Source organism: Meles meles, chromosome 6 (genome assembly GCF_922984935.1).
Source record: "Meles meles chromosome 6, mMelMel3.1 paternal haplotype, whole genome shotgun sequence".
NCBI classification, from domain to species: Eukaryota; Metazoa; Chordata; class Mammalia; order Carnivora; family Mustelidae; genus Meles; species Meles meles.
The window spans coordinates 152,744,036-152,888,214 of NC_060071.1; the positions used below are offsets into that span (position 1 = coordinate 152,744,036).

The 144,179-nt window shown below is 40.2% G+C and overlaps 2 pseudogenes and 2 gene segments (V, D, J or C); all 4 read right to left on the reverse strand.

Moving 5' to 3' along the window:
• Positions 1-9,834: 9,834 nt before the first annotated feature.
• On the reverse strand, positions 9,835-65,617 carry LOC123943707 (annotated as a pseudogene).
• Positions 65,618-76,130: 10,513 nt separating this feature from the next.
• Positions 76,131-96,965, reverse strand: LOC123943801. The segment is given in 5 exon segments: positions 76,131-76,142; positions 79,297-79,308; positions 88,198-88,200; positions 96,500-96,810; positions 96,914-96,965. Coding segments are annotated over 4 exon segments (372 nt in total).
• Positions 96,966-104,929: 7,964 nt separating this feature from the next.
• Positions 104,930-105,538, reverse strand: LOC123943708 (annotated as a pseudogene).
• A 16,356-nt stretch (positions 105,539-121,894) lies between these two features.
• LOC123943709 overlaps positions 121,895-144,179 on the reverse strand; it is a 23,976-nt gene continuing 1,691 nt past the window's right edge. The window contains 2 exon segments of the V gene segment in view: positions 121,895-121,911; positions 136,753-136,759. Coding sequence covers positions 121,895-121,911; positions 136,753-136,759 — 24 coding nt within the window.

Sequence of the window (144,179 nt, forward strand, 5' to 3'; positions counted from 1 at the left end):
TATAGATATAAGGTTCAAGGTAATCCTTTTATGCTACTCAATACTACCACTATATATATACATGTTTTAATTTACCTGTATCTCTGGAAAGTTGAGTCCTTAAACAGAGATAACAGTATTCACACAGGGAAAACCAAAATAAATTTCCTCACCCACATGGAGGGTTTAAAACCACCTTCCCAAGTTATTCTCCTGTTAGTGTTTCTGTGTATTTGTTTTTTATTTTTGTACTATATAAATCTATTCTTGGGTTTCATTTTGTCTTGCTTTTTCTTTTTTCCCCCATCTTTTATTTTTTTGCTTTTATTTTATTTTTTCATTTATGTACCTTATAAATCTTCTTTGGTTCATTTTGGCAGGTTTTCTCTTTTTTCCCTCTTTCTCTTTTTTTATTTCTTTTTAGTACTGACTTACCATTACTCTGAAACTTTCCAGATTGCACCTTATCTAGATTTATAGATCCCCCTCAACCACCCATCACCAAAATGATGAGGAGGAACACCCAATAGAATAAAAATTCAGAAACCATGCCCTCTTCCACAGAACTATTGGATATGGACATAAACAGTATGTCAGAAAGAGAATTCAGGATAACAATTATCCAGGCAATGGCTAGGTTGGAGAAGACCATTAGTGGCAGCATAGAAACTCTAAGTGCAGAAGTGAGGGCTAATCTGGCAATACTAAAAAGGCTACGAATGAGATCCAATACTCTAACAGCTAGCATAAATGAAGCAGAAGATTGAATTAGTGATCTAGAAGAAAAATTGATAGAGAAGAAGGATCAGGAGGAGGCCTGGGACAAAAGCTTAGAAGCCATGAAAACAGAATTAGGGAAATAAATGATGCCATGAAATATTCCAACATCAGAATTATTGGAATCCCTGAGGGAGTGGAGAAAGAGAGAAGACTAGAACATATATGGTCGAACAAATTCTGGATTAAAATTTCCCTGACTTAGGGAATGGAACAAGTTTTTATGTCCTAGAGGCAGAAAGGATATCCCCAACATAAACAAGTCTAGAAAGACCTACAGATACTTAACTGTGAGATATGCAAATCATAATATTTGACAGAAGGTCTTAAGGGCAGCAACGGGGAAGAAATTCCTTACATAGAGAGGAAGGCCCATCAGAATAATGTCAGACATGCCCACAGAAACCTGGAAAGCCAGAAAGGCCTGGCAAGACATATTCAGGGTACCAAATGGGAAGAACATGCATCCAAGAATACTTTAAACAGCAAAGCTGACATTCAAAAGCAACATGGGGGGTTAGGGGGATAGGAGAAGAATAAATGAAACAAGATGGGATTGGGAGGGAGACAAACCATAAATGACTCTTAATCTCACAAAACAAACTGGGGGTTGCTGGGAAGAGGTGGGGTTGGGAGAGGGGGAGGGGGTTATGGACATTGGGGAGGGTATGTGCTATCGTGAGTGCTGTGGAGTGTGTAAACCTGGCGATTCACAGACCTGTTCCCCTGGGGATAAAAACACATTATAGGTTTATAAAAAAAAATTGGAAGGGGAGGCGAACCATAAGAGGCTATAGACTCTGAAAAACAACCTGAGGGTTTTGAAGGGTCAGGGGTGGGAGGTTGGGGGAACAGGTGGTGGGTAATAGGGAGGGCACATATTGCATGGAGCACTGGCTGTTGTGCAAAAACAATGAATACTGTTACGCTGAAAAAATAAATAAATTTTTAAAAATGTATGGAGAGATAAAGATCTTCCAATACTGGCAAGGTTTAAAAGAGTACATGACCACCAAGATGGCACTACTAGAAATACAAAGGGGTGTTCTATAAAAGAAGAAAGAACCCAAGAGTGATATAGACCAGAAATTTACAGAGAAAATATAGAAACAAGGACTTCTCAGACAACATGATGTAAATAAAAGTGTATCTTTCAATAATCATTCCCAATGTGAAAGGCCTAAATGCTCCCAGAAAATGGCACAGAGTTGTAGACTGTATAAAGTAACAGGACCTGTCCATATGCTGTCTATAAGACACTCAATTAGAACCTAGAGATACATCCAGACTGAAAATGAAGGGGTAGAGAAGTTTTTTTTCATGACAATGGGCCTCAAAAGAAGGCTGGGGTAGCAATTCTCATATCAGATAAATTAGATTTTAAACTAAAGACTGTAGTCAGAGACACAGAAGGACACTACATCATACTTAAAGGGTCTATCCACCAAGAAGATCTAACAATTGTAAATATTTATGCCCACAATATGGGAGCAGACAATTACATAAGCCACCTGTTAATAAAAGTAAAGAGTCATATTGATATGAATACATTGATTGTATGGTATCTTATCATGCCACTGTCAGTAAAAGATCATCCAAGCAAGAAATCAATAAAAAAACAAGAGCTTTGAACGAAACATTGGACCATATGGACCTCTTAGATATATACAGAACATTCCATCCTTAAACGATAGAATACTCATTCTCCTTGAGCACACATGGAACATTCTCCAGAATAAACCATGTACTGTGTCACAATTCAGGACTCAACCAATACCAAAAGACTGATATTATTCCTTGCATATTCTCACACCTCAATGCCTTGAAACTAGAGCTCAACCACAAGAAAAAAGTTTGGAAGGAATTGAAACACTTGGGAGCTAAAGACCATGAAGCTCAAGAATGTTTGTATTGTCCAGGAAATCAAAGAAGAATTTAAATAATTCATAGAAAGCAATGAGAATGAAGACACATCTGTCACAAACCTATGGGATACAGCAAAGGCTGTCCTAAGGGGGAAATATATAGCCATCCAAGCCTCCCTCAAAAAAAATTGAAAAATCCAGAATACACCCACTCTCTCTATGCCTTAAGGAAATGGAGAATCAACAAGTTACTTCAACTCCACACACAAGAAGGGAAATAATTAAGAGTAGATCAGAGATCAATAAGATAGAAACTAGAGATACAGTAGAACCCATCAACAAAACTAGAAGCTGGTTTTTTGAAAAAAAAAATAATAAGATCAATAAACCGCTGGCCAAATTAATCCAAAAGAAGAGAAAGAAGACCCAATGTAACAAAATTATGAATGAAAAGGGAGAGATCACGACAAACACCAAGGAAATAGAAACAATCATCAGAAATTATTATCAACAGTTATATAACAATAGGTTAAACAACCTAGATGAAATGGATGCATTCCTGGAAAACTATAAACTTCAAAACTTAATCAGGAAGAAATTGACAACCTGAATTGACTGATATCTAGTTATGAGATTGAAGAAGTTATCAAAGACCTCCCAACAAACAAGAACCCGGGACAGAACAGATTCCCTGGGAAATTCTACCAAACATTCAAAGAAGAATTAATACCTATTCTCCTGAAGCTGTTTCAAAAAAATGAAACAGAATGAAAATTATCAGACTCTTTCTATGAAACCAGTGTTTCCCTTTTACCCAAATCTGGAAAGACACTATCAAAAAAGACAATTTCAGACCAATACTCCTGTTGAATATGGGTGCCAAGATTCTCAACCAGATCCTAGATCATGGGATCCAACAGTATATTAAACAGATTATCCAACATGACGACGTAAGTGCCACTTCCTGACATCACACAGGAGACGAATGAAACACAAACAAGTCAGCTTCAAGAGAGATGGATCAAGAGACATCTGTAGAAAAGACTGCAACCCTGAACAACTCCTCCTCAGTCCCGTTTTTATTAGATATAGACAGTTATCAACAAAGGAGCCAAAGAAGGCTACACATTAATCATACGCCTTGTAGATTAACAAGAAGGAAGGCAAATATTTCTGATCAAGCAGTACACAGTTTATAGTTGAGCAATCATATTCAAAGTGATCATCTAATTAGGCACAGGTTCTCTCCAAGGAAGGGGAGATAATGGGAAAATGAATCAGGTGGCATTCCACCCTGAGCAAGCCTGGCATCCCCAACTGATCAGCTTCAAGGCCTTATATCATCCTCTCCCCCCAAGCCCTGTTACCAGTATGTTTTTCTTAAGGCTATATCTAAACATGCTCTGTAACTAATATAAATTCTCATGAGTTATATATTAAGTAATACATTGTTTTGAGAGAGAGTTTCAGGTAGGATTTATCCCTGGGATATAAGAATGGCTCAACATTCACAAATCAATCAACGTGATTGAACAAATCAATAAGCGAAGAGAGAAAAGACACACGGTCCTCTCAATTGATGCAAAAACACAATTTGACAAAATAGAGCATCCATTTCTAATTCATACTCTTCAAAGTATACAGATAGAGGAAATATTCCTGAACTTCATAAAATATATCTATGAAAAACTCACAGCAAATATCATCCTCAAGGGAGAAAAGCTGACAGCTTTCCCTTTTCAGATCAGGAACACAGCAAGGATGCCACTGTTGTTCAACTCACTACTAAAAGTCCTAGCATCGGCAATCAGAAAACAATAAGAAAAAAAAGGTATTCAAATCAGCAAAGAAGTCAAACTCTCTCTCTCCCTGGATGACATGATACTTAATGTGAAAAACGCAAAAGACTCCAGCCCCAAACACTAGAACCCATACAGCAATTCAGTAATTCAGTAGGATACAAAACTAATGAACTGAAATTAGTAACTGTCTTATACACTAACAATGAAAACAGAGAAAGGGAAATTCGAGAATCAATTCCAGTTACTAGAGCACCAAGAACCATAAGCTACCTGGGAATAAACCTAACCAAAGAGGTAAGGGATCTGTACTTGAAGAACTACAGAACACTCATAAGAGAAATTGAAGAAAACACAAAAAGTTGGAGAAACTTTCCATGCTCATGGATCAGAAGAATACACATTGTTAAAATGTCTATCCTGCCTAGAAAAATCTACACTTTCAATGCCATTCCATTCAAAATTCCAAGAGCATTTTTTAAATTTTTTTACCTTTTTAAAAAAATGTTTCTTTATTTATTTTTTCAGGGTAACATTAATTATTGTTTTTGCACCACACCCAGTGCTCCATGCAATACGTGACCTCCCTATTACCCACCACCTGGTTCCCCCAACCTCCCACCCCCTGCCCCTTCAAAGCCCTCAGGTTATTTTTCAAAGTCCATAGTCTCTCATGGTTCACCTCCCCTTCCAATTTCCCTCAACTTCCTTCTCCTCTCCATCTCCCAATGTCCTCCATGTCATTTGTTATGCTCCACAAATAAGTGAAACCATATGATACTTAACTCTCTCTGCTTGACTTATTTCACTCAGCATAATCTCTTCCAGTCCTGTCCATGTTGCTACAAAAGTTGGGTATTCATCCTTTCTGATGGAGGCATAATACTCCGTTGTGAATCTGTACCACATCTTCCTTATCCATTCATCCGTTGAAGGGCATCTTGGTTCTTTCCACAGTTTGGGGACCGTGGCCATTGCTTCCACGAGCATTTTTCAAAGTGCTGGAACAAACAGTCCTAAAATTTGTATGGAACCAGAAAAGACCCTGAATTTCTATGGAAATGTTGAAAAAGAAAAACAAAGCTGGGGGCATTATGTTGTCTGATTTGAAGTTTTCATAAAAAGTTGTGATCAACAAGACAGCATGGTACTGTCACAAAATCAGACACATAGACCAGTGGAACAGAGCCAAGAAATGCGCAGATATTTTTTTTCCAGATATGGGAAAGCCCAGATATGGATCCTCAACTCTCTTCTCAACTAATATTCAACAAAGCAGGAAAAATACCCAGTGGAAAAAAGACAGTCTCTTCAATAAATGGTCCTGCAAAAATTGGACAGCTATGTGTAGATGAATGAAACTTGACATTCACTTATATAATTCACATATAAACTTGAAATTGAAAAAGACCTCAACGTGAGGCAGGAATCTATCAAACTCCTAGAGGAGAACATAGGCAGTAACCTCTTTGACATCCGCCACAGCAACTTCTTCCAACATGTCTCCAAAGGCAAAGGAACTGGGAATGAAAATGAACTTTTGGAACTTCATCAAGATCAAAAGCTTCTCCACAGCAAGGAAAACAGCCAACAAAACAAAGAGGGATGCCACAGAATGGGAGAAGATATTCACAAAATACATTACGGAGAAAGAGCTGATATCCAAGATCTATAAAGAACTTAGCAAACTGAATACGCAAAGAACAGATAATCATGTCAAAAAATGGGCAGAAGACATGAAAATACACTTCTCCAAAGGAAACATACAATTGTCTGACAGACTCATAAAAATGTTCATCCTCACAAGTATCAGGGAGATTCAAATTAAAACCACATTAAGATACCACCTTGCACCAGTTAGAATGTTCAAAATAAACAAGAGAGTAAACAACGTGTGTTGGAGAGGATATGGAGAAAGGAGAACCCTCCTACACTTTGGTGGGAATACAAGTTGGTGCAGCCACTTTGGAAAACAGTGTGGAGATTCTTTAAGAAATTGAAAATAGGGCTTCCCTATGACTCTGCAATTGCACTACTGGGTATTTACCCCAGAGATACAGATGTAGTGAAAAGAAGGGCCTTCTGTACCCCAATGTTCATAGCAGCAATGGCCACGGTCGCCAAACTGTGGAAAGAGCCAAGAGGACCTTCAACGGAAGAATGCATAGGGAAGATGTGGTACATATACACGATGGAGTATGGCCTCCATCAGAGAGGATGAATACCCAACTTTTGTATCACCGTGGTTGTGACTGGAAGAGATTATGCTGAGTGAAATAAGTCAGGCAGAGAGAGTCAATTATCATAAGGTTTCACATATTTGTGGAGCATAACAAATAACATGAAGGACATGGGGAGATGGAGAGAAGGGAGTTGAGGGAAATTGGAGCGGGAGACAAACCATGAGAGACTATGGACTCTGAAAATGTATCTGAGCGTTTTGAAGGGGTGGGGGTTTAGAGGTTGGGTGAGCCTGGTGGTGGGTATTATACAGGGCACATATTGCATGGAATACTGGGTGTGGTAAATAAACAATGAATTCTGGTACACTTAAAAGAAATTATAAAAAATAAAAAAAACGTTAAAATCACTTGACAGGTTCTACCATAAGAATGCAATAAAGTTTGAATTTTTGTGATTAAAAAACACAATGATATATTACCTTATATGATTTAGAAAGACTAAAATTAACAAGATATGGAACAACAAATGTTGGAGAGGATTTGGAGAAAGGGGAAACCTCTTACGCTGTTGGTGGGAATGCAAGTTGATACAGTCACTTTGGAAAACAGTGTCTATGTTCTTCAAAAAGTTAAAAATAGAGGGGCACCTGGGTTGCTCAGTGGGTTAAAGCCTCTGCCTTCGGCCCAGGTCATGGTCCCAGGGTCCTGGGATTGAGCCCCGCTTAGGGCTCTCTGCTCAGCAGGGAGCCTGCTTCCCCTCCTCTCTCTCTGGCTGCCTCTCTGCCTACCTATGATCTCTGTCTGTCAAATAAATAAATAAAATCTTTAAAAAAAAGTTAAAAATAGAAATACCCTATGACTCAGCAATTGCACTACTGAGTATTTACCCCAAAGATACATATGTAGTGAAAAAAGAGGTACATGGACCCCAATAGTCATAGGATTAATGTTCACTGTAGTGAAACTGTGGAAGGAGCTGAGATGTTCTTCCACATATAAATGGTATGATAAAGAAGATGCGGTCCATATATACAATGGAATATTACTCAGCCATCAGAAAGGATGAATACCTACCCTTTCATTGACTTGAATGGAACCAGAGGATAGAGAAGTAGAATAAGTCAAGCAGAGAAAGATAACTATCCTATGGTTTCACTTCTATGTGGAACATAAGGAATAGTGAGGAGGACTACAGAGAAAGTCAATTATCATATGGTTTCACTTACTTGTGGAGAATAAGGAATAAATGAAGGACATTAGGAGAGGGAAAGGAAGAGTGAATTGGGGGAAATTGGACGGGGATATGAAGCCTGAGAGACTGTGGACTAGAGAAAAAAAATGAGGGTTTTGGAGTGGAGGGTGTGGAGGGATGAGTGAACCTTGTGGTGGGTATTAAGGAGGACACGTATTGCATGCAGCAGTGGGTGTGGTGCATAAGCAGTGAATCTTGGAACACTGAAAAATTAAAGAAAAGAAAAGAAATTAGAGAAAGAGACAAACCATGGGGCGCCTGGGTGGCTCAGTGGGTTAAGCCGCTGCCTTCAGCTCAGGTCATGATCTCAGGGTCCTGGGATCGAGTCCCACATCGGGCTCTCTGCTCAGCGGAGAGCCTGCTTCCCTTCCTCTCTCTCTGCCTGCCTCTCTTGTGATTTCTCTCTGTCAAATAAATAAATATTTTTTTTAAAAAAAAGAGACAAACCATGAGAGACTCTGGATTCTGGGAAACAAACAAGGGTTACAGAAGAGAGGGTGGTGGGGGATGGGTATTGTGTATTAAGGAGGGCAGGTGATGTGATGAGCACTGGGTGTTTTACACAACTAATGAATCTTTGAACACTACATCAAAAACTAATGATGTAGTATATGTTGGCTAAGTAAATATTAAAAGAGAATATAGACTTTTTTCACGTTTTTAAAAATTTTTTTAGTGCTCTAGAATTCATTGTTTATGCACCAAGGAAATAAGGGCTTTGAATGACACACTGGATCACTTAGAGTCCTTTATTATTTATATGGTACCTTTCTCTTTTATTTTGGTAAATTTAAGTGGATGGTTTTCAGGTGTATTGTGTTTTTCCCCCCAAAGTATCATGTGATGTGATGAGCACAGGGTTTTATACTGAACTGATGGAGCAATGAATATTATATCAAAAGTCAATGGTGTACTATACCTTGGCTAATTGAGTTAGGAAAAAAATATGCAGACCCAGGTTTCTTTTATCTGTTCTGTGTTTCTTAGTTTCTATATAATCTTTTTATGCTCTAATCTTGCTATTTCTTTCCTTCTGCTTTATTTAGGATTCAGCTGTTGCTCTTTCTCTAGCAGCTTTAGGTGTAATGTTGTTTATTTGATATTTTTCTTGCTTCTTGAGGTGCACCTGTATGGTGTGTGTTTCTGTCTTAGGACCACTTTGCTGCAGAGAACTTACAGGATGGTGACAGTGGTTTTCTACTCTTTTCTTAATTTTAATTTTATTTTTTTTTCAATGGAGGTTTTATACTCGTGTGTGTGTGTCTGTGTCTGTGTGTGTGTGTCTGTGAAATTCTGGCCTCTTGGAGGTTCTTGTGATCCACAATGAGTGCCACTGAGTTTCTTATGAAGGTTTTGTTGACTTACATAAAGATATTTGTAATTTACTGGTATTTCAGGACAAGAGTAAACTAATGTAACTTACCCCCCCTTTTTTTGGCATGTTAGTATATTTATCTTCCTGTTACAATTAAGTTTCTAAGTCAGAGGGTGAATATGTAAGCACAGAATAATGTCAAGGAGGCTCCCTTGGGGAAACTGCTCTATGGGGAGGAAACCCTAGACTCTGACAGGAAATATGCCATAACTGCCCTCTTCACCTGCTCCTGGGATTAAAGACAGAATTGGTGAGTAGTGTGCACCCTCTGTTTCTCTGATACCCTTGTAGTTTGAGGTTTGTGCCTGGCCTCACATTGATGTCCCCTCACTGTGTCCTTTGCACAGTAATACATGACCGTGTCCTCGGTTCTCAGGCTGTTCATCTGCAGATACAGCGTGTTCTTGCTGTTGTCTCTGGAGATGGTGAATTGGCCCTTCACAGAGCCTGTGTAGTATGTGCTACTTCCATCATTGCTAATATGTGCGACCCCCTGCAGCCCCTTCCCTGGAGCCTGATGGACCCAGTTCGTGTACTAGCTGCTGAAGGTGAATCCAAAGGCTGCACAGGAGTGTCTCAGGGACCCCTCCAGGCTTCACCAGGTTCACCCAGACTCTGCTAACTGCATCTCACACTGGGCACCTGCAGACACAAGACATCCTGGTCAGGAAACTGTCACAAATCCACGGTTTCCTTCACACATATCCACTCACATCCTTAACATCTCTTGCTCACCATGAATTACCTTTTAAAAGAGCAACAGGGAAAACCCAGCAAAGCGCAAACTCCATCCTCTTAGCGTAACCACTACGGATTGTCCTGTTGAAAGGATATGTCCTCATTCTTACTTCCTTTACTCGAGCTCCTCACTCTGCTCCTTGGCTACAATATCCTGCTATATTCATTGTATTCAGAGGTGAGCAGGAATCTTGAATAAGTCTCTATGATCTCTCAGGTGCCCTCAAACCACTGAGGTCTTTCCCTCCCGAGGGTATAATTTCATAGGTTCTATTGTATGGGAAATGTCCCCTCTCTCAGTAGGGTGAGGGCGAACTACTTGTCCTAGGAGGAGTAGTCCTAGAAACCATGTCTCTATATGTTTTCAACTATATTTGATGTGAATCACTAATGAAATTGCCATTGATCTGAGAATTGTGTTGAGCAGGTATTGGATTTTAGTCATTCTGACAAGTATGAGGGGACAACTTTCCATGGTTTTGATGTGTGCTTTCCCGAAGATGACTGATGTTTAGTGTCTTTTCATGTATGTGATAGCCATCTGGATGACTCCCTTCAATAAATGCTTATTTCTTTCTTCTGCCCATTTCTTAACTGCATTATTTGAATGTCAAAGGTTGTAAAAGTCTTTATAGATTATGGATATTCAACTTTACCAGATATGTCTTTTGCAAATAAATGACTCATATGTGGGATTTATGAAGGAAAACAGATGAACATAAGGGAAGTGTGTAAAGAAAAAAATTAGGGAGAGAAACAACCACAGGTGACTCTTAGTAATAGATAACAAACCGCAGGTTTACGGAAGGAGATGAATGAGGATTGGGGAGGTGGATGATGAGCATGAAAGAAGGCACAGGTTTTGATGAACACTGGGTGTTGTATGTAAAGTATGAGTCAGTGAATTATCCTCCAGAAACCAATATTACACTGTGTAGTGACTAATAAAATTTAAATTAAAAATAAATTAGAAAAAAACAGCAGGTCCTGGAAGACATGTATGGTGTCAGGCAGTGAGGACCAGGGGAACAACACATCGTAAACCTGCATCCTCAGGCTTGGGATTGTTCCATGCAGAGGAATGGGAGGTGCAAGGAAAGGCCAGCTGACACTTGTCCATGCTACCTGAGTATTCAGAAGCACTGATGTGAACAAGTCTGGCCCAGGACCTCAGGATGACCAACTTAGTCAGGATGTGGGATGCAAGGTGTTTGGACAGCTGCCAGTGAGGTGTGGGCACAGACGAGTTAGGAAATGCCAACACATATAGCATCACACAGAGAGTCATGAGTGTTCTAGTCAAGTAATGTCCACAACCAGTTAGGAATCAAATGGATAAATGCAAAAAGCTAAGTCTCATTACTCTAGATCCCAATGGTTATGACATTTGAGGCATAATTTCTCTCTTTTTTCAGAAAACATTAAAATTATTATGAACATTGGAAACCACTCACTAAATGTATGAACATAGATTTTCTGTTAGTTGTTAAAAATGCCTGCCTTTAATTGTTTTATTTTACAAAATAAACACACCCCATAATATGTAGAATCTTAAATTTTTGAAGTGTAAAATACAATGGTGACAAGCATATGCATCACATGATTTCACGCTGAAGCATATCCAACAGAGTCTCATTTCTTACATCACACCTGACGTGTGGACCAGCCCTTCCATGATCAGGGCCTCAGGACTGGACCTTAGTCTTACCCCTCATAGGATGTCATTGGCGCCTCTGCAAGAGCTTCCTGGTGCAACTGGTTTAACTGAGTAGATTTGAGATACATATAGTATGTTAATGTTTACCAGTTGTGTTGTTCTTGTCTTCTGTCACATAAAAAGGACATAAACAGAAGGCCAATTATATGAAAGTTAAATTAAAGCAAATGAATAGTCAAAGCAAAATTTAAAAATAGGCAATGGCCTCCCTAACCCTACAATGTATAAAACCTTAAAAATCTAAGGATTAGTTATGTCTCCCAGTATGAGTCACTTTATAGTAATAGGAATTCAGAAATTTGGATCTTGGTAGCTTGTTAACCATTCAGTTTCACAGAAGCAGTAATTAGTAAATCCCTGAATAATGTCAGCTTTGTTTAATGGAAAAATCCTTCTGTGGTATACTATGAAGTTCAGGAGGATGAACACCATTTTAGTTTGCAGTTATTTTTTAAGTTTTTACTTAAATTAGAGTTATTTTACATAGGGCTTATTTAACAAGACCCAACCCTACGTAACCCACCTCCACCTGCCACTCCTCTGGTAACTGTCAGTCTGTTATCTGTAGTTAAGAGTGTGTTTCTTGTTTTGTCTCGTTCTTTTCTCCCCTTTCCTCATTCATTTTTTTTCTTAAATTCAACATATTAGTGAAATTGTATGGCATTTGTCTTTCACTGAGTAATATACTTAGCATACGTCTCTCCAGCTCCATCCAAGTTATTGGAAATGTCAAGATTTCATTCTTTTTTATGAGTGAGTAACGTTCCACTCTATCTGCATATACCGCCGCTTCTTTACAGCTCATCAATGAGTGGATACATGGGATGTTTTCATAGCTTGGCTATTGTAAATAATGCTAATGTTAATATAGGGGTGTGAGGTTCTCTGTGATCTATCTTTTTGTGCTCTTTCAGTAGATATCCAGTCGTGTGATTGCTGGATCATAGTGTGATTCTACCTTTAAGTATTTGGGGAATCTACATCCTGTTTTCCAGAGTGGTTGCACCCTGCACACTCCACATCTCCTGACCAGGGAATTCTTCAGGGCCTCGGTTTTGAGGAACTGGTATCAGGTCTCATTTAGCAAGCCCAGCAGAGCACACCTACATAAAACTCCCACATTCTGGCTAAGGACTAAACACTGCCCACTGCAGCCAAGGAGGGGCTCTTTAGACAACTGGCCTGAAGGCGAGTTCTGCTAAAACAGAACAGCAGAGACCACATAGCACACACCAGAGATCTCTCTGAAGCACAAAGCCCTCGAGACTATCTGACCTCTTCTATGTAAAGCTATTACTTTCAGGAGGGAACATAACTGACTTTTTCAACACAGAGAAGAAGACAGAATCTTAGAGAAAATGACAAGATGGAGGATTTCAACCTCAATTTAGGTTTTCTTAGATCAGTCCCTTTGACCCTGCTGGGTGAAGGAGGACTTGTGTTCTGTCTCCTGGTCCAGTAGTTTCCATTTCCCAAAGAATCCTGTGCATCAAGAACACTGACATCCAGCCAAACCACTCACAGTGCAGCAATGTCTGCTGCACTGCGATACTGAGTGCTAGTGACAATATCCCTGCCATTCTCATCCTTTTGGACACTTCCAACTTCCTTTTTGAAGTGCTGTCTTATTGTCAACAACTGCTTTCATCTCTGTGTGACTTATTGGGTGATATTATGTGCATGGAACTCAGGTGGCAACAGTCACTTACTGCAAAATGATATACTAATTGAATAATATTCAATGGGCTTTCAACATTAAAACAGTAGTTGGGATCCTAGTGCCACTGGATAAGAGAAGGAAGGGGAAAAAGTTTAAACTATTCTGAAATACAAGAGCAGAGTGCCATTTTGAGCCTCTAATATATAAAGCAGTAGGTACTTATCACACCATCTTTGAAGCAATAAAATGTGGAAGTACTGAAAAAGGAAGACACATTTCCTGGTCCCCTTAGAACGTTGAGGTCACAGATAAGCCCATCCCCCTAGACTACAGAGAACCACAGACATGAGTGAGTCTATAGCCTTGCACAGAAGCCTTGGTTTTCTATAGGTGTGAGTGTGCTTCTAGGTGAGATTAGCATTGGGTCCCTGCCGTGTAACAGATTTCCTTTCCGAGTGGAGGGGAGTATCCTCCAGCCCACTGAGAACCTGAAGATAACAAAGGCATAAGGAGGAGGAGTCACCATTTTATTTCAATCTCATTGCCTGAACTGCTCATCTCCTCTTTTCCTTTCCTACTCTTGGATGGAGAAATATACCAAGGGATCTCCTGGTTCTCTGTCCAACAGACTGAGAATGATTTACTCCACTACCTCCTCCAGCTTGTAAAAGATGGAGTCTTGGACTTCTCGGGCTCTCTTATCATGGGATCTAATTACATGTTCTTTCATCAGGTGAAATTTCAGCTGGGAATGAATAATAGTTTTACATTCTGTACATGCTTTTTGATATATGGTATTGTCAGTCTTTTTGTATTATAGTGATTCTTAGAGGAGGTGTAGTGGTATCTTGTGAGGATGAACATCCTGATGTACACAATTACCTCCATCTGGAAGAATAGACCATTATGCTGATACAAGTTTTTGAAGAATTGCTAAGATTAGTGCTACCATCATGGACATACAGGATGTAGGGGTGGTAATGGTCACCCCATGCCCATTTCCATGTCCAGTTTGTGCTGCAAAATTTGTTAAGAGCTGTGGCCGAGAACTATAGGTAAATAACAGTCTTGGACGCTAAAAATTTGGAAGAAAGTTCCGCCATTCTTTGCAGATCATGATTCTTCTTCTGAGAAATAGCTGGAAGCCTGTTCCTGGATCATAGGAACTATATGTTCAAGCCTGAATCACTAGGTTGCCATGGACATTGAGCTCTCCATCTTGAAGTGGGTGTTATTTGAATGTCCAAGCCATAAAGTGGAGCATGTACAGTTAATACTCCATCAGCCAATGGATGAAATGATGGTGTCTGAAGAGATCCTGAAGACACATGCTAGTCACATGAAGTATTATCCACATGCCCATGATTTCCAGTCCTGCTATGCTGCTTTCTCTCTCCTAATTACATATATGTTCTCATGGGGAGAGTCATACAATAACCCCAGAGGGGAAGAAAAAGTTGAATATGGTTCATATTTGCTTCTGTGTGACATTCAGGCACCAGTTAAAGGTGGAACTTTCTGTCTTATCATGTTCTCCACCCCCTGAAGCACCTGAGTTTATACCAGAGAAATTCCCTCATGAAGACAGGATTGCGTCATTAATTCAGTGGCAACTTCTTGCAAATTTGAGGCAAAGGTGAATTCCTTCATGGTCATCCTGCCAAGTAATGGACTGGGACAGGCTCTAGTGGTAGCTAAGAATGAAGATAATATGTCATTGGTAAAATATCAAAGCAGCTATAAATACCAGTTTTCATTCATTTCTGAATGATGACCTTAATGAAGGTCTAAATGAAGACCTTAGCTATCATGCCTATTTCCTCCTTACTTTTTATAAATATATATGTGTTTTTGTGTTGTTCCCTGTCCTTTTTATTTGACATGTAACAGCAAATACAATTGGTTTATATCATTGTATGTAAGAATTCTTAACTACCCATTATAATATTTCAGTTGAAGGATATCAATGAGAAGAGAAAACACCACTGAAGAACTTCACCTCCTCTCCTGGGGAAGGTTTTACATGGTTTTGGTTGTATGCAGGATACTTGTATCATATATGGTGAAATTGTGACTGCGTTATTTTTTTTGTTTGCAGAATGAGTGTGATTAAGACAATGAATATAGATGTCCAGTTTATGGGAGGATAATGATCGATGGTTAACTCAATTTGTCAAAGTGATTGGGACATGGGTGAGTGGACTGAACATTGTTTCTCTGGGGCTTTGTGAATCTGTTTCTAGGAGATATTGATGATATTATCCATGGTCTCTATGTATGTTGGCATCATCCAATCCATTAGGTTCTGAATAGAATAAAAGGTTGAAGGAGGAGGTATTCCCTCATGTTTACTTCCTGTGTGCATGCTTGAGAAGGGACACTGGTCACCTCCTGCCCTTGGATGTAGTTACAACTTCGGGTCCCCAGGATCTCTGACTAGACCCCACTGAGAATCTGATGAGACTTTCATCCCTGGCCATCCTGGATCTCCACCTTGTGATAGTAGATCATGGGACTTCTCAGACTCTCCAGTGATGTATGCCAATGAGCTATGGGTTCTGTTCCTCAGGAGAACCATGATTAATGCATGGAGATTTTAGAATGTTCTTGTGGCTTTCCATATCTGCCAAAATGTGTCACATATATAAAGGCCTAACAATCAAAGTTCTATGAAGGATGTGTCTTGTGTGTTTGGGACAAGAGCTGGGTCAGGATAGTGAGGAGTCATGAGTTGATGAAGAAATTAACAGATCTCAGAAGGGAGAGAACCCTGGTCCTTGGACACTGATGGAAGAAACCTGCTTCTGTTCATCTTGGGGGCGATTCATAGAGCCTTGGAGAAGCGGAAGCGCAGATGAGAGTCTCAGGATGATGTCATCTTTTCAAAACACAGAGCAATCATGATTTTGTCAAAGGAACAGTTTAATGAATGAGTACATTTGAAATGAAAAATGAAAAATTAATCTATGTATGGTATATGTACATACTGAAGTCAGTTATGGATAAACCCAAAACCTGAGACTTTGTCCATTATTCAATTTTATTACTTATTAACTATCTATAGAAGAATTTTATTAAAACATTTAGAGTGTTTAATAATTTTATATAGTATTAAATATCTAATAATAACACTTCATTAGAATATTTAATAAATAGACTACCCTATGGATTTTTTAAACTATGAATTTATTTGTAGTTATATATTAAAATCCAATTGCTTTGTATGTAAAAATATCAATAAATATTCATAAACTCTGGAAGTATAAGAGGAAAGAGTTGCACATTATTATTTATTTGGAATATATATTTTTCATCTGTTATTTCTAGAGAACATATAAAATATGTTTTTTAAAATATTTTATTTATTTATTTCAGAGACAGAGATCACAAGTTAGAGATTGCAAGTAACAGAGAGCCAGGCAGAGAGTGGGGGAAACAGGCTCCCTGCCAAGCAGAGATCTGGATGTGGGGCTCAATCCCAGGACCCTAAGATCATGACCTGAGCCAAAGGCAGAGGCTTTAACCCACTGAGCCACCCAGGTGCCCCTAAAATATATTTTAGTGTAATAATTGTTTCACCATGAAACTCAATGATTATAACATCCAATACTAATAAAATTTCTGAACCTGTAAAAATCCAGACCCCAAGTCCAGTACATAATTTTCTAGTGAAAAGGATAACAGTTCACCCTCTACACATGTAGTTAAACACATCCTTTTTTTTATTTTTTATTTAATTTTTTTATTTGTTTATTTACAGCATAACAGTGTACATTGTTTTGGCATAACACCCAGTGCTCCATGCAGTACGTGCCCTCGCTATTACACACCACCTGGTTCCTCAACCTCCCACCCCCACCCCCGCCCCTTCAAAACCCTCTGGTTGATTTTCAGAGTCCATAGTCTCTCATGGTTCATCTCCCCTTCCAGTTTCCCTCAATTCCCTCTCCTCTCCATCTCCCCATGTCCTCCATGTTCTTTGTTATGCTCCACAAATAAGTGAGACCATATGATACTTGATTCTCTCTGCTTGACTTATTTTGCTCAGCATAATGTCTTCCAGTCCCGTCCATGTTGCTACAAAAGTTAGGTATTCATCCTTTCTGATGGAGGCATAATACTCCATCATGTATATGTACCACATCTTCCTTATCCATTCATCCGTTGAAGGGCATCTTGGTTCTTTCCACGGTTTGGCGACCGTAGCCATTGCTGCAATAAACATTGGGGTACAGATGGCCCTTCTTTTCACTACATCTGTATCTTTGGGGTAAATACCCAGCAGTGCAATTGCAGGGTCATAGGGAAGCTCTATTCTTAATTTCTTCAGGAGTCTCCACACTGTTCTCCAAAGTGGCTGCACTAACTTGCATTCCCACCAACAGTGGAAGAGGGTTCCCCTTTCTCCATATCCTCTCCAACACACGTTGTTTCCTGTCTTGCTAATTTTGGCCATTCTAACTGGTGTCAGGTGGTATCTCAATGTGGATTCAATTTGAATCTCCCTGATGGCTAGTGATGATGAACATTTTTTCATGTGTCTGATAGCAATTTGTATGTCTTCATTGGAGAAGTCTCTGTTCATATCTTCTTCCCATTTTTTGATATGATTATCTGTTTTGTGTGTGTTGAGTTTGAGAAGTTCTTTATAGATCCTGGATATCAACCTTTTGTCTGTACTGTCATTTTCAAATATCTTCTCTCATTCCGTGGGTTGCCTTTTTGTTTTGTTGACTGTTTCCTTTGCTGTGCAGAAGCTTTTGATCCTGATGAAGTCCCAAAAGTTCATTTTTGCTTTTGTTTCCTTGGCCTTTGGAGACAAATCTTGAAAGAAGTTGCTGTGGCTGATATCGAAGAGGTTACTGCCTATGGTCTCCTCTAGGATTCTGATAGATTCCTGTCTCACGTTGAGGTCTTTTATCACTTTCGAGTTTATCTTTGTGTACGGTGTAAGAGAATGGTCGAGTTTCATTCTCCTACATATCGCTCTCCAGTTTTCCCAGCACCATTTATTGAAGAGACTGTCTTTTTCCACTGTATATTTTTTTTCCTGTTTTGTCGAAGATTATTTCACCATAGAGTTGAGGGTCCACATCTGGGCTCTACACTCTGTTCCACTGGTCTATGTGTCTGTTTTAATGCCAGTACCACGCTGTCTTGGTGATCACAGCTTTTTAGTAAAGCTTGAAATCGGGTAACGTGATGCCGCCAGTTTTCTTTTTGTTTTTCAACATCTCCTTAGCAATTCGGGGTCTCTTCTGATTCCATACAAATTTTAGGATTATTTGCTCCAGCTCTTTGAAAAATGCTGGTGGAATTTTGATTGGAATATCATTAAAAGTTTAGATTGCTCTAGGCAGTATAGACATTTTAACAATGATTATTCTTCCAATCCAAGAGCATGGAACAGTCTTCCATCTTTTTGTGTCTTCTTCAATTTCTTTCATGAGTGTTCTGTAGTTACTCGAGTACAGGTCCTTTACCTCTTTGGTTAGGTTTATTCCCAGGTATCTTATGGTTCTTGGTGCTATAGTAAATGGAATCGATTCTCTAATTTCCCTTTCTGTATTTTCATTGTTCGTGTATAAGAAAGCCACTGATTTCTGTACATTGACTTTGTGTCCTGCCACGTTACTGAATTGCTGTATGTGTTCTAGTGGTTTGGGGGTGGAGTCTTTGGGGTTTTCCATATAAAGAATCATGTCATCTGCGAAGAGAGAGAGTTTGACTTCTTCCTTGCCAATTTGGATACCTTTTATTTCTCTTTGTTGTCTGATTGCCGTTGCTAGAATTTCTAATACTCTGTTGAACAAGAGTGGTGAGAGTGGGCATCCTTGTCGTGTTCCTGATCTCAATGGGAAGGCTGCCAGCTTTTTCCCATTGAGGATGATATTTGCTGTGGGTCTTTCATAGATAGATTTTATGAAGTTCAGGAATGTTCCTTCCATCCCTATACTTTGAAGCGTTTTCAACAGGAATGGATGCTGGATTTTGTCAAATGCTTTTTCTGCATCAATTGAGAGGACCATGTGGTTCTTCTCCCTTCTTTTACTGATTTGTTCTATCACATTGATTGATTTGCGAATGTTGAACCAACCTTGCAACCCGGGGATGAATCCCACCTGGTCATGGTAGATGATCTTTTGAATGTGCTGCTGGATCCTGTTTGCTAGGATCTTGTTGAGAATCTTTGCATCCATATTCATCAGTGATATTTTTCTGAAATTCTCCTTTTTGGTAGGGTCTTTGCCTGGTTTGGGGATCAGGGTGATGCTGGCTTCATAAAAAGAGTCTGGAAGTTTTCCATCTGCTTCAATTTTTTGGAACAGCTTCAGGAGAATTGGTGTTATTTCTTCTTTGAAAGTTTGGTAGAATTCCCCAGGGAATCCGTCAGGTCCTGGGCTCTTGTTTTTTGGGAGTTTGTTGATCACTGCTTCAATCTCGTTACTAGATATTGGTCTATTCAGGTTGTGAATTTCTTCCTGGTTCAATTTTGGGAGTTTGTAGTTTTCCAGGAATCATCCATATGTTGTCTACAAGAGACCCATTTTGAACCTAAGACTATACCCAGACTTAAAGTGAAGGGATGGAGAAGCATCTTTCATGCCAATGGGCCTCAAAAGAAAGCTGGAGTAGCAATTCTCATATCAGATAAATTAGATTTTAAACTAAAGACTGTAGTCAGAGATACAGAAGGACACTACATAATTCTTAAAGGGACTATCCGCCAAGATGATCTAACAATTGTGAATATCTCTGCCCCCAATATGGGAGCACCCAATTACGTAAGAAAACTATTAATCAAGATAAAGAGTCATATTGATATGAATACAATAATAGTAGGAGACCTTAATACGCCTCTCTCAGAAATAGACAGATCATCGAAGCAGAAAATTAATAAAGAAACAAGAGCATTGAATGAAACATTGGACCAGATGGACCTCATTGACATATACAGAACGTTCCACCCGAAAACAACAGAATACTCATTCTTCTCAAGAGCACATGGAACCTTCTCCCGAATAGCCCACATACTGGGTCATAAAACAGGACTCAACTGATACCAAAAGACTGACATTATTCCCTGCATATTCTCAGATCACAATGCTTTGAAACTGCAACTCAATCACAAGGAAAAGTTCAGAAGGAACTCCAACACCTGGAAGCTAAAGACCACCTTGCTTAAGAATGCTTGGATCAACCAGGAGATCAAAGACGAACTTAAACAATTCATGGAAACCAATGAGATTGAAGACACCTCGGTCCAAAACCTATGGGATACAGCAAAGGCAGTTCTAAGGGGGAAATACATAGCCATCCAAGCCTCCCTCAAAAACATTGAAAAATCCAGAATACACCAGCTGTCTCTACACCTTAAAGAACTGGAGAATCAACAACAAATCAAACCAACTCCACATGCAAGAAGGGAAATAATCAAGATTAGAGCAGAGATCAATGATGTAGAAACGAGAGATACAGTAGAACGTATCAATGAAACTAGAAGCTGGTTTTTTGAAAGAATCAATAAGATCGATAAACCATTGGCCACACTAATCCAAAAGAAAAGAGAGAAAGCCCAAATTAATAAAATGATGAATGAAAAGGGAGAGATCACAACTAACACCAAGGAAATAGAAACAATCATCAGAAATTTTTACCAACAGTTATATGCCAATACGTTAAGCAACCTAGATGAAATGGATGTAAACCCATCCTTTTTTTTGTTGGGCTGAGCACCCTTTGAACCCTTTGAACTGAGTGCCCCCTAGTGACCCAAGCGCCCCCTGGTGACCAGATCGCCGCCTGGTGTCCATCCTGTTCCTGCAGCCCAGCCTTTCCTGTGTCCCTGCAGGGAGGTTTGGCTCTGGGTTCACACTGACATGCACTCACTCTGTCTCTACCAGTAATACAGGGTCAGGACCTTGGTGGCACTGAGATCAGTCAGCTGCAAGAAGTCGTTCTTGGAGGTGAATCTGGAGATGGACATGTGGCTTTTGTTGGATGGGCTGTCATGTGTGCTTTACCTATGATTTATAAACCAATTCACTGCAGCCAGTCACTTGGGGTTGGTGGATTCAATTCCACCAGAAATGGCTGCATGAAATGGAGAATCCAGAGATGGTGATGGTGAGGTTCAGGTTCTGTGAGCCCCTCACCAGTCATGAGCCTGATTCCTGAAATAGCACCTGGGATAGTACACCTGGGCACAAGGCCCAGTCACTCACGACACTCAAAACCATCCCAATGGTCCCATTTCTGATATCTGGACCATCTCCTTGGGGAGCTGTCACCAGACACAGAGAAGTGCCTAGAAACTCATATTCCCATAGATCATAGCTCTGCATTCCCCAGAGACCTCACCTTGTCTCAAGAGAGAGCTGTGAGCTCCCATGCATGAGAGTGGATTTTACCCTAGATGTAGAGGAGATTTTTGCATGTATGGGAGAGAGCCTGTCCTTGTAAGTCTACAGGGACAGAGTTAGGCTCCTCTGGACCTTCCAGGACCACCTGTGGTTATCTACTTGTTGAACTCACAAGGCATGCTGGTATGCGACATGTGAGCCTTGGTCTATGGGCTGTGTTGGAAGCAGGTCAATAGATGCCCTCACTTTCTGAGCATAAGAATAAATGTTGAATACATGAGTGAATCAAAATGTATTTTACTAAGCTATTTTTCAAAGGGATACTTAATGGGATCCACACTTTGTAGCTACAGCTTTCCAAATGAACAATTACCTGTACAGCCTGGGTGCTTTTGGAGACCTTCGATCCTAATGGTCTCTGCTGATGGGCTTTGTCTGCCAAGATGTCTGCAAAACATGTAAGTGGTATCTTTGTCCTCAGGTGCATGGATAATAACACAAGGCACCTACTCTGTGATCTCAAGTTACAGTTCCTAGGCTTGGAAGGTGCCTCCCTTGTCCTGAGAAACCCACCTGACACAGGGAACTGTCATCCCTAGGAGGAGAATCTTGCTTTAAAGAAAAGTGGGTAACTTTTGTCTTATACAGCACAGAGATGGTCACTAACTCCAGTCGGAGTTAATGACATACAAATACTACCATGAAAGAAATGGTGTTAATGACCCAGAGATTATTAGGATCTAAACATTAGAGGTCTAATAAGAAATTGTGGAGGTTATGTTCATATTCCTTAAAGTCTTGTGGCAAGAAAATAAGTGCTGAGTTAGGTTAATAGACTTCAAATAGAGATCAGGTGACCATAGAACAGATAGATGCCAGATGGATACTTAGATAATTTTATATTATTTTATAAGACACTAGAGAGGAATCGTATCATTATGGGCACAAAAAATGGAATGCTCAAATTGTTAATGTTTTTGAAACCATATTTTCATGATGAAAGAATATTTTGGTGTCATCTTTGGGTAGACACCCAATTAAGGGTATGTGTTATGTTTTTATGGATAAATTCAGCTTCCACTTAGGGTGTTGATGCCTCCTTGTAGATATTTGTTGTATAATTTTGTGTAAGCTCTGGAGCAGATCTTCACCTATAACAGCCCATGGAATATGCCTTTGAAACCTAAATCACATCATAAGCAGGATCACATCTTTAAATGGAGAGGACGTAAATAAGATCATTTGTGTTATTTTGCATCTTGCAATGACTGAATCAATGAAGGCTCAGGGGTACCTGAACCATTTCCCCAGAGCGTGAGGTTATAAGGGAAATTGTGACTCAGAGGCAGGAAAACAGAGGAGCCCTAAGCATGGATTTGTTCACAGTGACAGACACTGCAGAGCCCTACAGGATCCTGTCACTTCCCAGGCTCTCTCTGCACCTCCATCTGGGGCTGGGCCCTGTTGTCAGAGGGTCCTGAGGGACCCAAGTAGCCAGATTCTTCCTCCCCTGCAGATTCTGCTGATTCCACTACCTGTCATCCCATGGTCGTACTTTCCAGGGTGTCCCAAGTTCCGGGATGTGCACAGACATATTGTTTCAGGAGTGGCTCCACCAGGTTTAATTCCCACCAACACTGCAAGAGGGTTCCCCTTTTTCTGAATCCTTGCCAATATTTGTTATTTCCTGTCTTGTCACCTTAGCCATTCTCACATGTGAAGTCATATCATATTGTGGTTTTGATTTGTATTTCCCTGATGCTGAGTGATGTGGAGCATTTTGTGTGTGTGTGTGTGTCTGTTGGCCATTTGTATGTCTTCATTGGAGAAATGTTTGTTCTTGTGTTCTTCTCATGTCTTGGCCAGATGAATTGATTTTTGGGTGTTGAGTTCAGTAAGTTCTTTGTAGATTTTAGGTATTAGTCCTTTTTTATTATGTTCAATTATATAACATACAGTACATCATTAGGTTGTTTTTTTTTAATCATTAGTTTTTGATGTAGTGTTCAATAATTAATTAGTAGCATTAATGCCCACTGCCCATTAGATCATGTGCCCTCCTTAATATCCATCACCCTCTTACCCCATCTCCACATCTCCCTCCCTTCTGAAGACTCAACATGTCATCTGGTGTCCCGAGTCTCTCATAGATTGTCTCTGTAAGGGCCTACTTAGCCAGAGAGACTCTATCTTGGTTAAAAAGCCATTTTGTTGTTTGTGTGGTAACACTTAAACTGACCTTGTCCCCCTTGTCCAGAGGAAATTACGTAGAAGCAAGTATGGGAAACCAGTAAAATATGGTCAGCCAGCTCCTAAATAAAGAGCCCAGAATACAAGGACAAGTCAGGCCAGATGGAGACATCCAATCAGTAAGAAGCACACATACTATCTCTCTAACCACCAAAAAATGTAAACCCCACTTTTTGGGCGCCAAACTTAAGCTCCAATTCTGACCAGAGTAATAGGTTAGTTCAAACAGCTACTATAGGGTAGATTGTAATTCAACTGGCCACCTGCGTGTGGCCTAACATGACTATGCAATGTTGCAGTCTCATTGGTCAGCTATGTGTGGCCAGGCATTTGCTCTATAAAAGTTAGTCTGTGAGACTGGGAGGGGTCACTCTCTTTAGGGGTGGCCCTGACTGGTCAGTCGATTCGTGAGCCTGTAAATTGGGGGTGGCCACTCTCTTCAGAGGTGGCCCTGGTCGGTCAGTCTGTCTTCTAATACTTGGCATAGAACAAAGCTTTGCATAATTTTTACTTTGTCTCAGTCTTGTCCTTTGATAACGGATCCTAACAGTCTCCCTCTCTGATTTTTTTTTCCCATTCAGTTTTCCCTCCCTTCCATTATTGTCCTTTGCACTATTCCTTATATTCCACATATGAGTGAAACCATGTAATAATTTTGTTTCTCTGCCTGACTCCTTTCACTTAGAATAACACCCTCCAGTTCAACCCATGTTGATGCAAATTATCCTTTCTGGAGTCTGAGCAATATTCTGTTGTATATGTGAACAGCATCTTCTTTATCCATTCATCTGTTGAAGGACATCTGAGCTCCTGACACAGTTTGGCTATTGTAGACATTGCTGCCATGAACATTGGGGTGCATGCGCCCCTTCTTTTCACTACATATGTACTATGGGGTAAGTGTCTAGGAGTGCAATTGCTGGGTTGTAGGGTAGGTCTAATTTTTTTAAGATTTTATTTTATTTATTTGACAGACAGAGATGACAAATAGGCAGAGAGGCAGGCAGAGAGAGTGGGGGAAGCAGGTTCCCTGCTGAACAAAGAGCCAGATGTGGGGCTCGATCCCAGGACCCTGGGATCACGACCTGAGCTGAAGACAGAGGCTTTAACCCACTGAACCAACCAGGCGCCCAGGGTAGGTCTATTTTTAACTACTAGAGGAAACTCCATTCCAGAGTGGCTATACCAGCTTGCATTCCCACCAACAGTGTGAGAAGGTTCCCCTTCCTCCACATCCTTGCCAACATTTGTTGTTTCCTCTCCTGTTGATTTTGTCATTCTAACAAGTGTAAGGAGGTATCTCATTATGGTGTTGTCTCATATTTCCCTTATAGCTAGTGTTGTTGGACATTTTCTCTTGTGTCTGTTGGACATTTATAAGTCTTCTTTGGAGAAGTGTCTATTCTTGTTTTCTGCCCATTTCTTGACTGAATTATTATTATTATTATTATTATTATTATTATTTGATAAGTTCTTTATAGGTCTTGGATAGCAGCCCTTTTTCTCTAATGTCAAATATTTTCTCACATTCTGTGGACTGTATCTCAGTTTTGTTGATGTATACTTTGTTGTGCAAAAGCTTTTTATCTTGATGAAGTCCCAAAAGTTAATTTTTGTTTTTGCTTCCCTTGCCTTAGGTGGCATGAAAGAAGTTGCTGTGGCCCAGTGTTGAAGAGGTTACTGCCTGTGTTCTCTAGCATTTTGATGGAATTCTGTTGCACATTGAGGTCCTTTATCCATTTGGAGTTTATGTTTGTGTGTAGTGTAAGAGAATGGTCCAGTTTCATTCTTCTGCATGTGGTTGTCCCATTTTCCAGGAACAAGTTATAGAAAAGACTGTCTTTTTTCCATTGGATGTTCTTCTGTGATTTGCCAAAGAGTACTTGACCACAGAATTGAGGGTCCATTTCTGGGTTCTCTATTCTGTTCCATTGATCTATGTTTTGTGCCAGTACCATACTCTCTTGATGACTATGGCTTAGTAGTATAGCTTGAAATCAGGCATTGTGATGACACCAGCTTTAGTTTTCTTTTTCAACATTTCCTTTTTTTAATTTATTTATTTATTTAATTTTTTTTATAAACATATAATGTATTTTTATCCCCAGGGGTACAGGTCTGTGAATCATCAGGTTTACACACTTCACAGCAGTCACCATAGCACATACCCTCCCCAATGTCCATAACCCCTCTCCCCCTCTCCCAACCTCACCTCTCCCCAGCAACCCCCAGTTTGTTTTCCTGGTGATTTGCTGTCTTTTCCAGCTCCAACAAATTATAGGATTGTTTGTTCCAGTACTGTGAAAACTGTTGATGGTATTTTGGTACAGATATTATTGAAAGTGTAAATTGGAAGAGGGGGGCAAGATGGCAGAGAAGTAGGAGATGCTGTTTCAACCAGTTCCCTAAAGTGAGCTTTTTTTTTTAACGTTCAAGATTTTTTTTTCATTTTTTTGTTTATTTACAGCATAACAGTGTTCATTGTATTGGCATCACACCCAGTGCTCCATGCAGTACGTGCCCTCCCTATTACCCACCACCTGGTTCCTCAACCTCCCACCCCCCCCCCCCGCCACTTCAAAACACTCTGGTTGTTTTTCAGAGTCCATAGTCTCTCATGGTTCATCTCCCCTTCCAGTTTCCCTCAATTCCCTCTCCTCTCCATCTCCCCATGTCCTCCATGTTCTTTGTTATGCTCCACAAATAAGTGAGACCATATGATACTTGACTCTCTCTGCTTGACTTATTTCGCTCAGCATAATCTCTTCCAGTCCCGTCCATGTTGCTACAAAAGTTGGGTATTCATCCTTTCTGATGGAGGCATAATACTCCATTGTGTATATGGACCACATCTTCCTTATCCATTTGTTTACAATTGTAAATCTTCTTTTGGGAAATCTTATTAAGTATGATATAGCATCTGTTTACAACTCTTACTACAGTCTTTGGTTTAAAATCTAATTTATAGTTATGAGGATTGATACTCCAGGTTACTTCTGATGTGCATTAGAATAATAAATGTTCTTCCATCCTCTCACATTTAGTATGGGTGTGTTCTTAGGTCCAAAATGAGTCTCTTGTAGACACCATAAGGATGTGTTTTGCTTTATTTAAAATCCAATCTGATATTCTGTATCTTTTGATTGAAGAATTTAGTTCATTTATATTCAGAATAACTATTTAAAATATGAATTCAGTGGCATTTTATTACCTGTAAAGTCCTTGTTTCTGAGATTGTCTCTGTTTCTTACCAGTCTAGGTTACTCTTGGGGTGTCTCTTCACCTATAGGATTCCCCCAAATATATCTTACAGGACTGGCTTGGTGATCACATATTCTTTCAGTTTCTGTGTGTCCTGGATGCTCTTTGTCTGTCCATTCATTCTGAATGACAGCCTTGCTAGATAAAGGATTCTTGGATGCATGTTTTTTTTTTTTCATTTAGTAGGCCAAATACATCATGCCAGCCCTTTCTGACCCACCAGGTTTCTGTGGGTAGCTCTGATGACAGTACAGTATTCCTACCTCTGTAGGTTAAGAACTCTTGTTTCCAACTGTATTCAGGATTTTCTCCTTGTCTTTGAAATTTGCAAGCTTCACTCTTACATGTCAGGGTGTTGATCTATTTTCATGGATTTTAGGACAGGACCTCTCTACCTCTTGGTCATGAATGCCTGTTTCTTTCCCAGATGAGGGATATTATCATCTATGATTTGCTCAAGTATACCTTCTTGCCCTCTCTGTCTTTATTCTCCCTTGGACACTCCAATAATTCTGATATTGTTTCATTTTATAATATCACAGATATGTAGAAGCCTCTCCTCATGGTCCATTATTAGTAGTTTTTCTGTCTTCTCCTTGCCTTACTCCCTTTCCACCAACTTGTGTTCTATATGAATTACTCTCTCCCCTTCCTCATTTACCATAGCTGCTAGAGCATCTAATTTAGACCGTCTCTCAGAGCATTTTAAATTACAGCCTGATTAAATCTCATTCCTGCACTAAGAGATTCTCTAGTGGTGTTATGCTTTTTTCAAGCCTAGCTAGTAACTTTGTAGTTAATATCCTGAACTCAGCTCTGACATTTAAGTGTATCCATATAGATTACATCTGTGGCAGAGACTTTTACCTCTGGGTCTTTCTTCTGTTTTGAATTCCTCTCTCTAGTCATTTTGCCCAGGGAAGAATGGATGAATGAGTGAACAAAACCACAAATATTGACCCAAACTGAAGTGAAATACACACTAGAAAAATCTGAAGAGGTCAGAACCAAACAAACAAAAATGTGGGTATGGAAGTGGGAATATAATCTCCTGGGTGGAAAAAAACAGTGTGATCCAGTTGGTACTGAGTGCATTTTGTTCTGTGTGTTAGAAGATACTAAATCCTAAAATTTAAATGAAAGAAAAATTTATATTATGGAAAAATAAAATTGAATATAGTGAATGTAAGCCAAAAATGAAGACTATATTTACAAAAAAAGTAAGTGTACATAATTCTAGTTTAAAAAGACTTAAAAACAGAGTTGTTCAAATAAGAGTACACATATTGGGGAGGAGTCAAGATGGCGTGGAAGTAGGAGGAGGCACCATTTCAACCTGTACCCTAAAGTGAGCTGATTACCTACCAAAGAACTCCGACCACCCATGAAATCAGCCTGAGATCAGAATTATACATGTCTGGATCTCTACAGGAGCAGAAGATGCCAGTGGCAGGTAAAGCAGACTGAGAGCATCGGATTGATATCAGAAGATAAACAAAAGGGGGAGGGAGCCACCAGAGGTGACCAATTGGAAAGTAATACCCCAATACGAGAGTGCCCTGCGTCTGGGGACCAGCATTAACTTGGAATCTGGTTGAAAGCACTCAAAAAACAAAGAGCAAAGGATCACGGGGGGGAAATAGTGGGAACCTGGGCGGTTAGGGTCAGGGACCTAAGTCCCTGGACCCAGGACAGCCTCCCCTGGCACTGAGCCAGAGAGAGTGCGGCGGAGAAACCAGGTCTCCATCACTGAGCCGCCAGTGCACCTGACCCGCCAGCGGGCACGAGAACCAGTGGGGTCTGGCTCCTGTGAGGGGCTGGGAACCTGACCAGACAGCAATCCTGGCAATCCTGAAACACGTGCGTCCCACGCCCTCCCTTGGGAGAGGTCCTCTTAGGTGCTAGCCTGGAGCTCTAGCATCCAGAAAAGCCAGACATTCCCAGCCCAGGACAGCGGGAAAATCTCAGTGTGCGATCTCTGCTCTGAACCTCTCTGGCAGTCTGGAGCTGCCTAGACAGCCACCAATGCCCTGGTCTTGGGTACAACGAGGAGCTCCTGCATCCCCAGGGACAGTGACTCACAACTGACTCTTCCAGCAGCTCTTGAGAACATTCTGAGGCTTCTCTCTGAGAGGGAGGTCGGGGTGCAGTTTGCTCTCCTCTAAAACTCCAAAAACCATCAAAAGCTGTCAAGGCGAGAGAAAGCAGATGAAAGAACATAAAAACCCCCAGAGAACAAAAGCCTGAAAAAAACGGTTTCCTCAGAGCCCACTCCCTTGAGGGGAGAGGGAGGACCTAACACAGGGAACATCATTGTCTGAAAAACCACGTGGCAGGCCCCTCCCCCAGAAAACCAACCGGGAAGGAAGAAAAAAAAAAAAAAGACTACAAGAGAACAACCACAACTACTTCATAAATATAACTTTTATTTTTAACTCTTTACCAATATTCTGGTTCTTTTTTTTATACATACAGATAATTTTTAACCTATTTACCATCACACTGAGATGTCCAGTACATCAAATTCTTTAATAATCTTCTAACCTGAAATTTTTGATACATACACCCGTGTTTTTCTTTTGCTTTTCTATTTTTTTAATTCTTTTTAAATTTTAACTTAGCTTAGTCTAGTTTATTCTTTTTTAATTTTTATTTTCTACTATACATATAGAGTTAAACTTCAAGGTAATCCCCTTTCCCCAATCAATGCTACCCCTATAGGCAAACCAGTTTCTAATCCCCCTGTAACTTAGGAAAGTTGAGTCCCTTAACAAAAACATCAAGATACATTCAGGAAGAATCAAAATAAACTTCCTCACCCACACTGAGAATTTATAAACACTCTCGCAATTTGTCCTTCTGTCAGTGTTTCTGTGAAATTGTGTTTGTCCTGACAATATATAAATCTTATACTTGGGGTTCTTTCTGATGAGGTTCTTCCCTTTTTTTTTTTTTTGCTTATACATATATTTCTTCTCTTGTCACATACTTTTATCAGTCTTTTTGTTTGTCTTTTTGTTTGTATACTTCACAAATCTTACCTTGTGGCCCATTTGGGCTGAGCCTTCTCTTTTATCTTCCCTTTTTTTCCTATCTCTCTCTCTCCTTTTTTTCCTTTTATCATTTCCTTTTTTTTTTCTTTCTTCTCTATTTCGTTTTCTTTTCTTTTTTCTCTCATTTGGGTGGGGAGCCCTGATTGCACAGAAGCGTTCCAGGGTGCACCTTGATTGCACCACAATCGATAAGTCGAGCTGCATCTGTTCAGTCATCTCTTACCAAAATGACTAGGAGGAGGAATACCCAACAGAAGAAAAATACAGAGGATGGACCTTCTGCAACAGAGCTAATGGCTATCGACATAGATAATATGTCAGGAAAAGGAATTCAGACTAACAATTATCCAGGCAATAGCTAGGTTGGAGAAAGCCATGGATGACCAAACAGAATTGATTAGGGCAAAACTTAAAGCCACCAGGGATGATATTCACAATGTTAGGGCAGAACTGAAAGCCACCAGGGATGATAGTCAAAATACTCTGAATGAGTTCCAATCGAATCTAAATTCTCTAAAAGCTAGGGTAACTGAGACAGAAGATAGAATTAGTGATCTGGAGGACAAACAGATAGAGAGAAAGGATCAGGAGGAAGCCTGGAACAAACAGCTCAGAAGCCACGAAAACAGAATCAGGGAAATACATGATGCCATGAAACGTTCCAATGTCAGAATTATTGGAATCCCTGAAAATGAGGAAAAAGAAAGAAGTCTAGAAGATATAGTGGAAGAAGTTGTCTATGAAAATTTTCCCAATCTCACGAATGGAAACAAAGTTCATGTACTAGAGGCAGAGAGATTTCCTCCCAAGATTTTAGATTCTCGAAAGTCCTCATGACACCTTATAGTTAAAATGAGGGATTATGTTTCACGACAGACCCTCTTAAAAGCAGCTAGGAAAAGAAGCTCCTTACATACAGAGGAAATCCCATTAGAATAACGTCAGACCTTTCCACAGAGACCTGGCAAGCCAGGAAGGGGTGGCAAAATATATTCAGAGTACTAAATGAGAAGAACATGCAACCAAGAATACTCTATCCAGCAAGACTGAGATTTAAAATGGATGGAGAGATAAAGAGTTTCCTAGACCGGCAAGGCTTAAAAGACTATGCAACCACCAAGCCGACACTGCAGGAAATATTAAGGGGGTTCCTATAAAAGAGAAAAAATTCCTAAGAATACCATTGAACAGAAATAGAGAAACAATCTACAGACAGAAAGACTTCAAAAGCAACACGATGTCAATAAAAACCTATCTCTCAATAATCACTCTCAATGTGAATGGCCTAAATGTGCCCATAAAACGACACAGGGTTGCCGATTGGATAAAACGACAGGACCGATCCATATGTTGTCTACAGGAAACCCATTTTGAACCTAAGGATACACCCAGACAGAAAGTGAAGGGATGGAGAAGCATCGTTCATGCCAATGGGCCTCAAAAGAAAGCCAGGGTAGCGATTCACGTATCAGATAAAATAGATTTTAAACTAAACACTCTAGTCAGAGATACAGAAGGACACTACATAATTCTTAAAGGGACTATCCACCAAGATGACCTAAAAATCGTGAATATCTATGCCCCCAATATGGGAGCACCCAATTATATAAGAAAACTATTAATCAAGATAAAGAGTCATATTGATATGAATACAATAATAGTAGGAGACCTTAATACGCCTCTCTCAGAAATAGACAGATCATCGAAGCAGAAAATTAATAAAGAAACAAGAGCATTGAATGAAACATTGGACCAGATGGACCTCATAGACATATACAGAACGTTCCACCCGAAAACAACAGAATACTCATTCTTCTCAAGAGCACATGGAACCTTCTCCAGAATAGCCCACATACTGGGTCACAAAACAGGACTCAACTGATACCAAAAGACTGACATTATTCCCTGCATATTCTCAGATCACAATGCTTTGAAACTGGAACTCAATCACAAGTAAAATTTTGGAAGGAACTCAAACACCTGGAAGCTAAAGACCACCTTGCTTAAGAAGGCTTGGATCAACCAGGAGATCAAAGATGAACTTAAACAATTCATGGAAACCAATGAGAATGAAGACACTTTGGTCCAAAACCTATGGGATACAGCAAAGGCGGTTCTAAGGGAGAAATACATAGCCATCCAAGCCTCCCTCAAAAACATTGAAAAATCCAGAATACACCAGCTGTCTCTACACCTTAAAGAACTGGAGAATCAACAACAAATCAAACCAACTCCACACGCTAGCAGGGAAATAATCAAGATTAGAGCAGAGATCAATGAGGTAAAAACCAGAGATACAGTAGAACGTATCAATGAAGCTAGAAGCTGGTTTTTTGAAAGAATCAATAAGATCGATAAACCATTGTCCACACTAATCCAAAAGAAAAGAGAGAAAGCCCAAATTAATAAAATGATGAATGAAAAGGGAGAGATCACAACTAACACCAAGGAAATAGAAACAATCATCAGAAATTATTACCAACAGTTATATGTCAATAAGCTAAGCAACCGAGATGAAATGGATGCATTCCTGGAAAACTACAAACTCCCAAAATTGAACCAGGAAGAAATTGAAAACCTGAATAGACCGATATCTAGTAACGAGATTGAAGCAGTGATCAAAAACCTCCCAAAAAACAAGAGCCCAGGACCTGACGGATTCCCTGGGGAATTCTACCAAACTTTCAAAGAAGAAATAACACCAATTCTCCTGAAGCTGTTCCAAAAAATTGAAGCAGAAGGAAAACTTCCAGACTCTTTTTATGAAGATAACATTACCCTGATCCCCAAACCAGGCAAAGACCACACCAAAAAGGAGAATTTCAGACCAATATCACTGATGAATATGGATGCAATGATTCGCAACAAGATCCTAGCAAACAGGATCCAGCAGAACATTCAAAAGATTATCCACCATAACCAGGTGGGATTCATCCCTGGGTTGCAAGGTTGGTTCAACATTCGCAAATCAATCAATGTGATAGAACAAATCAGTAAGAGAAGAGAGAAGAACCACATGGTCCTTTCAATTGATGCAGAAAAAGCATTTGACAAAATCCAGCATCCATTCCTGTTGAAAACGCTTCAAAGTATAGGGATGGAGGGAACATTCTTGAACTTCATAAAATCTCTCTATGAAAGACCCACAGCAAATATCATCCTCAATGGGAAAAAGCTTGCAGCCTTCCCGTTGAGATCAGGAACAGGACAAGGATGCCTACTCTCACCACTCTTGTTCAACAGAGTATTAGAAGTTCTAGCAATGGCAATCAGACAACAAAGAGAAATAAAAGGTATCCAAATTGGCAAGGAAGAAATCAAACGCTCTCTCTCCGCAGATGACATGATTCTTTATATGGAAACCCCAAAGACTCCACCCCCAAACCACTAGAACTCATACAGCAATTCAGTAACGTGGCAGGACACAAAGTCAATGTACAGAAATCAGTGGCTTTCTTATACACGAACAATGAAAATACAGAAAGGCAAATTAGAGAATCGATTCCATTTACTATAGCACCAAGAACCATAAGATACCTGGGAAGAAACCTAACCAAAGGGGTAAAGGACCTGTACTTGAATAACTACAGAACACTCATGAAAGAAATTGAAGAAGACACAAAAAGATGGAAGACTGTTCCATGCTCTTGGATTGGAAGAATAATCATTGTTAAAATGTCTATACTGCCTAGAGCAATCTAAACTTTTAATGATATTCCGATCAAAATTTCACCAGCATTTTTCAAAGAGCTGGAGCAAATAATCCTAAAATTTGTATGGAATCAGAAGAGACCCCGAATTGCTAAGGAGATGTTGAAAAACAAAAAGAAAACTGGCGGCATCACGTTACCCCGATTTCAAGCTTTACTAAAAAGCTGTAATCACCCAGACAGCGTGGTACTGGCATTAAAACAGACACATAGACCAGTGGAACAGAGTGTAGAGCCCAGATGTGGACCCTCAACTCTATGGTGAAATAATCTTCGACAAAATAGGAAAAAATATACAGTGGAAAAAGACAGTCTCTTCAATAAATGGTGCTGGGAAAACTGGACAGTGATATGTAGAAGAATGAAACTTGACCATTCTCTTACACTGTACACAAAGATAAACTCGAAATGGATAAAAGACCTCAATGTGAGACAGGAATCCATCAGAATCCTAGAGGAGAACATAGGCAGTAACCTCTTCGATATCAGCCACAGCAACTTCTTTCAAGATTTGTCTCCAAATGCCAAGGAAACAAAAGCAAAAATGAACTTTTGGGACTTCAAGATCAAAAGCTTCTGCACAGCAAAGGAAACAGTCAACAAAACAAAGAGGCAACCCACGGAATGGGAGATGATATTTGCCAATGACAGTACAGACAAAAGGTTGATATCCAGGATCTATAAAGAACTTCTCAAACTCAACACACACAAAACAGATAATCATATCAAAAAATGGGAAGAAGATATGAACAGAGACTTCTCCAACAAAGACATACAAATTGCTATCAGACATATGAAAAAAATTGTTCATCATCACTGGCCATCGGGGAGATTCAAATTAAGACGACATTGAGATTCCACCTGACACCAGTTAGAATGGCCAAATTAGCAAGACAGGAAAGAACGTGTGTTGGAGAGGATATGGAGAAAGGGGAACCCTCTTCCACTGTTGGTGGGAATGAAAGTTAGTGCAGCCACTTTGGAGAACAGTGTGGAGATTCCTGAAGAAATTAAGAATAGAGCTTCCCTATGACCCTGGAATTGCTCTGCTGGGTATTTACCCCAAAGATACAGATGTAGTGAAATGAAGGGCCATTTGTACCCCAATGTTTATTGCAGCAATGGCTACGGTCGCCAAACTGTGGAAAGAACCAAGATGCCCTTCAATGGATGAATGGATAAGGAAGATGTGGTCCATATACTCAATGGAGTATTATGCCTCCATCAGAAAGGATGAATACCTAACTTTTGTAGCAACATGGATGGGACTGGAAGACATTATGCTGAGCGAAATAAGTCAAGCAGAGAGAGTCAAGTATCATATGGTCTCACTTATTTGTGGAGCATAACAAATAACATGGAGGACATGGGTAGATGGAGAGGAGAGGGAGTTGAGGGAAACTGGAAGGCGAGATGAACCATGAGATACTATGGACTCTGAAAATCAACCAGAGTGTTTTGAAGGGGCGGGGGGTGGGAGGTTGAGGAACCAGGTGGTGGGTAATAGGGAGGGCACGTACTGCATGGAGCACTGGGTGTGATGCCAATACAATGAACACTGTTATGCTGTAAATATACAAATTAAAAAAAACTTAAAAAAAAAGAGAACAAGTATTGCAGAGCACTGGGTGTGGTGCATAAACAATGTATTTAGGAACACTGAAAAAAATAATAAAATAAAATAAGAAAGTCTTTTAAAAGAGAAAAAGAGAAAAGAAAAGGAACATATATATTTTCAACTTAAATAGCAATGAATCAGGAGAAACAATCTTGAATTCTATATAGTATTTACTCCTAGAGGTGGAGTTTTGCAGTGCTGAGTGCTCTGTACACGTGGTGTTCCGTGTTCTTCCAGCTCTTTTTCTGGGAGAGGGGCCTGCTGCACTGATTCTCAGATGTCTTTATGTCAGTGGAGTTGTACCACCCCTTGCCAGAGGGCTGGTCTCAATGTAGGCCGTTTTTAGTTTTTCTCTATGGCTTTTGTTCCCTGAAGAAATTTGAGTCTCTTTAGAGGATGAGAGTAGGGCGCCTGGGTGGCTCAGTGGGTTAAGCCACTGCCTTCGGCTCAGGTCATGATCTCAGGGTCCTGGGATCGAGTCCCGCATCGGGCTCTCTGCTCAGCAGGGGACCTGCTTCCCTCTCTCTCTCTCTCTCTGCCTGCCTCTCTGTCTACTTGTGATCTCTCTCTGTCAAATAAATAAAATAAAAAATCTTTAGAGGATGAGAGTAAAATCGCCCTATTGTGGTCTCTAGGCCAGGAGCAGAATGATCCTAGCCCCTCTCTTCACTAAACACTCAGGTATAAGAGGTCTTCCCTTTTGTGTGTGCCACTATATACAGACTCCTGTGGTGTGCACCTGCACCAATACTCCTGGATAGGTGGAGTGTCGTGCCTTTCTGTCCTTCTCAGGACTCCCCCATGGACAGTAGTCCTCTGGTCATGTGCATTCCCAAATCATCCCTCCTGTGGGGTGGTGGTGCACCACGTGTTTTGGGCATTTGCATCACACCTCCCTCACTGAGAGCTGTCACCTGATCCTGCAGGGTTCGGGCTTTATAGAGAACTGAGCTGGGAGCCTGTCAAAAGTTCTGAGACAACGACTTTCCCTACTCCAATGCTGAGGAACTCTGCACTGGCAGGCATTCCATTCCCATTTTCTCTGTGTCTCCATGATCTTGAGACCATGCAGTCCCACCTAATATTCTGCTCCCCCCTTCATCAAATAGCACCTTTTAGATAGGAATGTCTCTCACTGGAGCAGATTTCAAAAGGCTCTTTTTTCCCTCCAGGGCTATATCACTTTCGGTGGCCGGGTTTCTGAGGTTCCTTCCTCTGATGTTTATCTTGTGACATATCTCCTCTGTATTCTTGAAACACCTTCCTTGCAAAAAGTGGTTCTTTTTCTATTTGTAGAATTCCAACATTGCTTTTCTTACGTCTCAGGTTGAATTCATAGGTGTTGAGAGTGATTAGATCGTTATGTAGCTAAATTCAGGGAAGCAGATGAAATGAAGTCTCCTAACTTTCACCTTCCTGCTTCATCAGTGGATATAAGAATTTCTGAATTTCACATCATAATAGTTCTTTTACAGCTTTTTTTTTAATTTTTAAACTTTTTTTTATTAACATATATGTATTATTAGCCCCAGCAGTACAGGTCTGTGACTCGCCAGGTTTCCACACTTCACAGCACTCATCATAACATATACCTTCCCCAATGACCATAAACCACCCCATCCTCTCCCTACCCACCTTCCGCTGGCAACCCTAATTTTGTTTTGTGAGATTAAGAATCTCTTATGGTTTGTCTCCATCCTGATCCCATCTTCTTTTTTTTTTATTCTTTTCCTATCCCCCAAAACCCCCACGTTGCATCTCTATTTCCTCATATCAGAGAGATCCTATGATAATTGTCATTCTCTGATTGACTTATTTACCTAAGCATAATATCTCTAGTTCCATCCACGTCATCGCAAATGTTAAGATTTCATTTCTTTTGATGACTATATGGTATTCCATTGTATATATATGCCACATCTTCTTTATCCATTCATCTGTTGATGGACATCTAGGTTCTTTTCATTGTTTGGCTATTGTGGACATTGCTGCTATAAACACTCCAGTGTATGTGACACTTCGGATCACTAGGTTTGTATCTCTTTTTTTTTTACTTGTTTATTTTCAGCATAACAGTGTTCATTGTTTTGGCATCACACCCAGTGCTTCATGCAGTATGTGCCCTTGCTATTACCCACCAATTGGTTCCTCAACCTCCCACCCCCCCCGCCCCTTCAAAACCCTGTGGTTGTTGTCCAGAGTCCAGAGTCTCTCATGGTTCACTTCCCCTTCCAGTTTCTCTCAACAACCTCTCCTCTCCATCTCCCCATGTCCTCCGTGTTCTTTGTTATGCTCCACAAATAAGTGAGACCATATGACACTTGACTTCCTCCGCTTGACATATTTCACTCAGCATAATCTCTTCCAGTCCCGTCCATGTTGCTACAAAAGTTGGGTATTCATCCTTTCTGATGGAGGCATAATACTCCATTGTGTATATGGACCACATCTTCCTTATCCATTCATCCGTTGAAGGGCATCTTGGTTCTTTTCACATTTTGGCGACCGTGGCCATTGCTGCAATAAACATTGGAGTAGAGATGGCCCTTCATTTCACTACTTCTGTATCTTTGGGGTAAATACCCAGCAGAGCAATTCCAGGGTCATAGGGAATCTCTATTCTTAATTTCTTCAGGAATCTCCACACTGTTCTCCAAAGTGGCTGCACTAACTTGAATTCCTATCAAAGGATAAGCGGGTTCCCCTTTCTCCACATCCTCTCCAACACATGTTGTTTCCTGTCTTGCTACTTTTGGCCATTCTATCTGGTGTCAGGTGGTATCTCAACGTTGTTTTAATTTGAAATTCCCTGATGGCTAGTGATGATGAACATTTTTTTCATGTGTCTGATAGCCATTTGTATGTCTTCATTGGAGAAGTGTCTGTTCATATCTTCTGCCCATTTTTTGATATGATTATCTGTTTTGTGTGTGTTGTGTTTGAGAAGTTCTTTATAGATCCTGGATATCAAACTTTTGTCTATACTGTCATTTGCAAATATCTTCTCCCATTCCGTGAGTTGCCTTTTTTGTTTTGTTGACTGTTTCCTTTGCTGTGCAGAAGTTTTTGATCTTGATGAAGTCCCAAAAGTTCATTTACGCTTTTGTTTCCTTGGCCTTTGGAGACATATCTTGAAAGAAGTTGCTGTGACTGATATCGAAGAGGTTACTGCCTATGTTCTCCTCTAGGATTCTGATGGATTCCTGTCTCACGTTGAGGTCTTTTATCACTTTCGAGTTTATCTTTGTGTAAGAGAATGGTCGAGTTTCATTCTTCTACAAATCGCTGTCCAGTTCTCCCAGAACCATTTATTAAAGAGACTGTTTTTTTTTAAATGTATATTTTTTCCTGTTTTGTCGAAGATTATTTGACCATAGAGTTGAGGGTCCATATATGGGCTCTCCACTCTGTTCCACTGGTCTATGTGTCTGTTTTTTGTTTTTTTTTTTAATGTGTCTGATTTTATGCCAGTACCATGCTGTCTTGGTGATCACAGCTTTGTAGTAAAGCTTGAAATTGGGTAACGTGATGCCGCCAGTTTTGTTTTTGTTTTTCAACTTTTCCTTAGCAATTCAGGGTCTCTTCTGATTCCATACAAATTTTAGGATTATTTGCTCCAGCTCTTTGAAAAATACCAGTGGAATTTTGATCGGAATGGCATTAAAAGTATAGATTGCTCTAGGCAGTATAGACATTTTAACAATGTTTATTCTTCCAATCCAAGAGCAAGGAACAGTCTTCCAACTTTTTCTGTCTTCTTCAGTTTCTTTCATGAGTGTTCTGTAGTTCCTCAAGTACAATTCATTTACCTCTTTGGTTAGGGTTCTTCCCAGGTATCTTATGGTTCTTGGTGCTATAGTAAATTGAATCGATTCTCTAATTTCCCTTTCTGTATTTTCATTGTTATTGTATAAGAAAGCCACTGATTTCTGTACATTGACTTTGTGTCCTGCCACGTTACTGAATTGCTGTATGAGTTCTAGTAGTTTGGGGGTGGAGTCTTTGGCGTTTTCCATATAAAGGATCATGTCATCTGCAAAGAGAGAGAGTTTGACTTCTTCCTTGCCAATTTGGATACCTTTTATTTCTCTTTGTTGTCTGATTGCCGTTGCTAGAACTTCTAATACTATGTTGAACAAGAGTGGTGAGAGTGAGAATCCTTGTCGTATTCCTGATCTCAACGGGAAGGCTGCAAGTTTTTCCCATTGAGGATGATATTTGCTGTGGGTCTTTCATAGAGAGATTTTATGAAGTCAGGAATGTTCCCTCTATCCCTATACTTTGAAGCGTTTTCATCAGGAACGGATGCTGGATTTTGTCAAATGCTTTTTCTGCATCCATTGAGAGGACCATGTGGTTCTTCTCTCTTCTCTTACTGATTTGTTCTATCACATTGATTGATTTGCGAATGTTGAACCAACCTTGCAACCCAGGGATGAGTCCCACCTGGTCATGGTGGATAATCTTTTGAATGTTCTGCTGGATCCTGTTTGCTAGGATCTTGTTGAAAATCTTTGCATTCATATTCATTAGTGATATTGGTCTGAAATTCTCCTTTTTGGTGTGGTCTTTGCCTGGTTTTGGGATCAGGGTAATGCTGGCTTCATAAAAAGAGTCTGGAAGTTTTCCTTCTGCTTCAATTTTTTGGAACAGCTTCAGGAGAATTATTGTTATTTCTTCTTTGAAAGTTTGCTAGAATTCCCCAGGGAATCCGTCAGGTCCTGGGCTCTTGTTTTTTGGGAGGTTTTTGATCACTGCTTCAATCTCGTTACTAGATATCGGTCTATTCAGGTTTTCACAATTTCTTCCTGGTTCAATTTTGGGAGTTTATACTTTTCCAGGAATGCATTTATTTCATGTTGTTGGCTTAGCTTATTGACATATAACTGTTGGTAATAATTTCTGATGATTGTTTCTATTTCCTTGGTTTTAGTTGTTATCTCTCCCATTTCATTCATAATTTTATTAATTTGGGCTTTCTCTCTTTTCTTTTGGATTAGTGTGGCCAATGGTTTATCGATCTTTTTGATTCTTTCAAAAAACCAGCTTCTAGTTTCATTGATATGTTCTACTGTATCTCTGGTTTCTACCTCATTGCTCTCTGCTCTAATATTGATTCCTTCCCTTCTTGCGTGTGGAGTTGGTTTGCATGATTCCAGTTCTTTAAGGTGTAGAGACAGCTGGTGTATTCTGGATTTTTCAATGTTTTTGAGGGAGGCTTGGATGGCTATATATTTCCCCCCTAGAACCGCCCTTACCGTATCCCATAGGTTTTGGACCGAAGTGTCTTCATTCTCATTGGTTTCCATGAATTGTTTAAGTTCATCTTTGATCCAAGCATTCTTAAGCAAGGTTATCTTTAGCTTCCAGGTGTTTGAGTTCCTTCTGAACTTTTCCTTGTGATTGAGTTCAAGTTTCAAAGCATTGTGATCTGAGAATATGCAGGGAATAATGTCAGTCTTTTGGTATCGGTTGAGTCCTGCTTTGTGACCCAGTATGTGGTCTATTCTGAAGAAGGTTCCATGTGCTCTTTTTTTTTTTTAATTTTTAAAAACATTTTTAATTTAAATTCAATTAATTAACATATAATATACTGTTGGTTTTAGAGGTTCAGACCTGTGATTCATCAGTCTTATATAATTCCCAGTGCTCATTACATCACATGTCCTCCTTAATGTCCCTCACCCAGTTATTCCATCACTCCCCTCCTCTCAAGTGCCACCCTCAGTTTGTTTCCTGTGATTAAGAGTCTCTTATGGTTTGTCTCCCTTTCTGGTTTGTCTTGTTTTATTTTTTTCCTCTCTTCTCCTTTGATCCTCTTTTTTTTTCTTAAATTCCATGTATCAGTGAGATCATATGATAATTGTCTTTCTCTGACTGATTTATTTCACTTGGCATAATACCCTCTAGTTCCATCCATGTAATTTCAAATGGCAAGATTTCATTTTTGATGGCTTTGTAATATTTCATGGTACATATGTATATACAATGGACTATAACATATATATACATTTATATATGACATATTCTTTATCCATTCATCTGTTTTTTTTTTTCTCTTTCAATGTTTTCTGTCAGTGACCTCTTCTTTTCCTCCATGAGGTATTGATCTTGTAGTTCTTACATCTTCCAGGTAGTTTTCTTTTTTAAAAATAATTCCAAGGAGAAATAAAAAGATGACTTTTAATGGGCCCTGGCATAATCATGTGTATGAATGTATGTGTGTGACCAAGTATATGTATAAGTCTGTGTCTATACCTGTATCTGTATTTATATGTCTGTCTATAGAGTGGAGTCCTGGTTCCATGTGCTCTTGAGAAGAACGAGTATTCTGTTGTTTTCGGGTGGAATGTTCTGTATATGTCTATGAGGTCCATCTGGTCCAATGTTTTATTCAATGCTCTTATTTCTTTATTAATTTTCTGCTTGATGATCTGTCTATTTCTGAGAGAGGCGTATTAAGGTCTCCTACTATTATTGTATTCATATCAATATGACTCTTTATCTTGATTAGTAGTTTTCTTATGTAATTGGGTGCTCCCATATTGGGGGCGTAGATATTCACAATTTTTAGATCATCTTGGTGGATAGTCCCTTTAAGAATTATGTAGTTTCCTTCTGTATCTCTGACTAGAGTGTTTAGTTTAAAATCTAATTTATCTGATATGAGAATCGCTACCCCGGCCATCTTTTGAGGCCCATTGGCATGAAACATGCTTCTCCATCCCTTCACTTTCAGTCTGGGTGTATCCTTAGGTTCAAAATTTGTTTCCTGTAGACAACATATGGATGGGTCCTGTCGTTTTATCCAATCTGCAACCCTGTGTCATTTTATGGGCACATTTAGGCCATTCACATTGACAGTGATTATTGAGAGATAGGTTTTTATTGACATCGTGTTGCCTTTGAAGTCTTTCTGTCTGTAGATTGTTTCTCTATTTCTGTTCAATGATATTCTTTTTTTTAAGATTTTATTTATTTATTTGACAGAGATCACAAGTAGACAGAGAGGCAGGCAGAGAGAGAGAGAGGGAAGCAGGCTCCCTGCTGAGCAGATAGCCCGATGCGGGGCTCAATCCCAGGACCCTGAGATCATGACCTGAGCCGAAGGCAGCGGCTTAACCCACTGAGCCACCCAGGCGCCCCTGTTCAATGATATTCTTAGGAATTTTTTCTCTTTTATAGGACCCCCCATAATATTTCCTGCAGTGTCGGCTTGGTGGTTGCATAGTCTTTTAAGCCTTGCTGGTCTTGGAAACTCTTTATCTCTCCATCCATTTTAAATGTCAGTCTTGCTGGATAGAGTATTTTTGGTTGCATGTTCTTCTCATTTAGTACTCTGAATATATTTTGCCACCCCTTCCTGGCTTGCCAGGTCTCTGTGGAAAGGTCTGACGTTATTCTAATGGGCTTTCCTCTGTATTTAAGGAGCTTCTTTGTCCTAACTGCTTTTAAGAGGGTCTGTCGTGAAACATAATCCCTCATTTTAACTATAAGGTGTCGTGAGGACTTTCGAGAATCTAAAATCTTGGGAGGAAATCTCTCTGCCTCTAGTACATGAACGTTGTTTCCATTCGTGAGATTGGGAAAATTTTCATAGACAACTTCTTCCACTATATCTTCTAGACTTCTTTCTTTTTCCTCCCCTTCAGGGATTCCAATAATTCTGACATTGGAACGTTTCATGGCATCATTTATTTCCCTAATACTGTTTTCGTGGCTTCTGAGCTGTTTGTTCCAGGCTTCCTCCTGATCCTTTCTCTCTATCTGTTTATCCTCCAGATCACTAATTCTATCTTCTGTCTCAGTTACCCTAGGTTTTAGAGAATTTAGATTAGATTGGAACTCATTGAAAGCATTGTGAACATCATTCTTGGTGGCTTTCAGTTCTGCCCTAATCAATTCTCTTTGGTCATCCATGGCTTTCTCCAACCTAGCTATTGCCTGGATAATTGTTAGTCTGAATTCCTTTTCCAACATACTGTCTATGTCGATAGCCATTAGCTCTGTTCCAGAAGATCCATCCTCTGTATTTTTCTTCTGTTGAGTATTCCTCCTCCTAGTCATTTTGGTAAGCAATGACTGAACAGATGCAGCTGGATTTATTGATTGTGGTGCAGTCAAGGTGCAAGCTGGAATGCTTCTGTGCAATCAGGGTTCCCCACCCAAATGAGAGAAAAAAGAAATGAAAAAGAAATGGCTATTGTCGCCAAACTGTGGAAAGAACCAAGATGCCCTTCAACGGATGAATGGATAAGGAAGATGTGGTCCATATACACAATGGAGTATTACGCCTCCATCCAAAAGGATGAATACTCAACTTTTGTAGCAACATGGATGTGACTGGAAGAGATTATGCTGAGCGAAATAAGTCAAGCAGAGAGAGTCAAGTATCATATGGTCTCACTTATTTGTGGAGTATAACAAAGAACATGGAGGACATGGGGAGATGGAGAGCAGAGGGAGTTGAGGGAAACTGGAAGGGGAGATGAACCATGAGAGACTCTGGACTCTGAAAAACAACCAGAGTGTTTTGAAGGGGCGGGGGGGTGGGAGGTTGAGGAACCATGTTTTGGGTAATAGGGAAGGCACGTACTGCATGGAGCACTGGGTGTGATGCCAAAACAATGAACACTGTTATGCTGTAAATAAAGAAAAAAAAAGAAATAGAGAAGAAGAAAGAAAAAAAAAGGAAAGCAAAAAAGGAAAAAAAGAGAGAGAGAGAGAGACAGGAAAAAAAAAGGAAAGATAAAAGAGAAGGCTCAGCCCAAATGGGTTCAAAATTATGATTTATGAAGTATACAAACAAAAACAGAGAAACAAAAAGACTGATAAAAGTATATGTCAAGAGAAAAAATTATGTATATAAGCAAAATAGGGAAGAACCTCATCAGAAAGAACCCCAAGTATAAGATTTACATATTATCAGAAGGAACACAAATACACAGACACACTGACAGAAGGAAAAATTGGGAGAGTGGTTATAAATTCTCAGTGTGGGTGAGGAAGGTTATTTTGATTCTTCCTGAAGGTATCTTGATGTATTTGTTAAGGGACTCAACTTTCCTAAGTTACAAGGGGATTAGAAACTGGTTTGCCTATAGGGGTAGCCTATAGGGAAAGGGGATTACCTTGAAATTTAACTCTATATGTATAGTAGAAAATAAAAATTAAAAAAGAATAAACTAGACTAAACTAAGTTAAATTTAAAAATAATTGAAAAAATAGAAAAGCAAAAGAAAAACATGGGTGTATGTATCAAAATTTCAAGTTTGAAGGTTATTAAAGAATTTGATGTACTGGACATCTCAGTGTGATGGTAAATAGGTTAAAAATTATCTGTATGTATTAAAAAAAAAGAACCAGGATTTTGGTAAAGAGTTAAAAATAAAAGTTGTATTTATGAAGTAGTGGTGGTTGTTCTATTGTAGTCTTCTTTTTTTTTTTTTTTTCTTCCTTCCTGGTTGGTTTTCTTGGGGAGGGGTCTGCCACGTGGGTTTTCAGAAAATTATGTTCCCTGTGTTAGGTCCTCCCACTCCCCTCAAGGGGTTGGCTCTGAGGAAACTGTTTTTTTCAGGCTTTTGTTCTCTGGGGATTTTTATGTTCTTTCATCTGTTTTCTCTCGCCTTGACAGCTTTTGATAGTTTTTGGAGTTTTAGAGGAGAGCAAACTGCACCCCGACCTCCCTCTCAGAGAGAAGCCTCAGAATGTTCTGCAGAGCTGCTGGCAGAATCGGTTCTAAGTAATGGTCCCTGGGGATGCAGGAGCTCCTCGTTGTACCCAATACCAGGGCAGTGGCGGCTGTCTAGGCAGCTCCAGACCGTCAGAGAGATTCCGAGCAGAGATCGCACACTGAGATTTTCCCGCTGTCCCGGGCTGGGAATGTCTGTTTTTTCTGGATGCCAGAGCTCCAGGCTAGCACCGATGAGCACCTCTCCCAAGGGAGGGTGTGGGACGTGCGTGTTTCAGGATTGCTGTCTGGCCAGGATCCCAGCCCCTCACAGGAGCCAGACCCCACTCTTTCTCAGGCCCGCTGGCAGGTCAGGTGCACTGGCAGCTCAGGGATGGAGACCTGATTTCTCTGCCGCACTCTCTCTGGCTCAGCACCAGGGGAGGCTGTCCTGGGTCCAGGGACTTAGGTCCCTGTCCCTAACTGCCCAGATTCCCACTATTTCCCCCCGTGATCCTTTGCTCTTTGTTTTTTGAGTGCTTTCAACCCGACTCCAAGTTAATGCTGGTCCCCAGACACAGGGCACTCTCGTATTGGGATATTACTTTCCAATCGGTCACCTCTGGTGGCTCCCTCCCCCTTTTGTTTATCTTCTGATATCAGTCCGACGCTCCCAGTCTGCTTTACCTGTCACTGGCGTCTTCTGCTCCTGTAGAGATCCAGACGTGTGTAATTCTGATCTCAGGCTGATTTCATGGGTGGTCGGAGTTCTTTGGTAGGTAATCAGCTCACTTTAGGGTACAGTTTGAAACGGTGCCTCCTCCTACTTCCCCGCCATCTTGACTTCCCACTACGTTTGTATCTTTAGGGTAAATACCCAGTAGTGCAATTGCTGGGTCATAGCATAGTTCTATTTTCAAAGTTTTGAGGAACCTCCGTGCTGTTTTCCAGACTGGCTTCCCCAGCTTGCATTCCCCCCAACAGTGTAGGAGGGTTCCCCTTTCTCCACATCCTTACCAGCATCTGTCATTTCCTGACTTGTTAATTTTAGCCATTCTGACTGGTGTGACGTGGTATCTCATTATGGTTTTGATTTGTATTTCCCTGATGCCGAGTGATGTGGAGCACTTTTTCCTGTGTCTGTTGGCCTTCTGGATATCTTCTTTGCATAAATGTCTTTTAATGTCTTCTCCGCATTTCTTGATTGGAATCTTTGGTCTTTGGGTGTTGAGTTTGCTAAGTTCTTTATAGATTTTGGACACTAGCCCTTTATCTGGTATGTCCTTTGCAAATATCATCTCCCATTCTGTCAGTTGTCTTTTGGTTTTGTTTAGAGTTTGCTAAGTTCTTTACAGATTTTGGACACTAGCCCTTTATCTGGTATGTCCTTTGCAAATATCATCTCCCATTCTGTCAGTTGTCTTTTGGTTTTGTTTACTGTTTCCTTTGCTGTGCAAAAGCTTTTGATCATGATGAAGTAAAATAGCTCATATTTCTCCTTGCTTTCCTTGCCTTTGGCGATGTTTCTAGGAAGAATTTGCTGTGGCTGATGTCAAAGAGGTTGCTGCCTGTGTTCTCCTCAATGATTTTGATGGATTCCTTTCTCACATTGAGGTCCTTCATTTTGATTCTATCTTCGTGTGTGGTATGAGGAAATGTCCAGATTCATTTTTCTGCATATGGTTGTCTAATTTTCCCAACACCATTTGTTGAAGAGACTGTCCTTTTTCCATTGGACAATCTTTCCTGCTTTGTCAAAGATTAGTTGACCATAGAGAGGAGGGTCTATTTCTGGGCTCTAAATTCTGTTCCATTGATCTATTTTTCTGCCAGTACCATACTGTCTTGATGATGACAGCTTTGTAATAGAGCTTGAAGTCTGGAATTCTGATGCCATCAGCTTTGGCTTTCTTTTTCAATACTCCTCTGGCTATTTGAGGTCTTTTCTGGTTCTGTATAAATTTTAGGATTAATTATTTCATTTCTTTGAAAAAAAAATGGATGGGATTTTGATAGGGATTGCATTAAATGTGTAGATTGCTTTAGGTAGCATAGGCATTTTCACAATATTTGTTCTTCCAATCCATGAGCATGGAATATTTTTCCATTTCTTTGTTTCTTCCTCAATTTCTTTCATGAGTACTTTACAGTTTTCTATGTATAGATTCTTTGCCTATTTGGTCAGGTTTATTTCTAGGTATCTAATGGTTTTGGGTGCAATTGTAAACGGGATTGACTCCTTAATTTCTCTTTATTCTGTCTTGTTGTTGGTGTATAGAAATGAAACTGATTTTGGTGCATTGATTTTATATCCTGACACATCACTGAAATCCTGCATGAGTTCTAGCAGTTTTAGGGTGGAGTCTTTTGGATTTTCCACATATTATATCTTATCATCTGCAAAGAGTGATAGTTTGACTTATTCTTTGCTGATTTGGTTTAATTTCTTTTTGTTGTGTGATTGCTGAGGCTAGGACTTCTAGTACTATGTTCAATAACAGTGGTGATAATGGACATCCCTGCCATGTTCCTGACCTTAGCAGAGTAGCTCTCAGTTTTTCCCCATTGCGAATGATATTCACTGGGTTTTTTTCATAGATTGCTTTGATGATATTGTAGTATATACCCTCTATCCCTATACTTTGAAGAGTTTTGATCAAGAAAGGACGCTGTACTTTGTCAAATGCTTTTTCAGCATCTATCGAGAGTATCATATAGTTCTTGTTCTTTCTTTTATTAATGTATTGTATCACATTGATTGATTTGCGGATGTTGAACCAACCTTGCAGCACTGGAATTCATCCCACTTGGTCATGGTGAATAATCCTTTTAAAGTACTGTTGGATCCCATTGGCTAGTATTTTGGTGAGAATATTCGCGTCTGTGTTCATCAAGGATATTTGTATGTAATTCTCTTTTTTGATGGGATCTTTGTCTAGTTTGGGGATCAAGGTAATGCTCGCCTCATAAAATGAGTTTGGAAGTTATCCTTCCCTTTCTGTTTTTTGGAACAGTTTCAAGAGAACAGGAATGAATTCTTCATTAAATGTTTGGTAGAATTCCCCTGGAAAGCCCTCTGGCCATGGGCTCTTGTTTGCTGGGAGATTTTTGATGACTTCTTCAATCTCCTTTCTAGTTACGAGTCTGTTCAGGTTTTCTATTTCTTCCAGGTTCAGTTGAGGTAGTTTATATGGCTCTAAGAATGCATCCATTACTTCCAGGTTTTCAAATTTGCTGGCGTATTTTCCTGCTAATATGTTTTTTTAAATGTTTGTATGTCTTTGGTTTATGATCTCTTCTCTTTCATTCCTGATTTTATTTATTTGGGTTCTTTCTCTTTTCTTTTTGATAAGTCTGGCCAGGAGTTAATCAATCTTATTAATTCTTTCAAAGAAGCCACTCTTAATTTCCTTGATTTGTTCTATTTTTTTCTATTTCATTGATTTCTGCTCTGATCTTTATTATTTCTCTTCTCTTGCTGGGTTGAGGTTTTCTTTGTTGTTCTTTCTCCAGCTCCTTTAGGTGTAATTTTAGGTTGTGTACTTGAGACCTTTCTTGTTTCTTGAGAAAGGTTTGTATTGCTATATACTTTCCTCTTAGGACTGCCTTTGCTGGTTCCCACAGATTTTGAACCATTGTGTTTTTATTATCATTTATTTCCATAATTTTTTTCAATTCTTCTTTAATTTCCTGGTTGACCAGTTCATTTTTAGTAGGATGATTTTAGCTGCCATTTATTTGGGTTCTTTCCATTTTTCCTCTTGTGATTGAGTTTTAGTTTCAGAGCATTGTGGTCTGAAAATATTCAGGGCATGATCCCAATCTTTTGATACCAATAGAGACCTGATTTATGACCCAGTGTGTGTTCTATTTTGGGGAATATTCCATGTGCACTAGAGAAGAATGTGTATTCTGTTGCTTTGGGATGGAATGTTCTGAATATATCTGTAATGCCCCTCTGGTCCAGTGTGTCATTTAAGGCCTTTATTTCCTTGTTGATCTTTTGCATCCATGATCTGTACGTTTCAGTGAAGGGAGTGTTAAAGTCCCTTACTATTATTGTTTTATTGTCAGTGTGTTTCCTTGATTTTGTTATTAATTGGTTTATGTATTTGGCTGCTCCCATGTTAGGGACACAGATATTTAAAATTGTTAGATCTTGTTGGACAGACCCTTTAAGTATGATATAGTGTCCTTCCTCATCTCTTACCATAGTCTTTGGCTTAAAATCTAATTGCTCTGACATAAGGATTACCATCTCAGCTTTCTTCTGGTGTCCATTAGCATGGTAAATTTTTATCCACACCTTCACTTTAAATCTTGAGGTGTCTTTGGGTCTAAAATGAGTTTCTTGTAGACAGCATATTGATTTTTTTTTTTAATCCATCTGATACCCTGGGTCTTTTGATTGGGGTATTTAACCCATTTACATTCAGGGTAACTATTGAGAGATAAGAATTTTTTGCCATTGTATTGTCTGTAAGGTGACGATTACTGTATATTTTCTCTGTTCCTTTCTGATCTACTACTTTTAAGCTCCCTCTTTTCTTAGAGGACCCCTTTCAATATTTCCTGTAGAACTGGTTTGTGTTTACAAATTCTTCTCGTTTTTGTTTGTTATGGAAGCTTTTTATCTCTCCTTCTATTTTCAATGATAGCCTAGCTGGATATAATATTCTTGGTTGCATGATTTTCTCATTTAGTTCTCTGAATATATCATGCCAGTTCTTTCAGGCCTGCCAGGTCTCTGTGGGTAAGTCTGCTGCCAATCTAATATTTTTACCATTGTATGTTACAGAATTCTTTTCCCGGGCTGCTTTCATGGTTTTCGCTTTGTCGCTAAGACTTGTAAATTCTAGTATTAAATGACAAGAGTGTGGACCTATTCTTATGGAATTGGAGGTGGGTTCTCTGCACATCCTGGAATTTGATGCTTGGTCCCTGTGCCATATTAAGGAAATTCACTACAATAATTCTCTCCAATATACCTTCTGCTCTCCTCTCACTTTCTTCTTCTTCTGGAATCCCAATTATTGTAATGTTGTTTCATCTTATGTTATCACTTATCTCTTGAATTCTCCCCTCCTGGTCCTGTAGCTGTTTGTCTCTCTTTTGCTCAGCTTCTGTATTCTTCATCATTTGGCCTTCTATATCACTAATTCTTTCTTCTGCCTCATTTATCCTAGCAGTATGACCCTCCATTTTTTTATTGTACCTCATTAATAGCTTTTTTAATTTCAAATTGGCTAGATTTTAGTTCTTTTATTTCTCCAGAAAAAGCTTTTATTTCTCCAGACAGGGTGTCTCTAATATCTTCCATGCCTTTTTCAAGCCCATCTAACACCTTGAGAATTGTCATTCTGGACTCTAGATCTGACATATTACCAATGTCCATATTGATTAGGTCCCTAGCTGTCAGTATTGCCTCGTGTTTGTTTGTTTGCTTTTTTTTTTTTTTTTGGTTTGTTTTTATGCCTTGTCATTTTATCCAGATAAGAATATATGAAGGAGCTAATAAAATAGTAAAAGGGTGGCAAAGACCCCAGGAAAATGTGCTCTAACCAAATAATAAGAGACTCCAAATCATTAGGGATCAAAAGGGGGTAAAAAGAAGTTCAGAAAAAATATTAAAAATAAAGAAAAAATATAAAAAAGAAAAAAAAATTATATATTACACTGGTGAATAGAACAGGGTCACCCACTTAAATTTGGTTGTATTTTGGTCTCTTAGAAGAAACTACCTCCCCAAATGTTAAAGAATGAAAAACATATATAAGGGTAAACATGATGAAGGGATGGAATGTGAGTATAAAAATGAAAGCTTTTTTAAACAATTTCTAAGAAAAAGGACTTGATAAGATAAGTTGGTTGGGAAAATAAAGAAAAAGAAATAGGAGAGGATTTGCTCCAGCTGGATACTAGAACAAAGCCCTGTGCTAGATTTAGGGTATATTTTGACCTATTAGAAGAAGTTGTATCCCAAACTTTTTTAGAATAAATAATCCCTACATATACAAAAAATAAAGTTATACAATGAAGGATAAAATATGACTATATTTTTGAGGTTGAAGTGGCACCTGGGTGGTTCAGTGGGTTAAAGTCTCTGCCTTCGGTTCAGGTCATGGTCCCAAAGTCCAGGGAATGAGCCCTGCATCAGGCTCTCTGTTCAGCGGGGACTCTGCTTCCTCCTCTCTCTCTGCCTGCTTCTGTGTCTATTTGTGATCTCCATCTGTTAAATAAATAAATATAATCTTTAAAAAAATAAGGTTCAAAATGGATTTTTAAATGAAAGGTATTGTTAAGATAAACTAGTTAAAAAAACATTAAAAGAGGAAAGAGTAAAAGTTTAAAAAGTTAGCATAAGAAAAAATAAAATTAAAAAAATTAATTAACTTTGGAACCTAAAGAATCATACAGAGAAAGCCATGAATTTCATGGTTTGCTTGCTCTTCCTCTGGAATTCCACTGTTGTCCTTGATAAGTGAACTTGGTCTTGGCTGGACTTCTTGGTGATCTTCTGGGGGAGGGGCCTATTATAGTGATTCTCAAGTGTCTTTGCCTGAGGTGGAATTGCACCGCCCTTACCAGGGACTGGGCTAAGTAATCAGCTCCGGTTCGCTTTCATGAGCTTTTGTTCCCTGAACACTTTCTGAGGAGCTCTGAAGATGGGAATGAAAGTGGTAGCCTCCCAATCTCTGCCCTGAGGAGCTGAGAGCTCAGCCCCACTCCTCAGTGCACCCTCAGAGAAAAGCGCTCAATCATTCCCACTTTCCTGGCCTCCAGCTGAGCTCTGAGCTCACCCAGCCTGTGTCCGAGCATCTCTGTCTCTGGCACACAGACCCACCAAACCCAGCAGTTCTTTGCGCTCAGAACCACCTCCCAGATCTTGTGGATTCTCTGCACACAGAGCAGTGACCTGACCATGCCACGGATCACAGTTTAGGGTAACCCTGAGTTGAAAGCTCATTCCTTGGCTCTGTCTCTGTAACCAGATTCCCCATTCTAAAACCTGTGAGCTCTGTGACACTCAGACAATCCCAATCCTTGTGTGATCCCGCCAGACCTGAGACCATGCTGTTCCTGGGTGGACTTCACCCTGGCTTAGACTCTGGAGAAACTTCCCTCGGTGGAGCAGACTTTTAAAAGTTCTGATTTTGTGCTCTGTTGCTCCACCACTTGCTGGGAGCTGGCCCCTCCCCCCGTCGTCTATCTTCCTGTAACTTTGGATTCACTGCTCTGTGTGTCCGACCTTCTGGAAAGTGGTTGATTTTCTGTTTCTAGAATTGCTGCTCTTCTTCTCTTTGATCTCCTATTGGAATTGTAGGTGTTCTGGATGTTTTTATAAACGATCTAGCTGATGTCCTATTACATGATGTCATCTCAGACGCTACTTCTCTGCCATCTTGACTCCTCCTCCTGGACTATATCTTCATTATTCATTCATCTGTTTGGGGCATCATGGCTCTTTCCACACTCTGGAGAATGTGACCATTGCTGATATGAACATTGGGGTACCGATGACCTTTCCTTTCACTACATTTGTGTCTTTGGGGTAAATGCCCAGTAGTGCCATTGCAGGGTCATAGGGAAGCTCTTCTTTTAATTTCTTAAGGATCTCCACACTGTTTTCCAAAGTGTCTGCACCAACTTGCATTCCCAAGAATAGTGTAAGAGGGTTCCCTTTCCTCCACATCCTCTCCAACACACGTTGTTTTCTGTCTTGTTGATTTTGGCCATTCTAACTGGTGTAAGGAGGTATTTCAAAGTGGTTTTGATTTTAATTTCTCTGATGGCTAGTGATTTTGGATATTTTTCATGGTATCGTTTTTTTCAAAACACAGAGCAGAGAGGGCTTGTCCAAATGATGGCAGAGAGGTAGGAGACCCTGTTTCAACTGGTTCCCTAAAATGAATGAAATATCTACCAGAACACTCTGAACACACAGAAAATCAGCCTGGGATGTAAGTTTGTGCCCTTCTGGATCTCTGTGGGGCAGAAGACACCAGTGGAGAGGTAAAGCAGAATGAGAATGCTCAGACTGATATCAAAGAATAAACAAAAAGGAGAGGGAGTCACCAGAAGTGACCCATTAGGAAATAATACCCAAATAAGAAAGTGCCGTGTTACTGGGGAGCAGCAAACTTGGAGATTGGTTAAAACCACATAAAGGAACAAAAGGTCTGAAGGGGCAACTGGTGGAATCTGGCAGACACGATCAGGGGTCTAAGCCCATGGTCCCAGAACTGTCACTGCTGGCCATCACATATGCCTGAGAGAGTCTGGTGGGGCCTCCAGTCTGTGGTTCCTAAGCTCGTGGCTTAATGCTTCTTGTACCATTGCTCAGGTTGGGTGCACTCCTGCCCATGCCTGGGAGAATCTGGGGTGAACTCCAGTCGGGATCCCTCCACCCACAGCCTTCCACAACGGTGCCTCTGGTCAGTGTGAGAATACCTGACTTGGGTGTGGACTGAGACAGCAGTCCTGGCAACAGCAGTCATCTGGGTTTGGGCTTGCCCAGACCAATATCACTCCCCATTTTAGTGGCACAGGGTGGAGGCAGAGACAAGCAGGGGCCTTGGGCGACCACTGAGACTGTAGCTGGGGTTGTGCATAGCCTTTGGGAGGATGCAGTGTTGTGCAGTTTGCAGAGGTGGAGTCTGTGTGTTCTGGACCACATGGAGCAGAGCAGACTGAAGCTTCTCTCTGAGGCAGAGTTCTGGATGCAGTCAGTGTACTTTCCACTAATCCTTCCAAAAGCCGAAATAGCTGCTCAAGAACAAAAACCTCCAGAGAACAAAAGCCTGAGAAACTGGTGTCCACAGAGCCAAACTCCTTGATAGGGGGCAGTACGACTCATCCCAAGCAGGACTGACTGAAAAACAATATAGCAGTCCCCTACCCCAGAAGTCAAGATGAAAGAACAAGAGGACAACCACCACGGTGTCCCCATACATCAGGGGAAAACAATATATTAAGTTCCCGGTATTGCCCTTGAATCTGTATATTTCATAGACACAGCTTTCCTTTCTTTCTTTAATTTCTTTTATTCTAAATTTCTTTCCTACATTTCTTAGAATTTATTCTCATGATTCTTATGTACCTTATAAATCTTATTTTGGGGTTCATTTTGGCTGGTTTTCTCTTTTTTTCTCCTTCTTTTTTTATTTCTTTTCACTACTGACTTCTGATTGTTCTGAAACTTTCCAGATTGCACCTGATCTAGATATATAGATCCCCTCAACCAGCTATCACAAAAATGATTTGGAGGAGGAATACCCAATAGAGGAAAATTTCAGAGACCATGCCTTCTGCAACAGAACAGTTGGATAAGTACATAAACAATATGTCAGAAAGGGAATTCAGGAAAACAATTATACAGGCAATGGCTAGGTTGGAGAAGACCATTAGTGGCAGCATAGAAACTCTAAGGACAGAAGTGAGGGCTGATCTGGCGGTTCTAAAAAATTGTTACCAGTAAGATCCAATCTAATCTAAATACTCTAACAGCTAGCATAAATGAAGCAGAAGATTGAATTAGTGATGTAGAACAAACTGATGAAGATGGATCAGGAGGAGGTCTGGAATAAACAGCTTAGAAGCCATGAAAACAGAATCAGGAAATAAAGGATGCCATGAAATGTTGCAACATCAAAATTATTGAGATCCCTAAGGGGTGGAGAAGACAAGAAGATATGGTTGAACAAATTTTGGATGAAAATTTCCCTGGACTACCTGAAGAGACCGATATCTAGTAACGAGATTGAAGCAGTGATCAAAAACCTCCCAAAAAACAAGAGCCCAGGACCTGACGGATTCCCTGGGGAATTCTAGCAAACTTTCAAAGAAGAAATAACAATAATTCTCCTGAAGCTGTTCCAAAAAATTGAAGCAGAAGGAAAACTTCCAGACTCTTTTTATGAAGCCAGCATTACCCTGATCCCAAAACCAGGCAAAGACCACACAAAAAAGGAGAATTTCAGACCAATATCACTGATGAATATGAATGCAAAGATTTTCAACAAGATCCTAGCAAACAGGATCCAGCAGCACATTCAAAAGATTATCCACCATGACCAGGTGGGACTCATCCCTGGGTTGCAAGGTTGGTTCAACATTCACAAATCAATCAATGTGATAGAACAAATCAGTAAGAGAAGAGAGAAGAACCACAAGGTCCTCTCAATGGATGCAGAAAAAGCATTTGACAAAATCCAGCATCCGTTCCTGATGAAAACGCTTCAAAGTATAGGGATAGAGGGAACATTCCTGAACTTCATAAAATCTCTCTATGAAAGACCCACAGCAAATATCATCCTCAATGGGAAAAGCTTGCAGCCTTCCCGTTGAGATCAGAAACACGACAAGGATTCCCACTCTCACCACTCTTGTTCAACATAGTATTAGAAGTTCTAGCAACGGCAATCAGACAACAAAGAGAAATAAAAGGTATCCAAATTGGCAAGGAAGAAGTCAAACTCTCTCTCTTTGCAGATGACATGATACTTTGTATGGAAACCCCAAAAGATTCCATCCCCAAACTACTAGAACTCATACAGCAGTTCAGTAACGTGGCAGGATACAAAGTCAATGTACAGAAATCAGTGGCTTTCTTATACACTAACAATGAAAATACAGAAAGGCAAATTAGAGAGTGGATTCCATTTACTATAACACCAAGAACCATAAGATACCTGGGAAGAAACCTAACCAAAGAGGTAAATGAATTGTACTTCAGGAACTACAGAACACTCATGAAAGAAATTGAAGAAGACAGAAAAAGTTGGAAGACTGTTCCATGCTCTTGGATTGGAAGAATAAACATTGTTAAAATGTCTATACTGCCTAGAGAAATCTATACTTTTAATGCCATTCCGATCAAAATTCCACGAGTATTTTTCAAAGAGCTGGAGCAAATAATCCTAAAATTTGTATGGAATCAGAAGAGACCCCAAATTGCTATGGAAATGTCTAAAAACAAAAACAAAACTGGCGGCATCACGTTACCCGATTTCAATCTCTAATACAAAGCTGTGATCACCAAGACAGCGTGGTACTGGCATAAAAACAGACACATAGACTAGTGGAACAGAGTGGAGAGCCCAGATATGGACCCTCAAATCTATGGCCAAATAATCTTCGACAAAACAGGAAAAAATATACAGTGGAAAAAAGACAGTCTCTTCAATAAATGGTGCTGGGAAAACTGGACAGCGATATGTAGAAGAATGAAACTCGACCATTCTCTTACACTGTACACAAAGATAAACTCAAAATGGATAAAAGACCCCAACGTGAGATAGGAATCCATCAGAATCCTAGAGGAGAACATAGGCAGTAACCTCTTTGATATCAGCCACAGCAACTTCTTTCAAGATATGTCTCCAAAGGCTAAGGAAACAAAAGCGAAAATGAACTTTTGGGACTTCATCAAGATCAGAAGGTTTTGCACAGCAAAAGAAACAGTCAACAAAACAAAAAGGCAATTCCATTCCCATGGAATTGGAGAAGATATTTGCAAATGACAGTACAAACAAAAGTTTGATATCCAGGATCTATAAAGAACTTCTCACACTCAACACACACAAAACAGATAATCATATCAAAAAATGGGCAGAAGATATGAACAGACACTTCTCCAACGAAGACATACAAATGGGTATCAGACACTTGAAAAAATGTTCATCATCACTAGCCATCAGAGAGATTCAAATTAAAACCACATTGAGATACCACCTGACACCAGTTAGAATGGCCAAAATTAGCAAGACAAGACACAACGTGTGTTGCAGAGGATGTGGAGAAAGTGGAACCCTCTTCCACTGTTGGTGGGAATGCAAGTTAGTGCAGCCACTTTGGAGAACAGTGTGGAGATTCCTCAAGAAATTAAGAATAGAGCTTCCCTATGACCCTGCAATTGCACTGCTGGTATTTACCCCAAAGATACAGATGTAGTGAAAAGAAGGGCCATCTTTACCCCAAAGTTTATTGCAGCAATGTCTACGGTCGCCAAACTGTTGGAAGAACCAAGATGCCCTCCAAGGGATGAATGGATAAGGAAGATGTGGTCCATATACACAATGGAGTATTATGCCTCCATCAGAAAGGATGAATACCCAACTTCTGTATCAACATGGACGGGACTGGAAGAGATTATGCTGAGCGAAATAAGTCAAGCAGAGAGAGTCAAGTATCATATGGTCTCACTTATTTGTGGAGCATAACAAAGAACATGGAGGACATGGGGAGATGGAGAGGAGAGGGTGTTGAGGGAAACTGGAAGGGGAGATGAACCATGAGAGACTATGGGCTCTGAAAAACAACCATAGGGTTTTGAAGCAGCCGGGGTTGGGAGGTTGAGGAACCAGGTGGTGTGTAATAGGGAGGGCATGTACTGCATGGAGCACTGGGTGTGTTTCCAATGCAATGAACACTGTTATGTTGTAAATAAACAAATTAAAAAAATCCCTGGACTAGGGAATGGAACACGTTTTTGTGTCCTGGAGGAAGAAAGGATACCCCTCAACATTATCAAGTATACAAAGAGCTCCAGATACTTAATTGTGAGAGTAGTGAATCATAATTTTAGACAGAAGCCTTTAAGTGCACTAGGGGGAAGAGATTCTTTATGTACAGAGGAAGGACCATCAGAATAATGTCCGACCTGTCCACAGAAACATGACAAGCCTGAAAAGTGTGGAAACATGTATTCAGGGCACTAAATTATAAGAACATGCAGCCAAGAATACTTTGTCCAGCAAGGCTGACATTCAAAATGGATGGAGAGATAAAGAGCTCTTTAAGACTGGGAAGGTTTAAAAGACTATGTGACCACCAAGCCAGCACTACAAGAAATATAAAGAGGTGTTCTATAAAAGAAGAAAGAACCCAAGCATGACATAGACCAGAAATTTATAAAGATAGTATAAAATAAAGGCCTTCTCAGGCAACATAATGTCAATAAAAGTGTATCTTTCAATAATCATTCTCAACGTGAAAGGCCTAAATGCTCCCAGAATATGGCACAGGGTTGCAGACTGGATAAAATATCAAGACACTCACTTGGAACTTAGAGATACATCCAGACTGACAACAAAGTGGTGGAGAAGCATCTTTCATGCCAATGGGCCTCAAAAGAAAGATGGGGTAGCAATTCTCATATCAGATAAATTAGATTTTAAACTAAAGACTGTAGTCAGAGATACTGAAGGACACTACATCATACTTAAAATGTCTATCCAAGAGGTTCTAAAAATTGTAAATATTTATGCCCACAATATGGGATCAGACAATTATATAAGCCACCTGTTAATAAAAGTAAAGAGTCATATTGATAAGAATACATTGATTGTATGGGATCTTAACAACATGTCACTGTAAAATATCATCCAAGCAGGAAATCAATAAAGAAACAAGAGCTTTGAATGAAACATTGAACAAGATGGACCTCATAGATATTTACAAAACATTCCATCCTTAATCAACAGAATACTCATTCTCCTCAAGCAACCATGGAATATTATACAGAATATACCATGTACTGGGCCACAAATCAGGGCTCAACTGACACCAAAGGATTGAGATTATTCCCTGCATATTCTCAGACCACAATGTTTTGAAACTGGAGCTCAGCCACAATAAAAAGTTTGGAAGGAATTGAAACACTTGGGAGTTAAAGACCATCCAGCTCAAAAATTTTTTTATCATCAAGAAAATCAAAGAAGAACTTAAATAATTCATAGAAATCAATGAGAATGAAGACACATCTGTCCCAAACCTATGGGATACAGCAAAGACTGTCCTCAGGGGGAAATAATAGCCATCCAAGCCCCCTAAAAAAATAAAAAATGAAAAAAATGAAAAAAATTGGAAAAATCCACAATACACCCGTTGTCTTTACACCTTAAAAAATGGGAGAATCAACAACAAATTAAGCCAACCCCACACACAAGAACATAAATAATCAAGATTACAGCAGAAATCAATGAGTTAGATACTAGACATACAGTGGAACACATCCACAAAACTAGAAGCTGGTTTTTTGAAAAAAAAAATTAATAAGGTCAATAAACCACCGGCCAAACTAATCCAAAAGAAAGGAGAGAGGACCAAAATTAACAAAATTGTGAATGAAAAAGGGATAGATCACGACCAACACCAAGGAAATAGAAACAATCATCAGAAATTATTATCAACAGCTATATACCAATAGGTTAAGCAACCTAGAAGAAATGGATGCATTCATGGAAACCTATAAACTTCCAAGACTGAACCAGGAAGAAATTGATAACCTGAATAGAGAAATATCTAGTAATCAGACTGAAGCATTGGTCCAAAACCTCCCAAAAAACAAGAGTCCAGGACCTGACGGATTCCCTGGGAAATTCTACCAAACATTCAAAGAAGAAGTAATATCTATCTTCCAGAAGCTCTTTCAAAAATAGGAACAGAAGAAAGGGGTGCGTGGGTGGCTCAGTGGGTTAAAGCTTCTGCCTTCGGTTTAGGTCATGATCCCAGTGTCCTGGGATTGAGCCCCACATCGGGCTCTCTGCTCAGTAGAGAGCCTGCTTCCTCCTCTCTCTCTGACTGCCTCTCTGCCTACTTGTGATCTCTGTCTATCAAATAAATAAATAAAATCTTTTTTAAAAAAGAAACAGAATGAAAATTTCCAGACTCTTTCTATGAAGCCAGCATTGCCCTGTTCCCTAAAGCAGGCAAAGACCCCACCAAAAAAAAAGACTATTTCAGACCAATATCCCTATTGAATATGGATGCGTAGTTTCTCAGCAGATCATAGCTAATGGGATCCAGCAGTGCATTAAGAAGATTGATCAACCTGTTGTGGAGAATAACAAATAACATGGAGGACATGGGGAGATGGAGAGCAGAGGGAGTTGAGGGAAACTGGAAGGGGAGATGAACCATGAGAGACTATGGACTCTGAAAAACAACCAGAGGGTTTTGAAGGGGCGGGGGTGTGGGAGGTTGAGGAACCAGGTGGTGGGTAATAGGGAAGGTACGTACTGCATGGAGCACTGGGTGTGATGCCAAAACAATGAACACTGTTATGCTGTAAATAAACAAATAAACAAATAAAAAATAAAAGTAAAAATAAAAATTAAAAAAAAAAGAAGATTGATCATCCTGAACAGGTAGGTTCCCCTTCCTGACATTGCGCAGGAGAAGAATGAGACGGAAACAAGTCAGCTGCAAGATAAAGACAGCAGGGGACATCAGTAGAAAAGACTGTCGCCCTGAACAACTCCTCTTCAAACATATTTTTATTAGATATAGCCAGTAATCAACAAAGAAGCCAAAGAAGGCTACACATTAATAATATGTCTTGTAGATAAACAAGAAAGAAGTCAAAATATATTAGGTCAAGCATTATACAGTGTATAGTTGAGCAAGCACATTAAATGGGATCATCTAATTAGCCACAGGTGCTCTCCAGGGAAGGGAAGGTAACGGAAAAATGGAGCAGACAGAGTTCTACCCTGAGTTAGCCTGGTATCCCCAGCTGATCAGCTTCAAGGACTTATATTGTCCTCTCGCCTGGAGGCCTGTTACCAGTATGTTTTTCTTAACATGCTCAGTAACAAATACAATTACCCGTGGACTATATTTTAAGTAATACACTGTTTTGAGAGACAATTACAGGTGGGATTTATCCCTGCGGTGCAAGAGTGGTTCAACATTCACAAATCAACCAGTGTGATTGAACAAAGCAATAAGAGAATAGAGAAGAACCACATGGTCCTCTCAATTGGTGCAGAAAAAAAGCATTTGATAAAATACAACCTTCTTTCCTAATTCATACTCTTCAAAGTGTAGGGATAGAGGGAGTATTCCTCAACTTCATAAAATCTATCTATGAAAAAATGCATGGCGAAAATCATTCTCAATGGGGAAAAGCTGACAAACTTCCCTTTTCAGATCAGGAACATGACAAGGATGCCCACTCTTACCACTCTTGTTCAACATAGTATTAGAAGTGCTACAACAGCAATCAGACAACAAAGAGACATAAAAGGTTTTCAAATCAGCAAAGAAGTCAAACTTTCTTCCTTCACAGATAACATGATACTTTATGTGGAAAAAGTAAAACACTCCAGTCCCAAACTACTAGAACTCATACAACAATTCAGTATTGAGGCAGGATACAAAGTCAATGTACAGAAATCAGTTGCTTTCTTATATACTAAAAATGAAGATATAGAAAGGGAAATTTGAGAATCGATTCCATTTACTACAGCACCAAGAACCATAATATACTTGGGAATAAACCTAACCAAAGAGGTAAATGATCTCTACTTAAGGAAATACAGAACAGTCCTGAGAGAAACTGAAGACACAAAAAGATGGAAAAGCATTCCATTCTCATGGATCAGAAGAATAAATGTTAAAATGTCTATCCTGCCTAGAGCAATCTACACTTTGAATGCCACTCCGATCAAAATTCCACAGGAATTTTTCAAAGCGCTGGAACAAACAGTCCTAAAATTTGAATGGAACCAGAAAAGACTCCAAATTGCTAAGGAAATGTTGAAAAAGAAAAACAAAGCTGGGGGCATTATGTTGTTGGATTTGAAACTTTAATACAAAGCTGTGATCAACAAGACAGCATGGCATTGGTGCAAGAACAGTCACATAGACCAGTGGGACAGAGTAGAGAGGCCAGATGTAGGCTCTAGTCTACTCTATAGTTAACTAATATTCGACAAAACAGGGAAAAATAACCTGTGGAAAAAAAGGCAGTCTCTTCATTAAAGGGTCCTGGGAAAGTTGGACAACGATGTGTAGATGAATGAAACTTGCTCTTTTTTACCATACAAAAAGAGAAAATAGAAATGTATTAAAGACCTCAGTGTGAGGTAGAAATTTATCAAAATCCTAGAGGTGAACATAGACTGTAAACTCTTTGACATTGGCCACAGCAACTGCTTTCAAGACGTCTCCAAGGCAAAGGAACCAGAAGTGAAAATGAAGTTTTGGGACTTCATCAATATCAACAGCTTCTGCACAGCAAGGAAAACTGTCAACAAAACAAAAAGGGAAACCACAGAATAGGCGATGTTATTCACAATATACATTACTGAAAAAGAGTTGATATCCAAAATCTATAAAAAACATCTCGGGATTTCATCAAGATCAAAAGCTTTTGCACAGCAAAGGAAACAGTTAACAAAACCAAAAGACAACTGACAGAATGGGAGAAGATATTTGCAAACGACATATCAGATAAAGGGCTAGTATCCAAAATCTATAAGGAACTTAGCAAACTCAACACCCAAAGAACAAACAATCCAATCAAGAAATGGGCAGAGGACATGAACAGACATTTCTGCAAAGAAGACATCCAGATGGCCAACAGACACATGAAAAAGTGCTCCACGTCACTCGGCATCAGGGAAATACAAATCAAAACCACAATGAGATATCACCTCACACCAGTCAGAATGGCTAAAATTAACAAGTCAGGAAATGACAGATGCTGGAGAGGATGTGGAGAAAGGGGAACCCTCCTCCACTGTTGGTGGGAATGCAAGCTGGTGCAACCACTCTGGAAAACAGCATGGAGGTTCCTCAAAATGTTGAAAATAGAACTACCCTATGACCCAGCAATTGCACTACTGGGTATTTACCCTAAAGATACAAACATAGTGATCCGAAGGGGCACGTGTACCCGAATGTTTATAGCAGCAATGTCTACAATAGCCAGACTATGGAAAGAACCTAGATGTCCATCAACAGATGAATGGATAAAGAAGATGTGGTATATATACACAATGGAATACTATGCAGCCATCAAAAGAAATGAAATCTTGCCATTTGCGACGACGTGGATGGAACTAGAGCGTATCATGCTTAGTGAAATAAGTCAATTGGAGAAAGACAACTATCATATGATCTCCCTGATATGAGGACATGGAGAAGCAACATGGAGGGGTAGGGGGATAGGAGAAGAATAAATGAAAGAATATGGGATTGGGAGGGAGGTGGGATTGGGAGAGGGGGAGGGGGCTATGGACATTGGGGCTGGTATGTGCTATCGTGAGTGCTGTGAAGTGTGTAAACCTGGCGATTCACAGACCTGTACCCCTGGGGATAAAAATACATTATATGTTTATTAAAAAAAAATTTGGAAGGGGAGGCGAACCATAAGAGACTATGAACTCTGAAAAACAACCTGAGGGTTTTGAAGGGTCAGGGGTGGGAGGTTGGGGGAACAGGTGGTGGGTAATGGGGAGGGCACGTTTTGCATGGAGCACTGGGTGTTGTGCAAAAACAATGAATACTGTTACGCTAAAAAAATAAATAAAATGGGAAAAAAAAACAAACTTCTCAAACCGATCACCCAAAAAACAGATAATCATGTAAAAAAATGGTCGGAAGTCATAAACATACACTTCTCCAATGAAGACATACAAATAGCTACAAGACACATGAAAAGGTTTTATCCTCATGAGCTATAGGTCAGATTCAAATTAAAACCACATTGAGATATCACCTTACACCAGTTAGAATGGAAAAAAATAGCAAGACAGGAAATAACATGTGTTGGAGAGGATGTGGAGAAAGGGGAACCCTCTTACACTGTTGGCGGGAATGCAAGTAGGTGCAGCCACTTTGGAGAACAGTGTGGAGATTCTTTAAGAAATTAAATATAGAGCTACCATATTACCCTGCAATTGCATTACTTGGTATTTACCCAAAGATACAGATGTAGTGAAAAGAAGGGCCATCTGAACCACAATGTTTATAGCAGTAATGTCCACAGTCAACAAACTGTAGAAAGAGCCAAGATGACCTTCAACAGATGAATGGATAAAGAAGATATGGTTCATATATACAATGGAGTATTATGCCTCCATCAAAAGATGAATACCCAGCTTATGTATCAACATGGTTGGGACTGGTGGAGTTGATGCTGAGTGAAATAAGTCAAGCAGAGAGAATCAGTTATCAGTTGGTTTCACTTACTTGTGGAGAATTAGGTATAATACAGATGACATTAGGAGAAGGAAAGGAAAAGTGAATTGGGGTGAGTCAGAGGGGGAGATGAACCATGAGAGACTGTGGTCTCTGAGAAACCAACTGAGCATTTTTGAAGGGAGGGGTGCAGGGATGGATGATCCTGGTGTTTGGTATTAAGGAGGGCACCTATTGCATGGAGCACAGGGCATGGCGCATAAACAGTGAATCTTGGAACTCTGAAAAAATAAACTAAAATTTAAAATATATATATATTCACTTGGGTGTGTATGTGTGTCTCTGTGTGTGTTTGTGATCTTCACTCTGTATCCACACAACATCCTGGTGCAGGTTTCATCTTCTTTCCCACGTTGTCATTAACATTGATACTGTGAGTATAGTTCAAGATTGAGACACTACCAGGGCTGTTAATTCTCTTGCTTTGCATTGTCAGTGCCTCTGTGGGCTCACATCCAGCATGTACTTTACACTGGTTTTGACAAGCTTGCACACTGAGCTGGGTGGCCCTCTAATGAACAGAGAGAGCAGCTGGGACTCCTGTAAGGTTCAGAGGACATACATGAAGATATTTGTAATACATTGGTATTTAGAGACAGGAACAAGCAGATATAAGTGATACTGTCTATTGTGCTTGTTAGTATAGTTGTTGTCCCAGTTTTCTAAGTTAGAGAATGAAGAGGAAGCACAGAATCATGTGTGCAGAGAGGCTCCCTTGGGGAAAAAGCTTGCAGGCATGGAGGCCAAAGACCCTGACAGGAAACTTGCCCATATCCTCCAGCTGTGCCTGCTCCTGGGGCTTAAAGACAGAACTGATGAGTGATGTGCACCCCCTGGTGGTCCAGGTCCCCTCCTATAGTGAGGTGTATGTCTGGGCTCACACTGCAGTCCCCTCACTGTGTCTGTAGCACAGTAATACACGGCCGTGTCCTTGGCTCTCAGAATGTGCATCTGGAGATACAGTGTGTTCTTGCCGTTGTCTCTGGAGATGGTGAATCGGCCCTTCACAGAATCTATGTAGCTTGTGCCACTTCCATCATTGCTAATACCTGCAACCCACTGCAGGCCCTTCCCTGGAGCCTGGCGGACCAAGCTCATGTTGTAGCTGCTGAAGGTGAATCCAGAGGCTGCACAGGAGAGTCTCAGAGACCCCCCAGGCTTCATCAGTTCTCCCCCAGACTCCACCAGCTGCACCTCACACTGGACACCTTCAGACACAGGACATCCTGGTCAGGAAACTTTCACACACTCACTGTTTCTCCCACTTGTATCCACTCTCACACTCAAGGTTTCTTATTCTCTGTGAATTACCTTTTAAAAGAGCAACAATGAAAACTCAGCCAAGCACAAACTCCATGGTGAGTTTTCTCTATTGTATCCTGATTAGTGAATTGGAACACCTAGAAATACCGTGGCTGGGGCTCCTCTCCCAGCTGCAGGGTCCAGACTGGTCTGTTTAAATCAGCAGAAGGAGGGCCCTATTTGCATGTCCTCTGACTATATAACCAGCTTGGGATCTAAGCTGATCGAGAGGGCAGTGACCAGAGCAGGTGTGACTGCTGTGACATTGTGGCATTGACAGGATTTGGGAAAAATGATTTTATTTATTATATGATTTTCAAGAGTACACACTCCAGTGCTCTTTTTACACATTCACCCACACTTTGGGGTTTGTTTCATGTTACACCACAAAGAGTTTTGAACATACACCCAGAATTATAGAGATTGTATGAGGTGTCCAAGAGCATGTATAGAGTGTGATCCCCAGGAATTGGCATGGGCTTCTCTCTGCCAGACCTGCTGTCCTCTGAATCACCTGCAGGACAGAGTGGGCAGGTTCATGAGGAAGGAGGAACCCTGCTGTGATGGCGACAAGATGATTTTTGTTTCTTCTAGATTTTCTGTAAAAATAGAGAGAATTAGTGTTTGTGCAGTTCTATTTTCAAGTCTCTAACATATCACTATCTCCTTCAAGTCTCTGGGATTATCTGCAATAGCTGTGATGCGTGTACTTGACACAGTATGACTGCACACATGTAGAGAGTGTGATATGGTAAATCCTCCTGTCAGAATCAGCATTACCCAGAGCAAGCAAATCATTTTTCCACAAAATTTCCTCTATTTTCTTTCCAATTATTCCTTCCTCCTTCCTTCTTCACTCTATCCCTACATTACTATTGATCTTCATGTTACCTTATATTAGCATTAATTTTCTAGAATATATAAATTTGTAATTAATTAAATGTACCCTTATTTCTAGGGCTTCTATTGCTGAATACAATACTTGGCAATACCACGATGTTTATTATGAGTTTTTTAATGATGGGCAGCTTTCCGAAATGACATAGAGCACAATATGTCCACTTTTAAAAAAATGTATTTCTAGTGTTCCAGAATTCATTGTTTATGCACCACATCCAGTACTCCAACCACTACGTGCCCTCCATAAAACCCACCACCACGCTTATGAAACCCACCACTCTCTCTCCTCCAAAACCCTGTTTGTTTCTCAGAGTCCACAGTCTCTCATGGTTCATCTCCCCCTCCAAGGTTCCCCAATTCACTTTTCCTTTCCTTCTCCTAATGTCCTCTATTTTATTCCTTATGCTCCACAAGTAAGTGAAACCATATGATAATTGACTCTCTCTGCTTGACTTATTTCACTCAGCATAATCTCCTCCAGTCCTCTCCATGTTGGTACAAAAGGATGTTCATCCTCTCTGGTGGAGGCATAATACTCCATTTTATATAGGAACCACATATTCTTTATCTGTTCATCTGTTGAAGGACATCTTGGCTCTTTCCACAGTTTGGCGACTGTTGCCATTGCTGCTATGAACACTGGGGTACTGAAGGCCCTTCATTTCACTATATTTGTATCTTTGGAGTAAATACCAGTAGTGCAACTGTAGGGTCATAGGGAAGCTCTGTTTTTAATTTCTTAAGGAATCTCCACACTCTTTTCCAAAGTGACTGCACAAACTTGTATTCCTACCAACAGTGTAAGAGGGTTCCCCTTTCTCCACATACTCTCCAACACATGTTGTTCACTGTCTTGTTAATTTTGGCCATTCTATCTGGTGTAACATGGTATCTCAATGTGGTTTTCATTTGAATCTCCCTGATGGCTAATGATGATGAACATTTTTTCATGTGTCTGTTAGCCATTTGTATGTCTTATTTGGAGAAGTGTCTTTCTCTGCCCTTTTTTGACGTGATTATCTGTTTTGTGTGTGTTGAGATTGAGGAGTTCTTTATACATCCTGGATATCAGTCCTTTGTACTGTCGTTTATGAATATCTTCTCCCATTCCATGGGTTGCCTTTTTGTTTTGTTGATTGCTTCCTTTCCTGTACAGAACCTTTTGATCTTGATGAAGTCCCAAGAGTTCATTTTTGCTTTTGCTTCCTTTGCCTTTGGATACATGTCATGAGAGAAGTTGCTGTGGCCATTGTCGAAGATGTTACTGCCTATGTTTTCCTCTAGGATTCTGATAGATTCCTTCCTCACGTTGAGGTCTTTTAAACATTTCACGTTTATCTCTCTGTATGGTGTAAGAGAGTGGTCGAGTTTCATTCTTCCACATATAGCTGTCCAGTTTTCCCAGCACCATTTATTGAAGAGACTGTCTTTTCTCCACTGTATATTTTTTTCCTGCTCTGTCAAAGATTAGTTGACCATAGAGTTGAGGGTCCATATCTAGGCTCTCTACTCTGTTCCACTGGTCTATGTGTCTGTTTATATACAAGCATTATGCTGCCTTTGTTACAACAGCTTTGTAGTAAAGTCTGAAATCAGGCAATGTGATGCCTGCAGTGTGGTTTTTCTTTTTCAACATTTCTGTAGAAATCCCGGGTGTTTTCTGGTTCCATAAAATTTTAGGATTGTTTGTTCAAGCACAAAATGATGACAAACATCCCATGCTCATGGATTGGAAGAATAAACATTTTTAAAATATCTATACTGCCTAGAGCAAGCTATACTTTCAATGCCATTCCAATCAAAATTCCCCTGGCATTTTTCAAAACACGGACTTTGAATGACACACTCAATCAGATGATTTCTTTTTTTTTTTTAATTAATTAATTTATTTTTATTTGCTTATTTACAGCATAACAGTGTTCATTGTTTTGGCATCACACCCAGTGCTCCATGCAGTACGTGCCCTCCCTATTACCCACCACCTGGTTCCTCAACCTCCCACCCCACCCCACCCCCTCCCGCCGCCCCTTCATAACCCTCTGGTTGTTTTTCAGCGTCCATAGTCTCTCATGGTTCATCTCCCCTTCCAGTTTCCCTCAACTCCCTCTCCTCTCCATCTCCCCATGTCCTCCATGTTATTTGTTATGCTCCACAAATAAGTGAGACCATATGATACTTGACTCTCTCTGCTTGACTTATTTCGCTCAGCATAATTTCTTCCAGTCCTGTCCATGTTGCTACAAAAGTTGGGTATTCGTCCTTTCTGATGGAGGCATAATACTCCATTGTGTATATGGACCACATCTTCCTTATCCATTCATCCGTTGAAGGGCATCTTGGTTCTTTCCACAGTTTGGCGACCATAGCCATTGCTGCAATAAACATTGGGGTACAAATGGCCCTTCTTTTCACTACATCTGTATCTTTGGGGTAAATACCCAGCAGTGCAATTGCAGGGTCATAGGGAAGCTCTATTTTTAATTTCTTCAGGAATCTCCACACTGTTCTCCAAAGTGGCTGCACTAACTTGCATTCCCACCAACAGTGTAAGAGGGTTCCCCTTTCTCCACATCCTCTCCAGCACACGTTGTTTCCTGTCTTGCTAATTTTGGCCATTCTAACTGGTGTTAGGTGGTATCTCAATGTAGTTTTAATTTGAATCTCCCTGATGGCTAGTGATGATGAACATTTTTTCATGTGTCTGATAGCCATTTGTATGTCTTCATTGGAGAAGTGTGTGTTCATATCTTCTGCCCATTTTTTGATATGATTATCTGTTTTGTGTGTGTTGAGTTTGAGAAGTTCTTTGTAGATCCTGGATATCAACCTTTTGTCTGTACTGTCATTTACAAATATCTTCTCCCATTCCGTGGGTTGCCTCTTTGTTTTGTTGACTGTTTCCTTTGCTGTGCAGAAGCTTTTGATCTTGATGAAGTCCCAAAAGTTCATTTTTGCTTTTGTTTCCTTGGCCTTTGGAGACTTATCTTGAAAGAAGTTGCTGTGGCTGATATCGAAGAGGTTACTGCCTATGTTCTCCTCTAGGATTCTGATAGATTCCTGTCTCACGTTGAGGTCTTTTATCCATTTCGAGTTTATCTTTGTGAACGGTGTAAGAGAATGGTCGAGTTTCATTCTTCTACATATCGCTGTCCAGTTTTCCCAGCACCATTTATTGAAGAGACTGTCTTTTTTCCATTGAATATTTTTTCCTGTTTTGTCGAAGATTATTTGACCATAGAGTTGAGGGTCCATATCTGGGCTCTCCACTCTGTTCCACTGGTCTATGTGTCTGTTTTTATGCCAGTACCACGCTGTCTTGGTGATCACAGCTTTGTAGTAAAGCTTGAAATCGGGTAACGTGATGCCGCCAGTTTTGTTTTTGTTTTTCAACATTTCCTTAGCAATTCGGGGTCTCTTCTGACTCCATACAAATTTTAGGATTATTTGCTCCAGCTCTTTGAAAAATATCGGTGGAATTTTGATCGGAATGGCATTAAAAGTATAGATTGCTCTAGGCAGTATAGACATTTTAACAATGTTTATTCTTCCAATCCAAGAGCATGGAACAGTCTTCCATCTTTTTGTGTCTTCTTCAATTTCTTTCATGAGTGTTCTGTAGTTCCTCGAGTACAGGTCCTTTACTTCTTTGGTTAGGTTTATGCCCAGGTATCTTATGGTTTTTGGTGCTATAGTAAATGGAATCGATTCTCTAATTTCCTTTTCTGTATTTTCATTGTTAGTGTATAAGAAAGCCACTGATTTCTGTACATTGACTTTGTATCCTGCCACGTTACTCTAGCAACGGCAATCAGACAACAAAGAGAAATAAAAGGTATCCAAATTGGCAAGGAAGAAGTCAAACTCTCTCTCTTCGCAGATGACATGATTCTTTATATGGAAAACCCCAAAGACTCCACCCCCAAACTACTAGAACTCATACAGCAATCAGATGATTTCTTATTTTATGTTTTAATTTTTTAATTTAAATTCAGTTCAGTTAACACATAGTGCATTACTGGTTTTACACGTAGAATTTATTGTTTCATCAGTTGCATGTAACACTTAGTGCTCTTTCCATCAAGAGTCCTCCTTAATGCCCATCAGTCAGTTATCACCCTTCCCCCAGCCACTCCTAGTTTAAAACAAATTTTGAGTATAATTTCAGGATTTGGATTTGGGAGTGTTCATCCTAGAATTCTAGCTTTTTTAATTATTTACTGTCACATTATCTGCTTAAATTCCTTTTTAAATTATGTTCATTTACCACCATATATACATCATTCGTTTTTGATGTAGTGTTCAACAATTCATTATTTGTGTGTAACACCCACTGCTCCTTCCAGCATGTGCCCTCCTTATGGCCCATCCCCAAGTTACCCCATCTGCTGACCCCCACCCCTCCAAAACCCTGTTTGTTCCACAGAGAAACATATTGATTTCTGATTTTATTTATTTGGGGATTTCTCTTTTTTTTATGATAAATCCAGGCAGAAGTTTCTCAATTTCATTTTATTTTTTTCCAAAGAACCAGATATTGTTTTTTTTTTTAATCTGTTCTGTTGTTTTTGGTTTTTATATAATTTATTTCTTCTCTAGTATTTAGTATTTCCTTCCTTCTGCTGTATTTAGGCTATAGTCATTTTACTTTCCCTAGCTCCTTCAGGTATAATGTTAGATGGTGTCTTTTAGATTTTTCTTGCTTCTTGAGGTCTTCCTGTGTGCTGTCTATTTCTGTCTTAGGACCACCTTTGCTACAGAAAAATTAGGGGAAAGTGATGAAGGTTTTGTACTCTTGTGTGAATGTGTGTGTGTATGTGTGTGTGTGTGTGTGTGTGTGTGTGTGTGTGTGTGTGTGTGTGTGTTTAATGATCAGGTTCCACATCCACAACACACCTTGTGGGGGTTTAACTGCTTTCAGATGTTGCCAGTAAAATTGATGCTCTGAGCTTTGTTTAAGACAGTGACTGTACCCCCCCAAAAAAAGAACCTTTCTTCTTTTACTTTGGATTGTTGATGACTCTGTGACCTCATGTCCACACTTAAACTAAAGCATGCACTTTAAGCTGCTTCTACCAAGTTTGCAAGTTGAGCAGAGTGGACCTGTGATGCACAGTGAGAGCAGCTGGGATTCCTGTAAAGGCTCACTTGAGAGCACCAGTTTATTTGTGATTCATTGGTATTTATGGACAGCAATAAACAACGTGATTTTTGTGCATTTTAGTATAATTGTTTTCCCATGAGCAAATTTTCAAAATCAGAGAGAGAAGAGGTAAGCACAGAATCATGTGTGCAGAGAGGGTCTCTGAGGTAAAGTGTTCTTCAGAGAGAAATCACCATATCCTGACATGAAACCTACCCATAACCATCATATGCATCTTCTCCTGAGGCTTAAGGACAGAATTGGTGAGTGGTGTGCACGCCCTGGTGGTCCAGATCCCGTCCTACAATGAGGTTTGTATCTGGGCTGGAGACATTGTGGGTTTCTACAACCACAAGGGGCAATTTCACCTGATTTCTCGGTACACATCAATGGAAATCTTCAAAAAAGATATAAGAATGGGATTATTAAACAATTAACATCAGAACACCTGAGATCAGAAAGCATGCTGTTAGTTAAAGACAATTCTTCATTTCTGAAATGGAGATCATTGTACTTGTACACTCATATTTATTGCCATGATGATATCAATTATATTTATCTCAATGCTTCACCCTCGGCCTGTTTGGATTTTGTCATTTTGCTGGTTTATTCCAAAAATAGAGGACTCTTCTATATTTCCACAGATTTACAAGCTCTTCGCTGTGTTTCTGTCTGGGAGAACTTAACAGAGCATTTAGCTGGAAACCCTTGAGAGGAGACCAGCTCCCTTCCACCTCTTGTCCTGGATCATGAGCTGCGTGGTTCTTGAGTCAGAGGGACTGTGAGTCATCCTGATTGTCCCAGTGCACCAGCCAGTGTCACAAATCCTTGCAGAGATAGAGGGACTCCTCTTCTCCCTTTCCCATTTATCCATCATGTGAGGAGTTACTCTCTCAGCGTAACCACTACAGATTGTCCTATTGAAAGGATACCTCCTCATGCTTAATTCCTATACTTGAGCTCCTCACTCTGCTCGTTGGCTACAATATCCAGCTCTATTTATTGTATTCAGAGGTGAGCAGAAATCTTGAATCAAGTCCCTACGATTTATCAAGTGCCTTCAAACTGCTGAGTTTTTTCCCTCAAGAAAGTATAAATTCATAGGTTCTATTGTATGAGAAATGTCCCCTCTCTCAGTAAGGTGAGGGTCAACTGTTGGTCCTTGGAGGAGTAGTCCTAGAAACCATGTCTCCCTATGTTTCCAATTATATCAGATGTGAATCACTAATTGCCATTGGTCTGAGAATTGTCTTCAGCAGGTATTGGATTGTAGTCATTCTGACAGGTATGAGGAGACATCTTTCCATGGTTTTGATTTGTGCTTCCCTGATGATGACTGATGTTGAGCATCTTTTCATGTATCTGATAGTCATATGGATGTCTTCTTTCAATAAGTGTGTATTCCTTCCTTTTTTCTGACCATTTCTTAACTGCATTATTTGAGTGTTGACTGTGGTAAAATCTTTATAGGTTATGGATATTAAACTTTATCAGATACGACTTTTGCAAATATCTTCTCCCATTTATGACTCATATGTGGGATTTATGAAGGAAAATGGATGAACATAAGGGAATTGAGAGAAGAAAAAAAAAGGAGCAAGGTAAACAACCATAAGTGACTCTTAGTAATTGAGAACAAACCACAGGTTGATGGAAGGATATGAGTGAGGATTGAGGAGATGGATGATGAGCATGAAAGAAGGCACATGTTGTGATGAACACTAGGTGTTTTATGTAAGGAATGCATCACTGAATTATACTCCAGAAACCAATATCACACTGTGTTGTAACTAATAAAATTTAAATTGAAAATAAGAGGGGAGGTGGGTGGGAGGTTGGTTGAGCCTGGTGGTGGGTATTGTGGAGGGCATGTATTGCATGGAGCACTGGGTGTGGTGCATAAACAGTGAATTCTGGAACACTGAAAAGAAATTAAATAAATAAATAAAAATTTAAAATGTTAGTCACACACACACAAATACAAACATAAGGAAAAAGAGGCAGGTACTGGAATACATGGGTGGTGTCAGCTGGTGAAGACCAGGAAAACAACACATAGTAAACATGCATCCTTAATCTTGGGTATTTTCCCTGCAGAGGAGTGGGAAGTGGAAGGGAAGGCCAGCTGACACTTGTCCATGCTTCATGAGTTCTCAGATGCACCACAGTGAACCAGCCTGACCCAGGAGCTCAGGACGACCATACTTTGGCAGGATGAGCAATGCAAGGTGTTTGGACAGCTGCCAGTGAGGTGTGGGCACAGACGAGTTAGGAAATGCCAACCCATGCGTCACCACACAGAGCGTTATGACTGTTTTAGTCAAGTAATGTCCACAACCATTCAGGAATCATATGAATAAATGCAAAATGTTGAGTCTCATTACTCTAGAGCCCGATGATTATGACCTTTGAGACATAATTTCTCTCTTTCAACCTAAATTAGAGAAATTATTCAAATTATTTTGAAACCTTAAAACCATTCACTAAATATATGAGCAAGATTTTCTGTGTTAGCCATTAAAAATACCTGCTTTTAATTGTTTCACGTTAGAAAAAACATACCACATATATGCAGAATCTTAATTTTTTTGAAGTATAAAATGCAATGGTGACAAGCATATACACCACGTGATTTCACACTGAAGCATCTCCAACAGAGTCTCATTTCTTCCACCACACCTGACATGTGGACCAGCCCTGCCATGATCAGAGCCTCAGGACTGGACCTTAGTCTTTCCCCACATAGAATGTCATCCACACCTTTCCAATAGCTTCCTGGTGTTACTGGTTTAATTGAGTAGAGTTAGATACATAGAGTATATTAATGTTTACCAGTTGTGTTGTTCTTTTCTTCTGTCACACTCTTACATAGGAAGGACATAAACAGAAGTCCAACTATGTAAAAATTAAAATAAAGCAAATGAATAGTCAAGAAGCAAAATTTAAAAATAGTCAAATGACTCCCTAACCCTAAATGCAAGCTATAAAACCTTAAAAATATAAGGATTAGTTATGTTTCCCAGTATGAATCACTTTATATTAATAGGAGTTCAGGAATTTTGATCTTGGTAGCTTGTTTTCCATTCAGTTTCACCGAAGTGGTAATTAGTAATTCCCTGAAAAATATCAGCTTTGTTTAATGGAAAAATCCTTCTGCGCTAAGTTGTGAAGTTCAGGAGCATGCACACCATTTCAGTTTGCAGTTATTTTTTAAGTTTTTATTTAAATTACAGTTATTTAAAGTAGGGCATATTTAACAAGACCCAAACCTACATAACCTACCTCCATCTGCCACTCCTCTGATAACTGTCAGTATGTTATCTGTAGTTAAGAGTGTATTTCCTGTTTTCTCTCTTTCTTTTCCCCCATTTCCTCCTTTATTTTGTTTCTTAAATTCAACATATGAGTGAAATTATATGGTATTTGTCTTTCACTTGCTAATACACTTAGCATAAATCTCTCGAGCTCCAGCCAAGTCATTGGAAATGTCAAGATTTCATTCTTTTTTATGAGTGAGTAACGTTCCACTGTCTCTAAATATACCACCTCTTTATCATTCATCAATGAGTAGACACATGGACTTTTTCCATAGTTTGGCTATTTTAAATAATGATATTATTAATATAGGGGTGTGAGGTTCTCTGTGAACTAGTCTTTTTGTGCTATTTGAGTGAATATCCAGTCGTGTGATTGCTGGATCATAGTGTAGTTCTACTTTGACGTATTTGGGGAATCTACATCCTGTTTTCCAGAGTGGCTTAACCCTGCACACTCCACATCTCCTGACCAGGGAATTCTGTAGGACCTTAGTTCTGAGGAAGTGGTATCAGGTCTCATGTAATAAGAGAAGCAGAGCACACCTACTTAATACACCACACGTTCTCGCCAAGGACAAAACACTGCCCACTGCAGGAAAGGAGAGGCTCTGTAGACAACTGGCCTGAAGCAAATTCTGCCCCACCAGAGACCTCTCTGAATCACCAAGCCCTCAACAGTATATGACCTCTTCTACATAAAGCTGCTACTTTCAGGGGGAGGGAAAATAACTGACTTTTGTAACACAGAGAAAAATTTAGAATCCTAGAGAAAATGACAAGATGGAGGAATTCAATTTCAGGTGCAGTTCTGATCAAACTCAACTTAGGTTTTCTTAGATCAGGCCCTTTGACCCTGCTGGGTGGACAGAGGACTTGTGTTCTGATGCCAGATCCAGTAGTTTCCATTCCTGAAAGGATCCTGTGCATCAAGAACACTGGCACCCAGCCAAACCATTCACTATGCAGCAATGTCTACTGTACTGGGATACTGAGTGTTGCTGACAATATCCCTGCCATTCTCATCCTTTTGGAGCACCTCTAACTTCCTTCTCGAAGTGTCTGTCTCATTGCTGATAAATGCTTTCTTCATTATGTGATTTGTTAGGTGAAATTATGTGCCTGGACCTCAGGTGGAAGCAGTCACTTACTGCACAGTGATATGCTAATTGAATAATGTTCAATGGGCTTTCCATATTAAAACAGCAGTTGGGTTCATAGGACCACTGGGTCAGAGGACATAGGAAAACAAGGTTAATATATTCTGAAATTAAAAAAAAAACAGAGTTTAATTTTGAGCCTCAATATATAAAGCACTGGGTACTTATCACACCATCTTGGAAGCTAGAAAATGTGGAGATACTGAAAAAGGAAGACACATTTCTTGGTCCCCATAAAAATTTGAGGTCACAGAGGAGCCCATCCTCCCAAACTACAGAGAGGCACAGACACGGCTATGTCAATAAGCCTTGCACAGAAGCCTTGGATTTCCATAGGAATGACTGTGCTTCTAGGTGAGATTAGCTTTTAGTTCATGCCGTGTAACAGGTTTCCTTTCTGAGTTGAGGTGAGTATCCTTCAACCCACTGAGAACCTGAAGAGAACAAATACATAAGAAGGAGGAATGCACCCCTTTTATTTCAATCTCATTGCCTGAACTGCTCATCTCCTCTTTTCCTTTCCTAGTCTTGTACTGAGCAATAGACCAAGGTATCCCTGGGTTCTCCATCCAACAGCCTGAGAATGATTTACTCCACCATCCCCACCAGCTTGTAGAGGACAGATCCTGGGACTTCTCAGGCTCTCTTACCATGGTATCTAATTATATATGTTCATTCTGCAGGTGAAATTTCAGCTGGAAATGAATAATAGTTCTACATTCTGTACATGCTTCTTGGCACATGATATTGTAAGCCTTTTTGTATTGTAGCCATTCTTAGTGGAGGTGTAGTGGTATCTTGTGAGGATGAAGACATTGATGTATATAATTACCTCTTTCTAGAAGAATAGGACATTATGCTGATACATGATCCTTGAATAACTGCTAAGGTTAGTGCTACCATCATGGATATAAAGTATGTAGGGGTGGTGGTGGTCACTCCATGCCCAGTCCCATGTCCAGTTTGTGCTGCACAAGTTGTTAAGAGTTGTGGCAGAAAACTATGGTCAAATCGCCATCTTGGACTTTAAAATTTTGGAGGAAACCCTGACATTCTCTGCAGATCATAATTCCTCTGCTTTTTTTGGTTTTAATTTACTTTTATTTTTTCAGTGTTCCAAGATTGTTTATGCACCAAACCCAGAGCTCCATGCAATACACGCCCACCTTAATACCAACCACCATACTCTCCCAAACCCCATATCCCTCCACTTCAAAACCCTCAGCTTGTTTTTAAGTGTCCACAGGCTCATGGTTCATCTCTGCTTCTGACCTATCCCAACTCCCTTATCTTGAGAAATATTGGGAAGCCTGTTCCTGGATATTAGGTACTATAGGTTCAAGCCTGAGTCACTAGGTTGTCATGGAAATTCAGCTGTCCATAATGAAATGGGTGTTATTTGAATGTCCAAGTCATAAATTGGAGCATGTACAGTGATACTTGATCAGCCAATGGAAGAAATGATGGTGTCTGAAGAGATCCTGAAGACACAAGCAAGTCACATGAATTATTTTCCACATGCCCATGATCCCTCATCCTGCTACACTGATTTCTCTCTCCCAGCCTGCACATTTGGCCTCACAGGGAGAGTTCTACAATTACCCCAGAGGGGAAGAAAAAGATGAACCTGGTTCACATTTGTTTCTGCATGATATTCAGATACCAGTTAAAGGTGGAACTCGCTAGTTTTATCATGTTCTCTACCTCCCTGGAGCACCTGTTTTATATGAGAGAAATTCCCTCATGAAGATAGGATTACAGCATTAATTCAGTGGAAACATCTTGCAAATTTGAGGCAAAGTTGAGATCCTTCTGGAATGAAGATGTTGGTCATCCTGTCAGGTAATAGCTTGGGACAGCCTGAAGATTTGGCTGACAACGAAGATAATACATCATTGGTAGAATATGAAAGCAGCTCTATATCCCAATTTTCAACCTTTTCCAGTTACAGAAATGAGGACCTTAGCTATTATGCATATGTCCTCCTTATTTTTTATAAATATGTGTATTTCTTTATTTTTGTTCACTGTCTTTTTTCTTTGCCATGTGACATAAGATTATTGACGTTATATCATTGCATTTAAGAATTCTTAAATTTTCCATCATCTTTCAGTTGAGGGATATCAATGAGAGAGAAGACACCATGGAGGAGCTTCACTTCCTCTTCTGGGGAATATTTTGGATGGCTTTGGTTGTATGCAGGATACTTGTATCATATGTGGTGAAATTGTGACTGTGTTATTTTCTTTGTTTTTAGAATGAGTGTGATTAAGGCAATGAGTATGGAGGTCTAGTTTACAGGAGGTTGATGATTGATGGTTAACTCAATGTGTCAAAGTGACAGGGACATGGTTATGCGGATTGAACATTGTTTCTCTGGGTTTCTGTGATGTTGTTTCTGGAATGGATTGGCATTTGCATCCATGGTCTCTGTGTATGTGGGCATGATCCAATCCGTTATGCTTCTGAGTAGAATAAAAGGCCGTGGGAGGAGGAATTCCCTCATGTTTACTTCCTGTGTGCATGCTTGAGCAGGGACACTGGTCACCTCCTGATCTTGGATGCGCTCATACCTTCAGGTCCCCAGGTTCTCTGCTAGACCCCACTGAGAATGTGATGATACTTAAACCACTGGCCATCCTGGGTCTTCATCTTGTGATAGAAGATCATGGGACTTCTCAGACTCTTCAGTGATATATGACAGTGGGGTATGCATTCTGTTCCTCAGGGGAACTATGACTAATACATGGAGCTTGTAGTATGTTCTTGTGGCTTATTGTAAGTTTTGAAATGTATCAGACATATGGAGACTTATTAATCAAATTTCATGAATGAAGTGTCATGTTGTGTGTTTTGGACAAGAGCTGGGTGAGGACAGTGAGGATTGAAGAGATGATGAAAAGATCATGAGCTCTAAGAAGGGAGAAACACCTGGTCCTTGGATACCGATGGGGGGAGATAGGTTCTGTTCATCCTGGGGGCGATTTTAAAGCCTTGTAGAAGTGTCCTCAAGTGCATGAACATCAACACAAGGCACCTACTTTGTGATCTGCCGGTACAGTTCCTATGCTTGGAGGTTGCCTGCCTTGTCCTGAGAAATCCACATCACACAGGGGCCTGTTATGTCTGGGGGGATGATCTTGCTTTAAAGAAAAGTAGGTAACTTTTCTCTTATGCAGCACAGTGATGATCATTAATGCAGGCATGGAGTTAATGACACTCAAATATTACTCTGAAGGAAATGGTGTTAATGATCCGGAGACTATTAGGATCCAAATGTTAGAGGTCTAATAAAAGATTGTGGGGATTATGTTCATATTTCTGAATTTATGAAAGGCTTTTGGCAAGAGGATAAATGCTTAATTCGGTGAACAGACTTCAAATAGAAATCAGATGGCTATAGATCACATTTTATATATTTTTTAAATTTTTCTTAATTTTAAATTTTTTATTAACATATAATGTATTATTAGTCCCAGGGGTACAGATCTGTGAATTGCTAGGTTTAAGCACTTTACAGAACTTACCATAGCACATACCTTCCCCAATGTCCATAACCCAACCACTGTCTCCCTACACCCCTCCCACCAGCAACCCTCAGTTTGTTTTGTGCGATTAAGATTCTTTTATGATTCATCTCTCTCCCAATCCTATCTTGTTTCACTTTTTCATTCTCTACCTCCCAAACCCCCCACGTTGCCTCTCAACTTCCTTATATCAGGGAGACCTTATGATAATTGTCTTTCTCTGATTGACTTATTTTTGTTCTGCATAATACCCTCTAGTTCCATCCGTGTCATCGCCAATGGCAAGATTTCACTTCTTTTGATGGTTGCACAGTATTTCATTGTATATATACCACATCTTCTTTATCCATTTGTCTGTTGATGGACATCTAGGATCTTTCCATAGTTTGGCTATTGTGGACATTGCTGCTGTAAACTTTCAGGTGCCCGTGTCCCCTTGGATCACTACATTTGTATCTTTAGGGTTAATACCCAGTAGTGAGATTGTTGCATCATAGGGTAGCTCTATTTTCAACTTTTTGAGGAACCTCCATGCAGTTTTCCAGAGTGGCTGCTCCAGCTTCCATTCCCACCAACAGTGTAGGTTGAGGGCTTCCCTTTCTCCGCATCCTGGCCAGCATCTGTCATTTCCTGACTTGTTAGTTTTAGCCATTCTGACTGGTGTGTGGTGGTATCTCATTGTGGTTTTGATTTGTATTTCCCTGAGGCCAAGTGATGTGGAGCAATTTTTAATGTGTTTGTTGGCCTGAGACCACAAGGTCCCAACTAAGATTCTGTCTCCCTTCACCAAAAATCAGCTTTCAGGCAGGAATATCTCTCACTGGAGCATAATTCTAAACGTTCTGGTTTTGCTGTCAGGGGCTGTATCACTTATGGTGGCCGATTTGCTGAGGTTCCTTACTCTGTTGTTTATCTTCGGATGTATCTCCTTTGTTTCATTTCAGGGAACTCCCTTTTCTATTTGTAGACATAAGTGGTTCTTTTTCTATTTGTAGAATTCCAGAATTTTTTCCCTTATTTCTCAAGTTGAACTCATAAGTGTTCAGAGTGTTTAGATATTTATGTAGCTAAATTCAGGGAAGCAGAAGAAATCAAGTCTCCTATTTTTTCACCATCCTGCTTGATCAGCACATTTAAGAATTCTTTTTTTTAAGATTTTATTTATTTATTTATTTGACAGAGAGAGATCACAAGTAGATAGAAAGGCAGGTGGAGAGAGAGAGGGAAGCAGGCTCCCTGCTGAGCAGACAGCCTGATGCAGGACTCGATCCCAGGACCCTGAGATCATGACCTGAGCTGAAGGCAGTGGCTTAACCCACTGAGCGACCCAGGCACCCCACATTTAAGAATTCTTAATTGTACACCTTAATAGTTCAATTACAGTTTATTGAGAATAGTAAACATCACTCAAGAGCCTCACCTCATCCTCTGGAAAGTGTTTTCGTGCTTTTGATTGTATGCAGGATATTTATTTCATATAAGGTGAAATTATGACCATGTTATTTTCTCTATAGTCAGAATGAGTTTGATTTAAGGAGATGCATAATGATGCCCACATTTACAGAAGGCTGATGTGTGATGGTTAACTCTATTTGTCAAAGTGACTGGGCCATGAGTGCCCAGATTAAACATTGCTTCTGTGGGTGCTTGTAATGCTGTTGCAGAAGAGATTGGTATTTGCATCCATGGTCTCTGGGCCAGTGAGCATCATCTAATCCATTAAGGTTCTGAACAGAATGAAATGCAGAAGGAGGAAGAATTTCCTCATTCTTCTTTACTGCATGCTGGATCTAGAACATTCCTATCCTCCTTCTTTTGGAGATGGTTACCCATTCTTGTCTCCAGGTTCCCCAACTTGTGCTACTTCCATCATAGCTAATACAATAGACCCGTGCAGCCCCTTTCCTGGAGCCTAGAAAACCCAGCTCATCCAGTAGATATGGATGGGGAACCCACAGGCTGCACAGGAGAGTTTCAGGGACTCCCAAGGTTTCAGCAGGTCTCCCCCAGACTCCACCAACTGCAGTTCACATGGACACCTGCAGACATAAGACATCCTGGCCAGGAAACTGTCAGATCTCTACTGTTTCTTTCACTCATCCACTTGCATACTCCATGTCTCTTGTTCATTAAATTACCTTTTAGAATTCCCTGACGAGTTGTTTTTTGTTCTGTTCTGATCACTGCAGTGGAGCACATTGGACTCCTGGGCCTGGTTCTCCTCTCTCATTTCTACGGTCAGGACTGGCCTGGCTTAATGAGCAGAAGGAGGGCCCAATTTGCCTGTCCTCTGACTATACAGGTAACTTGAGATCTATGCTGACAAAGAGGGCAGTGACCGGATCAGATGTGACTGCTTTTGATTGGATGGTATAGATAGAATTTGGGAAAATAAGAATTTTGATTAATTGATTTTCCAGAGTACACACTGGGGTTCATGTGTTACTTAGTTTTTACATATCACTACGTTCCCTGTTAGCAGAATAAAATCAAAATAAAAATCAAATTTAAAATCAAAACCTCATTGAGATACCTCCTTACACCAGTTAGAATTGCCAAAATTAAAGTTACAAGAAACAACAATTGATGGATAGGAAAGGGGAACACTCTTGCACTGTTGGTAGGAATACAATTTGGTGCAGCCACTGTGGAAAGCAGTGTAGAGATTCCTTAGGAACTTACAAACACTAAAAGGAAATTTTTAAAAAAGAAAACAATTGTCAATGTTTTTTTTTTATTTTATTTATTTATTTTTATTTTTTTATTTACAGCATAGCAGTGTTCATTGTTTTGGCATCACACCCAGTGCTCCATGCAGTACGTGCCCTCCCTATTACCCACCACCTGGTTCCTCAACCCCCCCACCACCACCCCTTCATAACCCTCTGGTTGTTTTTCAGAGTCCATAGTCTCTCATGGTTCATCTCCCCTTCCAGTTTCCCTCAACTCCCTCTCCTCTCCATCTCCCCATGTCCTCCATGCTCTTTGTTATGCACCACAAATAAGTGAGACCATATGATACTTGACTCTCTCTGCTTGACTTATTTCGCTCAGCATAATTTCTTCCAGTCCCGTCCATGTTGCTACAAAAGTTGGGTATTCATCCTTTCTGATGGAGGCATAATACTCCATTGTGTATATGGACCACATCTTCCTTATCCATTCATCCGTTGAAGGGCATCTTGGTTATTTCCACAGTTTGGCAACCGTAGCCATTGCTGCAATAAACATTGGGGTAGAAATGGCCCTTCTTTTCACTACATCTGTATCTTTGGGGTAAATACCCAGCAGTGCAATTGCAGGGTCATAGGTAAGCTCTATTCTTAATTTCTTCAGGAATCTCCACACTGTTCTCCAAAGTGGCTGCACTAACTTGCATTCCCACCAACAGTGGAAGAGCATTTCCCTTGCTCCACATCCTCTCCAACACATGTTGTTTCCTGTCTTGCTAATTTTGGCCATTCTAACTGGTGTTAGGTGGTATCTCAATGTTGTTTTAATTTGAATCTCCCTGATGGCTAGTGATGATGAACATTTTTTCATGTGTCCGATAGCCATTTGTATATCTTCATTGGAGACGTGTCTGTTCATATCTTCTGCCCATTTTTTGATATGATTATCTGTTTTGTGTGTGTTGAGTTTGAGAAGTTCTTTATAGATCCTGGATATCAACCTCCTAAGAATATCATTGAACAGAAATATAGAAACAATCTATAGACAGAAAGACTTCAAAGGCAACACGATGTCAATAAAAACCTATCTCTCAATAATCACTCTCAATGTGAATGGCCTAAATGCGCCCATAAAACGACACAGGGTTGCAGATTGGATAAAACGACAGACCCATCCATATGTTGTCTACAAGAGACCCATTTTGAACCTAAGGATACACCCACACTGAAAGTGAAGGGATGGAGAAACATCTTTCATGCCAATGGGCCTCAAAAGAAGGCCGGGGTAGCGATTCTCATATCAGATAAATTAGATTTTAAACTAAAGATTGTAGTCAGAGATACAGAAGGACACTACATAATTCTTAAAGGGACTATCCACCAACACGATCTAACAATTGTGAATATCTATGCCCCCAATATGGGAGCACCCAATTACATAAGAAAACTATTAATCAAGATAAAGAGTCATATTGATACAAATACAATAATAGTAGGAGATATTAATACGCCTCTCTCAGAAATAGACAGATCATCGAAGCAGAAAATTAATAAAGAAATAAGAGCATTGAATAAAACATTGGACCAGATGGACCTCATAGACATATACAGAACATTCCACCCGAAAACAACAGAATATTCATTCTTCTCAAGTGCACATGGAACCTTCTCCAGAATAGACAACATACTGGGTCACAAAGCAGGACTCAACCGATACCAAAAGATTGACATTATTCCCTGCATATTCTCCGATCACAATGCTTTGAAACTGAGGCTCAATCACAAAGAAAACTTCAGAAGGAACTCAAACACCTGGAAGCTAAAGACCACCTTGCTTGAGAATGCTTGGATCAACCAGGAGATCAAAGACGAACTTAAACAATTCATGGAAACCAATGAGATTGAAGACACCTCGGTCCAAAACCTATGGGATACAGCAAAGGCGGTTCTAAGGGGGAAATACATAGCCATCCAAGCCTCCCTCAAAAACATTGAAAAATCCAGAATACACCAGCTGTCTCTACACCTTAAAGAACTGGAGAATCAACAACAAATCAAACCAACTCCACATGCAAGAAGGGAAATAATCAAGATTAGAGCAGAGATCAATGAGGTAGAAACCAGAGATACAGTAGAACGTATCAATGAAACTAGAAGCTGGTTTTTTGAAAGAATCAATAAGATCGAGAAACCATTGACCTCACTAATCCAAAAGAAAAGAGAGAAAGCACAAATTAATAAAATTATGAATGAAAAGGGAGAGATTACAACTAACACCAAGGAAATAGAAACAATCGTCAGAAATTATTACCAACAGTTATATGCCAATAAGCTAAGCAACCTAGATGAAATGGATGCATTCCTGGAAATCTACAAACTCCCAAAATTGAACCAGGAGGAAATTGACAACCTGAATAGACCGATATCTAGTAATGAGATTGAAGCAGTGATCAAAAACCTCCCAAAAAACAAGAGCCCAGGACCTGACGGATTCCCTGGGGAATTCTACCAAACATTCAAAGAAGAAATAACACCAATTCTCCTGAAGCTGTTCCAAAAAATTGAAGCAGAAGGAAAACTTCCAGACTCTTTTTATGAAGCCAGCATCACCCTGATCCCTAAACCAGGCAAAGACCCTACCAAAAAGGAGAATTTCAGACCAATATCACTGATGAATATGGATGCAAAGGTTCTCAACAAGATCCTAGCAAACAGGATCCAGCAGCACATTAAAAAAATTATCCACCATGACCAGGTGGGATTCATCCCTGGTTTGCAAGGTTGGTTCAACATTCGGAAATCAATCAGTTTGATAGAACACATCAATAAGAGAAGAGAGAAGAACCACATGGTCCTCTCAATTGATGCAGAAAAAGCATTTGACAAAATCCAGCATCTGTTCCTGATGAAAATGCTTCAAAGTATAGGGATAGAGGGAACATTCCTGAACTTCATAAAATCTCTCTATGAAAGACCCACAGCAAATATCATCCTCAATGGGAAAAGCTTGCAGCCTTCCCATTGAGATCAGGAATACGACAAGGATGCCCACTCTCACCACTCTTGTTCAACATAGTATTAGAAGTTCTAGCAACGGCAATCAGACAACAAAGAGAAATAAAAGGTATTCAAATTGGCAAGGAAGAAGTCAAACTCTCTCTCTTCGCAGATGGAAAACCCCAAAGACTCCACCCCCAAACTACTAGAACTCATACAGCAATTCAGTAACGTGGCAGGACACAAAGTCAATGTACAGAAATCAGTGGCTTTCTTATACACTAACAATGAAAATACAGAAAGGGAAATTAGAGAATCGATTCCATTTACTATAGCACCAAGAACCATAAGATACCAGGGCATAAACCTAACCAAAGAAGTAAAGGACCTGTACTCGAGGAACTACAGAACACTCATGAAAGGAATTGAAGAAGACACAAAAAGATGGAAGACTGTTCCATGCTCTTGGATTGGAAGAATAAACATTGTTAAAACGTCTATACTGCCTAGAGCAATCTATATTTTTAATGCCATTCCGATCAAAATTCCACCGGTATTTTTCAAAGAGCTGGAGCAAATAGCCTAAAATTTGTATGGAGTCAGAAGAGACCCCGAATTGTTAAGGAAATGTTGAAAAACAAAAACAAAACTGGCGGCATCACGTTACCCGATTTCAAGCTTTACTACAAAGCTGTGATCACCAAGACAGCATGGTACTGGCATAAAAACAGACACAGAGACCAGTGGAACAGAGTGGAGAGCCCAGATATGGACTCTCAACTCTATGGTCAAATAATCTTCGACAAAACAGGAATAAATATTCAATGGAAAAAAGACAGTCTTTTCAATATATGGTGCTGGGAAAACTGGACAGTGATATGTAGAAGAATGAAACTCGACCATTCTCTTACACCATACACAAAGATAAACTCGAAATGGATAAAAAACCTCAACCTGAGACAGGAATCTATCAGAATCCTAGAGAAGAACATAGGCAGTAACCTCTTCGATATCAGCCACAGCAACTTCTTTCAAGATTTGTCTCCAAAGGCCAAGGAAACAAAAGCAAAAATGAACTTTTGGGACTTCATCAAGATCAAAAGCTTCTGCACAGCAAAGGAAACAGTCAACAAACAAAGAGGCAACCCACGGAATGGGAGAAGATATTTGCCAATGACAGTACAGACAAAAGGTTGATATCCAGAATCTATAAAGAACTTGTCAATTTTTTTTAAATTTTAGTTTATTTTTTCAGTGTTCCATGATTCATTGCTTTTGCCCCACACTTAGTGCTCCATGCAATACGTGCCCTCCTTGATACCCACCGCCAGGCTTACCCAACCCCCCAGCACCCACCCCTTCAAAACTCCTCTGTTTGTTTCTCAGAGTCCACAGTCACTCATGGATCTCTCCCCCCTAATTTCCCCCGACCCATTTTTCCTTCCCTTCTCCTAATGTCCTCTATGTAATTCCTTATGATTCACCATGAAACTGTATGATAATTGACTCTCTCTGCTTGACTTATTTCACTTAGCATAATCTCCTCCAGCCCTGTCCATGTTGATACAAAAGCTGCTTATTCATCCTTTCTGAAGGAGGCATAATACTCCATTGTGTATATGGACCATATCCTCTTTATCCATCAGTCTGTCAATGTTATTTTGATAGGGACTGGATTAAATATGTAGATTGTTTTGGGTAGCATAAACAATTTTAGAATATGTCTTCCTCCAATCCATAAGCATGGAAGTTTTTCCATTTCTTTGTGTCTTCCTCAATTTCTTAAGTGCTCTGTAGTTTCTAGAGTATACATCATTTACCTCTTTTGTTAGCTTTACTTTTAGGGTATTTTTTTTGGGGTGGGTATAATTGTAAATGGAATTGATTCCTCGATTTATCTTTCTTTTGTCTCATGGTTAGTGTGTAGAAATGTAACTGAATTTTGTCCATTGGTTTCATGCACTGCCAATTTGCTGAATTACTTTCCCAATTCAAGGATTTTTTTTTTTCCTGGAGTCTTTTTCGTTTTCTACATAGAGTATCATGTCATCTGCAAACAGTGTAATTTTGACTCCCTTTCACCATTGTTATGCCTTTTATTTCTTTTTGTTTTATGATGGCTGAGACTAAGACTTCCAGTACTATATTGAAGAACAGTGATGAGAGTGGACATTTCTGTCAAGCTCCTGACCTTAGTGGACCAGACCCTTCATTTGCTTCTTACCGGAGACTCATTTTAAACACAAAATTATTTCCAGATTGAATGTGAGGGAATGGATAACAATTACCTTGCCAATGGACAGCAAAAGAAAGCTGGAGTAGCCATTCCTGTATCAAATAAATAGATTTTAATCTGAGGACTGTCATATGAGATGAAGGAATCTATATCCTAATAAAAGGGTCTACCCAACATGAAGATCTAATATTTGTAAGTATTTATGTCTCAAACTTGGAAGCAGCAAAGTATATAAACAATTCAATAACAAAATTAAAAAGTATATTGACAATAGTAGAATAATAGTAGGGGAGTTTAACACCCTACTCACAGCAATGGACAGATCACCTAAGTATAAGATCAACAAGGAAATAAAGCTGTAGGGGAAGGGAAGGAAAACTGAATGGGAAGAAATCAGGAGACAAACCATGAGTGACTCTGGACTCCGAGAAACAAACAAGGGTTACAGAAGGGTTACAAGGCTTGGGGTAGCCAGGTGATGGGTATTAAGGAGGGCAGGAGATGTGATGAGTCCTGCGTGTTACACACGACTAACGAATCGTTGAACACTACCTCAAAACTAATGATGTACTATATGTTGGCTAAGTGACAATACAAAAAAAACAACTATTGATGTCACGTATGCTGACTAATTGAACATAAGAAAATAACAGAGACTTTTAAAAAAGGAAATAAGTACTGTGAATGACACTCTGGAGCAGATAGACTTCTTTATTATTTATTTGGGTCATTTATCTTTTTTTTGATAAATTTAGGTAGGGGATTCTCAAATATATTGTTTTTTTTTCCCCAAAGTATCACGTGATGTGATGAGCATGGGGTTATATACTAACACGATGGAACATTGAATATTATATCAAAAGTCAATGATGGACAAGATGGCAGAGAAGGAGGTGGTGCTGCTTCAACTTGTCCCCTAAAGTGAACTGATTATCTACCAAAGAACTCTGATCAAATCAAAGAATGCTGAGGAAATCAGCCTGAGATTACAATGATACACATCTGGATCTGTACAGGGACAGAAGATACCAGTGGACAAGTAAAGCAGAGTGGAAAAATTAGACTGATATCAGTCTAATGAAGGAGCCACCAGAAGTGACCCATTGGAAAGTAATACCCCAATACAAGAGTGCCCTGTGATTGGAGACCAGCATTAACTTTGAGTCTGGTTGAAAGCATTCAAAAAGAGCAAAAGATCTTAAGAATAAATTGGTGGAATCAGGCGGTTAGGGACAGGAGTATAAGCCTATGGACAGTGGATGGCCACCTCTGGTGCTGAGCCAGAGAGAGAGCAGCGAAGAAGCCAGGCCTTGGTCCCTGAGTCAATGGCGTGCATGAGAGTGTCTGGGTGGCAGTGCGTGTAAGGGAGTCTGGTGTGGATGCCAGCTGCACTGTCTAGAACCACAGCCTTTTGCACTCTGTACGGTGGTTGTGAGACCAGTGTCTGAGTCACACTCCACACCCTCCCCTGAGAGAGGTCCATGCAAGCTCTAGCCATTGCTCTCTAGGACTTGGAGAGTTTAAACACTCACAGCCCGGGCCAGTGTGAAAATCTCAGTGTGCTATCTCTGGTTGGTACTGGCAGGATGGACCTGCCTAGACAGCCATGGTGGAGGAAGATGCTGGAAGCCAGGTCTCTGGACTTTTCGTGATTTTGGTAACACAGGGAGCTCCTGCAAACCCTGAGACCATGACTGGGAACGTGATCTTGCCGGTGGCAGATGGGAAATTTATGGGCTCTGGAGCACCCACGGGGGAAAAGACTGAGGCTTCTCTCTGAGACAGATCTCTGGGTGCAGTTTTCTTTAATCTAAACCATCAAAGAACTGCCAAAAGACATTAAGAGGAGAAAAAACAAATAAAAAACAAAAACAAACCTCCAGAGAATGAAAGTCTAAAAAACTGGTTTCCTCAGAGCCCAGCTCTTTGATAGAGGGCAGGAAGACCCACCTCTAGCAAGACTGCCTAAAAAACCACCTGGCAGGCCCCTTCCCCAGAAAGCCAGCCCTCCCCCACCAAAAAAAAAAAAGCAACAAGGGGATAACCACCACTACTTTATAGATACAACATTTAATTTTAATTCTTTCCCACTATATCTGTTCTATTCAATTTTTTTTCTTGTAGAAATTTTTTTCCATTTTATTTATTTTTTCAGCATAACAGTATTCATTGTTTTTGCACAACACCCAGTGCTCCATGCAAAACGTGCCCTCCCCATTACCCACCACCTGGTCCCCCAACCTCCCACCCTTGACCCTTCAAAACCCTCAATTTTTTAAAACAATTTTTAACCTATAACTATCACAATGAGATATTCGGTACAACAAATTCCATAATAACCTTTCAAATTGAACTTTTCTGATACATATACCTGTGTTTTCCTTTTGCTTTTCTATTTTTTAATTTTTATTTTTTTAATATTCATATAGACATAAGCTTCAGGGTAATCCCCTTTCCACAACCAATGCCTCCCCTATATATAAACCAGTTTTAATCCAACTTTATCTCAGGAAAGTTAAGTTCTTTAACAAGATACATCCAGGGAGAATCAAAATGAACTTCCTCGCCCACACTGAGAATTTATAACCACCTTTCCATCTTTTTCTTCTGTCAGTGTTTCTGTGTATTTATTTTTGTTGTGGTATTATATAAATCTTATAATTGGAGTTCATTTTGGCTCGATTCTTTTTTTTTTTCTTATAATTTACTTCTGTCAGTCTTTTTGTTTGTCTGTTTTTGTTTATATACATTATAAATTTTACCTTTGGGCCCCATTTGGGCTAGGTCTTCTCTTTTCTCTTTTCTTTTTTTTCCCCCTGACTCACTCGCTCTCGCTCTCTCTCTCTCTCTTTTCTTTTTTCTTTCTTTTTGGTGGGGACTCTCGTTTGCTCAGAAACATTCCAGGGGGCACCTTGTCTGCACCATGGGTGATTCATTCAGTTACACATCCCTTCAGTCATCTCTCACAAAAAGACTAAGAGGAGGAATGCCCAATAGAAGAAAAATTCAGAGACTGGGCCCTCTCACTCAGAGCTATTGGACATGGACATAAACAGTATGTCAGAAAGGGAAATCGGGCTAACAATTATCCAGATGGCTACAGTGGAGAAAGCCTTTGATGAGAAAATGGAATTGATTAGAGAAGAAGTGAAAGCTGCCAGGGAAGATGTTAACAATGCTCTCAATGAGTTCCAACCTAGGCTAAATTCTCTAGCAGCGAGGGTAACTGAGGCAGAAGATAGAAATAGTGATCTAGAGGACAAAGTGAGAGATAAAGAATCAGGAGGAAGTCTGAACAAACATCTTAGAAACCATGAAAACAGAATTAGGGAAATAAATGATGCTGAGAAACGTTCCAACATCAGAATTATTGGAATCCCTGAGTGGGTGGAGAAAAAAAAAAGAAAACTAGAGGATATAGTTTAACAAATCTCAATGAAAATTTTCCCAATCTGGCAAAAGGAACCAGTGTTAATATCCTAGAGGCAGAAAGATTTCTCCCCAATATCATAGAATCTAGAAAGACCTCGAGACACCTGATTGTGAAAATGATGAATCATAATTGTAGACAGGAGCTCTTGAAAGCAGCTAGGTGAAGAGATTGCCTAAGTACAGAGGAAAGCCCATCAGAATTACATCAGACCTGTCCACAGACACCTGGCAAACAAGAAGGAGCTAGCAAGATGTATTCAGGGCACTAAATGAGAAGAACATGCAGCCAAGAATACCTTCTCCAGCAAGGCTGACGTTCAAAATGGATGGAGAGATAAAGAACTTCCAAGACCAGCAAGGTTTAAAGACTATGTGACCACAAAGCTGGCACTACAAGAAATATTAACGTGGGTTCTATAAACGAGGAAAAAAAACCAAGAATATCACTGAAGAGAAATTTATGGGCACAATCTATAGAAACAAAGACTTCACAGGTAACACAATGTCAATAAAAACATATCTCTCAAAACAAAACTGGTAGCAACAAGTTACCTGATTTCAAGCTTTACTACAAAGCTGTGATCACCAAGACAGCATGGTACTGGCAACAAAACAGACACATAGTCCAGTGGAACAGAGTAGAGAGCCCAGATATGGACCCTCAACTCTATGGTCAAATAATCTGTGACAAAGCAGGAAAAAGTGTAACAATTGTAAATATCTATGCCCCCAATATGGGAGCAGCCAATTACATAAGAAACTATTAATCAAGATAAAGAATCATATTGATATGAATACATTAGTAGTAGGATATCTTAACACGCCTCTCTCAGTAGTAGACAGATCATCGAAGCAGAAAATCAATAAAGAAACAAGAACATTGAATGAAACATTGGACCAGATGGACCTCATAGATATATACAGAACATTCCACCCTAAAACAACAGAATACTCATTCTCCTCAAGTGCATATGGAACCTTCTCCAGAATAAAGCACATACTGGGTCACAAATCAGGACTCACCTGATACCAAAAGATTGAGATTATTCCCTGCATATTCTCACACCACAATGCCTTGAAACTGGAGTTCAACCACAAGATAAATGATCAGAAAGAATTCAAACACTTGGAAGCTAAATACTATCCAGCTCAAGAATGTTTGGATCATCCAGGAAATCAAAGAAGAACTTAAATAATTTGTAGAAACCAATGGGAATGAAGACACTTCAGTCCAAAACCTATGGGATACAGCAAAAGCAGTCCTAAGAAAGAAATACATAGCCATCAATCCCTTACTCAAAAAAAAAAAAAAAAAAAAAAGAAAAGAAAGAAAGAAAAATCCAGAATACACCAGCTCTCTTTAAACCTTAAAGAACAGGAGAATCAACAACAAATTAAGTCAATCCCATGAACAAGATGGAAATAATCAAGATAAGAGTAGAGATCAATGAGTTAGAAACTAGACATACAGTAGGACACATCAAAGAAACTAGAAGCTGGATCTTTGAAAAATTAATAAGGTCGATATACCATTGGCCAAACCAATCCAAAAGAAGAGAGAGAGGACCCAAAACAACAAAATTATGAATGAAAGGGGAGAGATCACGACCAACACCAAGGAAATAGAAGCAATCATCAGAAATTATTATCAATAGCTGTATACCAATAGGTAAAGCAACCTAGAAGAAATGGATACATTCATGGAAACTGATAAACTTCCAAAACTGAAACAGGAAGAAACTGATAACCTGAATAGAGCAATATCTAGTAACCAGATTCAAGGAAGAAATAATACCTATCCTCCTGAAGTGGTTTCAAAAAATAGAAACAGAATGAAAGCTTCCATAACCTTTCTATGAAGCCAGCATTTCCCTGTTCCCCAAACCAGGCAAAGATACCACCAAAGAGTAATTTCAGACCAAAATCCATGTGGAATATGGATGCCAAGTCTCAACCTGATCCTCGCTGATAGGATCCAAAGTGCATTAAAAAGATTATCCAATACGACCAGGTAGGTGCTGCTCCCTGACAGTGCATGGGAGAAGAATGAGACACAAACAAGGCAGCTGCAAGAGAGAGGGAGCAGGGGACATCAGTAGAAAAGTCTGTTGCCCTGAACAACTCCTCCTCAGTCCCATTTTTATTAGATATAGACAGTAATCAACAAAGGAGCCAAAAAGGCTACACACTAATCATATGCCTTGTAGATAAATAAGAAGGAAGGCAAAATATCTCTGATCAAGCAGTACACAGGTTATAGTTGAGCAAGCACATTCAAAGGGATCATCTAATTAGCCACAGGTGCTCTCCAAGGAAGCGGAGGTAATGGAAAAGTGAAGCAGGTGGTATTCTGCCCTGAGTGGGCTGGGCATTCCCAGTGCCTCGGCTTCCATGAATCAGGCAAAATTCCACCCTGAGCAAGCAAGGCATCCCCCACTGCTCCACTTCAAGGACATATATTGTCCTCTCCCCCAGAGGCCTGTTGCCAGTATGTTTTTCTTAAGGGTATACCTAAACACACTTGGTAACTAGTATAATTTCTCATGGGTTATATTTTAGAGTAATACATTGTTCTGAGGTACGGTTATAGATAGGATTCATCCTGGGTTGCAATGTTGGTTCAACATTCGCAAATCAATCAGTGTGATAGAACACATCAGTAAGAGAAGAGAGAAGAACCACATTGTCCTCTCAATTGATGCAGAAAAAAGCATTTGACAAGATACAGCATCCGTTCCTGATTAAAATTCTTCAAAGTATAGGAATAGAGGGAACATTCCTCAACTTCATAAAATCTATCTATGAAAAATGCACAGCAACTACCATTCTCAGTGGGGTAACCTGACAGCTTTCCATTTCAGATCAGGAAAATGAAAAGGATGTCCACACTCACCACGTTGTTCAACATAGTATTAGAAGTCCTAGCAACAGCAATCATAAAACAAAAAGAAACAAAAGGTATTCAAATCAGCAAAGAAAAAAAATCAAACTCTCTCTCTTTGTGGAATACATGATACTTTATGTGGAAAATAAGAAAGACTTCAGCCCCAAACTACTAGAACTCGTACAACAATTCAGTAATGTTGTAAGAAAAAAAATCAATGGTGCAGAAATCAGTTGCTTTATTATACACTAACAACAAAAATACAGAAAGGGAAATTATTGATTCCATTTACTATAGCACCAAGAATCATAAGATACCTGGGAATAAAACTAACCAAAAAGGTAAAGGATCTCTACTTGTGGAGCTACAGAACATTCATGAAAGAAATTGAAGAAGACACAAAAAGGTGTAAAAGCATTCCGAGCACATGAATTGGAAGAATAAACATTTTGAAAATGTCTATACTGCCTGGAGCTGTCCATAAAGGACTCCGAATTGCCGAGGAAATGTTGAAAAAGAAAAACAAAGATGAGAGCATCATGTTGCATGATTTAAGCTTCACTACAAAGCTGTGATTAACAGGATATCATGGTACTGCACAGAAACAGAAACATAGACCAGTGGAACAGAATAAAGAGCCCAGGATTGGATCTTCATCTCTATGGTCAAATAATCTTCAACAAACCAAGAAAAAATATACAGTGGAAAAAAGACAGTCTCTTCAATAAATGGTGCTGCAGAGATTGGACATTTGTGAGTAGAAGGAGGAAACTTGACCATTATTTTACACCATACACAAAGATAAACTCGGGATAAAAGACCTCAACTTGAAACAGGAATACATCAGAATCCTAGAGGAGAACATAGGCAGTAACCTCTTCGACATCAGCCACAGTTACTTCTTTCGAGATATGGCTGCAAAGGCAAAGGAAACAAATGTGAAAATGAATTTTTGGGACCTCATCAAGATCAAAAGCTTCTGCACAGCAAAGGAAACAGTCAATGAAACAAATAGGCAACCCATGGAATTGGAGAAAATATTTGCAAATAACAGTACAGACAAAGGGCTGATATCCAAGATACTAAAAAGGACTCCTCCAACTCAACCCACACAAGACAGACAGTAATGTCAAAAAAAATGGGCAGAAGGTATGAACAGACACATCTCTAATAAAGACATATAAATGGCTATCATAAACATGAAAAAATGTTCATCATCACTAGCCATCAGGGAGATTCAAATCAAAACCACACTGAGATGCCACCTTATACCAGTTAGAGTGGCCAAAGTCAACAAGAAAGTAAACAACGTGTGTTGAAGAGGATGTGGAGAAATGGGAACCCTCTTACACGGTTAGTGGGAATGCAAGTTGGTGCAGCCACTTTGGAGAACAGTGTGGAGATTCCTTAAGAAATTCAAAATAGAGCTTCCCTATGAGCCTGCAATTGCACTACTGTGTATTTACCCCAAAGATACAGATGTAGTGAAAAGAAGGGCCATCTGTACCCCAATGTTCATTGCAGCAATGGCCACAATAGCCAAACTGTGGAAAGAACCAAGATGCCCTTCAACGGACGAATGGATAAATAAAATATGGATTATATGTGTAATATAATATTACACATTGATCAGAAAAGATGAACCCAGCTTTTGTACCAACTTGGTTGGGACTGGAGGAGATTATGGTTAGTGAAATAAGTCAAACAGAGAGAGTCAATTATCATATGAATCAAACATATGTATGAAACGCATCAAACATATTTCACTTATTTTTGACTCATAAGGAATAAAATTGATGACATTTGGGGGAGGAAAGAAAAATTGAATTGGTGGAAATTGGAGGGGAAGATGAACCATGAGAGACTGTGGACTCTGAGAAACAAACTGGGCATTTCAGATGGGAAGGGATGGGTGGCTCAACTTGGTGGTGGGTATTAAGTAGTGAATGTATTGCAAGGAGCATTGGATTTGGTGCATAAACAATGAATCTTGGAACACTTAAAAAATAAAATGAATTAAAAAAAACTTTTATATTCTCTTTTGTGTGTATGTGTGTCACTGTGTGTGTTTGTGATCTTCAAATTCTGTACCCACACAAAATCCTGGTGCCGGTTTCCTCTTCTTTCCCAAGTTGTCATTAACATTGATACTGTGAGTATAGTTCAAGATTGAGACTCTACCAGGGCTGTTAATTCTCTTACTTTGCATTGTTGATGCCTCTGTAGACTCATCTCCAGCATGAACTTTACACTGGTTTTGACAGGCTTGCACACTGAGCTGGGTGGTCCTCTAATGAACAGAGAGTATGAGGGCTTCCTGTAAGGTCCGGATGACATACATGGAGATATTTGTAATTTATTGGTATTTAGGGATAGGAAGAAGCAAGTGTTAATTGACACTGTCTTTCGTGCTTGATAGTATAGTTGTTGTCCCAATTTTCTACGTCAGAGACAGAAGAGGAAGCGCAGAATCATGTGTGCAGAGAGGCTCCCTTGGGGAAAAAGCTTGAAGACATGGATGCCAAAGACCCTGACAGGAAACTTGCCCATATCCTCCAGCTGTGCCTGCTCCTGGGGCTTAAAGACAGAATTGATGAGTGATGTGCACCCCCTGGTGGTCCAGATCCCCTCCTACAGTGAGTTTTGTGTCTGGGCTCACATTGATGTCCCCTCACTGTGTCTGTCGCACAGTAATACACGGCCGTGTCCTCGGCTCTCAGGCTGTTCATCTCCAGATACAGCGTGTTCTTGCCATTGTCTCTGGAGATGGTGAATCGGCCCTTCACAGAGTCTGCGTAGTGTGTGCTACTTCCATCATTGGTTATACGTGCGACCCACTGCAGATTCTTCCCTGGAACCTGGCGGACCCAGTTCATGTTGTAGCTGCTGAAGGTGAATCCAGAGGCCACACAGGAGAGTCTCAGGGAACCCCCAGGCTTCACTAGGTCTCCCCCAGACTCCAGCAGCTGCACCTCACACTGGACACCTGCAGACACAAGACATCCTGGTCAGGAAACTGTCACATAACCACTGTTTCTCCCACTGGTATCCACTCTCACACTCAAGATCTCTTATTCTCTGTGAATTACCTTTTAAAAGAGCAACAAGGAAAACCCAGCCAAGCACAAACTCCATGATGAGTTTTCTCTATCCTGTTCTGATTGTTGGATGGGAACACGTGGGATTCCTGTGGCTGGGGCTTCTCTCCAACTGCAGGGTCCAGGCTGGGCTGTTTTAATCAGCAGAGGGAGGGATCTATTTGCATGTCCTCTGAATATATAACCAGCTTGAGATATAAGCTGATGGAGAGGGCAGTGACCAGAACAGGTATGACTGCTCCAATTTTGTGGCATTGACAGGATTTGTGAAAATATTTTATTTATTATATGATTTTTCAGAACACCATTTGACCTCTGTGTACTCTTTTTACAAATTCACACACATATTGGGGTGTTAGTTTCATGTTACCCCATAAAGAGTTTTGAACATACACCCAGAATTGTAGAGGTTGTGTGAGGTGTCCAAGAGCATATGTGGGGCCTGAGCCCCAAGAATTGCCCTTGACTCCTCTCCACCAGAGCTGCTGTCCTCTGAATCACCTGCAGGACAGAGTGGGCAGGTTCATGAGAAAGTTGGAACCCCTGCTGTGATGGGGACAAGATGATTTTGTTTCTTTTAGATTTTCTCTAAAATATTAAAAAAATAAAATACAGAAAGCATCAGTGTTTGTGCAGTTCTGTTTTCAAGTCTCCAATATTTCATATCTGCACCTTCCTCCCAAGTCATCTCTGGGATTATCTGTAATAGCTGTGATGTCTGTACTTGACATGGGCTGAAATGCACATGCATAGACGGTGTGATATGGTAAACTCTGCTGTCAGAATCAGCATTATCCAGAATGTCAAAATCCATTCTCTCTAAAGCTTCCTGTACTTCCCTTGGAATTCCTCCTTCCTCTTGGAATCCTGGAGAGAGACAGATGTCACCACTGGTGTTCAGGTGAGGACCAAATATGTTTTTTTTTTTTTAACCTGGAATGAAAGCTAAGTTCTTCAGGGGAGGGTAGGAAAACAAAGCTGAGGACACCAGGGACAAGTGGAGCTGTGGGAGGGAGCCAAGAGGAAGGACAGAAATGACTGTGTATCCGGAGACAAGCAAGAATACATGGACTTGGTTCTCTAGTAGAGGAGGGGCAGGGCATGTTCAAGCCCTTCCCAGACCTGGATTCCTAGTGAACACCAGAATCTAAGGCCGGGTCATCAAGTCTGAGCATCCTTGTGGTCCCACCGCTTCAAGCACATTAACGACTGTCACCTGGAGAGAGCAGAAGTAGATTCTACATGGGACAGCTCAAGGAAATCACAGTGCCAGTCAGGGAACAGAAATGGGACTTCTGGAGAAATCTGGACTCCCGCTTGGCCACAGCAGGGTCACACTTCACCGCTACTACTCAGACAACTCCAGCTTGTCAGTGGAGCCAGGAAGAGAGTCACACCCAATACATCAAATGCCTTGCAAAGATAGGATGTGATCATCTAGAGGTGGAAACAAAACTATAAAACATAATAACAATCTAGTACCAAGTACCCTATGCAACTTCAGCGTTCATAAAGCCCCACCACAAACCGGGAGCTCCACACTGTTAGGGAACCTCTTTCTACTTCTTCTTCCTCCATCCTCTCTTGATTCAAGTCCTACATGTACAAGTTTGGGGAGAGCAGCTATGTGTGCAAGTCCTGTTGAAATTCAGCAAAACTGGTTATTCCACTGCATTTGGTAAGTCAGAGCTGCTCTCTGGCTCACATATAGTGAGTGGACTTCACCCCCCTGAAAAAGGTTCACCACCAGGTGTGTTTATATGTAAAGTAGATAATAGGATGGCAGAGCTGTTACATTTTGTCATTGCTGCAATCAGTGTCACCTCCCTGGGAGCCTCCTGGGTGAGCCCTTGTCTCTGAGTAATACATTTACACATTAACACCTTCTCTGGTCCTACAATGACACTTCACACCTGTGTCACAGGGGAGGGTCACCTTCTTCAAACCATGTCCTCACCATGGCACTCAGTGATTTAGACCAGTCCTCTGTGAAAGCCGTTATCACTGTATCTTAATGAACAGAGCCGTGCTTGCAGGATCGTGTCTCCTGGATCTCCTAGAGATTATTGGTGTGAATTAAATAATAAATAGACTACCAGCCTGATGGCGGGATTGGAGACCATCTGACTTTGGAAGATCCACTTATGAGGACACATCTGGACCCTGGGCTAGGTCCTGAAAGAGTGGAATGACCGGCTCAGTACTGCAGAGTGGAGAAGGCAACACTGACATCCAGGTCCAGGGTAGTATTATACTCATCAGGTGTTCTTTGGGCACTTAATCTGCACAGACATTGGTGAGAGTCCACCCAGGCTCCAGCATGTGTGTGGACTTGGATGGAGACTAGTTGATATCATGGCTCATAGAAAAGGTAGTATAACAGGTGTGTTTATATTTATGTGGGTACAGGATTTCTTAAGGGGTGCTCATCTCCACGCACCAAACAACATGCATGTGGGGCTATCAGGAGTCTCCAATGTTGTGGACATTCCCAACGACAACTCTGGCTGCACTAGAGGATGTATTCCCTAGTTAGAGCAGAGATCAATTAGAAAAAGAATTGTATAAAAATAAAAAGAGACCGTGTCAACAGGTAGTATAGGTGCCCTTGAGTGTTTCCAGTAATGAACACAACAAGGGGAGAATTATAGATGCCAGTGTGTTTCAAATGGGGACACAGGTGAACAACACTGTATCCAGTGACTGAGGAGCAGACCTCCAGGCAATCAGCATAACACAACTCTGCTCAGATGAGGCTCAGATCAGTCCCACCAGGTCATCACATCCACATAATCCATAAAGGTTGAAATAAACACTACCCTGAAGTTCCAGGATCTCTCAGAACCCTTCTCTCCCTTTTATAAATGTTCTTCCTCTTTGTATCCACTAAGTCTTTTTTTTTTACAAAATCCTAAGATATCAAGTGAATACTCCTATATGAGAGAGGGGATATGTGAGAAATCCACCCTTGAACCCCATATCAGAAACTTGTGACAACAAATGCAGTGAGGAAACTCTAGAGCGACAATGCTTGGATTCATGTGCCATTATGTCTTAGTATGTTTCAGCTGCTCTAACAATATTCACAGACTGGATGGTTTTAAAGAACAGAAACTCGTTTCTCACAATTTTGGAGTCTGGGGAGCCCCTGGTCGAGTTTCAGACAGATTTGCTCTCTGGAGGCACCCACTTCCTAAACTGTCATTTCCCTCACCCCTCACATGGGATCAGGGAGCAGGGAGCATTCCCAGACCTGGTGTGTAAGGGCACTAAACCCACCATGAGCCTGCACCCTCCTGAACTAAGGGCTTTCCAACACCCAACTTCCTCCTCCATCACATTGCTCTTCGGTTTCAACATGGGACAGTAGATGTCACACACACGGAGCTGTTATCAGCAAGTGAAGGCTCAGTTAGTTATTCCCTGCAGGTGGAAGGCTCCTGCAATCTGTCACCTCATCCTGAGCATCCTCACGGATCCAGTAGAAGCTTCTGTGTGCACATATGGGACACAAGGCCTTCAGAACCAGCTGGTGACCTTGGAGAATGGACAGAATCTACCTCAGCTACTGGGGAGAACTCGGTCTATTTTATCATGATTCTATTACTTGTGCATTTCCATGGATCATTCTTCTCATTTTCCAAGGATTCATTTTCTATTTAGAATGACCATTTCTCTTTTTGTTCTCACAGTTTTAAAACTTGTTTAGTGGATTTAGTATCATGACATATGCGTTGATTATCGTCTGCTAGTTCCTTGGGCTTTGTTCGTCCCTCTTCTCCTCTCATCCTACACATGGGATCTCTAACAAGAATGCAAATCTTCTCCCTCTTTTGATGCAGGAAGGAGACTGACTCCACAGAAGCCCCTCCCATAAGCAGTACCCCGTCAAGACGGCAGACACAGCAGACACCTTGAGCCAGTGTCCTTCCCTGGCTCTATTCAAGCACTTATGACTTTCTGAGAGGCCTGCCCTCCTCTCAATAGACTTGATGGTTAAAGTGATAACAGTTTTACAGAAACGTGTGTGTGTGTGTGTGTGTGTGTGTGTGTGTGTGTGTGTGTGTGTGTCTGTGTGTGTTTGTGATCTTCAGACTCTGTATCCACACAACATCCTGGTGCCGGTTTCCTCTTCTTTCCCACGTTGTCATTAACATTGATACTGTGAGTATAGTTCAAGATTGAGACTCTACCAGGGCTGTTAATTCTCTTGCTTTGCATTGTTGATGCCTCTGTAGGCTCACATCCAGCATGCACTTTACACTGGTTTTGACAAGCTTGCACACAGAGCTGGGTGGTCCTCTGATGAACAGAGAGTAGCTGGGACTCCTGTAAGGTTCAGATGACATACGTGGAGATGTTTGTAATTCATTGGTATTTAGGGATAAGAGCAAGCAAGTGTAAGTGACACTGTCTATTGTGCTTGTTAGTATAGTTGTTGTCCCAAATTTCCAAGTCAGAGACTGAAAAGGAAGCACAGAATCTTGTGTCCAGAGAGACTTCCTTGGGGAAAAAGCTTGAACCATGAATACCATAGACCCTGACAGGAAACTTGCCCATATCCTCCAGCTGTGCCTGCTCTGGGGCTTAAAGACAAAACTGGTGAGTGGTGTGCACCCCTTGCTGGTCCACATCCCCTCCTACAGTGAGGTTTGTGTCTGGGCTCATACTGTTGTCCCCTCACTGTGTCCGTTGCACAGTAACACACAGTCGTGTCCTCAGCTCTCACGCTGTTCATCTGCAGATACAGCGTGTTCTTGTTGTTGTCTCTGGAGATGGTGAATCTGGGTAACATGTATTGCTTCCATCATTGCTAATATGTGTAACTCACTGCAGCCCCTTCCCTGGAGCCTGGCAGACCATGGCCACACAGTAGCTACTGAAGGTGAATCCAGAGGCTGCACAGGAGGGTCTAAGGAACCCCCAGGCTTCACCATGTCTTCACCAGACTCCACCAGCTGCACTTCATACAGGACACCTACAGACACAAGACACCATGGTTAGGAAACTGTCACAAACCCACTGTTTCCCTCACTCATATCCACTCTCACATTCAAGGTTTCTTATTTTCTGTGAATTACCTTTTAAAAGAGTATCAAGGAAAATCCAGCAAAGCACAAACTCCATGGTGAGTTTTCTCTATTCTGTACAGATTAGTGAATGGGAACACCTGGAGATACCATGGGTTGGTCTCCTCTCCCAGTTGCGTGGTTAGCACTGGGTTGCTTTATTTTTTTTTAAGATTTATTTATATACTTGACAGAAGGAGACAGAGAGAGTGAGAGAGAGAGAGAGAGAGAGAGAGAGAGAGATCACAAGTAGGCAGAGAGGCAGGCAGAGAGAGGTGGGGGTCAGGGAAGCAAGCTCCCTGCTGAGGCACTGGGCTGCTTTAATCAGCAGAGGGAATGCCCTATTTGCATGTCCTCTGAGTATTTATTCAGCTTGAGGTCTATGTGAACAGAGAGGGTAGTGACCAGAACAAGTGTGATTGCATTTTTTTTTCCAAGGTCATTTTTTAAATTTAATTTCAATTAATTAACACATAGTGTATTGCTAGTTTCAGAGGGGGAGTTTGGTGATTCATCAGTCTTATGTAATACAAAGTGCTCATTACATCACATGCCCCCTTTAATGTCAAGCAACCAGTTACCCCATCCCCCACCCTATCCCCTCCAGCAACCCTCAGTTTGTTTCCTATGATTAAGAGTCTCTTCTGTTGTCTCTCCTTCTCTGATTTCATCTTGATTTATTTTTCCTTCCCTTCCCCTATGATCCTCTTTTGTTTCTTAAACTCCACATGTGAGTGAGATCATGTGATAATTACTTCTCTCTGATTGACTTACTTCGCTTAGCATAATACCTCTAGTTCCATCCATGTCATTGCAAATGGCAAGATTTCATATTTTCAATGACTGAGTAATACTCCATATTCTTTATCCATTCATCTGTCGATGGGCATCTGTTTCCATAATTTGGCTATTGTGGACATTGCTGTTATAAATATTGGGAAACAGGTACCCCTTCAGATCACTACATTTGTATCTTTGAGGTAAATACCTAATAGTCCAATTCCTGGATCATAGGAATTAGTCTACTTTCAACTTTCTGAGGAACATCCACACTCTTTTCCAGAGTGGCTTCACCAGTTTGCATTCCCACCAACAATGCAGGAGGGTTCCCATTTTCTCCACCTCCTCACCAGCATCTGTACTTTCCTGACTTGATAATTTTAGCCATTCTGACAGGTGTGAGGTGGTATCTCATTGTGGTTTTGGTTTGTATTTCCCAGATGCCGAGTGATGCTGAGCAAATTTTCAGGTGTCTGTTGGCCATTCTCTAACGTCTTCTAATGTCTTCTTTGGAGAAATGTCTGTTCCTGTCTTCTGCCCATTTCTTGATTGTATTATTTGTCCTTTGGGTGTTGAGTTTGATAAGCTCTTTATAGGTTTTGAATTCTAACTACTCCTTTATCTGATAAGGCATTTGCTAATATCTTCTCTCATTCTGTCGGTTGTCTTTTGATTCTGTCGTAAAGTCCCAATCAATTTAAAACGATCAAAAGTATAGAGTGTATTTTCTCTGAACAGAAAAAAAATAAATTAAATATCAATAACTAAGATATATTTGGGAAATACCCAATATTTGGGAATTAAGAAATGTAGTTCTTTTTAAAAAATTTTTATTTAATTCTTAAATTTCTTTTCAGTGTTCCAGAATTCATTGTTTATGTGCCACACCCAGTTCTCCATGCAATACATGCCCTCCTTAATACCCACCAACAGGCTCACCCAATCCCCACCCCACTCCCATCCAAAGCCCTCAATGTGTTTCTCAGAATCTGCAGTCTCTCATGGTTCATCTCCTCCTCCAATTTCTCCCAGCTTCTTTCTCCTAATGTCCTCCATGTTTTCCCTTATTCTCCACAAATAAGTGAAACCGTGCCATTTGTTTTTGATGTAGTGATCAATAGTACATTATTTGCTTATGACAACCACTGCTCATCCAAACACATGTCCTCCTATTGCCTTTTCACTGATTTACCCCATTCTCCCACCCCACCCCTCTGAAATCCTGTTTGTTCCTCAGAGAAACATATTGATTTCTGATATTATTTATTTGGGACTTTCTCTATTCTTTTTTGATAAATCTAGGCAGGGGTTTCTCAATTTTCTTTTATTTCTTTCTAAAGAAGCATACATTGCATTTTTGTTCTCTTCTGTTGTTTTTGAGTTTTATATTATTTATTTCTGCTCTAGTCTTTAGTATTTCCTTCCTTTTGCTGTATTCAGGCTTCAGTCATTGCACTTTCTCTAGCTCCTTCAGGTATAACATTAGGTGGTCTCTTTCAGATTTTTATGCTTCTTGAGGTCTTCCTGTATGCTGTGTATTTCTGTCTTAGGAACACCTTAGCTGCAGAGAAATTAGCGGAAAGTGATACAGATTTTATACTCGTGTGTGTGTGTGTGTGTGTGTGTGTGTGTGTGTGTGTGTGTGTAATGTTCATGCTCCACATCAATACCACACCTGGAGGGGGTTCCACTACTTACCCATGTTGTCATTTACATTGATGATGTGAGCATTGTTTAAGAAAGTGACTCCCCCAACCAAGACATTTTCTTCTTTTGATTTCAATTTTTGATGCCTCTGGTGATCTCCTGTCCAGCATGCATTTTATGCTTCTTCTAGCTGGTTTGCAAGTTGAGCAGGGTGGACTTATGATGCACAGTGAGAGCAGCTGGGATTCCTATAAAGAATCACTTGATGAGCACCAATTTATTTGTGATTCATTGGTATCTAGGGACAGCAATAAACAATGTGAGTGACTGTATTTTGTGCATTTTGGTAAAATTATTTTCCAATTAGAACAAATTTTCAAAGTCAGAGAGTGAAAGAGGTAAGCACAGAATCATGTGTGCAGAGAAGGTCCCTGAGGGAAAGTGTTCTCTGGAGAGGAATCCCTAGATCCTGACCGAAAACCTGTCCATAACCGTCATCTGCCTCTGCTCCTTAAGGACAGAATTGGAGAGTAGTGTGCACCCCCTGGTGGTCCAGATCCCTCCTACGGGGAGGTTTGTTTCTGGGCTCACAATGATGTCCCCTCACTGTTTCTGTTGCACAGTAATACACGGCCGTGTCCTCAGCTCTCAGGCTGTTCATGTACAGATACAGAGTGTTCTTGCCATTATCTCTGGAGATGGTGAATTGGCCCTTCACAGAGTCTGCATAGCTTGTGCTACTTCCATCATAGCTAATATCTGCGACCCACTGTAGCCCCTTCCCTGGAGCCTGGTGGACCCAGTTCATGTTGTAGCTACTGAAGGTAAATTCAGAGGATGCACAGGAGAGTCTCAGGGTCCCCCCCAGGCTTTACCCGGTCTCCCCCAGACTCCACCAGCTGCACCTCACACTGGACACCTGCATACACAAGACATCCTGGTCAGAAAACTGTCACACACCCATGGTTTCTTTCACTCGTATCCACTCACATACTCAATGTCTCTTGTTCACCATAAATTACATTTTAAAAGAACAACAAGGAATACCCAGCCAAGCACAAACTCCATCGTGATTTGTCTGTGTTCTGTCTTGAGTACTGACTGGAACACCTGGAATCCTGGACTGGGGCTCCTTTCCCATCTGCAGAGTCAGGGCTGGGCTGATTTAATCAGAAGAAGGAAGGCCCCATTTGCATGTTCTCTGGGTATATAACACATTTTCCAGATAGCATCCTCAAGAAGGCAGTGACCCAGAGAGTTTGTGAGGGTTCTGGGGGAGTTTGGTCACCATGATTTCTTTGAGGAAACCGCACTCTTTTATTTTGTGATTTTGCTCGAGAAAATACTTAGTACCCATCATCTTCGTTTTTTTTTTTTTTTTTTCACATACTCACGCCATTATCTTGATGTATGTACCAATTTTACCACTATTTTACACACGGATATGTGCACACTGTAGCACAGATTGGTTGTGTGAATGTCCAGATGTGCACAGCAGGTGAAATTAAGCCCCAGGGTCTGAGTCTGTGCTCCTAACCATGGGACCTGTTTGCTCCCTTTAACCTTCTGAAAGACAGAGCTGGACATGAGATTAGCAGGCTTCCTGAATTTCCAGAAGTCCCAGTAGAATAATGTGTGGAGACCATGTCTTTCTGTTACAGAAACGTGGAGACACTGAGAAGCCTTGACAGAGACTCACAGAGCTGCTGAAGATGCTGTGGGTTATCAACAACCACAAGGGGAATTTCCACCTGATCTCTCTGTACAAATCAATGGAAAATTTCAATAAAGATAAAATAATGGAGTTATTAGTTAAACAATTAACGTCACAACACCTGAGATCAGAAAGCATGCTGTTAGCTAAAGACAATTCTTCATTTCTGAAATGGAGATCATTGTACTTGTACACTCATATTTATTGCCATGATGATATCAATTCTATTTATCCCAATGCTTCACCCTTGGAAAGTGTTGTCACTGCTATTTTGATGGTTTATTCCAAAAAATGGAGGACTCTTCTATATTTTCCACAGATTTACAAAGTATTTACTCTGTTTTCTCTGGGAGAAGCTAACAGAGCACTTAGCTGGAAGCACTTGAGAGGAGACCAGCCCCCATCCACATCTTGTCCTGGACCATGAGCTCCATGTTTCTTGAGTCAGAGGGATGGTGAGTGAACCCTGATGGTCCCAGTGCACCAGCAGGTGTCACAGACCCTAGAAGAGATACAGAGACTCCTATTCTTCCTGCTCCATTTATCCAACATGTGAGGAGTTATCCACTTAGCATAACCACTACAGATTGTTGAAAGGATATGTCCTCATACTTACTTCCTTTACTCAAGCTCCTCACTCTGCTCCTTGGTTGCAATATCCGGTTCTATTTATTTTATTCAGAAGGGAGAAGGAATCTTGAATATGTCCCTATGATCTATCAGGTGCCCACACCCCGCTGAGGTCTTTCCATCCCAAGGGTATAATTTCATAGGTTCTATTGTATGGGAAATGTCCCCTCTCTCACTAAGGTGAGGGTCAGCTGATTGTCCTGGGAGTAGTAGTCCTAGAAACCATGTCTCTATACGTTTCCAGTTATATTTGATGTGAATCACTAATGAAATTGCCATTGGTCTGAGAATTGTTTTCAGCGGGTATTGGGTTTTTGTCATTCTTACAGGTATGAGGTTACATATTTCCATGGTTTTGATTTGTGCTTTCCTGATAATGACTGATGTTGAGCATCTATTCATGTATCTGATGGTCATCTGGATGTCTTCTTTCAATAAGTCTTTATTCCTTTCTTCTGACCATTTCCTAACTGCATTCCTTGCATGTTGAGTGTGGTAAAGTCTTTATGGATTATGAATAATAAACTGTATCAGATATGTCTTTTACAAATATCTTCTCCCATTTCTGACTCATATGTGGAATTTATGAAGGAAAACAGATGAACACAAGGAAAGTGGGAAAAGAAAAAAATGAGGGAGGGAAACAACCATAAGCGACTCTTAGTAATAGAGAACAAACCGCAGGTTGATGGAGGGAGATGAGTGAGGTTTGGGGAGATGGATGATGAGCATCAATGAAGGCACTGGTTTTGATGAACACGAGGTGTTGTATGTAAGGGATGAATGAGTGAATTATACTCCAGAAACCAATATTACACTGTGTGGTAACTAATAAAATTTAAATTACAAATAAGTAAGAAAAAAGCAGCAGGTACTGGAATACATGGGTGTTGTCAGGCAGTGAGGACCAGGGGAGCAACATATCGTAAACATACATCCTCAATCTTGGGGTTGTTCCCTGCAGAGGAATGGTAAGTACAAGGGAAAGCCAGCTGACACTTGTCCATGCTTCGTGAGTTCCCATATGCACCGCTGTGAATCAGCCTGGCTCAGGAGCTCAGGATGACCACACTTGGGCAAGATGTGGGATGCAGGGTGTTTGGGCAGCTGCCAGTGAGATGTGGGCATATATGAGTTAGGAAATGCCAATCCATATGGCACCACACAGAGAGTCATGATTCTTTTAGTTAATTATGTCCACAACCAGTCAGGGAGAAAATGGATAAATCAAAAAGTTGAATCTCATTACTCTATATCCCAATGATTATGACATTTGAGACAAAATTTCTCCCTTTCTACCTAAATTAGAAAAAAATATTAAAATTATTCTGAACCTTAAAAACCATTCATTAGGGGCGCCTGGGTGGCTCAGTGGGTTAAAGCCTCTGCCTTTGGCTCAGGTCATGATCCTAGGGTCCTGGGATCGAGCCCCGCATTGGGCTCTCTGCTCTGTAGGGAGCCTGTTTCCTCCTCTCTCTCTGCCTGCCTCTCTGCCTAGTTGTGATTTCTCTCTGTCAAATAAAAAAAAAAAAAAAACATTCACAGGGGCGCCTGGGTGGCTCAGTGGGTTAAGCCTCTGCCTTCAGCTCAGGTCATGATCTCAGGGTCCTGGGATCGAGCCCCGCATCTCTGCGGAGCAGAGAGCCTGCTTCCCTCTCTCTCTCTGCCTGCCTCTCTGCCTAGTTGTGATTTCTCTTTGTCAAATAAATAAAATATTAAAAGAAATTCATTAAACATATGAGAATAGGTTTTCTGTTAGCTGTTTAAAATACCTGCCTTTAATTGTTTTATGTTAGAAAAAAACATACCACATATATGTAGAATCTTAAATTTTTATGAAATGTAAAATGCAATATTGACAAGCCACATGATTTCACACTGAAGCATCTCCAACAGTCTCATTTCTTCCACCACACCTGCACCAGCCCTGCCATGATCAGGGCCTCAGGACTGGACCTTAGTCTTCCCACTCATAGGATGTCATTGGCGCCTCTGCAAGAGCTTCCTGGTGTAACTGGTTTAATTGAGTAGAGTTGAGATACATAGACTGTGTTAATGTTTACCAGTTGTGTTGTTCTTTTCTTCTGCCACATACAAAGGACATAAACAGAAGGTAACTATGCAAAAGTTAAAATAAACCAAATGCATAGTCAGAAAGCAAAATTTAAAAATAGGCAATGGACTCCATAACCCTACAAGCTATAAAATCTTAAAAATCTTAGGATTAGTTTATAATTTTCTGTGTATAGATTCTTAGTCTCTTTGGTTAGGTTTATTCCTAGGTATCTTATAGTTTTGGGTACAATTGTAAATGGGATTGACTCCTTAATTTCTCTTTCTTCAGTCTTGTTGTTGGTGTACAGAAATGCAACTGATTTCTGTGCATTGATTTTATATCCTGACACTTTACTGAATTCCTGTACAAGTTCTAGCAGTTTTGGAGTGGAGTCTTTTGGGTTTTCCACATATAGTATCATATCATCTGCGAAGAGTGATAGTTTGACTTATGTTTCCCAGTATGAGTCAATTTTTATTAATAGGAGTTCAGGAATATGGACACTTGATAGTTTGTTAACCATTCAGTTTCACGGAAGTAGTAATTAGTAAATCCCTGAATAATATCAGCTTTGATTTAAAAAAAAATTAAATTCCTTTTCAGTGTTCCAGAATTTATTCTTTATGCATCACACCCAGTGTTACATGCAATACATTCCCTCCATAATACCCAACACCAGTCTCACCCAACCTCCCACTCCCTGCCCCTCCGAAAACCTCAGATATTTCTCAGAGTCCACAGTCTCTCGTGGTTCGATTACCCCTCCAATTTACCCCAACACACTTCTCTCCATCTCCCCATGTCCTTCGTGTTATTCCTTATGCTCCATAAATAAGTGAAACCATCTGATATTTGACTCTCTCTACTTGACTTATTTCACTCAACATAATTTCTTCCAGTCCCGTCCATGTTGATACAAAGTTGAGTATTCATCCTTTCTGATGGAGGAATAATTCTCCATAGTACATATGGACCACATCTTTCTTATCCATTCCTCCATTGAAAGGCATCTTTGTTCATTCCAGTTTGGCAACGGTGGCCATTGCTGCTATGAACATTGGGGTATAGATGGCCCGTCTTTTCACTACATCTATATCTTTGGGGCAAATAACCAATGGTGCAATTTCAGGGTCATAAGGAAGCTATATTTTTTAAAGGTATTTTATTTTATTTATTTGACAGAGATCACAAGTAGGCAGAGAGGCAGGTAGAGAGAGAGGAGGAAGCAGGCTTCCTGCTGAGCAAAGAGCCCGACGTGGGGCTCGATCCCAGGACCCTTAGATCATGACCTGAGCTGAAGGCAGCAGCTCAATCCACTGAGCCACCCAGGCGTCTATTCTTAAGAAATCTCCACACTGTTTTCCAAAGTGACTGAACCAACTTGCATTCCTACCAGGAGTGTAAGAGGATTCCCATTTCTGACATCCTCTCCAACATACATTGTTTACTGTCTTGTAAATTTTGACCATTCTAACTGGTGTAATGTGGTATCTCAATGTGTTTTGATTTGAATCTCCCTGATGGCTAGTGATGATGAACATTTTGTCATGTGTCTGTGAGCCATTTGTATGTCTTCTTTGGACAAGTATCTGTTCATGTCTTCAGCCCATTTTCTGATGTGATTTTCATCTCTGTGTTTGTTTAACTTGAGCAGTTCTTTCTACATCTTGGATATCAGCCTACTGTCTGTACTGTCATTCACAAATATCATCTACCATTCCGTGGGTTGCCTCCTTGTTTTGTTGACTGTTTCCTTTGCTGTGCAGAAGTTTTGATCTTGATGAAGTCCCAAAAGTTCATTTAACTTTTGCTTCCTTTCCCTTTGGAGACATATCTTGAATGCAGTTGCTGTGGCTGATGTCGAAGAGGATACTGCCTATGTTCTCCTCTAGTATTCTGATGAATTCCTGCCTCACATTGTGGATTTTTATCCATTTTGAGTTTACCTTTGTGTATGGTGTAAGAGAATGGTAGAGTTTCATTCTTTTTTTTTTAATTTATTTATTTTTATTTGTTTATTTACAGCATAACAGTGTTCATTGTTTTGGCATCACACCTAGTGCTCCATGCAGTACGTGCCCTCCCCATTACCCACCACCTGGTCCCTCAACCTCCCAACCCCCCACCCCCCCGCCACCCCTTCATAACCCTCTAGTTGTTTTTCAGAGTCCATAGTCTCTCATGGTTCATCTCCCCTTCCAGTTTCCCTCAACTCCCTCTCCTCTCCATCTCCCCATGTCCTCCATGTTATTTGTTATGCTCCACAAATAAGTGAGACCATATGATACTTGACTCTCTCTGCTTGACTTATTTCGCTCAGCATAATTTCTTTCAGTCCCGTCCATGTTGCTACAAAAGTTGGGTATTCGTCCTTTCTGATGGAGGCATAATACTCCATTGTGTATATGGACCACATCTTCCTTATCCATTCATCCGTTGAAGGGCATCTTGGTTCTTTCCACAGTTTGGCGACCGTAGCCATTGCTGCAATAAACATTGGGGTACAAATGGCCCTTCTTTTCACTACATCTGTATCTTTGGGGTAAATACCCAGCAGTGCAATTGCAGGGTCATAGGGAAGCTCTATTTTTAATTTCTTCAGGAATCTCCACACTGTTCTCCAAAGTGGCTGCACTAACTTGCATTCCCACCAACAGTGTAAGAGGGTTCCTCTTTCTCCACATCCTCTCCAACACACGTTGTTTCCTGTCTTGCTAATTTTGGCCATTCTAACTGGTGTCAGGTGGTATCTCAATGTTTTTTTTTTAATTAATTTATTTATTTTTATTTGCTTATTTACAGCATAACAGTGTTCATTGTTTTGGCATCACACCCAGTGCTCCATGCAGTACGTGCCCTCCCTATTACCCACCACCTGGTTCCTCAACCTCCCACCCCACCCCACCCCCTCCCACCGCCCCTTCATAACCCACTGGTTTTTTTTCAGAGTCCATAGTCTCTCATGGTTCATCTCCCCTTCCAGTTTCCCTCAACTCCCTCTCCTCTCCATCTCCCCATGTCCTCCATGTTCTTTGTTATGCTCCACAAATAAGTGAGACCATATGATACTTGACTCTCTCTGCTTGACTTATTTCGCTCAGCATAATTTCTTCCAGTCCCATCCATGTTGCTACAAAAGTTGGGTATTCATCCTTTCTGATGGAGGCATAATACTCTATTGAGTATATGGACCACATCTTCCTTATCCATTCATCCGTTGAAGGGCATCTTGGTTCTTTCCACAGTTTGGCGACCGTAGCCATTGCTGCAATAAACATTGGGGTACAAATGGCCCTTCTTTTCACTACATCTGTATCTTTGGGGTAAATACCCAGCAGTGCAATTGCAGGGTCATAGGGAAGCTCTATTTTTAATTTCTTCAGGAATCTCCACACTGTTCTCCAAAGTGGCTGCACTAACTTGCATTCCCACCAACAGTGTAAGAGGGTTCCCCTTTCTCCACATCCTCTCCAGCACACGTTGTTTCCTGTCTTGCTAATTTTGGCCATTCTAACTGGTGTTAGGTGGTATCTCAATGTTGTTTTAATTTGAATCTCCCTGATGGCTAGTGATGATGAACATTTTTTCATGTGTCTGATAGCCATTTGTATGTCTTCGTTGGAGAAGTGTCTGTTCATATCTTCTGCCCATTTTTTGATATGATTATCTGTTTTGTGTGTGTTGAGTTTGAGAAGTTCTTTGTAGATCCTGGATATCAACCTTTTGTCTGTACTGTCATTTACAAATATCTTCTCCCATTCCGTGGGTTGCCTCTTTGTTCTGTTGACTGTTTCCTTTGCTGTGCAGAAGCTTTTGATCTTGATGAAGTCCCAAAAGTTCCTTTTTGATTTTGTTTCCTTGGCCTTTGGAGACTTATCTTGAAAGAAGTTGCTGTGGCTGATATCAAAGAGGTTACTGCCTATGTTCCCCTCTAGGATTCTGATAGATTCCTGTCTCACGTTGAGGTCTTTCATCCATTTCGAGTTTATCTTTGTGAACGGTGTAAGAGAATGGGCGAGTTTCATTCTTCTACATATCGCTGTCCAGTTTTCCCAGCACCATTTATTGAAGAGACTGTCTTTTTTCCATTGACTATTTTTTCCTGTTTTGTCGAAGATTATTTGACCATAGAGTTGAGGGTCCATATCTGGGCTCTCCACTCTGTTCCACTGGTCTATGTGTCTGTTTTTATGCCAGTACCATGCTGTCTTGGTGATCACAGCTTTGTAGTAAAGCTTGAAATCGGGTAACGTGATGCCGCCAGTTTTGTTTTTGTTTTTCAACATTTCCTTAGCAATTCGGGGTCTCTTCTGACTCCATACAAATTTTAGGATTATTTGCTCCAGCTCTTTGAAAAATATCGGTGGAATTTTGATCGGAATGGCATTAAAAGTATAGATTGCTCTAGGCAGTATAGACATTTTAACAATGTTTATTCTTCCAATCCAAGAGCATGGAACAGTCTTCCATCTTTTTGTGTCTTCTTCAATTTCTTTCATGAGTGTTCTGTAGTTCCTCGAGTACAGGTCCTTTACTTCTTTGGTTAGGTTTATGCCCAGGTATCTTATGGTTTTTGGTGCTATAGTAAATGGAATCGATTCTCTAATTTCCCTTTCTGTATTTTCATTGTTAGTGTATAAGAAAGCCACTGATTTCTGTACATTGACTTTGTATCCTGCCACGTTACTGAATTGCTGTATGAGTTCTAGTAGTTTGGGGGTGGAGTTTTGGGGTTTTCCATATAACGAATCATGTCATCTGCGAAGAGAGAGAGTTTGACTTCTTCCTTGCCAATTTGGATATCTTTTATTTCTCTTTGTTGTCTGATTGCCGTTGCTAGAACTTCTAATACTATGTGGAACAAGAGTGGTGAGTGTGGGCATCCTTGTCGTGTTCCTGATCTCAACGGGAAGGCTGCAAGCTTTTTCCCATTGAGGATGATATTTGCTGTGGGTCTTTCATAGATAGATTTTATGAAGTTCAGGAATGTTCCATCTATCCCTATACTTTGAAGCGTTTTCATCAGGAACGGATGCTGGATTTTGTCAAATGCTTTTCCTGCATCAATTAAGAGGATCTTGTGGTTCTTCTCTCTTCTCTTATTGATGTGTTCTATCACACTGATTGATTTGCGAATGTTGAACCAACCTTGCAACACAGGGATGAATCCCACCTGGTCATGGTGGATAATCTTTTTAATGTGCTGCTGGATCCTGTTTGCTAGGATCTTGTTGAGAATCTTTGCATCCATATTCATAAGTGATATTGGTCTGAAATTCTCCTTTTTGGTAGGGTCTTTGCCTGGTTTGGGGATCAGGGTAATGCTGGCTTCATAAAAAGAGTCTGGAAGTTGTCCTTCTGCTTCAATTTTTTGGAACAGCTTCATGAGAATTGGTGTTATTTCTTCTTTGAAAGTTTGGTAGAATTCCCCGGGGAATCGGTCAGGTCCTGGGCTCTTGTTTTTTGGGAGGTTGTTGATCACTGCTTCAATCTCATTACTAGATATCGGTCTATTCAGGTTGTCAATTTCTTCCTGGTTCAATTTTGGGAGTTTGTAGCTTTCCAGGAATGCATCCATTTCATCTAGGTTGCTTAGCTTATTGGCATATAACTGTTGGTAATAATTTCTGATGGTTGTTTCTATTTCCTTGGTGTTAGTTGTAATCTCTCCCTTTTCATTCATAATTTTATTAATTTGGGCTTTCTCTCTTTTCTTTTGGATTAGTGTGGCCAATGGTTTATCGATCTTATTGATTCTTTCAATAAACCAGCTTCTAGTTTCATTGATACGTTCTACTGTATCTCTGGTTAATAACTCATTGATCTCTGCTCTAATCTTGATTATTTCCCTTCTTGCATGTGGAGTTGGTTTGATTTGTTGTTGATTCTCCAGTTCTTTAAGGTGTAGAGACAGCTGGTGTATTCTGGATTTTTCAATGTTTTTGAGGGAGGCTTGGATGGCTATGTATATCCCCCTTAGAACCGCCTTTGCTGTATCCCATAGGTTTTGGATAGATGTGTCCTCATTCTCATTGGTTTCCATGAATTGTTTAAGTTCGTCTTTGATCTCCTGGTTGATCCAAGCATTCTTAAGCAAGGTGGTCTTTAGCTTCCAGGTGTTTGAGTTCCTTCTGAACTTTTCCTTGTGATTGAGCTACAGTTTCAAAGCATTGTGATCGGAGAATATGCAGGGAATAATGTCAGTCTTTTGGTATTGGTTGAGTCCTGCTTTGTGCCCCAGTATGTGGTCTATTCTGGAGAAGGTTCCATGTGCACTTAAGAACGAGTATTCTGTTGTTTTAGGGTGGAATGTTCTATATACATCGATGAGGTCCATCTGGTCCAATGTTTCATTCAATGCTCTTATTTCTTTATTAATTTTCTGCTTCGATGATCTGTCTATTTCTGAGAGAGGCGTATTAAGATCTCCTACAATTATTGTATTCATATCAATATGACTCTTTATCTTGATTAATAGTTTTCTTATGTAATTGGGTGCTCCCATATTGGGGGCATAGATATTCACAATTGTTAGATCGTCTTGTTGGATAGTCCCTTTAAGAATTATGTAGTGTCCTTCTGTATCTCTGACTACAGTCTTTAGTTTAAAATCTAATTTATCTGATATGAGAATCGCTACTCTGGCCTTCTTTTGAGGCCCATTGGCATGAAAGATGCTTCTCCATCCCTTCACTTTCAGTCTGGGTGTATCCTTAGGTTCAAAATGGGTCTCTTGTAGACAACATATGGATGGGTCCTGTCGTTTTATCCAATCTGCAACCCTGTGTCATTTTATGGGCGCATTTAGGCCATTCACATTGAGAGTGATTATTGAGAGATAGGTTTTTATTGACGTCGTGTTGCCTTTGAAGTCTTTCTGTCTATAGATTGTTTCTATATTTCTGTTCAATGATATTCTTAGGATTTTTTCTCTTTTATAGGACCCCCCTTAATATTTCCTGCAGTGTCGGTTTGGTGGTTGCATAGTCTTTTAAGCCTTGCCGGTCTTGGAAACTCTTTATCTCTCCTTCCATTTTAAATGTCAGTCTTGCTGGATAGAGTATTCTTGGTTGCATGTTCTTCTCATTTAGTACTCTGAATATATTTTGCCAGCCCTTCCTGGCTTTCCAGGTCTCTGTGGAAAGTTCTGCCGTTATTCTAATGGGGTTTCCTCTGTATGTAAGAAGCTTCTTTGTCCTAGCTGCTTTTAAGAGGGTCTCTCTTGAAACATAATTCCCCATTTTAACGATAAGGTGCCATGAGGACTTTCGAGACTCTAAAATCTTGGGAGGAAATCTCTCTGCCTCTAGTACATGAACGTTGTTTCCATTCGTGAGATTGGGAAAATTTTCATAGACAACTTCTTCCACTATATCTTCTAGACTTCTTTTTTTTTCTTCCCCTTCAGGGATTCCAATAATTCTGACGTTGGAAGGTTTCATGGCATCGTTTATTTCCCTGATTCTGTTTTCGTGGCTTCTGAGCTGTTTGTTCCAGGCTTCCTCCTGATCCTTTCTCTCTATCTGTTTGTCCTCCAGATCACTAATTCTATCTTCTGTCTCAGTTACCCTAGCTTTTAGAGAATTTAGATAGGATTGGAACTCATTGAGACCATTTTGAACATCATCCCTGGTGGCTTTCAGTTCTGCCCTAATCAATTCTCTTTGGTCATCCATGGCTTTCTCCAATCTAGCTATTGCCTGGATAATTGTTAGTCTGAATTCCTTTTCTGACATATTGTCTATGTCGATAGCCATTAGCTCTGTTGCAGAAGGCCCATCCTCTGTATTTTTCTTCTGTTGGGTATTCCTCCTCCTAGTCATTTTGGTAAGAGATGACTAAACAGATGCAGCTGGACTTATCGATTGTGGTGCAGTCAATGTTCACCCTGGAACGCTTCTGTGCAATCAGGATTCCCCACCCAAATGAGAGAAAAAAGAAAAGAAAAAGAAATAGAGAAGAAGAAAGAAAAAAAAGGGGGAAAGAAAAGAGGGAAAAAAAAGGAAAAAAAAAACGAAAAAAAAAGAGAGAGGGAGATAGGGAAAAAAGGGAGGATAAAAGAGAAGGCTCATCCCAAATGGGCCACAAGGTAAGATTTGTGGAGTATACAAACAAAAACAGACAGACAAAAAGAGTGATAAAAGTATATGACAAGAGAAAAAAATATGTATATATAAGCAAAAAAAAAGGGAAGAACCTCATCAGAAAGAACCCCAAGTATAAGGTTTATATATTATTAGGACAAACACAAATTCACAGAAACACTGACAGAAGGAAAAATTGGGAGAATGGTTATAGATTCTCAGTGTGGGTGAGGAAGGTTATTTTGATTCTTCCTGAAGGTATCTTGATGTTTTTGTTAAGGGACTCAACTTTCCTAAGTTACAGGGGGATTAGAAACTGGTTTGCCTATAGGGGTAGCATTGATTGGGGAAAGGGGATTACCTTGAAGTTTACCTCTATATGTATAGTAGAAAATAAAAATTAAAAAAGAATAAACTAGACTAAACTAAGTTAAAATTAAAAAGAATTTACAAAATAGAAAAACAAAAGAAAAACACTGGTATATGTATCAAAAAGTTCAGGTTAGAAGGTTATTAAAGAATTTGATGTACTGGACATCTCAGTGTGATGGTAAATGGGTTAAAAATTATAAAAAGTATAAAAAATAGGTTAAAAAATTTAAAAAGAACCAGAATATTGGTAAAGAGTTAAAAATAAAAGTTGTATTTATGAAGTAGTGGTGACTGTTCTCTTGTAGTCTTTTTTTTTTTTTCTTCCTTCCTGGTTGGTTTTCTAGGGGAGGGGCCTGCCACGTGGGTTTTCAGACAATGATGTTCCCTGAGTTAAGTCCTCCCGTTCCCCTCAAGGGGGTGAGCTCTTTTTTTTTCAGGAAACTGTTTTTTTTCAGCCTTTTGTTCTCTGGGGGTTTTTATGTTCTTTCATCTGCTTTCTCTCGCCTTGACAGCTTTTGATAGTTTTTGGAGGTTTAGAGGAGAGCAAACTGCACCCCGACCTCCCTCTCAGAGAGAAGCCCCAGAATGTTTTGGAAAAGCTGCTGGCTTAGTCGGTTCTGAGTCACTGTCCCTGGGGATGCAGGAGCTCCTCGTTGTACCCAAAACCAGGGCAGCGGTGGCTGTCTAGGCAGCTCCAGACCGCCAGAGAGGTTCCGAGCAGAGATCACGCACTGAGATTTTCCCGCTGTCCCGGGCTGGGAATGTCTGGTTTTTCTGGCTGCCAGAGTTCCAGGCTAGCGCCTATGAGCACCTTTCCCAAGGGAGGGTGTGGGACGCGCGCGTTTCAGGATTGCCGTCTGGCCAGGCTCCCAGCCCCTCACGGGAGCCAGACCCCACTCGTTCTGGGGCGCGTTGGCGTTCAGGCACACTGGCGGCTCAGGGACAGAGACCTGATTTCTCCACCGCACTCTCTCTGGCTCCGCACCAGGGGAGGCTGTCCTGGGTCCAGGGACTTAGGTCCCTGACCCTAACCGCCCAGGTTCCCACTATTACTCCCCCGCGATCCTTTGCTCTTTGTTTTTTGAGTGCTTTCAACCAGACTCCAAGTTAATGCTGGTCCCCAGACGCAGAGCACTCTCGTGTTGGGGTGTTACTTTCCGATCGGTCACCTCTGGTGGCTCCCTCCCCCTTTTGTTTATCTTCCAATATCAGTCGGAGGTTCCCAGTCTGCTTTACCTGCCACTGGCGTCTTCTGCTCCTGTAGAGATCCAGACGTGTATAATTCTGATCTCAGGCTGATTTCATGGGTGGTCGGAGTTCTTTGGTAGGTAATCAGCTCACTTTAGGGTACAGGTTGAAATGGTGCCTCCTCCTACTTCCACGCCATCTTGACTCCCCGAGTTTCATTCTTTTACAAAGAGCATAGTCCAGTGGAACAGAGTATGGACCCTCAACTCTATGGTGAAATAGTCTTCGACAAATCAGGAAAAAAGGAACAGTGGATAAAAGACAGTCTCTTCAATAAATGGTGCTGGAAAAATATCAGCTTTTTGATATTCTACAAAGTTCAGGATCATAAACAGTATTTCAGTTTGCAGTTATTTTTTTTATTTTTATATTTTATTTTATTTTTTATTTATTTCATTATATTTAATTTTGTATTTATTTATTTATTTATTTTCAGCATAACAGTATTCATTGTTTTTGCACCACACCCAGTGCTCCATGAAATACGGGCCCTCTCTATTACCCTCCACCTGGTTCCCCAACCTCCCACCCCCCGCCCCTACAAAACCCTCAGATTGCTTTTCAGAGTCTATAGTCTCTCATGGTTTATCTCCCCTTCCAATTTCCTTCAACTCCCTTCTCCTCTACATCTCCCCATGTCCTCCATGTTCTTTGTTATGCTCCACAAATAAGTGAAACCATATGATACTTGACTCTCTCTGCTTGACTTATTTCGCTCAGCATAACCTCTTCCAGTCCAGTCCATGTTGCTACAAAAGTTGGGTATTCGTCCTTTTTGAGGGAGGCATCATACTCCATAGTGTATAAGGATCACATCTTCCTTATCCATTCGTTCTTTGAAGGGCATCTTGGTTCTTTCCACAGTTTGGCAACCATGGCCATTGCTGCAATAAACATTGGGGTACAGATGGCTCTCCTTTTCACTGCATCTGTATCTTTGGGGTAAATACTCAGTAGTGCAATTGCAGGGTCATAGGGAAGCTCTATTTTTAATTTCTTTTTTTTTTAAGATTTTATTTATTTGACAGAGAGAGATCACAAGTAGATAGAGAGGCAGGCAGAGAGAGAGAGGGAAGCAGGCTCGCTGCTGAGCAGAGAGCCTGATGTGGGACTCGATCCCAGGACCCTGAGATCATGACCTGAGACGAAGGAAGCGGCTTAACCCACTGAGTCACCCAGGTGCCCTCTATTTTCAATTTCTTGAGGAATCTCCACACTGTTCTCCAAAGTGGCTGCACCAACTTGCATTCCCACCAACAGTTTCAGAGGGTTCCCCTTTCTCCACAACCTCTCCAACACACGTTGTTTCCTGTCATGCTAATTTTGGCCATTCTAACTGGTGTAAGGTGGTGTCTCAATGTGGTTTTAATTTGAATCTCCCTGATGGCTAGTGATGATGAACATTTTTTCATGTGTCTGATAGCCATTTGTATGTCTTCATTGGAACAGTGTCTGTTCATATCTTCTGTCCATTTTTTGACATGATTTTCTGTTTTTTGTCTGTTGAGTTTGAGGAGTTCTTTATAGATCCTGAATATCAACCTTTTGTCTGTACTGTCATTTGCAAATATCTTCTCCCATTCCGTGGGTTGCCCTTTTGTTTTGTTGACAGTTTCCTTTGCTGTGCAAAACCTTCTGATCTTGATGAAGTCCCAAAAGTTCATTTTCGCTTTTGTTTCCTTGACCTTTGGAGACATATCTTGAAAGAAGTTGCTGTGGCTGATATCGAAGAGGTTACTGCCTATGTTCTCCTCTAGGATTCTGATGGATTTCTGTCTCATGTTGAGGTCTTATATCCATTTCAACTTTATCTTTGCATATGGTGTAAGAGAATGGTTGAGTTTCATTCTTCTACATATAGCTGTCCAGTTTTCCCAGCACCATTTTTTTGAAGAGACTGTTTTTTTTTTCCCATTGTATATTTTTTTCTGTTTTGTTGAAGATTTTTTGACCATAGAGTTGAGGGTCCATATCTGGACTCTCTACTCTGTTCCACTGGTCTATGTGTCTGTTTTTATGCCTGGACCATGCTGTCTTGGTGATCACAGCTTTGTAGTAAAGCTTGAAATCAGGTAACGTGATGCCGCCATTTTTGTTTTTGCAGTTATTTTTAAGGATTTATTTGAATTCCTGTCATATAACATAGGACATATTTAACATTATGCAAACCTACGTAACCCACCTCCACCTGCCACATCTCTGGTAACCGTCAGTCTATTGTCTGTAGTTAAGACTGTGTTTTTTGTTTTATCTCCTTTCCCCCCCTTTCTTCCTTCATTTTGTTTTTCAAATTCATCATATGAGTGAAATTATATGGTATTTTCTTTCACTGACTAATGCACTTAGCACATATCTCTCCAACTCCATCCAAGTCATTGGAAATGTCAAGATTTCATTCTTTTTCATGAGTGAGTAATGTTCCACTCTCTCTGCATATACCACCTCTTCTTTATCATTCATCAATGAGTGGATACTTAGGCTGTTTCCATAGTTTGGCTAATGTAAAAAAAATGCTGCTGTTAATATAGTAGTGTGAGGTCCTCTGTGCACTAGTATTTTTGTGCTCTTTGTGTAAATATCTAGTCGTGTCATTAGTGGATCATAGTGTAGTTCTACTTTTAAGCATTTGGGGAATTTACACCCTGTTTTCCACAGTGGCTGCTCCCTGCACACTCCACATCTCATGACCAGGGAATTCTGTGGGGCCTCAGTTCTGAGGAAGTGGTATCAGGTCTCATTTAACAAACCCAGCAGAGCACATCTACTTAAAACTCCCACATCTGGCCAAGGATCAAACACTGACCAATGCAGGCAAGGAGAGGCTCTGTAGACAACTGGCCTGAAGACAAGTTCTGCTAAAACAGAAGAGCAGGGAACACACAGCACACACCAGAGACCTCTCTGAAGCACCAAGCCCTCAACAGTATTTGACCTCTTCTACATAAAACTGCTACATTCAGGAGGAGGGAACATAACTGAATTTTGTAACAAAGCGAAAAAATTAGAATCTTAGAGAAAATGACAAGATGGAGGAGTTCAATTTCAGGTGCAGCTCTGGTCAACCTCAATTTAGGTTTTCTTAGATCAGGCCCTTTGACCCAGCTGGGTGAGCAGAGGACTTTTGTTCTTTCTCCAGATCCAGTAGTTTCCATTATTGATAGGATCCCGTGCATCAAGAACACTGCCATGCAACCAAACCATTCACAATGCAGCAATGTCCACTGCACTGTGATACTAAGTGCAGCTAATAATATCCCTGCAATTTTCACCCTATTGGAGCACCCCTGACTTCCTCCTCGAAGGGAATGTCTCATTGTCAACAAATGTTTTCCTCTCTATGTGACTTGTTGGGTGAGATTATGTGCCTGGACTTCAGGGGTCAACAGTCCCTTACTGCAAAATGATATACTAATTAAATTATATTCAGTGGGCTTTCCACATTAAAACAGCAGTTGGGATCATAGGACCACTGAATAAGAAAAGGAAGGGAAAAAAGTTTAAGCTATTCTGAAATACAACAGCAGAGTGCCATTTTGAGCCTCGATATATAAAGCACTGGGTAATTATCACACCATCTTTGAAGCAAGAAAATGTGGAAAATATTTTAAAAAAGACACATTTCTTGGTCCCCTTCGGAAATTGAGGTCACAGAGGAGTCTATCCCCCCACACTACAGAGAGGCACAGACACGGCTGGGTCTACAAGCCTTGCATAGAATCCTTGGATTTCCATAGGAGTTAGTGTGCCTCTAGGTGAGATTAGCATTGGGTCCATGCTGTGTATCAGATTTCCTTTCCGAGTGTGGTGAGTATCCTCCAGCTGACTGAGAATCTGAAGAGAACAAAGGCATAAGAAGGAGGAAGGTTGGGGCGCCTGGGTGGCTCAGTGGGTTAAGCCGCTGCCTTCGGCTCAGGTCATGATCTCAGGGTCCTGGGATCGAGTCCCGCGTCGGGCTCTCTGCTCAATGGAGAGCCTGCTTCCCTTCCTCTTTCTCTGCCTGCCTCTCTTGTGATTTCTCTCTGTCAAATAAATAAATAAAATCTTAAAAAAAAAAAAAGAAGGAGGAAGGTTCCCCTTTTATTTCAATCTCATTGCCTGAACTGCTCATCTCTTCTTTTCCTTTCCTACTCTTGGACTGAGCAATATACCAAGGGATCCCCTGGTTCTCTGTCCAACAGCCTGAGAATGATTTACTCCACCATCCCCACAAGCTTGTAGAGGACAGAGTCTGGGACTTCTCAGGCTCTCTTACCATGAGATCTAATTACATATATTCTTTCTGCAGGTGAAATTTCAGCTGGCAATGAATATAGTTCTACATTCTTTGCATGCTTGTTGGCATATGGTATTGTCAGACTTTTTGTATTATAGCGATTCTTAGAGAATGTGTAGTGGTATCTTGTGAGGATAAACATACTGATGTATATAATTACCTCTTTCTAGAAGAATAGGACATGATGCTGATACATGTTCCTTGAAGAACTGCTCATATTAGTGCTATCATCATGGATATAGAGGATGTGGCGGTGTTATGGTCACCCTGTGCCCATTCCCATGTCCAGTTTGTGCTGCACAATTTGTTAAGAGCTGTGGCAGTCCCCTATAGGTAAATCACAGTCTTGGACTTTAAATTTTGGAGGAAAGCCCCGCCAATCTTTACAGATCATGAGTCTTGTTTTGAGAAATAGCTGGAAGCCTGTTCCTGTATCTGAGGAACTATAGGTTCAATCCTGAGTCACTAGGTTGCCATGGAAATTGAGCTGTCCATCTTGAAGTAGGTGTTATTTGAATGTACAAGCCATAAAGTGGAGCATGTACAGTGATACTCCATCAGCCGATGGTGTCGGGTGATGGCGTCTGAAGAGATCCTGAAGACACAAGCAAGTCACATGAAGTATTTTTCACATGCTTATGATCGCCCTTCCTGCTATGCTGCTTTCTCTCTCCTTACCTACATATATGGTCATGGGGAGAGTCCTACAATTACTTCAGAGGGGAAGAAAAAGTTGAACCTGGTTCACGTTTGTTTCTGCATGATATTTAGACACCAGTTAAAGGTGGAACTTACTGCCTTATCATGTTCTCCACTTCCCTGGAGCAGCTGTTTTATATGAGAGAAATTCCCTCATGAAGACAAGATTGCATCATTGATTCAGTGGCAACTTCTTGCAAATTTGAAGCAAAGTTGAGTTCCTTCATGGTCATCCTGCCAAGTAATGGACTGGGACAGGCTCTAGTGGTAGCTAAGAATGAAGAGATTATGACATTGGTAAAATATTAAAGCAGCTATAAATACCAGTTTTCATTCATTTCTGGTTACATAAATGAATACCTTAGCTATCATGCCTATTTCCTCCTTATTTTTTATAAATATGTGTGTGTTCTGTGTTGTTCCTTGTCCTTTTTATTTACCATGTAACAACAAATACAATTGACTTTATATCATTGTATGTAAGAATTCTTAACTACCCATTATAATATTCCAGTTGAAGGATATCAATGAGAAGAGAAAACAGCACTGAAGAATTTCACCTCCTCTCCTGGGGAAGGTTTTATACATGGTTTTGGTTGTATGCAGGGTACTTGTATCATATATGGTGAAATTGTGACTGCGTTATTTCCTTTGTTTGCAGAATGAGTGTGATTAAGACAATGAATATGGATGCCCAGTTTATGGGAGGATAATGATCGATGGTTAACTCAATGTGTCAAAGTGACTGGGACATGGGTGATTCCATTGAACATTGTTTCTCTGGGGCTTAGTGAATCTGTTTCTAGGGGAGATTGATTATCTTATCCATGGTCTCTGTGTACGTGGGCATCATCCGATCCATTAAGGTTCTGAATAGAATAAAAGGTTGAGGGAGGAGGAATTCCCTCATGTTTACTTCCTGTGTGCATGCTTTAGCAGGGACACTGGTCACATCCTGCCCTTGGATATAGTTACACCTTCGGGTCCCCAGGATCTCCGACTAGACCACACTGAGAATCTGATGAGACTTTCATCCCTGACCATCCTGCATCTCCACCTTGTGATTGTAGATGATGGGACTTCTCAGACTCTCCAGTGATGTATGCCAATGAGCTATGGGTTCTGTCCCTAGAAGAACTATGACTAATACATGGAGGTTTTAGGTTGTTCTTGTGGCTCACCAAATCTGCCAAAATGTGTCACATATATAAAGGCCTAACAATCAAAGTTCTATGAAGGATGTGTCTTGTGTGTTTGGGACAAGAGCTGGGTCAGGATAGTGAGGAGTCATGAGTTGATGAAGAAATTAACAGATCTCAGAAAGGAGAGAACCCTGGTCCTTGGACACTGATGGAAGAAACCTGCTTCTGTTCATCCTGGGGGTGATTCTTAGAGCCTTGGAGAAGCGGAAGTGCAGATGAGAGTCTCAGGATGATGTCATCTTTTCAAAAAAAACAGAGCAATCATGATTTTGTCCAAGGAGCAGTCTAATGAATGAGTACATTTGAAATGAAAAATTAAAGATTAATTTATGTATGGTATATGTATATACTGAAGTCAGTTATGGATAATCCCAAATACTGGTACTTTGTCCATCATTCAACTTTATTATTTATTAATATTTATTTAAATGTTTTATTGAAATATTTAATGAGTGTTTGGGGCACCTGGGTGTCTCAGTTTGTTAAAGCATCTTCCTTCAGCTCAGGTCATGATCCCAGAGTCCTGGGATCGAGCCCCACATCAGGCTCTCTGCTCAGCAGGGAGCCTCCTTCCTCGTCTTTCTCTGACTGGCTTTCTGCCTACTTGTAATCTCTGTCTGTCAAATAAATAAATAAAATCTTTTAAAAAATAAATAAAATATTTAATGAGTGTTTAATAGTATTATATAGTATTAAAATATTTAATAATAATACTTCATTAAAATATTTAATAAATATATTACCCTAGAGATGTTTAAGCTATGCATTTATTTATAGTTATATATTGAAATCCAATTGCTTTGTAGTTAGAAATATCAATAAATATTCATAAAATCTGGAAGGATAAGAGTAAATAGTTGCACATTATTATTTCTTTGGAATATATATTTTTCAACTTTTATTTTCAGAGAACATATAAAATATACTTTAGTGTAAAAATTATTTCAATATGAAACTTAATGATTATAACATATAATACTAAGAGAATATCAGAACCTGTAAAAATCTAGACCCCCAAGCCCAGTATATAATTTTCTAGTTGAGAAGGAAAACAATTCACCTTCTTCACCTGTAGCTAGATCTACCCTGTATTTGGTGAACCTTAGTGCACCTTGATGTCCTGAGTGCCCTCGAGTGCCCCCGGCGCCCCCTGGTGACTCGAGCGCCCCCTGGTGTCCTGACTGTTCCTGCAGCCCAGCCTTTCCTGTATCACTGCAGGGAGGTTTGGGTCTGGGCTCACACTGACATTCCCTCACTATGTCTCTACACAGTAATACAGGGCCAGGACCTTGGTGGCACTGAGATCAGACAGCTGCAAGAACTCGTTCTTGGATGTGACTCTGGAGATGGACATGCGGCTCTTGTTGGATGGAGTGTCGTGTGTGCTTTACCTATGATTTATAAACCAATTCACTGCACCCAGTCACTTCGGGTTGGTGGGTTCAATTCCACCAGAAATTACTGCATGACACGGAGAATCCAGAGAAAACAATAGTGAGGTTCAGGGTCTGTGATCCCCTCACCAGTCATGTGCCTGAATCCTGAAGCAGCACCTGGGGCAGGACACCTGGGCACAAGGCCCAGTCACTCATGACACTCACAACCATCCCAATGGTCCCATGCCTGACATCTGGACCATCTACTTGTGGAGCTGTCACCAGCCACAGAGAAGCACCTAGAAACGCATATTCCCATAGACCACAGCTCTTCCTTTCCCAGAGACCTCACCCTGTCTGAACAGAGAGCTGTGAACTCCCACTGCCTGACAGTGGTTTTTTCCCTTGGTGTAGAGGAGATGTTTGCATGTGTGGGAGGGAGCCTGTCCTTGTAATGCAACAGGGACAGAGTCAGGCTCCTCTGGAACTTCCACGGCCACCTGTGGGTATCTCTTTGTTGAACCCATAAGGCATGTTGGTCTGGGGCGGGTGAGCCCTTGGTCTCTGAGCTGTATTGGAAGCAGGTCAATAGATGCCCTCACTTTCTGAGCATAATAATAAATGTTGAGGGGCGCCTAGGTGGTTCAGTGATTTAATTCTCCACCTTCGGCTCAGGTCATGATCTCAGGGTCCTGGGATCGAGCCCCGCATCAGGCTCTCTGCTCAGTGGTGAGCCTGTTTCTCCCTCTCTCTCTGCCTGCCTCTCTGCCTACATGTGACCTCTCTCTCTGTCAAATAAATAAATAAAATATTTTTTAAAAAAGAATAAATGTTGAATAAATGGGTGAATAAAATGTATTTTACAAATAAAATAACATTTTTCCAAAATATATTTTATATCTATATCTATATCTATATCTCTCCCTCTCTCTCTCTCTCTATCTATCTATCTATATTTAATATATTCAATGGGATCCACAATTTGTAGCGACAGCTTTCCAAATAAACAACTACTGCTGAACGTGGGCACATCTGGAGACCTTTGATCCTAATAGTCTCTCTGATGGACTTTGTCTGCCAAGATGTCTGCAAAACGTGTAAGTGGTATCTTTGTCCTCAAGTGCATGGACACCAACACAAGGCACCTATTCTGTTCCTATGCTTGGAAGGTGCCTCCCTTGTACTTAGAAATCCACCTCACACAAGGGCCTGTTATCTCTGGGAGTTGGATCTTGCTTTACAGAAAAGTGGGTAAATATTCTCTTATGCAGCACAGAGATGATCACTAATTCAGGCATGGAGTTAGTAAAACTCAAATACTACCCGGAAGGAAATGGTGTTAATGACTTGGAGATTATTAGTTTCTAAACATTAGATGTCTAATAACAGGTCATGGGGATTATGTTCATATTCCTGAAAGACTTGTGGCAGGAGGATAAATGCTGTGTTGGATGAATAGACTTCAAATAGAGGTCAGATGACTATAGAACAGATAGATGACAGATGGATACTTAGATAATTTAATATTATTTTGAAAGACACTAGAGCAGAATCATATTGTTATGAACACATAAAGTGGAATGTTCATAATTGTCAATATTTTAAAGCCATATTTTTATGATGAAAGAATATTTTGGTGTCAACTTCGGGTGGACACCCAAGTAAGGGTATGTGTCAGTATTTTTTTTTTTTTAAATGGATAAGCTCAGCTTCCACTTAGGGTGTTAATGGCTCCTGGAGATATTGGTTGTTGTGCTATTTTGTGTAAGCTCTGGAGCAGCTCTTCCCATATAACACCCCATGGCATATGCCTTTAATACCTAAGTCATATCATAACCAGTATCACATCTTTAAATGGAGATGACATAAATAATATCATTTGTGTTATTTAGAATCTTGCAATGACTGAGTCGATGAAGGCTCAGGGATACCTGAACCATTTCCCCAGAGTGAGAGGTTATAAGGGAAACTGAGACTCGGAGGCAGGAAAACAAAGGAGCCCCTCACATGCATTTGTTCACAGCAAAGGACAATGCAGAGCCCTACAGGGACCTGTCAATTAACAGCCTCTCTCTTCACCTGCATCTGGGGCTGGGACTCATGGTCAGAGGTTCCTGAGGGCCCCTAGTAACCATATTCCTCCTCCCCTCCAGAGCTTGCTGTTTCCACTACTTGTCATCCCATGGTCTTACTTCCCAGGGTGTCCTGAGCTCTGGGATGTGCACATACATATTGTTTCTGGAGTGACTGTACCAGGTCAAATTCCCACTAACAGTGCAAGAGCGTTCTCCTTTCTGTGCATCTTTGCCAACATTTGTTGTTTCCTGCCTTGTTCATTTTAGCCATTCTCTCCTCTGAAGTCATATCATATTGTGGTTTTGATTTGTATTTCCTTGATGTTGAATGATTTGGAGCGTTTTTTCATGTGTTCGTTGGCCATTTGCATGTCTTTTTTGGAGAAATGTTTGTTTTTGTGTTCTCCCCATTTCGTGGCTGGGTGAATTCATTTTGGGTGTTGAGTTCAATAAGTTCTTTGTCGATTTTAGGACTTAGTCCTTTTTTATTAAGTTCAATTATATAACATATAGTACATCATTAGTTTTTTTTTTACCTCATTAGTTTCTGATCTAGTGTTCAGTGATTAAATAGTTTATATAACCCCCAGTGTCCATTCGATCATCTGCCTTCCTTAATACCTATCACCCTGTTACCCCATCTACCCATTTCCCTCCTTTCTTTTTTTTATTCATTTATTTGTTTATTTACAGCATAACAGTGTTCATTGTTTTGGCATCACACCCAGTGCTCCATGCAGTACGTGCCCTCCCTATTACCCAACACCTGGTTCCTCAACCTCCCACCCCACCCTGCCCCTCCAAAACCCTCTGGTTGTTTTTCTGAGTCCATGGGCTCTCATGTATCATCTCCTCTTCCGGTTTCCCTCAACTTCCTCTCCTCTCCATCTGCCCATGTCCTCCATGTTATTTGTTAGGCTCCACAAATAAGTGAGATCATATGATACTTGACTGTCTCTGCTTGATTTATTTCGCTCAGCATAATTTCTTCCAGTCCTATGCATGTTGCTACAAAAGTTGGGTATTCATCCTTTCTGATGGAGGCATAATACTCCATTGTGTATATGGACCACATCTTCCTTATCCATTCATCTGTTGAAGGGCGTCTTGGTTCTTTCCACAGTTTGGAGACCATAGCCATTACTGCAATAAACATTGGGGTACAGATGGCCCTTCTTTTCACTACATCTGTATCTTTGGGGTAAATACCCAGCAGTGCAATTGCAGGGTCATAGGGAAGCTCTATTCTTAATTTCTTCAGGAGTCTCCACACTGTTCTCCAAAGTGGCTGCACTAACTTGCATTCCCACCAACAGTGGAAGAGGGTTCCCCTTTCTCCACATCCTCTCCAACACACGTTGTTTCCTGTCTTGCTAATTTTGGCCATTCTAACTGGTGTCAGGTGGTATCTCAATGTGGTTTTAATTTGAATCTCCCTGATGGCTAGTGATGATGAACATTTTTTCATGTGTCTGATAGACATTTGTATGTCTTCATTGGAGAAGTGTCTGTTCATATCTTCTGCCCATTTTTCGATATAATTATCTGTTTTGTGTGTGTTGAGTTTGAGAAGTTCTTTATAGATCCTGGATATCAACCTTTTGTCTGTACTGTCATCTGTAAATATCTTCTCCCATTCCGTGGGTTGCCTTTTTGTTTTGTTGACTGTTTCCTTTGCTGTGCAGAAGCTTTTGATCTTGATGAAGTCTCTACACCTTAAATAACTGGAGAATCAACAACAAATCAAACCAACTCCACATGCAAGAAGGGAAATAATCAAGATTAGAGCAGAGATCAATGAGGTAGAAACCAGAGATACAGTAGAACATATCAATGAAACTAGAAGCTGGTTTTTTGAAAGAATCAATAAGATCGATAAATCATTAGCCACACTAATCCAAAAGAAAAGAGAGAAAGCCCAAATTAATAAAATTATGAATGAAAAGGGAGATATCACAACTAACACCAAGGAAATAGAAACAATCATCAGAAATTATTACCAACAGTTATATGCCAATAAGCTAAGCAACTGAGATGAAATGGATGCATTCCTGGAAAGCTACAAACTCCCAAAATTGAACCAGGAATAAATTCACAACCTGAATAGACCGATATCTAGTAACGAGCTTGAAGCAGTGATCAAAAACCTCCCAAAAAACAAGAGCCCAGGACCTGACGGATTCCCCGGGGAATTCTACCACACTTTCAAAGAAGAAATAACACCAATTCTCCTGAAGCTGTTCCAAAAAATTGAAGCAGAAGGACAACTTCCAGACTCTTTTTATGAAGCCAGCATTACCCTGATCCCCAAACCAGGCAAAGACCCTACCAAAAAGGAGAATTTCAAACAAATATCACTGATGAATATGGATGCAAAGATTCTCAACAAGATCCTAGCAAACAGGATCCAGCAGCACATTAAAAAGATTATCCACCATGACCAGGTGGGATTCATCCCTGGGTTGCAAGGTTGGTTCAACATTCGCAAATCAATCAATGTGATAGAACAAATCAATAAGAGAAGAGAGAAGAACCACATGGTCCTCTCAATTGATGCAGCAAAAGCATTTGACAAAATCCAGCATCCGTTCCTGATGAAAACGCTTCAAAGTATAGGGATGGAGGGAAGATTCCTGAACTTCATGAAATATATCTATGAAAGACCCACAGCAAATATCATCCTCAATGGGAAAAAGCTTGCAGCCTTCCCGTTGAGATCAGGAACACGACAAGGATGCCCACTCTCACCACTCTTGTTCAATATAGTATTAGAAGTCCTAGCAAGGGCAATCAGACAACAAAGAGAAATAAAAGGTATCCAAATTAGCAAGGAAGAAGTCAAACTCTCTCTCTTCGCAGATGACATGATTCTTTATATGGAAAACCCCAAAGACTCCACCCCCAAAGTACTAGAACTCATTTCCCTCCTTTCTAACCCTCAACATGTTACCTGGTGTCCAGAGTATCTAATAGATTGTCTCTCTCTCTGATTTCTTCCCATTCAGTTTTCCTTCCCTTCCCTTATTGTCCTTTACATATTATATCCCACAGATGAGTGAAACCATGTGATAATTTTCTTTCTCTGCCTGACTTATTTCACTTCGAATAATACCCTATAGCTCCATCCATGTTCATGCAAATGTTAGCTTTCATCCTTTCTGGAGACTGACCAAAATTCTGTTGTATATGTGAACTGCATCTTCTTTATCCATTCATCTGTTGAAGGACATCTGAGCTCCTGACACAGTTTGGCTATTGTAGACATTGCTGCTATGAACATTGGGGTGCATGTGTCCCTTATTTTCACTACCTCTGTATTATGGGGTAAGTGACTAGTAGTGCAATTACTGGGTTGTAGGATAGGTCTATTTTTAAAGTCTTGAGGAAACTGCATACTATTTTCCAGAGTAGCTGTGTCTGATTGTATTCCCACTAACAGTGCAAGAGGTTTACCTTTCTTTAATCCCTGCCAACCAATGTTTCCTGACTCAATAATTTTACCCATTCTGACTTGGGTGAGGTGGTATCTCATTGTAATTTTGATATATTTTTCCCTGATGCCAAGTGATGAACAGTTTTTCTTGCATCCGTTTGCCATTTGTCTGTCTTCTTTGGAGAAATATCTATTTCTCCAAATCTTATTCGTGTACTCTACGCATTTCCTGCCTGGATTATTTGAATGTTTTAAGGTGTTGACTTTGATAAGTTCTTTATAGATCTTGGATATTAATCCTTTATCTGATAAGACACTTGTAAATATCTTCTCTCACTCTAAGGTTTCCTTTTAGCTTTGTTGACTCTTTCTTTTGCTGGGCAGCTTTTTATCTTGATGCAGTCCCAATTGTTCATTTTTGCTTTTGTTCTCTTGCATGTGGAAATGTGTCTCACAAGAAGTCCCTGTGGCCAAGATGAACGTTGTTGTGGCCTGAATTCTCCTCTAGGATTTTGATGAATTCTTGCCTCACATTTAGGTTTTTCATCCATTTGAGTTCTTCTTTGCATATGGTGTAAGAGAATGGTCCAGTTCCATTTTTCTGCATGTTGCTTTCAAAGATTCCCAAAACCATTTATTGAAGGGACTATCTTTTCTCAATTGGTTATTTTTTCCTGCTTTATCAAGGCTTGAAAAACATGGAATTTTTTCCCATTTCTTTATTTCTTTCTTAATTTATTTCCTATGTGTTCTATAGTTTCTAGAGTACAGATCCTTGACCTCTTTTTTTCAGGTTTATTCCTAGGTATCTTTTGTGTGTGTGTGCAATTGTCAAGGGAATCAATTGCTTGATTTCATTTCCTCTGCCTCATTGTTAGTGTATAGAAATGCAGTTGACTCCTGTTCATTGATTGTATATCCTGGCACTTTGCTGAATTGCTAAATCTGTTCTAGCAATTTTTTGCCAGAAATTTTGGGGGTTTTTATATAGAATTTCACATCATGTGTAAAGCATGCAAGTTTGACTTCTACTTCCCCAGTTTGGATGCCTTTGATTTCTTTTTGTTGTCTGATTGCTGAGGCTAGAATTCCAGTACTGTCTCGAAGAATGGTGATGAGAGTGGACATCCCTGTCATGTTCCAGATCATAGGGGACAAGCCCCAACATTTTCTGCTTACAAGAGACTAATTTTAGAACCAAAGATGCCTTCAGTTTGAAGGTAAAGAGATAGAGAACTATTGATAATGCCAGTGGACATCAAAAGAAAACTAGGGTAGCTGTCCTTATATCAGACAAATAGTATTTTATCCAACAACAGTAATAAGAGATGTAGAAGGGCACTGTATCATAATAAAAGTGTCTACCCAATAGCAAGTTCCAAAAATTGTTCATATTTATGCCCCTAACTTGGGAGCAGTCAAATATATAAACCAATTAATAATAAAATACAGAGACTCATTGATAATAGTACAATAATAGTAGGGATATTTAAGAGGTTCAAAATGAGTCTCTTGTAGACAGCAATGGGCAGATCATCTAAACAAAGGATCAATGAGGAAACAAGGACTTTTTTATTATTATGCTCAATTAGTCAACTTATTGTACATGATTAGTTTTTGGTGCAGTGTTCAATGACTCATTAGCTGAGTATAACACTCAGTGCTCACACAACACATGCCCTCCTTTATCATGACCCGGTTTCCCCATCTCACTACCCACTCCTCTCTGTAACCCTCTCATTGTTTCCCAGAGCTAAGGGTTTCCTATGGATTGTCTCCCTGTCTGATTTCTTCCCATTCAGTTTTCCTTCCAATCCCTTATGGTCTTCCACCCTGTTTCTTCTATTCAACATATGAGTGAAACCATGTGGTGATTGTACATCTCTGATTGACTTAGTTCACTTTGAATGATACCTTCCATGTCTATCCACATTGATGGTAAGTAGTCATCCTTTCTGATGACTAAGTAATATTCCATTGCATATATGGACCACATCTTCTTTATCCACTCATCCGCTGAAGGGCATCTCAGCTCCTCCAACAGTTTGGTTACTGTGAATAGTGCTGCTATGAACAAGGGCATTCAGATAACCCTTCTTTGCCCTACATCTATCTTTGGGGTAAATACTGAGTAGTGTAATTGCTGGCTTGTAGGATAGCTCTATTTTCTGTGTCTTCAGGAATCTCCATACCATTTTCCAGAGTGGATATAACAATTGGATTCCCACCAACAGTGCGAAAGTGTTCCCCTTCCTCCACATCCTTGACAACACTTGTTTCCTGTCTTCTTGATATTGGTAATTTTGATAGGTGTGATGTGGTATCTCATTGTGGTTTTGATCTGTATTTCCCTGATGGCTAGTGTAGTTGGACATTTTCTCTTGTGTCTGTCAGCTATTTCTATGTATTCTTTGGAGAAGTGTCTGTTCTTGTCTTCTGCCCATATCTTGACTGGATTAATTGTTTTTTGGGTGTTGAGTTTAATAAGTTCTTTGTAGGACTTGGATACCAGCCATTTTTCTGTAATGTCAACTGCAAATATCTCCTCACATTCCGTGCAATGTATCTTAGTTTTGTTGACAGTATATCTTGTTGTACAAAAGTTTTTTATCTTAATGAAGTCCCTAAAGTTAATTTTTCTTTTTTTTCCCTTGTTGTAGAGAGGTGTCTTGAAAGAACTTGCTGTGGCCAGTGTCGAAGAGTTTACTGCCTGGGTTCTCTAGTATTTTGCTAGATTTCTGTCTTCACATCGAGGTCTTACAGCTATTTTAAGTTTGTGTTTGTGTGTAGTGTAAGAAAATGGTCCAATTTCATTATTCTGTATGTGCTTGTCCAGTTTTCCAAGCACCATTCATTGAAGGGAATGTCTTTTCTTCCATTAGACATTCTTTTGTGATTTGTCAAAGAGTAGTTGACCATAGAATTGAGGGTCCATTTCTGAGGTCTCTATCCTGTTCCATTGATCTATGTGTTTGTTTTTGTGTCTATGCTACCATCTCTTGGTGACTATGGCTTGGAATAATGCATTGTGTTGCCCCCACCTTTGGTTTTCTTTTTCAACATTCTCCTAGTGATTTGGTGTCTTTTCTGCCTCTATACAAATTGTAGGATTGTTTGTTCCAGCGCTGTGAACATTGTCAATATTTTGATACAGGTGGTATTGAAAGTGTAAATAGCTTTTGGCAGCATAGACATTTTGATGATGATTATTATTCCAATTTACTAGCATGGAATGTTTTTGAATCCCTTTGGGTCTTTCTTCCTCAATTTCTTTCCTAATAGTTCTATAGTTGGGTAGACCCTTCAAGTGTGATATAGTCTCCCTCTAAATCTCAGTACAGCCTTTGGCTTAAAGTATAATTTGTCTGATATTAGAATTGCTACCCCATCTTTCTTTTGAGTTCAGTTGGCATTGTAAATGATTCTCCATCCCCTTACCTTCAATCGGGAGGTATCCTTAGGGTCAAAATGAATCTCTTGTAGACAGCACATGCATGGGTCTTGCTTTTGTATCCATGTGAAACCCTGTGTCTCTCGATGGGAATATTCATCCCGTTCATGTTGAGAGTAACTTTTGTAAGAAATGAGTTTATTGCCATTGTAGTGCCCATAAGACCCCTGTTTCTGTAGTCTTTCTGTTTCCTTCTGGGTCTATGTGACTCTTGGGGGGTTTATCATCAGAAGAATTTCTTTTACAGAATCTTTTACAGGTTTCTTTCACAGAATCCCCTTTAATACATTTTTGCAGATCTGGCTTGGGGGGAGGCACATAATCTTTCCATTTCTGCCTGTGCTGAAAGCTCTTTATCTCTCCAGCCATTCTGAATGACAGTCTGGCTAGATGAAGTATTCTTGGCTGTATTTTCTTTTCCTTTATACCCTGAATCTATCCTACCATCCCTTTCTGGCTTTTCTGGTCTCTGTGAACAGTTCTGATGTTATTCTGATCTTCCTCTCTCTTTATGTAAGAAAAGTCTTCCGTCTCCCTGCTCTAAGGTTATCTTCCCTAGCTCTATGATTTGCATGCTTCACTATTACATGTCAGGGTGTTGATCTATTTTTATTGATTTTTGGAGGGGTCCTCTCTGTTTCTTGGTTTTTAATGTTTGTTTCCTTCTCCAGATTAGGGAGGTTCTCTTCTATGACTTAGTCAAATATACCTTCTAGTCCTCTCTCTCTCCACCTCCTTGGGGATCCCAGTAATTCTGACTTAGAGCCTTTCATGGCATTTTTCTCTCTTAGTCCAATTTCATGTGCTGCGGGCTGCTTCTCCATGTCTTGTTCAATTTCTTTTGTCTCAGCTTATCTTCTAGGTCATTAATCATTTTTCTGCCTCATTTCTGCTGGCTCTCAGAGAATCCAGTTTAGACTGCATTTCATTCATAACAATTTTTAATTCAGCCTGATTAGATCTCATTTCTGCCCTTGGTTCTATCTTGTCAGAATTCTTCTTTTCAAGCCTAGCTATTGACTTCATGATTGCTATACTGAGGTCTATGTCTGACATCTTGCATATATCCAAATCCATTAGTTGTATGGTAGAGGAAGTTGCCTCTGGTTCTTTATTTTTTTCCACTTTATTTTTATTTTATGTTTTAAATTTTTATTAGCATATAATGTATTAATAGCCCCAGGGGTACGGGTCTGTGAATCACCAGGTTTACACACTTTATAGCACTCATCATAGCACATTCCTTAGCCAATGTCTATAACCCAACCACCCTCTCCTGACCGCCCCTCCCCCCCGGCAATCTTCAGTTTGTTTCCTGAGATTAAGAGTCTCTTATGGCTTGTCTCCCTCTCAATTCCATCTTGTTTCATTTATTGCTTTCCTACCCCCCACATTGCCTCTCAACTTCCTCATATCAGGGAGATCATATGATAATTGTCTTTTTCTGATTGACTTATTTTGCTCAGCATAATACCCTCTTCTTCTATCCGTTGCAAATGCCAAGATTTCATTTCTTTTGATGGTTTCATAGTATTCCATTGTATATATACCGGTACCACATCCCCTTTTTCCATTCTTCCATTGATGGACATCTATGTTCGTTCCATAGTTTGGCTATTGTGGACACTGCTGCTATGAACATTGGGGTGCATGTGCCCCTTCGGATAACTACATTTGTATCTTTAATGTAAATACCCAGTAGTGTGATTGATGGGTTGTACAGTAGCTCTATTTTGAACATTTTGAGGAACATCCATGCTGTTTTCCAAAGTGGTTGTACCAGCTTGCATTCCCACCAAGAGTATAGGAGGCTTCTCCTTTCTCCGCATCCTCGCCAGCATCTCTCATTTCCTGACTTGTTAATTTTAGCTATTCTGAATGGCGTGAGGTGGTATCTCATTGTGGTTTTGATTTGTATTTCCCTGATGCCGAGTGATGTGGAGCACTTTTTCATGTGTCTATTGGCCATCTGGATGTCTTGCAGAAATGTCTGTTCATGTCCTCTGCCCATTTCTTTCTTTTTTTTAATTTTTTTTAAAATTTCTCTTCAGTGTTCCAGAATTCATTGTTTATGCATCACACCCAGTTCTCCATGCAATACGCACCTCCATAATACTCACCACCAGACTCACCCATCCCCCTACCCTCCTCCCCTTCAAAACACTCAGATTGTTTTTCAGAGACCATAGTCTCTCATGGTATTCACCCCTTCCAATTTTCCCTCAACTCCCTTATCTCCATCTCCTCCATGTTATTTGTTATGCTCCAAAAATAAGTGAAAACATATGATACTTAACTCTCTGTGCTTGACTTATTTCAATTTTAGTATATGCACTGCTGAAGCGAGCACTGTGCTTGACTTATTTCATTTAGCATAATCTCTTCCAGTCACGTCCATGTTGATACAAAAGTTGGATATTCATACTCTCTGAAGGAGGCATAATATTCCATAGTGTATATGGACCACATCTTCCTTATCCATTCGTCCATTTAAGGGCATCTTGATTCTTTACACAGTTTGGTGACTGTGGCAATTGCTGCTATGAACATTGGGGTAGAGATGGCCCTTCTTTTCACTACATCTGTATCTTTGGGGTAAATACCCAGCAGTGCAATTGCAGGGTCATAGGGAAGCTCTATTCTTAATTTCTTCAGGAATCTACACACTGTTCTCCAAAGTGGCTGCACCAACTTGCATTCCCATCAAAAGTGCAAGAGGGTTCCCCTTTCTCCACATCCTCTCCAACACCCGTTGTTTCCTGTCTTGCTAATTTTGGTCATTCTAACTGGTGTGAGGTGGTATCTCATTGAGGTTTTGATTTGAATCTCTCTGATGGCTAGTGATGATGAACATTTTTTCATGTATCTGATAGCCATGCGTATGTATTCATTGGAGAAGTGTCTGTTCATGACTTCTGCCCATTTTTTTGACATGATTATCTGTTTTGTGTGTCTTGAAATTGAGGAGTTCTTTATAGATCTTGGATATCAGCCCTTTGTCTATAGTGTCATCTGTGAATATCTGTTCCCATTCCGTGGATTGCCTCTTTGTTTTGTTGACTGTTTCCTTTGGTGTGCAAAAGCTTTTGATCTTGATGACGTCCCAAAAGTTCATTTTCATTTTTGTTTCCTTTGCCTTTGGAGACATATCTTGAAAGAGGTTGCTGTGGCTGATATCGAAGAGGTTACTGCCTATGTTCTCCTCTAGGATTCTGATGGATTCCTATCTCATGTTGAGGTCTTTTATCCATTTCAAGGTTATCTTTGTGTACGGTGTAAGAGAATGGTCGAGTTTCTTTCTTCTACATATAGCTGTCCAATTTTCCCTGCGCCATTTATTGAAGAGACAGTCTTTTATCCACTGTTTATTTTTTTCCTGCTTTGTTAAAGATTAATTGACCAAAGAGTTTAGGGATTATTTCTGGGCTTTCTATTCTGTTCCATTGATCTATGTATCTGCTTTTGTGCCAGTGTCTCTGATTCTTTTTTGTTGGGATTTCCTACTCCTTGTCATTCTGTCCATGGATGGCTGAGTGAATTTTTCGTGTCAAAAATATCAATCACGACCCAAGCAGGATGCACCCTAGCAAAATCCAGAGTGCTCAGAATCCACCATTGAAAAAATAAAGGTAAATTAAAACACAAGAATAAAATTTAAACAAATTAAAAAGTAGGAGGAGCAAGATGGTGGTGAAGTTGGAGACCCCGTTTCAAGTGGTCCCCTAAAGTGAGCTTTACCTCTACCAAAACACTCTGAACACCCATGAAATCAGCCTGCCTTGTAGGATTATACACTTCTGGATCTCGATAGGTGCTGAAGACATCAGTGGATATGTAAAGCAGAGTGGGAAGGCTTGGATTCATATCAGAGGATAAAAAGAAGGGCGAGGGAGCCACGAAAACAATCCCTATGGTTGGGGACCAGCATTAACTTGGAGTCTGGTTAAAACCCTCAAAAAGAGCAAAGGATCTTAAGGGGCAACTGTTGGAATCAGGTGGCCATGGGCATGGGCCTACCCCACAACCAGGATGGCCACAGTTGGAGACCACCCCTGCCAGAAAGAGTGCAGGTAAGCCTCCAGTTTCTGGGTCCCAGATCCCTAGACCACATACTGGGTCACAAATCAGGGCTCAAACGATGTCAAAAAATTGAGATTATTCCCTGCATAGTCTCAGATCACAATGCTTTGAAACTGGAGCTCAACCACAAGAAAATGTTTGGAAGGAACTCAAACACCTGGAAGTAAAGACCACCTTGCTTAAGAATGCTTGGATACACCAGGAAGTCAACAAATAACTTAAAAAAATCAGGGAACCAACATCTTCCTTATCCATTCATCCGTTGAAGGGCATCTTGGTTCTTTCCACAGTTTGGAGACCGTAGCCATTGCTGCAATAAACATTGGGGTACAGATGGCCCTTCTTTTCACTACATCTGTATCTTTGGGGTAAATACCCAGCAGTGCAATTGCAGGGTCATAGGGAAGCTCTATTCTTAATTTCTTCAGGAGTCTCCACACTGTTCTCCAAAGTGGCTGCACTAACTTGCATTCCCACCAACAGTGGAAGAGGGTTCCCATTTCTCCAGATCCTCTCCAACACACGTTGTTTCCTGTCTTGCTAATTTTGGCCATTCTAACTGGTGTCAGGTGGTATCTCAATGCGGTTTTAATTTGAATCTCCCTGATGGCTAGTGACGATGAACATATTTTTCATGTGTCTGATAGCCATTCGTATGTCTTCGTTGGAGAAGTGTCTGTTCATATCTTCTGCCCATTTTTCGATATGATTATCTGTTTTGTGTGTGTTGAGTTTGAGAAGTTCTTTATAGATCCTGGATATCAACCTTTTGTGGGTACTGTCATTTGCAAATATCTTCTCCCATTCCGTGGGTTGCCTTTTTGTTTTGTTGACTGTTTCCTTTGCTGTGCAGAAAATTTTGATCTTGATGAAGTCCCAAAAGTTCATTTTTGCTTTTGTTTCCTTGGCCTTTGGAGACATGTCTTGAAAGAAGTTGCTGTGGCTGATATCGAAGAGGTTACTGCCTATGTTCTCCTCTAGGATTCTGATGGATTCCTGTCTCATGTTAAGGTCTTTTATCCATTTCGAGTTTATTTTTGTGTATGGTGTAAGAGAATGGTCAAGATTCATTCTTCTACATGTCGCTGTCCAGTTTTCCCAGCACCATTTACTGAAGAGACTGTCTTTTTTCCATTGAATATTTTTTCCTGTTTTGTCGAAGATTATTTGACCATAGAGTTGAGGGTCCATATCTGGGCTCTCCCCTCTGTTCCACTGGTCTATGTGTCTGTTTTTATGCCAGTACCACGCTCTCTTGGTGATCACAGCTTTGTAGTAAAGCTTGAAATCGGGTAACGTGATGCCGCCAGTTTTGTTTTTGTTTTTCAACATTTCCTTAGCAATTTGGGGTCTCTTCTGATTCCATACAAATTTTAGGATTATTTGCTCCAGCTCTTTGAAAAATAGTGGTGGAATTTTGATCGGAATGGCATTAAAAGTATAGATTGCTCTAGGCAGTATAGACATTTTAACAATGTTTATTCTTCCAATCCAAGAGCATGGAACAGTCTTCCATCTTTTTGTGTCTTCTTCAATGTCTTTCATGAGTGTTCTGTAGTTCCTCGAGTACAGGTCCTTTACTTCTTTGGTTAGGTTTATGCCCAGGTATCTTATGGTTTTTGGTGCTATAGTAAATGGAATCGATTCTCTAATTTCCCTTTCTGTATTTTCATTGTTAGTGTATAAGAAAGCCACTGATTTCTGTACATTGACACAATGGAGTATTATGCCTCCGTCAGAAAGGATGAATACCCAACTTTTGTAGCAACATGGGCGGGACTGGAAGAAATTATGCTGAGCGAAATAAGTCAAGCAGAGAGAGTCAAGTATCATATGGTCTCACTTATTTGTGGAGCATAACAAATAACATGGAGGACATGGGGAGATGGAGAGGAGAGGGAGTTGAGGGAAACTGGAAGGGGAGATGAACCATGAGAGACTATGGATGCTGAAAAGCAACCAGAGGGTTTTGAAGGGGCTGGGGGGGTGGTGGGAGGTTGAGGAACCAGGTGTTGGGTAATAGGGAGGGCACGTACTGCATGGAGCACTGGGTGTGATGCCCAAACAATGAGCACTGTTATGCTGTAAATAAACAAATAAACGAATAAAAATTATAAAAAAAATAAGGGAAACCAATGAGAATGAAGACACTTCAGTCCAAAACCTATGGGATACAGGAAAGGCTGTCCTAAGGGGGAAATCCATAGTCATCCAGGCCTCCCTCAAAAAAATTGAAAAATCCAGAATACACCAGCTCTCTCTACATCTTAAAGACCTGGAGAATCAACTACAAATTAAGCCAACTCCACATGCAAGAAGGGAAATAAGATTAGAGCAGAGATCAATGAGAAAGAAACTAGAGCTACAGGAGAATGCATCAATGAAACTAGAAGTTTTTTTTTTTTTTTGAAAGAATCAATAAGACTGATAAGCCATTGCCCAAACAAATCCAAAATAAAGGAGAGAAGGCCCAAATTAATAATATTATGAATGAAAAGTGAGAGATCACTACTAACACCATGGTAATAGAAACCGTCATCAGAATTTATTATCAAGAGCTATATGCCAATAAATTAAGCAACCTAGAAGAAATGGATGCATTCATGGAAAATTATAAACTCCCAAAATTGAACCAGGAAGAAATTGACAACCTTAATAGACTGATATTTAGTAAAAAGATTGAAGCAGTGATCAAAAAACCTCGGAAAAAACAAGAGCCCAGGACCTGATGGATTCCCTTGGTAATTCTACCAAGCTTTCAAAGAAGAAATAACACCTATTCTCCAGAAGCTGTTTCAAAAATTCGAGAAGAAGGAAAACATCTATACTCTTTTGATGAAGACAACATTATCCTGATCTCCAAAAGAGGCAAAGACCTCACCCAAAAAGGAGAATTTCAGACCAATATCCCTGATGAACATGGATGCTAAGATTCTCAACAAGATCCTAGCTAATAGTATTCAACAGTACATTAAAAAGATTATCCACCATGACCAGGTGGGATTCATCCCTGGGTTGCAAGGTTGGTTCAACATTCGCAAATCAATCAATGTGATAGAACAAATCAATAAAAAAGAAAGAAGAACCACATGGTCCTCTCAATGGATGCAGAAAAAGCATTTGACAAAATCCAGCATTCATTACTGATTAAAACGCTTCAAGGGGGCACCTGGGTGGCTCAGTGGGTTAAAGCCTCTGCCTTCGGCTCAGGTCATGATCCCAGGGTCCTGGGATCGAGCCCCACATTGGGCTCTCTGCTCCACAGGGAGCCTGCTTCCTCCTCTCTCTCTGCCTGCCTCTCTGCCTAGTTGTGATTTCTCTCTGTCAAATAAATAAAATTAAAAAAAAAAAACCGCTTCAAAGTATAGGGATAGAGGGAACATTCCTGAGCTTCATAAAATCTATCTATGAAAGACCCACAGCAAATATCATCCTCAATGGGAAAAAGCTCACAGCCTTTCCGCTGAGATCAGGAACACGACAAGGATGCCCACACTCTCATATTCAACATAGTATTAGAAGTCCTAGCAACGGCAATCAGACAACAAAGAGAAATAAAATGTATTCAAATTGGCAATGAAGAAGTCAAACTCTCTCTCTTCGCAGATGACATGATACTTTGTATGGAAAACCCAAAAGATTCCATCCCCAAACTACTAGAACTCATACAGCTGTTCAGTAACGTGGCAGGATACAAAGTCAATGTACAGAAATCAGTGGCTTTCTTATACATTAACAATGAAAATACAGAAAGGGAAATTAGAGAGTGGATTCCATTTACTATAGCACCAAGAACCATAAGATACCTGGGAATAAACCTAACCAAGGAGGTAAAGGATCTGTACTCAAGGAACTACAGAACACTAATGAAAGAAACTGAAGAGGACAGAAAAAATGGAAGACCATTCCATGCTTATGGATTGGAAGAATAAACATTGTTAAAATGTCTATACTGCCTAGACCAATCTATGCTTTTAATACCATTCCAATCAAAATTCCACCAGTATTTTTCAAAGAGCTGGAGTAAATAATCCTAAAATTTGTATGGAATCAGAAGAGGCCACGAGGGGCGCCAGGGTGGCTCAGTGGGTTAAGCCTTTGCCTTTAGTTCAGGTCATGATCTCAGGGTCCTGGGATAGAGTCCCGTATCGGGCTCTCTGTTTGGCAGGGAACCTGCTTCCTCCCCTTTCTCTACCTGCCTCTCTGCCTACTTGTGATCTTTGTCTGTCAAATAAATAAATAAAATCTTTAAAAAAAGAGACCCTGAATTGCTAAGGAAGTGTTGAAAAGGAAATATACAGTGGGGGAAAAAAGACAGTCTCTTCAATAAATGGTGCTGGGAAAACTGGACAGCGATATGTAGAAGAATGAAACTCGACCATTCTCTTACACTGTACACAAAGATAAACTCGAAATGGATAAAAGACCTCAACGGGAGACAGGAATCCATCAGAATCCTAGAGGAGAACATAGGAAATAACCTTTTCAATATCAGCCACAACAACTTATTTCAAGTTATTTCTCCAAAGGCCAAGGAAACAAAAGCGAAAATGAACTTTTGGGACTTCATCAAGATCAAAAGCTTTTGCAAAGCAAAAGAAACATACAAGAAAACACAGAGGCAACCCACAGAATGGGATAAGATATTTGCAAATGTCAGTACAGTCAAAAGGTTGATATCTAGGATCTATAAAGAACTTCTCAAACTCAACACACACAAAGCAGATAATCATGTCAAAAAAAGAGCAGAAGTCTTTAACAGACACTTCTCCAATGAAGACATACCAATGGCTATCAGACACATGGAAAAATGTTCATCATCACTAGCCATCAGGGAGATTCAAAACCAATCAAATCAAAACCACATTTAGAAACCACCTTACACCAGTTAGAATGGCCAAAATTAACAAGACTTTAACAACATGTGTTGGAGAGGATGTGGAGAAAGGGGATCCCTCCTGCACTGTTGATGGGAATGCAAGTTTGTGCAGCCACTTTGGAGAACAGTGTGGAGATTCCTTAAGAAATTAAATATAGAGCTTCCCTATCACCCTGCAATTGCTCTACT